We start from the raw sequence: 124,035 nt of genomic DNA, 5'->3' as shown, positions 1-124,035 counted from the left end.
CAGATCAGAATGAACAAAACACTCCAATGGATCCATGTTATAAAACCAATTTGAAGTCAACCATTTTGACTTGGCTGTTTCTAATAGATGTGCTGCACTTCTTCAAAACCTACTTTCCATTTCTACTGTGTCGATTAATGTTCTGTCGTGGCACCTTATAAACAATGTAGCAAGGAACTACGGAAAACTACTTTGCTGAATTCCTTTCTGAGTACGAAGCAAGTCAGAGAAAACACTAGCGTTTGAATTGTTATCTGACTGGTGAGATAGATAAACCACCTACAGCATGAAATAGAATCAAGACCACCAGTAGATGAAAAGTGGAGTAAGAGATGGATCAAGCTGATATTGTGCTGAAGTAAAGAATGATTTAATGCACGACTGCCACTGCGGGTACAAAACGCTCACCGCAACCACAATCTCTCCACCAACTATCCTGTTTGTTGGAATGAATCTAGAAAATACAGTATATACTCCAAACCATGTTAAAAAGTGCTCACAACATAAACTAACACGATTAAATAAAACCCTGCACATGGTTTCCTGGAAATGGGTTAAGTAGGATTTGCTTATGCGTCATTCAAGACAGCTGAGAAAGTTGGAAATGTCAGATGAACGTGCACGAACTCAACGGCATCCGGACATTGGACTTGATGTACAAGGTGGAATTTACTATTTGATCCGATTTCTCTTAATAGTGAGGATAAGCAGTCCAGAGAATGAATTGATTGATGGAAGTTCTGAACGGCTCTTTCCATACTAGTGCTGAGCTCCGAGAGGTAGTCAGTCTAATATTTTTATATATCATGACAATACTGCTAGACATTAGGAATACTCCCTGAGGAATTCAAGTAGAGTTCAATTACACATGGACCAAACAATACTAGTTGAGTTCAGCACCAAACTGAAACTCTCCAGAGACACCAAACTCCCGAAGATGTTTGAATTTTGCACACATCACTCTTCAATAATAACTCCTGAAGAATCCAGCTGGATTTTCCGTGACAAAACTACAGAATGGGATTACAAGTTTTAAAATAGAACAGGACCACATGTTGTCTAGTGAATGAAACTCTGCAGGTGCAGGCACCAGCTAGAAATGTTATTCCAAAAATTAGCCAGAAGATCAAATAAGCTAAAGCAAAGCAGCAGCCACCATGATAGAATGTATTCAAACTCATGTGGTAGACACCATATTAGCGTCAGTGTGCAGGTAGCACAATGGCGAGGGATTGTTTGGTGACCATGTTTAACCTACAGCTGACAATATGCAATTTTTCTTTCTTTGTGGTTAAATCTGCCAAATGATGAAAACGGGGGGGGAAGACACATGCTCTTACTATGAGCTAGTCCCAATTTTGGAGTGGCATTTGAATAGAACACGTGAGCGACTTTTGTGTGTTTTCGTTTCTCTCTCGGGAGACTTTATGTCGTCATAGAATCTTGTCTTTCCACAAGTTCCCACCGACCACTCACTCTGTCTCTTCAAAAAATAAATATTCATGATTCCATCCATTTTCTCTGGCATTTGTCCTCTTTACAGTTGTGGGTGAACTGGAGAGTATCCAATCTGATTTGGGGGCTAGAGGCAGAGTACAATCTGGACTGGTCACCAGCCAACCCCAGGAAAAACAGATAAAAATAAAACATTTGGCCTCTTTGAAATTTTCCATATGGTAAATGTGGATTTGGATGAGTAGGAAAGACAAATATTATGTACTTATCTAAAGTATGTTAACTGAGCCAAACAGGCAAGTTAAATACTGCAGTGCTGATGATAAAAAAATAACATGGAATTATTAAAGCTGATCATAAACACAAATCTCAATTTGAAAAAGTTAAAAGGGTCAAGTGCAGCCATCTCATTTGAATAAACAAAAAAAACAAAAGAAGAAATCTCAATTAAAAAAAAAAGTGCTCGCTTAGACAATGATGTTGTACTCACAAGGGGTAGTGTTGGATTCTGCTCCGGATGTCCTGCGGTATCCTTCGGATACTAGCGCCACTCGGCTCCAGTGCGTGACTCTGAAGGCAATGTGGAGGGTAAAGCTTGGGCTTTTCCCTCTTGTACGCACCTCAGCGGAGGCATTATGAGACGCTGAAAGAAAAGCAACACTTTGAGGAGGAGGAAGAGGGTTGGTTGGGTGGGAGCAACGATAGTAGACATTTCCATAACAGAAATAACAGAGGTTTTTATTAAATAATATTTAATAAGAGATCTGAAGTAACATTTTACTGTCAAGTTACTCTTGTGCAAGAAAACTAAAATAAAAATACTCAGATGCTAATGAAGAGAGATTCCAGTCATGTATTTCTACCGTTGATTACCATTTACGTCAGCATTAATTCGTAAAATCCATTTTTGACAATTCGTACCGCCTAGCAACAGTCTGCAGCATTTCTTTGGAAGTTGATTTCTCCAGTGTCGAATGGTTATTATTGTAGTGCATACCCACTAGGGCTGAAAAGACCCAGCGTAAGCACGACTGAGCAATGTCTGCCTACTAGTGGTGATTGGTGATATTACAACACAAATATTTGCATATTCAAAAATCTTTCTTTTTCCCCCCAATATTTTTTCATATTTGGTTTTTTACACTGTCGCCCCCCCTATTTGTTGTGGAATACAAATGATAGCTGTTTATCATCGTGCTTTGAAGAATTATTTGGGTTTGTGTAATACATGAAAAAATATCCCTTTGATCAAGGGACTGCTAGTCGCTCATCCTTCTAACTAAGCCATACAGAGACCCATCACATAACACACCTGAAATTCCTGCTCCAACCTGCTTAATCCGTTTCCCCACCTCCTCACCATTGCTCTGAACTGTTAATCCTAAAGTCTTCTGCCCTCACTATCTTTTCTCCCCGTAGCCGCCCCCCCACCCCCCCATTCATACACCTATATTCCATTTTACTTTCGCTAATCTCAAATGCTCTCCTTTCCAGCGCATGCCTCCACCTTTTGAAAAGTTCCTTCACCTAATCACAATATCTTCTACCAACATCATAGTCCAAGGGGATTCCAGTCTAACCTCATGTCAGCCTATCCACCATTGCAAAGAAAAAGGGGTTTAGAGTTGATCCCTGGTTCAGGCCCACCTCCATTCTCAACTCCTCTGTCCCACTAACAGCACGCCTCTGAGGAAGGCTACAGGAAGTGGGTAAAATCTTCCCTCTGACTATAAAGAACTGCTTAAAATAGCACACCTGAATATCTATTTTTGTGCCAAAATACTTACTTCCCTTTTAGGATGGCACATACAAGTGCACTCGTGCTGCAAATGACAGCGTGGACTCCGTGGAGGTCTTCCCACGCCCTCCCGCCCTTCTGGTTGGACTGAGACGTCTCCCACAGGGCGAGCTCTAAATAGACTGCACCCCCAAAACCCTTTGCATACACTTGTACACACACAAAAATCATCAAAGCCCACCCAAAAAAAAAGGAAAAATCATCAAAGCCCACCCTTGCGTAACTAAATGTAAATTCTATTAACTTAAAACCCCAAAAGCCAGTTTAAAAAAAACACAACAACAGAGAAGCTTGCGCAGCTTATTTGCACAACTGAAGATAGTCAGGTGTTTAGGGGAAGACGAGTTTGTTCAATATTCAACACTTCTCATGTTAGTTAGTCAAAATGAAACTAATCTGCGTTAAAAAAAAAAAAAAAGTAAGTTTATGCAAATGGACTAATAATTGTGCACCACACACGCACGCAAGGAACTTGAGTGACCCTTCAGAAAGTGCCTGCTGTGCCTCATACGTGCCAGGAATTTTAAGCCTTAGACTCCCAACAATGAATAATTATTTACAGTAACACTAGAAAGCCTCTACCTTGAATGAAGGAAGACTGAACTTGCAAACATGATTACATTTAACATGAAAGATACTTTGAGTGACTAATGACGCTAAAATAGATGAGCTGGTACTCCCTTGATATGTTTATGCAAAATGGTTTAGCTTTGAGAGTTTAAGCGAGTCAGCACCAAAGAAGGTGCTGACTTGCAGCTCTCGACGACTACCAGGACTAAGGACGATGATTGCGCTTAATTTACATGCAAATTTACGTCAAGTTGTGGTAAAGCAAGGGGCGTACACAACATCCAACTGAGAAGCAACCAATCAAAGTTGTTCTCATCAATAACACACACACGTTAGCTTTTGAGCCCTCAAGGTTGTACGTTTTTTGTGCTTCGTCACACATCCAGAGTGAGAGTCAAATGTGACCTTTTCCACTTTTTAACAGGGGCAATAGCATTTCTGTTTTGGACTGTACCACCAATTTTTGCGTCTCTAAAATCAATTGTGACCTTTATGATGTAACAGCAATGGAGATTTTATTTAATAAGGAGCAACTTTTCATGTTCGACAATTATGGTGGCACAGAAAAACGGAGCCAAATGGACTTTGGGATTTTCATGCACAACTGCAGCGTAATTGCTGTTTTTTTTTTTTTTTATTTATACTTTAAAAAAAAAAATTACAACTCCAATAATCTAAACATGGTATTGATTAATATTATGGAAAATGAATGAAGCAGCAAAATTCAGAGTGTGTGACCATTTTGCCACTTGACCGAAAAACATCTGCGAAAACAGCATCAGTATTTGATGCTGACATCACAATACGAATATTGATATTTTCTCCCACTAATCCTTGCTTAAGGTATTAACGTCACACGTTACCTCTCTGTTTTAATCACTGCGCTTAATGTTGCATTGCATATAAGTTGTTATCGGTGCCGTGGGTGGGAAGTTTTATTTTTTTTATTGTCCTACCTCATTACTGCCACTGAAAGCATCTTTAATCCCCTTTGTTGCCTTTAATGGCCGACCTTGCAATTAAAGAAGGTAAGGCAAACAAATGGGACGAAGTGTGTGAGTCGAGCAGACAAACTAAAGAGCAAATGAGGTTGACGCTGTGGGACTAGACGTACTTCCCTTGACAAGCCTGAAAGCGCAGACTAAAAGGGAAGAAAAAAAAAAAGCTCATTTTCCATCACCATTGATTTATTCCATTTGACAGCATTTTTCCATATGTCAACCTGAAAGCTCAGCCGGCCGAAAATTTCATTTCAACTTTCTAAATGAAGACTCACAAAGCAATGCAAGTTTTATCTGTTCACTACTAAATGGCTTTTGGCCACAATAATGCAAATTGGTTTGCCCAATTAATTGGCACACTCGTAATGACTAGTCTGGACCCTTACACCTTAAATGAGTTTTGAAAAAGGACACCTTGCAAGTTTTTAGTAGTGAATGGGAAAGAAAATTACAAGTGCATAATTAACTGTTTTCCATAAGAGGTCTGTGCTATTTTTATTTTGTTGTGCTTCTGGGTCTTAAAAAGTTGGATGACCCCAAGTTGAGTAACACACATGATCGTGTAAGGAGTTTAAAAAAAAAAAAAAAAAAAAAAAAAAGGATTGTTGGAAGCTGTACTGTAACAATGATGACCAGTCTTAAAAGTTGCCTTTTTTCCTTAGGGTTCTACGAATCCGCCGTGGTGGGAAGAACTCGCACAAACAGAGTTTTGGTGTCCAGAGATTTTACTGCAGAATCAACCAGCAGCTCTAAAAGAGACAAAACGATATTTAGTGACTTACTTAATAGACTTCATTGTATCTGTGGTCTCTTTTCCACTGCACGGTATCAGCTTGGCTTAGCTCATCATTTTTTTGGTTTGAAAAGAGTACCCCCCAAAAAAAACAGCATTGATCGTGTAGGTTAAATAAAAAGAAAACAAAATCAGCTTTTAAAAAAAAAAACAAAAAAAAAAAACTGACGAATGTGATTACCCTGGCTGAGATCCTGGTCCAGGTAGAGTTTGAGCCGCCTGCCCCGGAGGCCGAACACTTTGGCGGCTTCCGACATCAGGCCGGAGTAGTCAAGCCTGTTCTGGCCCACTGGGTTGACCAGCAGCAGGGTGCCCACTTGTCCCGTTTTGCACTCTGCAGGAGTGAGAGTATGGAGGAAGACAGGTACACACACATTTGACTAATTACGCTACAAATGAGTGTGGCCTCAGTGTGGCCCACTGATCGACCTCCATTTCATACAACGGTATCTCAATTTATGAGCGACTCAACTTATGAGTGTTTCTAGATATAAAATGTTGCTCGTTTCACAATTTTTGTCTTGTGGGCCAAGCAAATAGTTACGTTATGAGCACGAAATAGAGGCAGCGAGTATGAATGCAAAAAGGCAGATGGGCTAATGAAACTAACATCAAGGTTACCACTATGCAACGAAAATTTGAACACAAATAATATTAATGTAGGCAGACAATAGAAAAAACCCAAAGGCATGAATTCTTTATCCTCTGTGTAAAACAACTAATTTAATTACTGCAGTTTACTGAGAAGTTGTGACTGTCTTTTTTTTAACACACATTCATATGTTATACAGCCCCCTAGTGGGCAAGGAATGCACAATAGAAGGAGCCACATTATGGGTGCATGGAACTATGAAGCACAAACTGAAAATTTAGAGTATATGCTATTTTCAATGTTACAAAAACATCTGTTGGATGTGTGTGTTCTCACCGGCGGGCCGTGCATCACAGAGCATCAAATTCACGTAAGGACACACAAGGCCGCTGCCAGGGGTGGCGGTCCCGGGGGAAGTCACGTCTGTTGTCACCAACAAGGTTTTACCACTCAGAGCCCGCAGGTCCGCTTTACTCTGCAATTCTGCGGTGGAGACGAGCACGCCTTTAGACAGAAGGAGTCCACAGAGGAAGAGTTTTGGCCCCGTGCTCACCTTTGCTGTCGCTAAAGAATTTAAGCTTGGCGTTGTTGGTCCCGAAGATGCTGCCGCACACCGTTTTCAACTTATCCACATCCAACTCGCTATCGCCTTTTGGATTCTCCAGCAGCACCACCCCGTCTGGAAAAGAAAAAGTTAAACAATTTGTACAAGTTGTAGTTTCTCTAATTTTTTTTTAATCTTTGGTTCTACCTTGTTCTTTGCCGTTGACTTTCACTTTGAGGTTGACGTAAGCACACGCCGGGCCATTTATAGCGGCCTGTGGCGCTGACGATCCCTTTACAATCGTTAGCTCCAAGTCGGAGCCCTTCAGCTGTACCAAACATAAGGGACAGAAAGTATAAGTGAAGGGGGAATCAAATACATTCGTTAGCACTTTAATGTAGCTGCTAAAACAGTTGACTTCCAAATGGATTTCCCACAGGGAATATCAAGTGGATGATTCATTCATCACGCACAAGCTGTCGCTATCATAAACCCTGGATCAAGTGTACAGACTTTGAAGTTTTACGTTCAAGAAATGTTTACCATGCAAGTGTACGGACCTTTTAAGTTTTACGTTCAAGAAATGTTTACCATACAAATATCTACTGTGATTGCGACTTTCCTTCTGTTAGTAATAAACTACAAGGTGTCTGAATTTTGCATACAAATTTAGGTTAAGTTGCGACCATACAAACCGTATAATAAAATTCAAGGACCCAGTCTAACTCATTCGGCACTCAAAAAATCTTTACCATTTGTACAGGAAAAAATTAGGAACATTTCAGTGATATTTTCATAATCTTGACTGGTACCAAAATAAATAGAACTGCATTACTGAAATGAGACTTTTGGTGACTAATCATTAGTCATTTGTAGGGGATTTCTAATAACGAATTAAAAATTATGTTCAACTTTGAAGATTCTACTGATGCTTTACAAACTCGTACCTGTGTCTTCTCCTGGATAATGATGCCAACACCCTTGGGGACCGGGTAAGGCAGTAGCGGCGCCTTCGTCGTCGCCAGGATGAAATCCGTGTGAGCTTGAATCACTGAACCCAAGTACTCCCCGTCTGGCTGACAGCGGTAATACACCGTGATCTCATCCGACGGTACCAAATGACCCTGAGAAAAACCACCGACATGACCATGAACACAAACTCAAAGACATTCACTTGCTTGATGTTTTTGATTCGGCAAAGATGATGGAGGGTGAAATAATTTCCCAATAATACATCAAATCTGTAGGGAACGGTTACCTAAAGGTAAAGAGAATGGGATTAACATCACAGCGACATGAAAGCAAGTGAGATTAGAAAGCAGTAGAAGAAGAAAAAAAAGTGTGAGAACAAATACAGTCACACCCAAAAAAAGACTGGTTGAAATCATTTCGTGCAGCATTTCAGCGCTTGGAGCCTCCGCTAACCTCGCCACCTTCGAAAACATTGATTTCGTCCTAATCGTGACTGTGCGGACCGATGCAATTTTGTGACTACCACACACACACACGCGTGCACAATGCAATCGCAACATACAGCTCAAGGGCAGAAAAATAAAGCTAGCGAAATACAGAGAAGTGCTCAATCAATGGAAGAAGGTTTATAGGCTCTCGCTGCCAAGTCAAGGCGGCGACCCTCTGCTGATGGGAATGCCGCTCTGATTGTGGGCGCGGGTGTGTGTGTGTGCGTGTGGATAGATAAAAACTCCTGATAAAGAATAAGTTGACCTACTGCTACCACAAGCACGCAAACAAAAACACCCACATGACCACAAACAGAGTCATAGTACGAGTGAACATTGGGTAAATTAATTCTCATCCCCAGGGTGGAAAATTCCTGACTGATCTTGGATGGGGAGGAGGGTGAAATAAGAGTTGGAATGCGGCCTAGCCGGGACCCAGCCAGCAGTACCGCCGCTACGACAGTACGCAACTGGAAAAAACTTGTTTGTTTCTCGCGAAAACAAGAGGCTGCCGGCTAATCCGTCTTTACTCCCCGGTCGCACTTCAAAGCTCCAACGCTCGAATCTGAAAGGGGCCAGAGCGTAATTAAGCCGCCATTAATCCCGCTTTATGATGAAGAAATGTCTGACTGGGACGCTGCTATGGAAAGATTTCGCAAATTAGCATGAGAGTGTTAAAAAATATGAAGAAAGAAGGCAAAGGAGGAGGGCCATCACAAGGCTAGAAACAAACAAAAAAAATGGCTAATGCTGAATGGAAATTGGCGGTCTGAAACTGAAAGTGACTTCATTATTCAACCAATTGGGTGTTTAATTACAAATAATAAGAATCAAAATTTCACCCCCGCACTCATATTCTTAAGTCGTTTATTAGGAACATTTATAATGAGGTTTGAACATTTGCCGCCGTGACCCAGAAAATTGACTAATTTGCAGCATTCAGACTTTGGGGGGAAATGCAGCCACAGAAGCGAGATTATTATACAGTAGCCTGTTGAAATGTAAAAAAATATATATAAGACCCCCGCCCCTACCAACCTTCTTGCGTAATTTCTGAACGCGGTTGATGACTTCCCTGGCCACACCCTCGTCCACCATGGACTGGTCCGGGGAGACATCCAACAGTACCAGCACCTACGGCACAGACAAGATGACACGTTCTTAAAGATGAGCCATAAGTAAGCAGACTGCATGCATGTTTTCTCTGGCTGCAGTCTAAAATGTAAGCATGTAGACTCCCAAATGAGCTGATTCGATAGCAATTCAAAGGCACATATTTGAAAACAAAATATTTTCGGATAATAAGCACAGAATATCGTCAAACCTATACAGTACGGGGAAAAACATACACGAGATGGACCGTGCGCCTGAAAGCAGGTCAAGCTCGTTATCTTCCGAGTCACTGCGACTGTAATGTACTGTACTGAGGAACAGTCTTGGCGCATGTAAACAATACACGGCCGAGAGCGCGGCAGACAGATGGGAGACCGAGAGGCGATGCGAGGGAGCGAGAATGGCGCCGAATTAAAAAGCCGACTCGGTAGAGTGGCGCAGCCGTGCATGGTGCGTCCGCTCGACGGAGCGATGAGGAGTGATGGCCTGTGGGAAAAAGCCAGACGAGCTGGTCTCCACTTAGCTCGGTGATGATTCTTCTGCATCTCCTGCCCACTCAGGGAGAAGACTGTCGCCGCAGCGACACTATGGTTTGTTCTCAAGCGTGTACAGTAGACGCGCGACATGACGAGTGTGTCAGTAACATGTCAAAATGTTCGCCATCTGTCGTCTCGTTTGGGCTTGTTAAGGCGGAGTGGAATACAGCGGAAGATCCAAATTAGATTTGACGACGTACACTCGGGTTGTGCGCGCTAACGGCGAATTGATCGGAAGAATTCGTGGCATCATTTCCAGCTCACGTGGCAAATCTTCATTGACTTTGCTCAATTGAACACTAGCATGGAAAAGAGGAGTTCAGAACATTCACAGAAAGAATCTAACATGACGATTTTCTCCATTGCAAAGGCAATTAGTAAAATGCTAAATTGCGTCATTACTTTTCTGAGCGTCAAATAAGAAGCGTTAGCATCCACATGCCAAGCGCTCGCTCACCTGTGCGTCAGAGTGGGCTTCATACTGTGCGGCTGAGTCAGAGCTTTGATTGAACGTGTACATCAGCCTCAAATCCTCTTCCTGAAGCTCGTGGCCGTCCACCACTATGGAACCTGAAATGCGGCATATGTCAAGCTGACTCACAGAATGCGTAAGCAGACAGGATTCGTATTGCCTGTGAAGTGAATCAAAGCCTAATTGATTGACAGTCATTAGAGCAGTCACCAGAAGATACTTTTTTTCCCATTATGGGCTTGGGATATTCGCATTCAATAAGATGTTGATGTGCTCCCTTTCACCAAACAAATGAGATTCATTTTGGGACTTTTGTAACAAACTTGCCAGCATTTTCGGAATTAGTAAAATGAAATGAATTAGCCAAATGATCCTCCAAATATTTTGAACAAACCTTTTGGTTGTTTTAATTTGACCTAAGTAGCTCTATTAGTGCAAAAACTATTCCAGCAAGAGTTTCAGATCACCCAGAATGCTGATCTCATCTACCCTTAGTATAGATTCGCATTCACTTGTACGAAGAAATTCCTGAGAAGAACAAGCATCCTGGCTGCATCCGCACAAGCTGTCAAACAATGTGGCCAATCAACTTTCCTCGTGTTTGAAGTTTGCCAGAGGCACCAATTAACCGTCTCTATGTTCTCTCGAAAAACCGTGACCACGTCCCCTTCTTCACTCCTAGACACCACGAGGCGAGAGGCGGGGAGGAAGTCACTCCGCTTCTTGTCTTATCTTATCCTTCATCTCTACGCTTTGGTTTCCAGCTTTTGCTCGCGATTCACCTCCTAGGTACCCCATCAAAATGACGGGATCAAAGTCAGAGCCGAGGTACAAAGTGATGCCTTTTCAGACTTTGGATAAAACCACGCGGCCATCATCAAAGTGTAACCGTATTTTCTACAAATTGTATGCTTACAAAATTGTGTGTCTTCAAATACATTTAAATATCAAAATACATTTAAAAAGTTTACATAGCATGTGGGAGGGGGGAGAACGCAACAGTCTCAGCACAGATTTTCACCTATTATGGATCTGGAAATGATAAGTCTTCTTCTGAGATGTTTTGTTAGGCAATGCGAGCTTTTTCTCACTCAAATGCATTGTGATCAATAAACTGTCACCGGAGCCACACTTTGCTTCGTTCTGCGAGCGGACTGGACTTCAAACGTCCAAGTGATTGGCAACGCTAAGTTCCCACAGTCCGGATGACCTCTGCAGCATCTTTCCCGTGAGACTTAAGGGTTCTCTGCGCCTTCCTCCTCGTCTAATTGGAGAGACAAAATACCTTGTGCTGCTTTGTGGTGAGTTTACTTGGCGATACATGAGATCAGTAACGCGCTTTGTTGATTTGGACACGGCTTTCACATTTTAATATAGACACTTGTTTGTTATAAAGAGGATAGTCTTCCTCTATGATGTCAATTCTGCAAATTGATGCGGCATTTCAGTTGAAGCACGATATCTATTTTACCTTTAAGTAAACTTAATGGCCATACCTTTCTTCTGGAAGGCCTCAACCTGTTCGCTGCTGAGGTCTTTGATGGCAGCGGTGATGGCTTTGAACGCCCCTTTCAGCCTCTTGCCTAGCACCATGTGGTCCGGTTCAGCCCGCAGACGGATGCCGTACTTGTCTTTGTCTGTCGAGATGGTCAGCTGGCGCACATTGAGCTCCTGGGAGAGAAGAGAGACATTATGAGGAACTCATACTTACCCTGGGACCGATTATGCTGCTGTTTTGGTTAGCAACAGAGTTCTGAGATGCCACAGGACATATGTCACCCAAGTATTCAATGGAATAATCGAATGGATAATCGTTTCTAAAAGGATTTGCTAATGACAGAAACTATTATAAAGTCGGTGTGCGGCAGGCCTAAGAATCTGAATTCTATAGACTGTCTAAATAAGGATTACGCAACACAGCAATTTTAAACTTAAGCGCTCTGCCAGCCAGTCTAAGAAACAAATCAAGAAGTTCACGCTGGAGAGTCATTCTGTCACAGAGGGAGTGCACCGTGAAATCAAGCAGTCGCTGAGCTCGCCCATCTTTACGTCCCCAGTGAGTCAGGCAGCCTTTCTCGGTCATTTCTATACGTTCAATTCTCCTTCGTCTAAAGAGGGAAATACGTGACGTTCTTATGTGATAAGGCAAATATTGGTCATGCTCCTCTCAATTGTGCTGCAAAGTGGCTGAGACAGATATTTCACGCAGATGACTTGCTGATATGCTATTTTTAACTCGGTGATGGCTTGAGCAGGCTCTTTATATGTGGATTTGGTTTAATACAGTTGCCAGTGGAGAGAGAAAAAGATAGGAGGTCATGCACCGCTGCGCAGTGTGCTGCTTATTCTCATCCATTCTAAAGTACACTGCATTTATTGAAGATGTCTTCTCGGCTGCTTAAGCGCTCAAAGGTGAGAAAGCCAACGCTCCTGCCTGCACGTGTTTCCCCTGCAGCAAAGAATCCGAAAGAAGCATGCAACAGCTGTACCCAATATTTTGGGTGCAGAGTTATCATTTACATATATGGATTGACTTACTTCCAGGATGTATTTCTGGAGCGACTGAATGTCTTTCAGAGCGTCTGGATCTTGGTGAATGACGACCACTTCCTTCAGTGGATACTGAAGCACAGGACAGTCAATCAAATGTTCACAGCCCAGCAGCAGTCATACACCGGTACACGGAGTTTTGGTCGTGCACGAGACAAAATGGATGATTTACCTTCACCGGCAATGTCTTTCTGTCACGGATGACCCGCCCGAGCTCGATCACCGACTGCATCTGAGAGACGGCGTTCTCGATGCGCTTGTCAATCAAATTTTCCCTGCAAAAAGGCAACACGGAGAAGTTGAGCACATTCGCAATTTGAAAGATGCCGCTTCGCTGCTTGAGTCGATAAATGGCCACTTGACTCAGATTATCACTTCATCTGTTCGCTTTTCGAACTACGTTTCTCATATGTGCATTTCATCGGATGAATTTGTCAAAAAAACTGCAAAGCAAATAGTAAGCATTAAAAATAGCTAAAAAACTATGACCAACCAGATTGTGTACAGTAGATGTTTGCAGTGCTATGAACACCAATCTGAAAAGGCATCTGTTAGCTGACTAATAGTCTAATCTGTTTGTATGTAGTGAGTGAATTTATAGTCTAAATTTTGTCTAAAATTCATCTAAATTGCTTATTTGAACTGAAAAAAAATGTGAAAAACAGAGTGGAAAAGGTTTATTCGATTAATCACTTAACTATTTTTTTTTTTTTTTTTTTTTTAAATGGTTTTATTTTCAGGAATAAGCAATAATGCTCCTTGGTCAATTCAACCTGTATTTATTGTTGTCAGAAAGTGTCAGAAAATAAAACAAATCCTAATAAACATTAGTGACATCTCATTAATAACTACATCATTAACTGTTTAATTAATATGTTGTGGCTCAAGGTTTAATGAGTACTGTATTAAATTAATTAAATTAACAAGTGGTGACATCAGGCACCGAGCACTCATTTGCAGTCTGGAGGCGGAGCTGAAGATATCATTTGTCTCCAGACACCTGGCATTTATTTTAAATTGTGAAAAGAATTGAGAGCAAATCCTCTAATCGACGATTTAAGACAACAGTGCTAATAGAAGTCGGTCTGGGGTGCATCTGACTGGTATTTTATGTTGATGAGAGCTCTATGGGAAACGTCGTACTACCTATTAAAGTTTGATTAAGAATCACGCACTCAACTAATTTTTATGTGAAGGGATCGCCCCCCCCCCCTCCCACCTGACTTGGGGCAGCATAAGATAATGGATACTGCCGGTGTCCTTCTCCTCCAGAGAGGCGAGGTCGACGAGGTTACGCAGGTTTTGGTACATCATCTCGGTGATGAAGGGTGTGAAGGGAGCCTGAGGGCAAAGGAGGGGAAAAGCAGAGCAACTGTAGTCAAAAATAAGAGGAAGATGATTTGATGCTGTGCAACTGTGGTTCATTTACATTTCCCACTGCAGAAGTCCAAAAGTCAAAAGGAGCTTTAAACATTTCTTTTTCGGGCGAAGGGAGGAAAATAAGCACATCCAACACATTTTATTCCCGAGATTTCATGAGCAAAAGTTCAAACCGAGTTGTGCCAGCATTGCACTTTGAGCATACTAATGAATTCATAAAGCTGCACAAATGATCTAGTATATTGATCTAGGTTAGGCTAGCTGGCTCACGTGTTTTTTTATTCATAGCCTTCAAAAAAAAAAAAAAAACATGAGCTCCACTTTCACACTCGTGCAATCAGTCTGTCATGCACGCACACACACAAACCCACAACAAAAGGCATTTTTCTCTTACTCTTAACGCTTTCACACAAGCTGCGATGACTCACCATCAGCCTGCACATGGAGAAGAGCACACTGAAGAGGGTTTCCAGCGCCCACAGACAGTCCTCTGTACCACTTTCACCCTACAAAGTTCAAACACATGTCAAATTGTCAATACAATGCCTCTACCCATGGAGCAGTGAATAGGGCACAAGTGCCCAAACACACAATAGTCCAATGCCACTAATGCACACGCAAAAAAGAGGTCCACTGATAATGGCGGAAAATTACACATGGTGGTCTGTTGTATAATTTCTATGTGGCATACAACATAGATGATTAAGAATATTCTTTTTTTTATCTTTGCCACCAAGCACGATTAATTGCATTTCCATTCATTGCAATGGGGAAAGACAATTTGCGATGTTTTGAGTGATCACATAAATTAAACTTCTCAAGGCACCACTTTATGTCCCCAGTGAAGTGAGTGGAACAGATAAGGGTAGGGAATGTGTTGCAGAAATGGACAATGCACAATGGAACCAGTTGCCTCTGATATAGCCACAGCACTCTCCCTTTCTATTTCCTTGTAGGATTATCATATAGATACGGTAGGTGCTCAGCCCCGCAATAAGAACACCACGGCTCGCAGTTATTTTTTTTTATTGCAGCAAGCTTGTATGTATGCAGCTACTGATTGATGTGCAGCAGGGGGCCGCCCACTGTATTCTTCTAGTGTGATGATGCGATTGCAACGAGTTATATGAATGACAATATCCCCAAGCGTTCATCGTCGAATAGTTGCCATTGTCTTTGGTCACTTAGTTCTCTCTGTCCATCCCATCTTAAAGTACATATGGGTGGAATTCCAAACACAATTGAGCAACTAAAATATTCATAACAACGTAAAAAAGTCAGTCAGCTCAACTCACCTTTAGACGGCGTCTGTTAGTCCGAACATACCAATTGGTGAGCATGTCAACAAACTTGACCAGACGAGGCACCACGGTGTACAGGCGGTACGCTGCGTGACAGACAACAGCTTGTAAGCACTTTCACACTCATAAGTTGTCAGATGCAAAAGCTACTTGACACACAAGTGTCTACTCACCGTCCATTTCAGTCTTAAAAAACTGGATGAGGGACTGCGTAAAAGACTGAATCCATTTGTCCATGATGTTGTCACTCTGCTTTGCGGTGTTCTCGTTATACAGAAACTCAAGGCCGTCCTCCTGGGCGCAATAATTCAAACAAGCATCGGTACGCACTTCATCACAACAACGGAAACTATCACTCACGGGGTCACAAAGATCATAGTGTGATTTCATTATTATGCGTGTAAAAAGAATTGCTTATGGGCCAATATCTAATTGGATCTTCACGATAAAGTGTTATGCTGAATACTAATGCGGTTTTTTTCCCTCAGCGGGCGGCGTTTTTAAAACTACAAAATTAAATACACACCCACATGTAGATAAACAACACTCCAGGGACTAATTACTGCACCTTTTTACAACATTATTTCATTCTATTAATCAAAGGTAATTACCATTTGGTACCAATGAGCAATGAATCAATTAGTCTGAGATTGTTACGCCATCAAGTGTGTCTGTTTTCTTTTTTTTCTTTTTTTTTTTTTTTTTTTTAAACGTGGGAGCAGAAAGGACGACTTGTGGGAGCGTTTGGACAGAAGTGACATTTTGTGATGTTCATTAAGCGCCCGTACCTTTTGTAACCTTTGCACATTTTGCACCAGGAAGCGATACGCATTGTACCACGGCAAGAAGACATCCTTCAGCACATCGCGAACGCCCTCCTCTTTGAAACGCAGGTTTTCTGCTCTCACCACAGGGGAGTTGATGAGGTACAGTCTGCAGTGAGAGACAGATAGTAAAAAAAATCTCAGCGACCAAGAGTTGAGACACTTTGTATTGCGCTTGACTGAAAATGAGCAATTTTATTCAATCAGCTTCTTCAAATCAACACGTTGATTAAGAGCTGTGCCACCACTCTTGGATATGCTCATAAAAATGGCATTCAGTCCAAAATTGTGAAAACATTACAATATCGACGTACTTTTTTTTGCAGTTCACATCTACAATATCCTAGCATCAATTAATCATGTACTGATGCTACATCGCCTCCTTCCCTGATGTTGTAAATGATATCTTCCTGAGTGCTGCAATTGTCCGCATAGCTTCTATAAAACTGGAATGATCCCAATGCGGGACTAATACAGGTCTTCTCTATTTTATTGCATTTGAGAGAGAAACGAACAGTCATATTTCTCGATGCAACTCACTCTTCTTCCTGTGTATGTGAACATATGGTGCAACTGTGTGGTGCTTTATTCATTAGGCCATATGCCACGGTGCTTCGACAGCTCAGGGCAAAAGAGAAACGTGCGTGTGAGTGTACCGTTTGCGTGAGTGTGTGCGTGTACAGCATGTAGGACTGTGGCGGTTCGGACTAGCTCATGATTCTTACCAAACCATGCCAGCTAATGACATAAGGTAGGTTAGCGCACACTCATATATAGACTCTCTCTCCCACCGCCATGCTTCAGAAACACATAATCACACTTGCTCATATTCAAGCGCAAGATCTGACCTGAGGGCATCGGCGCCATAGCCCTGCACTATGAGGCCCGGATCCGGGTAGTTCTTCTTGCGCTTGCTCATCTTCTGTCCATCGCTGCGGGGGGGGGGGGGCGACACAGGCAAAGGAATTAATGTGCACACACATACACAAAGCACGCATGCATAAAAAAATAAAAAAAAACATCCAAGTAACAGAGCACTTGGTATTCAAATTAGCAGCGGCCTTCCAGGTCAGCAGGCCTGTGAGCACGTTGGTCTGTTTAGAGCCCAAGGCTGAGGAGGAGGAAGAGGAAGAAGAAGCCGAGGATGGGCCCAACTGACGAGCACCTCTGAGCAACTAAATGTCACAGCACACACACCACTACGATCTTAAGCAGCAGGTGAACAGACAGGTGAAGGATGGGAGATGTATGACAATGTTGCCAAGAAAATGGTGGAGATAGGAGGACATCACTTACAAGACAGAAGACTCACCTAGCAAGTACCAAGCCATTCACGATGACGTTCTTGAAGGGCGGTTTGCCAAACAGCGCTGTGGAGAGCACCAGCAAAGTGTAGAACCTAAAGAGGGGCACAAAAAAAGAAGCTTTCAATGGAAAAACATTCTCGAAAAAACAATCGGTGATGTAATTTCACACTTGATGGGTGGGCAGAGAGCTCCTGATAAAGTATCAAATGTTTTTTCTCGGTCACATTTTAATTGCGACGTTGTGTCACTTCCCTTCCTTCTTCCACTTACCACCCCCTGGTCTGGTCAATGCCCTCGGCAATGAAGTCCGCCGGGAACGTGTCTTCAAATTCCTTCCTGTTTTCAAAGGGGTAGTGGACCTGGGCGTAGGGCATGCTGCCACTCTCAAACCAGCAGTCGAACACTTCAGTGATCCTCCGCAGGACACCTTTGCCGCAGCGCGATGGGATGGTTAGATGGTCGATGCTGAGGAGGGAGAGAGTGCAAAGGGCGTGAAATTACAACCAAGCTCACTTTTTTTTTTTAGGCGATTCGAAGACAGAATAGTTTGGATTGGGCTTTCTGCTTGACCACTCACCTCTCCCGATGCAGGTCAGTTACTTTGGCGCCAGTGAGTTCCTCCAGTTCGGCAATGGAGCCGACACACACCACCTGATCAACACACACGCTCCCATTTGAGTAAAGCGCCGCCCAAGCTTACATTTGAATGACACAGTGAAGAACATTATTAATATTGGAAGAGCAGTGGTATGGTGACATAGGTTAGTGAGCACAGATATGTGCAGTGGATTTAGAATTTGATCAGCCTCGAGTTAAAACACGCTACGCAGAGGTAAACTCAATGTAAAAGTTGCTCTGTGTTAAGTTAAAACACCTTCAGCGCAACTTTGTAAAGTGCTCTCCGCCGAGAGTCGGCCTATGGGCTCTGCTCTAGTTTTGACAGCACAAGGTAGCTAACATGCCCCACATAAACTACCTTTGCTAACCCCCATCTGGCACAAAGAAGGCAACAGAAGACTGACAATATTCACACTGGACCTGGAAGCGACAAAACTAAAAGAAGAGCTATTCGGGGATGGAAATCAGACTGGCAACCACAAAGAAACCGTTTTTGTGTGTGCGAGTATGCTGGTGCTAGTATGGGAAGAGTTAAGACAGGCACCAGGGAGTGACCGCGCTATTTCCAGCAAGCGGGTCATCAGCCCTCTCTCTTTTCAGACAGGGACCAGCACTTCATTTAAGCTACAAAAAAAAAACAATCGTGACAGCTTTATTAAGTTCACTTGACTTCGCCGCGTCAGTTGGATTTGACTGTGATCAGTGACAGACAGTTCCTAGTTTGAATGGAATCTTATGAAAGAGAAACTGAAACATTCTGAATATAGAATGGAAAGTGGAAAACCCCAAAGGTGGTACCATTTGGAGTTGAATATAAAATGTTCTTAAAAGTCAAATAAAATGTGCAAGTTCAAACATTAATGCGTAAAGTCCAACGTGATTATTCCTCAGAAAGAAATCAGTGGTACATTACTTATTTTTTCATCGCATTATTGGGGGGAAAAAAGCGACGCTAAAAATCTTCAGGCCTCTCTTTTATTTTATTCATGGGAAATTTCTGTTTATCCTTTATGTGGTTTTATGAAGCAGCCTGCTGAAACCTGGGACACATGAATTTCCTTTATATGATTTCGTATGAGATAATAATGAAATTACAACAAGCAGTTTAACTAGGAGGTTGCGTTTCACTTGTATCCATTTTCTGTATAGTGTCATTTATTCTTTCCTCCACCTTCCATTATCTTCTCTGCTTTCTATTCCATCGCTATTTCCATTGTATTCCTTGGATGCTCCCCTTACCGGTATGATGAGAAACCAGAACCCATTAGGTTTCTTGTTTATATAAATAAATTATGTATGAGTTTAGTTTATGGAGGGGCTCTAATGGCTCCGGGGAGGGGGGGCTGTAATATGTAGTCACACTGCACATAATGGAAACGATGGTCACCCAATACGGTAACTACCCTAATGCATATCCATCCATTTTCTGAACGGAATTAATTGATGAAACGTAATTAATTGATGAAAATGAGTTATAGAATTTCCATAGTGCCTTGTCACGCTCATGGCGAGTCATTTCATTGCATATGTTGTGTTCTCCTGACCTCCTCGTAGTCATCGCTGACCCACATGGGGATCGGCGTGCCCCAGTAACGGTTTCTTGAAATGGCCCAGTCGCGCGCATCCCTCAGCCAGTTGCCAAAGCGCTTCTCACGCACAAAATCAGGAATCCTAAAAGAGATGGAAGATTTGATGAGTGCTGTCATTGATTCACTTTTTTTATACAAATGCCACGACCCCAAAAGCAACAGAGTGCCGTGGATTGAAGATAAGCACAAAAGGCTATTTTAAGCTATTTAAGGGTAGAAATGACTTTTTATTTCAGTTCATATTTTTGTTGAGTGAAAAGGATATTTTTAGTCATACAATAATCTCACGCGGTCTCACTTTTTTGTAGCCTATGCACCATAAATGTACGAATATAGTGCCAAGCCAAAAAAAACTAGCTGGATCTTATTTGCATACTTCCCCCTGATAGGTTACTTCTTGTCTTTTTCTTACTGAGTGTTTTCTCTCTTGCTCAGCAGTGCAAACTGAGATGGTTCTGGCTGTTATGGCAGGAGGGGGAGGAGGTCGGATATATCATCTTCCGCATCCACCCACCAAGCAATGAGTTCATCAATTCCCATTTGTAGCAGGCATTTCTATTTAGGCCCCTAATACATCAATTTAATGATTTTTTTTTTTCTTGCCACTGCTGCTCACCAAGCCCCTGTACTCCTCTCCTCCTTTTTCTCTTGCTACATGTAGGATGTTAAGTGTGCAGTCTTGGAGGACTCAGAAGCTCTGAGCAGACAGGGGACTCAAGGGTTATAATAGCAGAGATGAGTATGAGCAATTCAAATGCAGATTTCTCCAATAATTAGTAAAACCACAAGACAACGTCCAGCAGGGAATTTGGAGGTTTGACTATCAGTTATAATTCATATATTAAAAAAATCTAATTAGAATTGTTATGTATTAGTTAGGCAGGATGGCAGTAGAGTGGAGACCCACAGTGATTTTTTTTTTTTTAAACTGATGAAGGACTAGAGGAAGGTGGATGAAATAGGACATACTGCCTCATCTATTAGTCATTATGTCCAGTCATGGTCGGTGAAGTGTCGTCAAGGTTCCACTGAAGAGGTGAGCGCTCCTCGAGTACTCGTTAGGTTGGTCGCTGATTTAGTCAAAAAAAAAAAAATGGCCTAATAGATACTTAGCCCTCGCTTGCCCGCTGCGCCAATGCGAGAAAGCGAGACAAGCCGAACAAATGACTGTGGGGATATGATAACAAGCACTTTGCTTTCTGAAGGGCTTCTTTTTTTTTTTTTTAAACCTCTGATCAACGAACACGAACGTGATGTGAAAGCACACCGAACCAGAGGAGGATTTTCCTTTTTACGGGGATGCTGATGAGCCGGCAAGGCTCCCTGACAGACAATCTGGGTGGAATTAAAAATCTTCACGGGAGCAGAAGTGGTGCGTCTAATCAAAACGCATCCCTTCAATTATTTAACGCTCGCTGGAGGAAAGTTTTAATTAGAAAGTTGCATAAGAGCGCATGTTTGAAGGCCTAAAGCGTGTCAGCTAAATCGAGCATTATGGAAATTGTATTATCAACATACTGTACATGGTTGAAGGAAATACATATTTGACACCTTTCCAAACACACCACTGAGCTACAGTTGTTTCATACCTCATAAAATGTAATCCATATATCAACGACACATACTGACTACAATACTATATACAAACTTAGCTATTATTTTCCTTTATCTCTCTGCGTAAACAAAAAATCTCCCATCCGGTCTACAATATACTTCTTTGCATAGTGTTGCAGATATTTAAAGAAATAATTAATAAATATATATATTTTTTTAAAACTAGATCATTTGGTATTCATAAGTTTCTGACACAAAACCTTCCCAAAATATCTATTACTAAAGATTTGCTAGTTTTCAAAGCATATTAAAAGTGCACCACTGCTGTCAATTCATCTAAAATGCACGTAGAGATAGTCGGTTGCTGTGAAATTAAGTGTACCACAATTACGCCACAGGAAATGAATTCATCCTTTACAGTCGTGCACGTCAGTCTCTCCCTTTCTTTTAAGTGTGTGTGTGTATATGTATGTGTGTTCACCTTCCTGGTGGCTAGTCATTCATCTCAGTTTGACAGTCCCATTACCAGCCGCTCAGGAAAGAGCACAGGGAGCACCTGGGGTAATACCGCTTGGTTGGAGAGCCTTTCATGCAGACGTTTACTTCACATTCCGCTATTGTGATTAGCAACATGCACAATTTGTATGTCATTTATATCATATTTTATTATTCCTAAGTATTCGATGGGATCTTTATTTTGCCAGCTCTTCATTATAAACCGCCTTCCCACAACTTTACTGAGGAACATTCTTCAGTAAAGCCATCGCAATAATTGCATGACACAGATTGTGCAAATATGGGATCTTGCAGTGGATTTTGTGTATTACTTACAGTAGTAGGAGTTATTGGATGAAAAGTTAGTGGCTTTGAGATATCGTCCACATTCAGTGTGCCAGAGCGTGGCAAACTGGCCTGGCCTGGCTGAGTGCTTACCAGTAACACTGTCCATTGTTGTCCAGCAGCTTCTGCACCATGTGCTCCACACGGACAAACCAACTGGGCACAGCTTTGTAGATCAGGGGTGTATCCGACCTGCAGGTATATGAAATTGTTATACACACGCGAGCAACGGCAGAAAACCTAGTAAGTGTCGGTAGAATATATTTTCATGCATTCATTTCTACCATTTAAGCCGAACAGTTGATTACATTCCACAACTCAGATAGATGATGAAGGGGGGGTAGCGAATAAACTTTCATCTCCGCGAGCCTGCATCTACTAGTGGCTTGACATCGCTGAATATAACGAGCTTAATTAACCCGACCGCTGCTCGGAGAGAAGTTAATGAATTGAAGTTCTGCTAATGTGGGACCTTGAAAGGTTATGACTGTGCTTGCACACTGACTTTGAATTGATTCCACTCGGAAACCACAAACCATTATTGACCCTATGGCACATTTGGACCTCGCTGACTGAGGAACTGTACTGCAACTTCACAGGGGCTCTCACGGTTTGCCGCTGCTGAATAAGACAAGTATTTAACGTGATCTGTAATTCCTAATATCAATAGTCATAAGAAGCTACTGTTACACGATGCGAGCTGTGCATGTCTCACCTCCAGCAGAACGGGTAGCTATGCTTGAAAGAGCTGGAGTTGACGAGGCGACCCTTCTCCTTCAGCCACTTGATGATATTCTTGTCAGCATCCTACAGTAATCAAATTAGTATACGTATATTTAGAAATAAATGCAATGTTGAAAATGTGATGAACATGGGTTTTAAACACACACAAGCATGTACAGCAACAGTGACTAAAAGAGCCTAAACCAAGATTTATTCCAATTAATATTTTTTAATCTAGATTTTATTCATATCAATCAGTTAAACAAAAATAAAGGTCAAAGGAAATCAAGTTTTTACAAAATTGACCATAAAGAAAGAAATGTGCTTGACCCTGCATCACTTTTTCTAGCAAGGTACACTTTGCAAAACTCCTTTGTCATAAAAAAGAAATCTCATATTTTCATCGTCATAAAAAAAAAAAAAAACTCTTGGCCTATATTAACCTTTTTTTACTACCAAGTTGACCGCTAACTCATTAAAATGTGAACACACCAGCTTGCGATATGATAAGTGAGAGGAATTCTGCCAGCTACTACTGAGTAGACTAATGGAGTTCATTGGTCAAAGTACTTTTAAAATCCAGGTCCAAATATTAAATCCAAACAAAGTTTTGGAGTAGCTGAAGTTATTAAATACAAACAACAACTTCATACGGCCCAAGTGGTTTTATCGAGAACCCAAACTTGAATTGAGAGAAACATTGACTGCCAAAATGAGATAGCTAAAGGAAGTGGCAACATCATGAAGCTAAACATGCAGGAAAAAGGACATGCGCTCTCAGGTAGGACGAAGAAGACATTACAGCTGCCAAAGATGACAAATGGGGTGGTGGCAGGAGTCGAGGAGTGGCGATGGAATGGAAGGAGGCTATTTTAAGAAGCGGTGTCAAATATGACGGCAGTAAGGATCGAGAACGAGCCTGGAAACAAGGGAATTTGCTGAGAAAATGGGGCCATGGAGTAGGCAGGGTAAATGACGCAACTTACTCGGGCTGCCTAGGACACCATTTCCATAATTGTCTACCTGATAGGCATGTCAAATGTGTATTTAGTGCTTTTTCCCATAAAAGTGGTGAAATAGCTGACACTATAACTTTAGTATTTTAGTTGTTCAGTGTCTTCACATTATCCGGTAACTCAAAAAAAAATAACCTATCAATGAATGATATAAGACCACCAAGCTAATCTCGATATAAATGGGGCTAACGTGTCACTCACTTTGACGTACTGTCCCGCAAAATCGGTGACCTCTGATGTGAAGCAGCCGGAGGCGTCCACGGGGCAGATCGGAGCCTGGTCCCTTTGGATGATCTTGTATTCAGTGCATACCCTGTAATCATCCTACATGGCAAATTAGACACACGTGATTACGCTGATTAATCTCTTTTACATTATTAGTCAGTATAACAAAGCAGTGTAGCACAAGACTGTTTTGTAATAAATAAAAGATTGTCTTATATTACCTTAATGATATCATTTCCTATCACAAAACATTGCCGTTAAATAGATTAAATTCAAATAATTAGCCAACCACTTTGACAAGCTGTTTCACAAGCATAATGGCACCTTATGATTCCATACTAAATGGTTGTGTTTGCAAAGCTACTAAACAAAGCACAACTGCTGCTGCTACAGCTCAACACCAAGTAGCTGATTGCACTCCAACTGTAAATGTATTCTGTATTCAAACAGCCTGTCAAGTGGCCCAAGACGGATGGCTAAGGGGGCTGTTTGGCATCTCGGCGCCAGGACATTAGAGTAGAAAAAAAAAATGGAAATCCGTCTTCTAGGTGGAAATAAATGCATTGATCTGCCATCTCTAAAATATGTGCATTGAAGAACCTTTAGAGCATTTTACGTTCAAGGCCTGAAAGATGAACGAGTGTGGCGGTGGACTCAAGACAACCCGAAGGTTACCTACAAGCCTTAGGGCATTCTAAGTCCTCTTAACAAGGTTATCTAACTCCATTAGCAATGACCCAGGTCATCCTCAAATTTGGATTCTGAAAGGTTAAATTAAATTGTATATTAAGTTATATACAGTATATATACTATATACACACAATCACTATGGTACACAACTAACTTAGCAAGATGAAAATAATGCAAAAGATTCCCATCTGCACTTACAGCTCCAAAATAAGGTGCTTGATGGACCACTCCGGTGCCCTCTTCCTCCTTGACATAGTTATCCGTCACCACCTGGAAAGCTCCTTTCTCGCCGCACTGAGATCAAATGGTGCAGAAATTTAAAGTACATAAATATAAATGGCAATATGTGGTCGGGCTAGTAAAGAAAAAAAGATTCAAAGATTTTCATTTTGTAGCCAATATATAAAAGTAGGAGAGTGCCACAGAGTTTACTAACCTTGGCAAAGTAATTGAAAAGAGGTTTGTACTTTTTTCCACTTAACATTTTGCCAGGGAATCTGGAAAGGAAAGGATTTCAAAGACACGTCAGGTAGAGCCGAAACTCAAGTTTTCAGAAAACAATTTTGGAGAAGTTGGAGAAACACATCCAAGACAGCCATCCATTATCCATCTTTTAACGTTTGTCCTCATTATGCCAAGTACTTTACCAATAACTCACCTGAGACTTCGACACGTTGTTGAATTTACTTTATTTAACAACAGCCACAACTGTTGTACATTGTACTAAATATACAATGCAGTATATTTAGCCAAGGTTATTTTTATATGTTTTGTTCCACTGCAACTGTAAAAACCATTTGAGTATTTTTCAGACCGTAAGTTGTTTTTTTCCCCCCATAGTTTGGCTAGTTCTGAAACTTGTATTCACGTGTGACATGTATATGGAAATAGAGTTTGTACCGACACCCAAAATTCTCATTTCCCAATGTGTTTCATTACCTACATCTAAAAAGGACGCATGATTCACTCTCTCTCTCTCTCTCGCATTTTTGAAAAGTGAGCAGCACTCACTTGTCCAGGATCGTGTATTCGTTCTCCAACTTAAACAGCGCACCCAACCGGGACTCCATCATGATGTACGTTTTGGTGGTGGTGATATCTGAAAAAAAGAAACAACTATAGGCAACCTCAGGACAAGCGGCAAATGTGGACGATCGTATTACTTATTTCACTTTACATGTGGGAATTTGTTTTGAGCTTGGAAGTCAAGCAATGACGGGAGATCTGAGGCGAAGAGTACTTGGTCATCCGGGAAATAGTGTGACATAGAGCGCTTAGTGTCCATTCCTCCTCATTAATGTCTTCTAAGCTGTCTACGTTTGCGACACGTGACTGATGATTCTCCTCATGCTCTGCTTAATTTTTGAACGCTGGAACAAATGGCCCTGACGGGAGTGATTTATGTTCATTGATCCGTGTTTCATGTTTGATAAACAGCAACCATGTTATGCTCTTCTCCGCATTACTGCTAACTCGGAGGTGGAGGGGCTCTAACTAGGATCTCGAATCCTGCTTGATAACAATGAGGCCAACGCCATAAAAACTCAAGGTCAGGTAAGGACTCCATGGCCGTGCTGTGAGACTGCTCATCCGGCAGCGGAACGCTCCCAAAAGAGCAAAATTTGAAATTAAAAAGATTTTTGGAGGAGAGATTGGAGCGGCATAGGGGGAAAAGAAGACGTCCCGACGCGTCATTGGTGTGACAGATGACTGCGAGGCGCGGACCCGCAGAGGATGACAGAAGCCCGAGAGACAAGGCAAAGAGCGACGTCAGGTCAAAAACAGGTGGAGGGTGAAGCTAAACAGGAAGAAAATGTTGGATGAAGATGGAATGAGGAGGATGAGAATTGATGCAAAGGAGAAAAAAAATCATTGGTATTCCAAGGCGGTCTCCCATGCAGCACAGGCAGTGCAGTTACTGAATTGTTTGCTTTGCACTGCAACAGCGCCCCCTGCTGTATCTCACTGACTATGACAGGCAGCATTTTGTGGAGAGACGCTTACCTTGGACCTTGACGTAAGAAATTTCAGGGTTAACACACAGGGCCAGGTTGCTAGGCAGCGTCCACGGGGTGGTGGTCCACGCGATAAGAGACACATTTTCGTCGTCTAGCAGCGGAAAATTGACGATGACCGATGGATCTTGAACATCCTGAAATAAAACAAAAAGTTGACTTTTTTTTTTTTCTGTCTGTTGTAACCTCATGGACTGTCTCAGATATGAAGGTTGTGCGGACCTTGTAGTTCTGGTGCGATTCAAAATTGGAGAGCGGTGTGTTGCACGCAGTGGAAAAAGGCATGACCTTGACACCACGATACACCAGACCCTTGTCATAAAGCTGCTTGAACACCCACCTGAAAGAACAAAGTCGTGCAATAAAAGTGAACATAGAACCAACCATATACTTGGAATTGAAGCGGAGCTAAATAGGACAATGTGTTCTATTGTATTTTAATGTTATACTCTATATTTGGGTTAGGATCACAATAGTGTACATTTGTGACAAAACATACCAGACAGTCTCCATGAACCACGGGTAGAGAGTTTTGTAGTCGTTTTTGAAATCAATCCATCTGCCCATTCGATTGACCGAGACCTGGCAACGACCAACATTCCCAAGTTACACATTTGGCAGTTCCCCGAATACCCCAAAACACTCTTACTCCTCACCTCCCACTCGTTAGAATATCTCATGACGATATTTCGACACTGTTTGTTGTACTCGGCAATGCCCATCTTGGCTACGTCTTCAGGGCCCGTGATGCCCAAGGTCTTGTCGATCTCATATTCCTACAAAACACACCGCTGGTAAGACAGATCTAGCAGGAAAGGAGTGAAAAACAATACGCAGTATCATTTACCACAGGCAGGCCGTGGCAATCCCAGCCGAAGCGCCGGTCCACATGGAAGCCGCTCTGGTGGGCAAAGCGGGTGACAATGTCTTTGATGGTGCCCGCTAGGATGTGACCGTAGTGGGGCAGACCTGTGGCAAAGGGTGGGCCGTCATAGAAGGTGTACCTGGTGGGGGAAATTGTGTGATTACAATTAAGCTGACCAAAGTGATTGATAAAATGTTCAACTTTTGATCAGCGCTTTAAGAACAGATGCTTAAGTGCTATGATATTCAGGTCATGCTAGGGAACCGCCGTTTTTCTGACAATGATGCTGCCTTTGATTTTGATATTTTGGCACCAGACTAATGGTTCAACTCTTAACTCATTTACTGCCATGGATGGCAATAGAGGTCAAAGAGCCAATTTAATTGGGATGGCAGTGAATGGGTTAAGACAGTCATCAACAACTAGTTTGACAAGAAGTGCTACAGCTTTAACAGTGGCTGAGATGCATCCATTCGCTCACCTGGGCCTGTTCTTGGATTGTTTGAGGCACTCGTAAAAACAGTCCTTGTCTTTCCACAGCTGCAGGATCTTCTCTTCTTGTGAAGGGAAGTTGATGGACTCGGGCACCGGTTCCACCATGATGGCGTCTGTCTATCAATACAAGACATTGCATCACACAATTAAAATGTATTCATGTAGTACTCTTAACAAATGTGTCAGTCTAAATGCAATCACGTATCTAATATAGAATTACATTTGATTGATCATCGAATACAAGAACTTACAAATTAAATCAAACCAAAATAAAAGCAAATTAAAAAAAATGTAAAGTCTTATTGGAACATTTCCCCCACTAGTTGACATGACAATTTTAATAAATAAATGAGCGACAGCATTAATGTTTATTGAGGTCACATGTTATTAGTCATCATATGCATTTCATTTAAATTTATTTATGTATTTTTGGAGTGCTTCCAATTGAGCTGTCCACAATTTTTCAACAAAACCATATTATCCAATGTTAGTAAATAAAAACTCACATATAAAATTGATCAGTCATTTTAAATAAATGACCAGAAAAATGCGCACAGAAAAGCTATTTTCAAGTTCACTTCTCCCAAATAATGACGCCTCTTTCAAGTTAGCAAGCGTGCTAAGTTAGCCGGTCAATGGGTAAGTATATTAGCACGAGACAAAAAGCGTTGCGGCGTTGCTGAGAGGAAGGCGTTCAAGATCTACACAACGGGGTAGAATATGGCGCAAACGCGGAGTGCACGATCATTTATTTGACGCTGTATCACTCTGAATGGTTTACTCACATGCTGTCCAACCCGAGTTGACAAGACAAGAAATGATGCAAGTTGGTGTCAGCATGAGCGGAAGTGACGACACGGAACGATTTAATGTTTCATTCAAGAATTCAAGGAAAGTCGGAATTTTTAGACTCCAAATAGGAGGACGTCGTCTGGTAACTGTAATGCCTCATCATATAAATCTCTACATCGAATTTAGGGTGTCAACAACTCGGCCACATTATTCAGTGTACTTCCTCCTTGTGTGGGGTTTTAGTTGTGTTTGTAACCATAAAAGACGAGTAATGTGACCAACTGCATATATAGAATTTTCCTAGTAGCATTGAACCCACCGTTGTAGACGCGTATATAAATGAACTTGACCGATTACTGATCTGCAGTGTTGATAAACGTGTCATTCCAGAGTATGTCTTGTGTTACATGTTACGTGAGGTGCAATGCAATATGGCGCTCTGCTGTGTCAGTCATTTTCTTAATAATGCAATTCAAGAAATTTTTCCAAATGTAGTAATGGCCATTGTTATTGCTGCACCACTCCAACACCACTAATTTTGCTTTACATGCCTTATTTTAAATGTTCAATTGACAGCCTGAGCTGTTGACATACTGTACAAGAGAAATCACACTAAGAAATGAGAAACATTGCTTTATTATGATGGAAATACCGTACAAGAGAAATCACACAAAGAAACGGTGTTTGTTAAAGCGTTGCTTTATTGTGACGGAAACACAAGCAGACGGATCATTTCTGAGCGACGGCTGGGGCAGGAGCCACAACCCCTGCGGCCTTGGCTGCCGCGGCCTTCCTCGCCGCCTTCAGGCCCTTCTTGTTGTGTTTCTTGGCAAAGCGCATGTTTCTCAGGAACTTGGGGTCGACCTACAAAGCAACAAAACTCTTCAGAAACAATACTTACATATAAAAGTGTCAATGAACCCACGAAACACGTATGCAGCTAACAGTTCAGCCCATTTGCCATTTTCTCAATTCAAATCTGTGCATTGACACATACCCCCTTGAGCGACTCATAGCGGTGGGATCTGGGCTTCTTGATGCCGTTCCTATGGGCTTTGCGAGCTGTGGAGGGAAGAGGGCATGTGATGTAGACAGTAGTGCATGGGCATCTAATGCAGTTGTGTGTGGGGAATTACATTAAAAAAAAAAACAGGGACTGATTCCATCAAAAAACATAACAGAGAAGGAAGGCTGTGACTTACATTGGTTATGTGTCGTGTGGTTCTTCGACTTTGCCATTGTGATTCTAGTTTACCTACCAAAACAAAAAGGAGAGAGTTAGTCAATGCTAACAATGCTACATTTGCTGGCCACATTGATGCTTTGCTACAAGGCTTGAACAGAAGAAAACCAGAAGAATAACTTGTTATTTTAGAACAAGTAACATATTACACCGACAGCTAGTTAGCAGTGAAACGTCGGCTTTAATTTACAAACTTAATGGATTGCGTATGGCACGTAATTGTTTTAAACGCGAGATAATGCTAACAGCACTAACTTCGTACTAACTTATCCTTTTTGAATGGGATCGCATGAATAAAATAGTGCACCGGACGTGTGCTTTGTAACGTGGTCAATTAAACACAGTGAGTGTTTATATGCAGACACCGTAAACACATACAGATTGATTTAGATTAGACAGTTCATCGTCAGGAAAGAGGTTTAATACCTGCTACGCGACCAGACGACAGCCGGAAGAGAAAGCAAAATGACTCCGGAAGTAAATAAAGTAGCGACGACTCGGCTCTAAATTACGATACTGCCCCCTGCTGTTGCGTCAGATAAGTAGATGTTCACGATGGACCACTAGATGTCCTCCTGTGCTCATGATAAATGCTATTAGATAGTATTATGATTAACAAATATGCACGAAACTATTAATTGTTTAATTGGTGAGTTAAACTGACAAAATTTTATTTTTGTTATTGTTCAATTTTATTTAATCAATCAATTTAATCATCAATTTTAATTTCTGGGTTTCACTTTAATTTTAAAGATCAGGAGTTTTTTGGTACTGTGCCATGTCTGGTACTGTTTTGTGAAAAACTGCATGACAACAACACATATAAGATTAGAAAGTCTCACTTTTTTATGCCACTGCAAACCAGAATAATCAAAACTAAACTTCATTACTGTCCTTGTCAAGATAAATTCCACAAGCAAAGAAAATAAACAATTTCTTCCTATTTAATATGAAACAACCCCCCCCCCCCCCCCATTTTTTTAAATGAATGCAAATACATTTAAATTGAAATTTAACTTAAATGAAAAATGTTAAAATAAATAAGATAACATAACATTGCACCTGAAATAACTGATCATGAGTCAATCTTTATCTTAATGTACTTTGGACGTTTATTTCTTTCTTTTTGATTGATATCTATCATTTTCTACCACACCTGGTTATTGAGGTTGTTTCACTTTTCTTTTTTAAGTTTGTTGAGTCAATTTTAATCTTAATGTACTTTGTACTTTGTATTTCTTTCTTTTTGAATGATGTCTATCATTTTGTAGCACACCTGGTTATTGAGATTGTTTCACTTTTTGTTTTAAAGTTCTTTTGTGCAATACAGATTTTACCATGCCGTGTATTTTTAGCTATGAGGTCTCAGGAAAAAGAAATCCACTAGCTGCCAAACCAACACCTCCAGTTTGGAAGTGCAGAGTGATAACAGCTAAGCTCAAATTTGGGCCGCCAGTTTGCCAAATTGCCTGATAATCGCAATCGGAGAAAGTACAACTGAAGCTGCATAGCATCTGTTATACAATTTCATATTTGGCATCTATCCCAGCAAGATGCCCTTTCAACATGCACATTAATCTATTATTGAGCAGTCAATCTACATGCACCTGATACATTTATTGATTGGGAGAAAGGGAAGGGGGGGCTTAGTTGCGTAGGCATTGTCGATAAGTTCACAACTCTGTTATCGTTATTTCAGCATAAGTTTCACTTATAAAACCAAAATATTTATGGTATGTATGATGAATGTGTAATTGTAATACATATTTATTCATTGCTTATGTTTGTTAAAAATACATTGGAAAAGGACAGAGAAACAATATATTTGGGGGGTGGTCACAATTAGCTCATTTTTAATATTATTCAGTCCTACTCTCGTCTCTGGAACGGATTAAAAGCATCTCCACTCATTTCAATGGAGAAAGATGATTTTAGATAAGTATTTTGAGTTTTGTCACAAAATGAATGAACCTCACATCTTAAGGCACCAAATCTGCTGATTATTGAGTATTAAAGTATGATACAAATGAGAATCCTTTCCTGTCCTTGCCCACATTCTCAACTGAGGTTGGGTGAATCCCAGCTCAAGCAGAAGAAATTGTGCAGCAGCAGCCTATATTTAGAGCCCCCGCCGTTTTGATCATCTGAGCTTCGCTGCTTGCTTTCCATTCTGCAGCATCGCTCCGCACTGCACTATACAGGCTTATATACACGCTCCATCCATCCATCCATCCATCCATCCATCCATCCATCCATCCATCCATCCATCCATCCATCCATCCATCCATCCATCACTCCATCCATCCGATCCACCAAACATGCATCACTCCTGACTATGCTCTCATCCTGAATTGGTTTCCATCATCCTGTGAGTGAAGAAAAGACAACACAAACCTGCTCACTCAACAAAAAGTACCTTTTCCCTGTGATTTCCACTGTGCAGAGATTGCATATCTCCGCTAAATTCAAATTTCTTCCCTGCAATTGAACACGCTGTTCTCAATTAAATCATCTCAGCACACATACGCAGCGTAATCCCAAGACGACGACTAATTCAATTACCGAATATGAAGGCCGTCTAGTCTCCGCTTGCTCTATTATTCAACATTTAGAATCAAACGAGTCGTTGCCGTGCATATCTGCACTTTGTGTTTATTATTATTATTATTATTATTATTGCATCCATGGTCCCTGTTTCCCAGGGAAAAAGAGTTTGAATATATGCGTGTTCCATGGAGTGACTGCAGGGAGCGTGTGTTTGGGTTTGCTGGTACAGAAGAAAATGTGTTTGCTAGAAATACTGCAATGTTTTTCTTCCAAAATTATTGCAATTAAAGGTACACCTGTATTTTGTCAGTTTTTATGATTTTAATCTCGTAAAAAGGTACAAATTAAAATATGTGGCTTTTTGACTTTTTTTTTTAATTATGACTTCATTCAGTGACTTCTTAAATGATGATTTGAATAAATATAAATATGTTTGCTTCCGAAATTGACTTTATTTTCTTACTATTGCAACATTATTACTTTTTCTATTACAACAAACCACAAGTTTTAAGTTTAGTCCTGCAATTGTTGACTTATTTTCTTATCTGCTGGCTCCACGCAATTGTATCGTGTTTAGCACAAAAAAGTGAATATTTTTGCAGTGTTCAACCATTACAAGCATTGTAATATTAATTTTATATTTAAGTGCTACACAGCATGTGACTGTGCTGCACACTGGCATGACAATCATCCTCCTCCTGTCCTCATTATTTTCTCAACACACTCTCTATTTGTTGTGAAGCTTCTTTTAAAACTCTACTAACCAAAAATCAAAACAGACTAAATTGCTCAAGTATTGGATAGAATTTAACTGAAGAAAGTGGAGTTTGAGGAGAAGCAACCAGGAGGAGGTATTATTAGTGAGGAGCTCAGGTAAGGTAACCCAAAGGCAACGGGGAATAAATTGCTTGATGTTTCTCTTCAGTAATGAGAGCATGCTCTCTGCACACGCTGACAAGGTGACAAACCCGGCCGGCTTTCAAAAATAGCTGCATCCCACAGCTGTGAACCAATTTATGCTTTAAAACTGAAATAAAGCACACTCATACGAGAGTGCTATTGTCTGAATTGTAGCATTTGTCATATTTTGTGGTCAATTACTGTTTTGTGAGAACATTTTGTTTTTTGTCAGTAATAAAATGTTTTTGTAACAAATAGTATTTGTGGCGGGTGGTTGACAATAGTGTTTTGTGACAGGACAAAAAAAAAAAAATTCTGTGATGGCATGTTAAGTTTTATGCTTTATACAGCATTTTTCATCTTGAAAAAAACTTTTTCTTAATGATTTAGCAGAGAAAATTATTTGTGACAAAATGTTTTTTTTTCTAGTGTTTTGGGACAAAATACAGCATTCTGTGATGAAATATAGCATATTTTAAGGTTTTTGCCCAAAATAGTGTTATCAAGTGTGAAAAAAATGTAATGTCAAACAAAATACTGTTTTAGTGAAAAAACAATGATTTGGCAAAACATTTTTTTAAACAAAAATATACAAATTGTAACCGGCAGAGAAGTACTTCTAACATTGACATTGAATTATTAGACCTGAATTTTTTATGACAGACATGAAATATGACTGGCGCTCCATGAAATAATGAAAACTCTCATAATGAATCACGACTCAACAAAGTCCCCAATTAACGAGGTCGTGGGCGGGCTCAACGAGATGATTGGTTGACCTGCAATGTAGTTCAACCAGTGAATAGTGGCAGCATTGTGTGCAAATGGTCAAGAAGTAGCAGTGGGTCCACTGGAGCTGTCAGGAATGGTTATGTTCCGTAACGCTGACGGGTTCAAGGGTTAGCTTGAGTGTCGCTGATGGGAAGAGAAATGAATCATCTCTCCCCCTACCTACCTATATCCCTCCCTCCCTTGCGTTCTTCCAATGTTGCCTGCATAGCTTCATATACTGTGGCATGCGGCCTTCATTCAAATCCTCTCATTCATTACTTTGCGCCAACCAATCAGAGAGCTGTGTTCCACTGTTGTCTGCGGTCGTCTCTTTCACTGGTTCATTTTTTTGTTTGCTGCAGGATGAATGGAATCTAAGTGGAAAAGCACACAAGCAGAAAGATGCAATGATGAAAAGAAAATATATCAATGACGTTATAAAAATGAATGTGGACAGCGATGTCTGCAGTGATTTGTGCGACGTGTTGTATCACGACTTCACATAATTATTTTTCTCTTTTTTATTTATATATTTGCGGGGGGGGGGCAAAATACTGCATGTGGGGTTGTTTTGTGACAAAATATGCCTTTGCCCGCCAAAAATATATTTTTGTTTTGAAGCAGAATAGCAGAATGCTTTTTTAAACACATTCATCTTTTCTGTGCCAAAATTGTATTGCTACTGACAAAACAAAAGCAACTCAACATAACAAAGAGATTTCTAATTAGTTGAATCCTATTACAGTGATTCCCTACCGTGCCATGTCGAAGCATTTATGACACAGTACACACAGTAATACGTTTTCACAGGACACCCACGCGTAAGCACACTCTGTCTTCAACTTGCCACTTTGCAGGGTATTTTTAAACTCCTGTTATACAATCTGTCTGATATTTCTTACAGAAACAAATCTGTTAGTATTACAAAAACAAAGCACTGCTTTTAGAAGAGAATATTTGGAAGCCATCCATCCGTCCATCCTAACATGCATCACTCCTGACAATGCTGAACTCTCAACGTGTGGCCTTTTGCTCCTCTGTACTGCATCCTGCTTGTGTTAGGACGCATGTAATTATCTTGTATGGAGAATGCTACTCACTGCCAGAAACCCCCATTGCTAAGTGCTAGTTGGTGGTACAATTAAAAAAAAGAAAAGAAAGACTCTCTTTTTCTTTGTCCTTTTCTCGCTCGCTCTACATGCATGTTGTTAATGACACATACAACACTGGATGCAGTGGGCTGCCTGAACGAGAAGGTGTTGATGAAACACTCGGCGGATTTTGTAGAATTGCGCAATGGCCGCCCTCCCGTTGACGATTAACTGCATGTTAGTATTATCAAAAAGTCAAAATACATTTTACATATACATATGTGCACGTCATTATGAATGCTTGTTTGTTGCTTGTGACCAGTCCAGGGTGTACCTTTCCATTTGCCACCTGTGATAAGCTCTGGATGACCTGTGACCCCAATGAGGACAAGCACTTTTGAAAACGGATGGATACAGAAACACACAAAAAATCCTACAGCATAATCTGTAAACATGAAATTTACAAGCGCACAGTTCATTGAGAAAACAAAACCGTTTGAACCGATTCTCATTTCCGTGTGGATACACGTGAACTCATCGCCAACTCCTGAAGATGTTGATCTTTTTTTTATTTTATTTAGTTTCCCTGCATGGCTGCTGCTGCTGCCTCGTGTTCTCCTCTGCAGAGGCCATGTGATCAACGCGAGAGGAGGGGCGGGACTCAGAGGCAATGGCGGGCCGAGGAGAGAAAGTGATGCACGGAACACAATTACACACGCATTCATGTGCTGGCTAATGCATCTCTTTTTTGTGTGAGCGTGAGTGCCAACATGCTTGATGGTGACAGACACACACACGGACACACACTCGCATATGCACACTACTGTACGTTGTGGACTAAGTCACGTGAAATAAAGCGGGAATACACTCTGCACGCAAGCGGGAGTGAAGGCCACTGATGTGTAATGTGCAGCATGTGGCTCCATTAATGAATGAATAGCATACAGCTTATCGCACGTGTGTGTGTGTGTGTGTGTGTGTGTGTGTGTGTATGTGTGTGTGTGTGTGTGTGTGTGTGTGTGTGTGTGTGTGTGTGTGTGTGTGTGTGTGCTTAGAAGGGAAGCAGTCAGTGTTGGCTAATCTCCTCTCATTCAGCCTCGACTGCTTCATATACCATTCAAGTAAAAGCCACACAGGGATGGGAGGGGCTAGGAAGCGAGTGAGAAAATAGTGAATAGAGGGAGCCAAAGCCAAGGACCATTACTGTCTACAGTTCTCTTATGAATGAAGATGCATACAAAGTGTTCAAAGTTTATTTCTAAGCAAAAAAGATGAAGCTATATTATATTTGGAAAGGCGTGATCAAGGATTTAACATTCTGGTGATTTTTTTCCAACAGCGGTAGTTAACTGGTGAGATGAGTGATGAGCTATTCATATGACACATACGGTTAGTTGCGCATGAGTGACTGACCTTTTTGACGATGAATATTTTGTTGTTGTTATAACTCTAATGTGCAAAGTGGTTAACATAAATATCAATACATTTCTGGCCAAAATAGCCATGGCATTTATTGTATGTATATAGTGGATATAAAAAGTCGACACACCCTTGTTGAAGTGCCAGGTTTTTCAAGAGGGGGATGTAAAAATAACTGGAATAATGTGGTTGCACAAGTGTGCACACCCTCCTCTCACTGGTGATTCGGCAGTGTTCCTAATTAACCAGTCACATTCAAACTCACATTAAATTGGAGACAGCAACACACTTTCCACAATTTAACTTGGCTCTGATTAACCCCAAATAAATTACAGCGCTTCCACTTGACTATTCGAGACATTTTTTCTTTCTTGGAGAAGCCTGGCAGTTTCTGTGAACACTGACTTCTATTTCGACTATTATTCAAAAATTCCTCCACCTTGTCGAATGTTGCAACTCCAAGAGAAGAAAAACAGCCTCAGGATTTTTTTTTACTTTGTAAATTATTTCGAGGCATTGTGTTTATCGCATTCATTGTGCAACAGCAGTAATAATAGCATTTAAAAGGTGCTACTTTTACGCATAATCAAAAAAAGCTTGAAAAGGATAAATCTGTCTGTGTAAACGCGGATTTCTCCCTGTAATATAAAACATGGCCATTTTTTTCATGTTAAAAACTGATGAGGTGTGCAATGTTTTTAAACGTGAAATTCAATCTGTTGTTTTTGTGCCGAAGCAAGACCTGGCCTGCACATCCCGCGAGACCAGAGAACCCGAAGGCTGCCAAAAGCTTCTACAAACGATCGATTCTCTCGTGCACTTTAAATGTAATCCAACTCCGAGGCCTCGTCTTCCCACTGTGCCATCTAGCAACGCTACCTCCATTGCCCCTAACTGGAAATTATTGATCCGTGCGATTACGATGTGTTCTCATGACTCTCCGGATGGGAGTTTTATTGTTTTAGCGGCGGCATCTGGTTTCTGGCAAGGTACGGGGGAGAAGAAAAAAGGAGAGATGGACAAAAGATGGGAAACCAGAGAGAGAGCGAGAGAGAGTAATGAGTTCAATCGATACACTAAAGCATGACATCATCATTGAGGGCTTCTGCCAGGAACCGCAAGCAGACCCCGACCATGAATCATTAAGCATATCCGCTAGTTGATTCCAGGTTGATGGTCTGGGGCTTAACCAATGAAGAGTGACTGGACCATCACCCCGAGCCATGTAGCGCTCTTTGTTGACGCTGGCAAAGCCAAAAAGGTCATCGTACTAATTACATCTCACAATACACATCTCTGTCCTGGCTGCTTAGTATTACATTAATAGGTTGATAATAATAAGTAAAATAGATCAATCAACATGCACACGCAAACATACGTACAAACGGACACTGAAAATGGCATCAGTGCTCAGGTAACAACCAATCACAGCTCACCTCTTTTCTGAGTTTGGTCATATGACATTCACAAGCTGAATCATGATTGGCCCCGAGCAACTATGATGTCATTTTCAGTCGACAGCAAATGGCAAAATGGCCGCCCCCGAGATGGTTTGAAACAGGTGAATTTTGCTGCTTAAATCATATTCCAATGTTAATCAGAATGCCAGACTAGTGTGGCCGCATAGAACATAGAAGAGATTTTTTGACTTGAGTTTCCTTTGAAACAGTTGCCTGAACATTTTTTTAGTTTTTTGATCATGACAGTGTACATTGTTTTCTATGTGGAAAATTGCTCAGAATAAATGGAACAACATCACATTCCTCTGCTCTAGTTTATTCTTTGTCATATCACTTGTCCTAATTTGGGTCATGAATTAGAGCCTATCCCAGACTTCAGTTTATTCCACATCGAGGTAAAGCCTTTGGTGGAACAAACACTTGGTGGAGCCTTGTTCACCTCAGGGGGTCAGCTTGGAATAGCAAGGCTGGCATATGCCTCTACTCTTCATCTTTTACGCAGGGGATCAAAAGAATCCCATGGTGAAAGCCCCTCCACTATCTCTGCCTCTGGCTCCCAGAGTGGAGAAGCCACCGCTTATCCAATGAGGTTAATCCCAACATTGCTGCCACCACACACAAACACTCCCATTCAAACCCAAGTGGTTATCACCGTGCCCCAGTTGCCATAGTGACAGCCGGGGTCGCATCTTATTGTGATGAAGTGTGAAAATGTGTGATGGGGGTTGTGAGTGTGGGGGGGGGGCAGGAAATACTCAAGCTCGTCTGTCAGCACTCCATGCAGAAATAGGCCTGATGAACACCTACTCACACGGTGGAGAGCCTCATTTCCACCGAAGATAAGAGTTTGAGTCACCCGAACAAGTCAGTCACCACCATTATTCACCTTCTCCTCCCAAATCAATCACGCAGAAAACTCGCTGACGCTGGCTAAATTTGTCCGAAATCGTGACGCAAGATTAACACTGGAGTAAACATGGAATATTGACCTTTTAATTGCTTGTATACAAATAATTGCGTTTCTAGAGTGCTTGGCCACCCATCAAGAGTGACATTACACAACCAAGTTAATCGGCCAGACTAGACAGAAGCACTGCCAAGTCGAGACCAAATGGTAAGCAGAGCTAGTTGCGCCAAGAGATCGCAAAGCTTTTTTTTTTTTTTCTTTTGCGGTTGAGTTGATAGTTTTTCCATCATGACCTCAAAACAGAGTGGGTCACCTCTTTTGTTTGACGAGTCACCGACACGCCTTATATCACATACTCCCAAATTTCATCCCTCATAGGTCAAAAAAATTTGCAATTTCGTAATCTCTACAATTTTATTTATTTATTTATTTATTTTTTAAACAATACATGGCTTAATGGACAGGGAAAATATCCACATAGCCTCTTTTTTTTTTCCACATTCCATTGATTAGCAGCCCAATAAGAGGGTGAAAACTAAACAATGCTATCAATGAGCCTCACATTGGAGGACGGCAAACTCATCCTCGTCTGGTCACTGTGTAACATGAGACAGCTGCCATTAGCTGGACAGGAAGCTCGGCAGTTAGTAGGTTGGATGCTAATGGCTGCGCCGTCTATTTTCAGGTTAGGTGCCGCAACCCGATATGGCGGGCAGCTGCCAGGGGACGAAAGGGGAGAGTTCGCTCTGGATATCAAGTGGCCGCCATTTACAGGGATGTCCCCAAATTTGTCGACATTCGCTACAGTGACAGATTGCAAAAGCATTGTTTTGATTGATTGAGGTTCTCTGGGTGACCAGAGTCCAACACGGTGTATTTTCTACCTTTTAGTAATTTAAATATCAGTGTTTATTTTCTCAATGTGTTTAAGAGGTTGAGGAAGCAGACATGGACATCCGAATCATCTGATACGAGGGGAATGTGTCGGCCCCAGATCAAATGACGGGATCCGTCACTCGGAGGCCGAGGACGGGCCGAAACTTTCCCACAAAGCCAGACCGCTCTGGTTCAGATTATGTGTCAAAGTTCATGTTGAAAACCGATTGTCTTTTTCCTCTTTGTTTGTATGTGTGTATATTTTCTGTCCAATCTGAACACAGATGTTGGTAGTGTCGAAATTGAGCTGAACCTCCCTCGACATCCGGACGGCAGGGGAGTGATGAGGAAGTGGTAAATGTCGTAATAGTAGACAAGAAGCATGTCGCAATATTCTGAGAAAAAAAATATCAGTAGGGAGTCACAGGTTTGCGTAAGAGCGAGAGAATGAACGTGGCTGGAATGTGATGACCGATTGTCAAATTAAGGATGGAAGCAGAAGCAGCTGACAGCTAATAAAGAACTTTGGTTTTTGGTTGAGGTCCAGCTGATGGAGCTTTTGATATTTGTATCAATAAAAAGTGTTTCTTGTACTTAAACTCTCAGGATTACTTTTTTTCTGAATGAAACTGACAGCAGGTCAACTGAGGTGAAAACAAATATTTGTTCCAATTCAACCTTTGGATCACATGATTGGTGGAAAATAAGACCCATGTTTGCTAAAACGTTAGTATACTTTATATATCGTGGTTGCACAACTGCAGTTTAGCCATCAAGCCAAGCTGGGAGTCATTTTTGCCAATAAGCAGCACAGCCCAGACACAGACTGGCCTTGGGATTTGTAGACGTGTTGTTCATTAAGTGCACAAACACACACACACGCACACACTCGCTATCATATATCTCCCACAACAACTGCTTGTTGACATTCCAGATTCTGCATCTGTGCTCTCCCCGCTGATAATGGACTGTAATGAGGTGAGACGAAGAGTGGCAAAGCATCCGGTGGTGAGGTTGCAGAGGTTGGCGTGGGAGGGTATTTGGGTTTAAGTGAGGAGCGTGAAACAAACTGAGGCATGGTATGAGTGCATGAATGCAATAAGAACACCCTGTGACACGCTAATGAGATGTCAATGTGCTTAGAACATTGGTGATTATGGCAAGCCATGATCCCCCGCTGATTCATCAGGGCGTAATTAAGCCCTTGACATGCAGTCGACGCTACGTTTGACTCCACAAGAGTGGAAGTGATGACTACGTGAGTTTTTTTTCTGGTTGATAAAACCGAATGATAAAAAGCTGTTATCGCTGGGTTTTTTTTTTTGTGTGTTTGGCAATTTGCAGCTTTGACTAGTGAAAATAAAACTTATGCTTTTGGTTTCTTAACGAGGCATATTTTCTAAAATCAAATGTTGGGAGCTTAAGATCAGGGGATGCTTTGAGAATAATTGTCAATTTTTGTCTATGTGAAGCCCTTTGAGACTGCTTGTGATTTAGGGCTGTACAAATAAACTTGACTTGACTTGACTTGACATTACAGCGGACACAAACGAATAGTCTCAGGAAGTTAAGTCGAAAGCTGAAACCTCCCAAAAGACACCAAATCCTGTCGAGGCCTGAGGCTTCAAGCGGCCCTGATTTTAAAAGACCTCAGATACTTTTTGGTTCCTCTTAAATTGAAACAAGATGTTCCTCGAGCCATCTCCAAAGAATTGTCACGTGATGCACATTCCTGGTCGTCGCAGTAATAATAGTCGATAGACCACCAAAGGCTTGCGCTTGTTCAACATTTTTCCAGCTTTAGTGAAAGAAGAAAAGGTTATTTAGGTTTATTGGAGCTTGAACACGAGGGTCAAAGGGAAGCCCACCGTGGATGTGTATTAGACACAAAACAGCAAGTAAAGCCGCGGACACCTTTGAACTCTTCAAAAGCTCCAATGATCCTGAACGTCTCATGGATCCTGCTCCCTTGGCTTGGATGTTGATGCCTGCTTGTATCTCCAACAGCCATCTACATTTTGCATGACTTTTGGGAAGGGGGGCAATTTGAGCTTAGTGTGGGTGGCAGTTACGCAATGATACGCTTCTTTCTTTTCAGCCAAGCAGCTATTTTAAAAAAGAAAAAAAAAGCTCTATGAATAAACAGCCTTGTGCAAAGGACTCAGGGTCGACCTTAGTGTACTTTAATAACCGACTACAACGAAAAGGTGACTCACTTGAAACAGGTTATAACACACAGCTCAAAAGGCTGGAAGAAAAGATGTACAATCGAGAAACCTGATGATCCTTCTGTGTGAGAATTCAGTGGAGACATTAGAAGGACACATCTGAAATGTAGATTGAAATCAGCCAGCCGGAGCAGCTGCATTAATATGCATTCTTATATTCGTACGTGTCGAGTTAGCTCCGAGGAGAATCTTGGCGCATTACGTAACGCCATGGCATCCCAGCGCATGCCTTCGCACAAAGAGTTGGCATGCTGGCTCACATTTAGGCCAGAAGAGGAAAAAGGCTTTCCACGGCTTTGGGCAAGGAAGAAGAGGATTAAAGAGGTGTTGCTCAACTCATCCGCAAAGTCCACTCGACCCGGACAACTGCAACCGGCCTTGACATACTTTTATCGTTATACTTTGGATGCTAAGGCTACAAATTAATTCAGAAAGTTCACCCCCCCCAATAAAGCACATTTTCACGAGTCTCTTATGGAGTGAAAACCTGACTGGCAAACACACGAGTGGCCCCTCGCTTCTGTATAAAATGGAGATAAAAATACTTTTTGCAGCCCAATCCGTCCCATGATATTCGCCGGCCGTTGCCACGGCAACAGAAAGGAAGCAGAAGAGTCGCCGAGCTCAGCGGGAACTGTGACAGAAATAAAGCGCGTGAGCAATTGAAGCCTCCGGAACAGACAGACGGTCTGGATGGACACAGATATATGAATGGGAATGTATGTTTACCACATTCTTATGTAAGATATAAAATATGCATTTTTTTGGGAGGATTTTATGGATACCCTACTTTGACCCCGGCGCCTTTGCGGTCATTACGAGAGCACACGGGAAAACACAAGAATAGCAAGCCCAACACCAACTACTTGCATGAAGGCAGCCCAGAGCGCAAAGACACAAGTGATAGTCGCAGCACTTCACCACCAAATTGGCAAATTACACACAAAAAAACAAAAAATGCTCACTCACAGACACTTAGGTTGTTTTTTTTAACATTGGCAAAAAATTCTCTTCAGTGCATGGTCCTTTCAGGCGAGTTCAGCCAGTTTCATCTAACCCCTCAAATGACCCATCAACTTGCATAATCGGCCGCAGCCAACTCTACGCTGACCCGAGATGCACTGAGCCCACATCGACCGGACCATTTGCTGGTTTCACTCCATGGTCAGCAGGGAGTTTCGCTCGAGCGAGGAAACAATGCAGCGCGGGTCGCTTTCATCTCAGACATTACGCATGTAATCACTTTGCACTACATATGGTTCAACTTTCTTGGTTTGCATGAGGAAATACTCAAGTAGCCAGGAAGCAATTAGATTAACTTGCATTCCAGAAAAACAATGTGTGAAGGCTAAGTTCATCTTGGACAAGAATTCTATCTGTATGTATTGAATTGTACTGTATACATTATTTATATAAGGTCATACATGTGTTGTCCGTCCATCCATCCAACCACCCACCCACCATTAAGCAGATGGTCGTTGCACTTTATGAGCCCACTTGCGCACCGCACCCTCTCTCCGCTATCATGTTACTGCAATTGTAGACATTTTGTCCACTGCCGACAAAATTCTTACAGTGAAGCATGGCAGTTATGTGCTGTCCCGTTTTACATGAATGTGAATGAGATTAATCCTGAGCACAGCCCATCCCTACTTATATGAGGGTGTACACACTTGCGCAAGCACATTATCTCGGTTGTTTATTTTCACCTTCTCACTCGAAAAGGTTTCATTTCCTCTCAATTGAGCTGTCCGGGTCATAGATCACGTTAGTGATTGAAAAAATATTTATCTTAGTCACATTTCATTTTTGTCACCTAAAAAATGTCTTTTAAACAGCAGTCTGTTGACTTGATGTAATTTTTATTTTTTATTTCAAGTAAAAGTGAAGTTCAAGATAAATTAAAATGACTGTTATGGAGAGACACATGTAAGAATTCTAAAAGGTGAAACTGGAGAAGCAATATTATTTTTCATTCATTCTTTCTTCTTTTAGTGTCCCATTTGTTAAAGTGTTTTATTTGTCAAGCACAAGGAAGTATAGCAGCTTCTATTATACGCTCATTCAAAGTGTTGGTTCATATGGCCAATCAAACAAGTACGACTTTGGCTGCCAAGATAACCGAGACCCACCAAAGGGTCAGCGAGATAAGAGGCCGCTGTGAGTGTGTGTTTGTTCACCGGAGCTCAAAGTCAAACAGTCACATGACGCCTTTTACGCCCACACGCTTCCTGTGTAACGCTGTAAAAAAAAAAGTCATGCCAGTGACACTTGCAGGCGTGTACATACTGACCAGCCAGAGTGTCATTAAGTTCACACCTTTTATGAGTGCAATCATTTTGTCAGATGAGATGTCAGTCAGTCAAAGTTCACCCTGCTCTGCGTTCGGATAATGTACAGTACACAATGTGACCACTTATCTCCGGAAATACTGTAACTCGTTGTACTTTGTTCATTTTATTTTCGCTTGTCAATTATTTTACTGTTTTTTTTTATCACAAACAAGATAGTTAGGTTGCATTACCTGACATGTTTCGGCTTGCAAGCAAAAGCTCGCAAAATACAAGAATGTATTTTTATTTTACTTTATATGATTTTATTTATTTAGTTATGTCTTCAGTTATTATTTCCCTGCACTAAATAGTTTGAGCCAATACATACAATACATTAATCTTTTCACATTGCATTTCATCATGTATATTTTTTGTACTTTTAACAGTGAATTACTTTTATTTTTACACTTGCATGCCAGTTAATAACAATATTATTTTAATGCATCACCTGTTTGGTTATGACAAGTGTGGTGATGGCCGCAGTTTGAAATGTAACACATACACACACACATACTATAGAGTAGATGCATGTACACACACGTTCCTGTTTGCATTTCCTTTTTTCCCCATGACTAACTAACCACACATTTTCTTTCAGAATCTTCTCAATAGATTTTGCAATGCCTCTTTCGACACACATACCCAAAGAAATACACTCAATGACTCAATTTTGTTTCCCTTTAGAAATATGAAGAGAAATAGAACTAAACTTGTTTCAACTATAAAGGCCATGTCTTAAGTAACATTTAAAATTATCTGTCAAACTAGTCTAACAGGAAGTAAACAACAGTATTTTGACTCAATTGTAAAGTTAAGATGTCAGACATTTAATGTCACATTAAGTTCAATTTCCTGTTCTGGGGTAGTCATCACACATTTCTTCATCGACATCACTGGCCCTTTACTTCTGCGGCGACATTAGCTCCGAGAGATATCACGACTCGCTCGTCTTCGTTCCGCTCGGGCGTAATTCATTCCCGGTTTTCATTATCTCGCATTAAGCACCAGAGACGTTACCTGTGTCACATGAGGCGTGATGGTGACAGGGGGGGGGGAATCCTGTCATCAAGTTGCCAGGTTACCAGCAAGGGACCAGTCAGCCATCATTATCATCCTCATCCTCCTCTTTGCTCTGCAAACAGAATGGTGAGGCTTGTAGTCATTTCCTGTTAGACTCTCCGTGATCTGATCATCTAAAAAAGCGTTTGAAGCCGCAATTAATGTAACACCACCACTAATTACAACCCATAAATATCCACATTATTGAATAACAAAGCATCATTATATATTTGAGAAGGCCAGAATGTTTTGAGTGAGTTGTGAAACATGCTCGTATGAGCTCAAAAAGAGGAATTTAAGATGACAATGACTAAATAAAGAGTCTAGGGTTGGACTGCTGACTCAACAACTTGACAGCTTCTTCCTCATTTCCTGTTGTGACTAAGTCACCACATTGAAAAAGAAAATAACGAGCATATTTTCGATTTCTGTTTACTTTAGCTGGGCCTTAATCCGCAGAATCTAATCTTAGCCTCAGCACTGTAATTTGTTTTGAAAGTCTTAAACAAATGTGTCAAAACTTAATTGGTTTGGTACACTATCTGACAGTTTGGGTGCTCCGTGTCCTGACTTGGAGCAGCTAGAGTGTGTTCAGACACTCTTTTTTGTGTGTGTGTGTGTGTGTGTGGCACTCTGAATAACCAAACAGTAGATTTGAGTTTGAATTTCTGATGTTCTGAAGTGGGAGAATGTTTTATTGACAAAAGACTTAGATTTGTGGCTTGAATTCCTATTGAGAAGCATTAAACCTGGGTTTGCAACAAACTATTTTCTTTGGATACTTTTGGAGAACCAAAAACGTTTTACCTTGCATTTCAGGCTGAGTTAGATAACAAAAGCCATTGGAAGTCGAACCACATGCAATCTTGTCTCCTAGGAAAGGTGTCATCAGGTGGCTCTTTTTTATAGGCTGCTATTTGATGACATCATTTTGTGCGACGCACATTAAGAGGACTACAACTCCCAGGCAACTGTTTGACCTCTTTTTGTGTCTTAGGCCCATGGTGGAAAGAATGGAGGCAAACAACACGCTAAAGAAAAAATATGTCATTATTTATTACAGTATAAACAAGTGTGGTGTGGTTTGAGTATACTGTACAGTACAATACATTGGGCCAATGGTGTTTCCTTCAACGTGCCCTTCCTGTCCTTCCCTCGCCCAAACAGCTTGCACGTTGTGTTAAAAACAGCACAATACTCATCGACCATTCAATACAAAAGGGCCATTCAATGCGACACGATGCAAAGACACATTATCCCAAAAAATCCCTGAAAATTCCCTCATTGAGGTAACCTTTTTTTTTTTTTTTTTTTTAAGTCAATTGCTTTTCCTTATTAATGTATATCATTGAATAGTCCCTCCCGTCCTGAGCACATTGACACCCATCTGTGGCTACAAGTTGTTTAGGACACAGAAACGTTCGTTCCCGTGATGTGGCAACATGTACATCAACCCCCCCCCCCCTCAAACAAAGTTATTTTTTCATTGTTATAAAAAAAAGGAAGAAAATAACACACAGGAAAAGAAGCTCGGAATACAACAATTTTACAAAATGAAAGCTGCGTACTGAAAGAGTTCAACACTTAAGTGTTTTTTTTTGTGTGGGGTGAGATAGAGGAGACGGTTCATTTTCCACTCTAGTGCTTTAGTAGAACAACATTTGCATATAAAGTCATAACATATTCAATATATGTGTATATATATATATAGTGTATATATGAACATCAAAAGGCCACAGGAATAGCATAGAGCACATTAAAACCGAACAAGACGAAAATTGAGCTTGATGGCCAGTGGATTGTATTTTCTTGTTTGGGCAAAAGTTTAACAATCAACGTTTTTAGCAATATGGTTTGATAGTGCTGAATTCCTTTTTCCACAGCAAATTCTTGCCTAGATTAAATTGTCCCATTGGATTTAATTATAACAAAGTGCCATTTTGAAAATTTTTGGTTTTGATTACATAAAAAAAAAAGTCATGTTGGGGCAAGCGGCAGCCATTAAGCAAATGCATCGATAAGACATCCTATAATTCCATTAATACAGTACAAAAGGACACATTTGAGGTCTTTTTAAAAAATAATCCTGGTGTATATTTCAGGGTAAAAAGACATGTGTGACCCTTGGCAGTAAAAAAAACAAAACAAAAAAAAATACTGCATTTTAGTTTCAAAGTGTTCCTGTAAAAATTGAGATACAAAGAGTTTTGAACAGTCAGAGATACAGATAGATAGAGTTCGTAAGGCCATCTGCCAACCTTGCTCACAACCGACTGCTAAACACAACTTGTTTGGTTTCTGATTCAAGACACCGAACCTCACGCAAGTCTTATTATTGTGGTTAATTGAATATCAGATCAGAATTTGAGGGGGCAACATTTGTTCTAGTCAAGAGATTTGCCTTTTTTTGGGGGGATTAGCATCACATTTCTGTTAGCATCACATGAAGTCAAAATTGAACTATTTGAATGAACAGAAAGATTTTCTTTTCCCGGATTTACATTTAAAAATAACAGAATTGCTAAATATGCTAAGATGAAGCCATTCATGTACCACATGTGAGGTAAATATAAAATATAAAACAACAACAACCTTGCGTGAGGTTCGGCGTACCTTCTTTTGCAAACGCTACTAAAAAAAACTGTTGTGTCAATCTTGAAGGGGCAGCGGGAGTTTACGTCAATCTCGGAAAAATCCTCAATTTAGTAAACTAACAATAAAGTTCTTGCCGTTCCTTTCGTTTTTAAAGCAACATCCAACTAGTGGCTGAGTCATACAGCACTGCAGCATGCTCAGGTATACAAAACAATATAGATCTGTTGACTATTCACACTTTTATATACACATTTATATCCAATTAGGTTGAATATTTCTCCCATAGATTATATACTCAAGGCTTATGGGTGATTCAGACAAACACTTTTTGAAAACAAGTGGGCCTGTTCCATGCCCAAATTCAGATTGAATAGGTGCAGTTTCCATCTATACACCATTGGTGCCTCTTTTGCTCGGATTCCACAAAATGGCCGCGCCCAAGCCGTAACATGAGCTTTCTGTTACAAGTATTGCCTGATGTATAAATTGCTTCTAATCCAATAGAGCAGGGGAAGTCGTCAGGTGTTAAAACGTCATTCTCCTGCCATGGCAATTCTGGCAATCTTTTTTTAATTCTAAAGGGACTCATGTTACGGCTTTAATACAACGCCTCCATTCCGGATCGAACTCGATGTAAGACCTGGCTTTAACATGAAGCGTGAAAAGAGGGTTGTACGTATTCAAGAAAGGAGGCACTTTGCCAAAAGCTTGTCAAGATAAGCTAACTGCTGCCTTCCGCTCTCCGACTCCAAAGTACAAAAAGTCAGTGCCGTCGGAGAAACCGGTTTGGCAAAGCCTCGCTTGTGACACGACGACATAGAGCAGGAAGTTGCAAAACAAACGACCAGTGTTTCTGGTTATACGGCGTTGGGAAGGTTATAGCTAACTGCGAACTAGAGTTGGCCAAAAGTCAAAGAAAAGACTAAGCTTTGGTGCTTTCAGTGGACCATCTCAAGACTGGCCTCTTCCACCCACCCTTGTTTTTCTTGTGGCTGCATGTCAGTGCTAGCAAGCCATTGGCTACACAATTGTGCAAATTGCATCGGATCATCAAAGACGACGTTCCCATTTTTCCGTTTATTTATACAATCTCACTGTTTTTGGACAAAGATACCATTATTATTATGATGCGTGTAATATATATATTTATATCGATACATAGTCTCAATTTGTGCGTAAAAGCACAGAAAAATATACAAAAAAATGCATATAGACATTTCTTCCTGCTATAACATACAAACAGCACATACAGTACAACTACTTGTGTATGTTAATTCCTTGGTTTTCAAAAAAACTCTACATCCGTAGAGAGATTTTCCGAAGACTCTACATTCTCCGGTTGTGAGGAGGCGGTCGCCTCACAAGTGCGGCACATTTTCCGTGTTCCCCCATCCCTAAAAATCTTAGTACGAAAAAGTCTCCTTGGCTTGATGAAAGGTGTTCTCCGCTTTCTTAAAAACTTCTCGCTTTTGAGGCGTCGTCCGCGACCTCGACTTTCCCGCGCTTCGAGCTTCCGGAGCTAAATCATTCATTTAAGCGGCTGCTAGCGCCCTCCAGCGCAGCCGTGTGGTTACCACGGTAACGGGATGACCTCGACCCAAAAGATGGCAATCCTGCGCGGACCTCACGTGGATTCCAGCGTGTCCAGCTGGAACACGTTGTGGTTGGTGGGCGTGGTGAAGAAGAGTTGCTCGTTGGTGGGTGACGCGGCGTGGTTGTCGCACGGGCTGTTGAGGCCCAGCGTCCGCTCGAAGTCCAGCAGCTGGCCCATAAAGTTGAAGTTGGGGGAAATGTTGGACTTCTTCCGCTTGACAAAGTCGTAGGCGTCGTTGAGCGACAGGTTGAGCTTCTGCATCAGGTAGGCCACCGTTACCGTCACCGAGCGGCTGATGCCGGCCAGGCAGTGCACCAAGATGCCGCACTTTTTGGAGCGGGCCTCGTCTGAAGGGAAAAGAAAATAAGATGAAGGACGGAAGAAAACATTTTTTTAAAAAGTTGACGCTGCTTTTTATAATTGACAAAAAAAAATAAGAGCATTTGAGGTGGTTAGTGAATAGCTGGCAAGGTTCCACAGGGAAAAAATATCATATGTCCTGGGTTACGATGACTAAAATAAATAAATAAGAATAATAAATATATATCTATAAAATCCGATGCAGTAGGGAAAAAAATAAACAATGTTTTAAAATCAGCAAATATGTTTAGAGACACATAAAGCTCCTCTGATTAAAATTTCAGTTGACTTGTAGTATTTTTTTTTTCTTTTACAAAAAATGCCCTAGTTTTTGTACACCCTTTTTTTTTTCTTGCAGGAAAAAAAGGTGTGATTGCCCTAACCTTTGACAGGATGTGTTCTGCCGACATTGTTCCAACCTGCCCGAATGTTGCGGTGCAGATCGGAAATGTTGGTTCAGTATTGCGTTAATAAAAGCTCGAATTGCGGAATAAACCCTCCTGGCAGGTGAACCCGGCGGGAAAAACACAATAGAACGCAAGAAAGAATTTTTAGCAGAGTACGACGTATTGTATTCCAAATGCCATCCACAGTCTTCAATACCGGTAAATTGCTTAGGAGATGAGTTAAAAAAAAAATACACACACACCACTATCTTCAAGGATATGATGCTTCAAGTAAAAACATGAACTATAGGTTGTTGTTCCATTATTAATAAGCTGCACGTGTCTGTCCCGCTGAGGCACTGCGTCGCTCAGGCCATTAGTTGAACATCTCTTATTGCTGCCTCCAGACACCTCTCATGGACACCGAATTCAATTTGTGTGAGATGTCTGCTCACTTTAGGAGGGTTAAGAAAAAAAAAAGAGAACTGGAAATGGTCATGTGGCAGGCTAAAATCATCAACAGCAGACTCTTAAGTCCAATAAGACGATGTCATCATTTGACTTCTACATCACTTCTTGGCCTCCTTTTGCAGCTGAAAGCTTTTGACAAGAATGCGAGGTGAGTGCCAACATTGGTTATTAACGCCGGGCTTTGGCAGAAGTCGCGCTTGCTCACGCAGCAGCATTTCCCTTCTCACAATGCATAAATACATTGACAAACAAAATGGAATCCAATCGAAGACAAACAAAAACATAATAAAAGGGATTTGGTCATTCTCACTGACTCATAAAAGAGGGAATTGTCTCATCCTTTTGGAATTAAAGTTGAAATGAAAAACTGTGGGCGAGTTATAAAATAATCTCAATGAATCGATTAACTCATTCACTGCCAATGACGGCTATGGACGTCTAAAGTGTTGAAATCGGCTTGCTCTTTTTTGTGATGCAAGGCAAATAGTTGACCAAATCTGTCATTTTGGGGGTCTCCTGAAAAGTGATCATTCCACCTGATGTCAGCAATATGTGAAAACTGGGGAAATCATCTCTTTCTGGCCCCATAATATGCCTCTAATTTAATTGCGATCATTTTGACAATCTGAAAAATACCAGATGAAACTGGTAACGTTTCATTTTTTGTCAACATCCTATCATCGATAAATCATGGTAGCAATAGCTTACACCTTAGGGAGTCCGCAAATCTTAAAAAAAACAAAAAACAATAAAACACAGAAACTGAAAACACTGATATGATAACAGCAATGGGAGTGTGTATGAGTACTGCGCACTGCTGGGTCAGGTCTGTGAAAGTTTGACACCAAGCAATCATCACTGTCTGGAGCATTTCATACTGGCACTGACATGGTGTAATTATTTGATTGTGGGTGTGAAGGTGCAGACAATTACTGTGACATGCTGCTTTTCTGGGCTCAGTGTAAAAAAAAATAAAAAATGGAATGCCATTTGTCTTTGAAGTTATTTTCATCTTCCATTGACTGAGAAGATTGATTATAAGTGAAGAAGTAGGTGGTTGTATAATAAGAGCCAGACTCACCAATGAACGAAATGGCCTCCGGGAAAAACTGTGAGAGATTCTGGCTCCAGTGATCAGAAATGGGGATCTGTTTGTACTTGAAGTCCCCTTCGTGTTCAAACATGTTGGGCAGGTTGGGCGTCACGTTGAGGATGTACTTGATGTTGTACTTGCTGAGCACGTCCAGGTTGGCTGAGTCTTTGGCGCAGCCCAGGTACAAATACGGCAGGATCTGGACGGGGAACGCCGGCTGGTTGCTGGGCAGCGGGCTGCCCTCGGACTCGGTGGCGCTGACCGGCTCGCGGTCCGATTCGCCGTCCGAGCAGTCGGAGCTGATGCGGAGGCCTCCCAGCCCGAGGACTGACGACGGCGGGGAGCTGCTGGGACACGAACAGTCCAAGTTGGTCTCGCAGTGTTCGGGGAACTCGGACTGGAACTTATTGAAACCTCCTGGGGGGGACAAAATGAGTGTAAAGATGAAGTTCTGGTGCTGTTAAGAAGAATTTCTACCACATGAAAACGCATCAGTCATGTCAAGGATTGATTTCAAAACAAAGTATTTATTGAGCCACCAAAACTCAACTCTGAATACAACTTCATAGAGAAAAACTGAAAATAATAAGATATTAAAACGGTAATTATTTAACGGAATAGCACTTTTGGAACTCAATGCTAATTTCTTATTAGCCACTCAATACAATTCCCCATTCATTGCTAGCATTGGCACTGTAATCTAACTTAGTTACTTTTGACCAGTAAGCAATAAAGTAACTAAGTTACTTTCGCAACGCACTGACGAACAGGTTTCTAACTGTTTTGTTACCCTCAAGCCTGTGCATGTAAGAAGATGGATTAGTCCATTGCATGAGAAGGGGGGGGCAGGCACTTGAAACCCTCATGATGGATTGAGCATTTTGATTTATTTTCACGAGTACGATTTAGTATACTAGTAGTACTTTACGGAGACAGCTTCAAAGTCAGAATTTTATGTTTTGCCTTTTCTTTCTTTTATTTTTTTTTAATGATACCAGGAAATAAGCCTATTAGCGGTTATGGAGCTACCAAAGCAGTGAGACAAGAAAACAGCTGGACACATGTATTCCATTGAGAGAAGCAGTGTGGAAGCTCGCTCGGTTCAGCGGACTTTTTGTGAATGACACATGCAGCTTGTGGCTCCAGTGGCGGCGGATACACAACACACGCGCACACAAGCATTCATACATCTGCTCGTCGGCTCGTGTGATGTTATTAATTACACAATGCATTTATCTTCCAAAAGGCTGCCTTTCTTTGTTAATATTTCATCAGACCATTGAGCAAACTTGTTTATACTATTCATTCATGAAAGAGGAAAACAAGAAGTCGGTCTTTACTAAAGAAGCACAACAAGGCTGTGCTGCATTTAATTGAAAACATTAAGGCCCACATTGACGTTTTGTTAGCCTGTTAGAATACCCATTATGTAATACGTCTTATAGGCAGAAAGCCATTCTTTATGAACAAATGTCAATATATAATGCAGGAAGTATATATGCTGATGTTTATTAGGGTAGCAGGTGAGCTGGAGCTAAAGGGCGAGAGGCGTGGCACACCAATTTCCGGGCATATACTCAAACAAAACTTGCAACACAAATTCACACCTATGGAGAATTGAAAAATCCCCAATTAACATTAGAAGAATGTTTTTGGAATGTGGGAAGCTGATGCATGCGAACTCCACATAGGCTTAGATTCGAACCCCCCAACCTCAGAACTGAGGTGGATGTCCTTAGCACTTGTGTACTGTGCCACCCATGTTGAAACGTGTTAGTCAAAAATAAATGGCATATTAACAGGAGAAGCACATGTATTCTATATTTTAAAAAATTGGGATAAAAATGTGAAGTTTCAAACATCCCTTTGTTATCATTAGAAATAAAATGGATGAAGATCTGTTATGTTGTTTAGTGTTAAATAAATGGGGAAACAGAAATGTGTTATGGTCATACTTAAAAAATAAAACAAATCTACAAAATATATTTCAACTGTATTGACGGGAAACAAGCAGTGGTTCTACTCCCAAGCAGTGGTTCCACTCCCAGACTCACCTTCCAGGTAGAAAGCCTTGCATCCGTCGTCCCGCAGCTTCTGCAGGAGCAGCCCGAGCACAGAGCTTCCCAGCCCGGACTCCAGTCTCTCGGGGCCGGCCTCGTCGTAAAGCAGCACCACGTCGCTTTTACAGCGCTTGACGAACTTCTCCTTATCCTCATTGTTGGGGATGATGGAGCGGATGGGCAGGTTGCCCTTCTTCAGCCTGCGCAGCATGAGGCCAGGGATGGCCACGTTGATGGCCGCCTCGACGTGCGACGACTCGTAGAGTTCGTGCGGCCGGCAGTCGAGCAGCAGAAGCGCGGCGGCCCCGGACTCCAGCTCTTCCTGCAGCCACTCGGCGCTCTTACTCATCGTCACGGTCACCATCGCGCAGCCTCCCAGCGGGTGAGGGCTTCTCATCGGGGAATCGGTGTGTGGGAATCCACCGATGGGACTTTAGGCTGGTGGTGGGGGAGAGAATGAGGAGAAATCGCAGAGCTGAAGTTCACTTTTATCCCCTGGCCACCACCTCCACTTCCACTCAGCCGACACGCTCGGATCCAACATTCCCCTCCGCTCCGGGCAGACCGCTCAAACACGCTGAGGCTTCTTCCTCCCCCCCTTTCAGCTCAGCGACGTCCATTCGAGCTCCAGAATCGGATAAAGGAACCGAGAAATACGGAAACCAAGGGCCGTTTTAGGGGTTGCCGTCCTGGTCCATAGAGGCAGTTCAACTACATCTCACGAATGACCCGACGTACGGCTCTGGTTCCCCGCCTGAGATCTGAGCAGTTAAGGAGGCTGGCGGAGCTCCGTGAGAGAGGGCGGGGCGTGCGCATTTAAAGGGACCGAGGCTCAGCTTCTTCCTCGGCCATTCACAACAAGCATGGCCTTCGCGACGAACAGCAACCTGCTGGCTGCCCTACAGGCAGAAATGATCACTTTGCTGAGGGAGGGACACATACACAAAAATGGAAGGAAGGATTCAATTCAAAATTCAATTTGTGTGTCTGAAATGTATCTTTAGCAACAGTATTTATTTTTTAAACATTGATGGGAAATGACAATGTTCCATCACTAATGTTCATCATCAATGTTCCATTTAGAACAGGCCCATGGGCTACACATGAAGTTATTAAAGGGAACCTGTGGTGACCACTAACCTAAGCAATTCAATGTATTTAATGAAAAAAAAAATCGAAATCTTCATATCGGTGATGATGCCGTTATTAGTATTTGCGTGACATCACTTTATTTAAGCTTGCAACATTCAACTTAAATGATCTTTATTGATATCTGTAGCCTTTATTGTCTTAATTTCTCAGAATTCTTCTATTAAACAAAAAAATGATATAATAGCAGTGAATGACATCTTTTCTTACCCTTCCGTTCATCTTTCCAATTCCCGCTGCACCATCGGCCAGAGCTTGAAACTGGAACAAAGAACATGTTCTTAAAATGTGCTCAGGTTAGAAGACCTATTAATAGTTATTTTGGTTCCAAAAGATATTAAGGGATCAAAGGTGAGATCATAGAGGAAAAAAACAATGCAGCAATGATGCGTGGTGAGCCCCAAAGGCCCCAAATGTCCAATTGGTTTGTTGCTTCTACTTTTTTTTTAATTCAAAGGACATTGTGCCACTCCTTCTGGTGTGTGCACTTGGGCCACTTGGGACCAATCGACATATTTTAGAGGGTATGTCACGGTTGACCAAATTTACAAGCCGTAGATGATCTGTCATTATTATTAAACACTTTGCAAGTCACTTAAAGGGTCACACAGTGCAAGCTCGCCTCATGCATCACTGGAGGCGGCGGCATCTGCTCTGCATGTTTGTGGCTCGGGACTGCGGTCAAAACTATGGACGTGGTTACTGCCGGTCTACGGGCGGCAGTTAGCGCAACCGCGTCGCTGCACAACAACTGCTGCGGCCGCACCGCCGCCGCTCGGCAACTTTAACTTTAGCTCGGCGCGCGTCATCAAAGGCGGGAGGTTGGAATACATCGTTTGTATGTACGATGGATGATGTGTCAACTCAGCAGCTGGTTAAAAACAAACGATGGCGGCTTGTCTGGTCATAACAGGGAACTGCCGGCCGCGTTAGAAGTTTTTATAGTCAAGTTAAAAACGAAATAAAGCAAGTGAGGCAGCTGGACTGCCAGAGTATGTTGACATTTGACGTACTGCGCAGTTTCTAATTGAATAACCCCAGCTATCGTGGATTGTTGTTTTCATAAAGCGGCTGCCATTTTCTATATTTATCTAAATTTCCATCTTTTCACTTTGTGGTTTTGTGGTACACCAGTCCACCGCCACTGACATGCCATGTCTTGGACTGATGTGATGGACATGGCGTTATTTTTGTTGATGCAATTACGCAGCAACAAAGGCCATCATTTTGAGGGCGGCGGTTCTGCCCCTATTTATTTATCTTTAGCTAACCAGTGTTACCCTCGTCGCAGCCAAGAGGTGATTTTTAGGAGATGTGTTTCTAAATGGGGTCAGTGTCAGTGGGTTGTCTCTAGGCTCCACCATGAGTGACCTCATACGACATCAGCAGGTTGTGACATAGGAGGAGGGAGGTGGAAAGAGGAGCGTTTGATTTCCTCACAGCTGCACAGAGCAGGGGTGGGATCGGGGGAAAGGACCAGCTGCAGACAATGCATCCCTTGACTCATCAGTGAACACACACACATACATAGACATGCATGCACGCGCAAGTACACGAACAAGAAAGGGAAAACTTCAGGGCTGTCATGTCCACACACACAACAAGCTCTGTTAGCGTTTGCGTACAAACCAACGGGAACATTTTGAACTTTACGCACGACCACGCTTCCCCGCCTCAGCATGTGTGTACTCTGTATGTATTGTTCCAGCAGCGCCTATAAGCGGTGGGATGGTGATCATATTGTTTGCGAGAGCCTTGAGGAATTTGTGCAAAAACTGAATTAATTTTTGAACCTGTTCAGTTTTGCACCTTGGTCATGCATAATGGTGAAGAGTTTTGCTGAGTTTGCAAGAATGCGCGTAGTCCCTGTGGACCTCAATGGAGAGTTATGCAGTGGTTCTCAATCTTTTTGGACAAGTACCACAAAAAACAACGCATCATTTATGTCAAAACAGTAGAATATTACTTAAATGATCTTTTCAAAATCATCCCTCTCAGGAACTTATTTTATGGCTGTAATCAAAGGGAAAATGATTCTTGTCATTATTATTAATGTTATTTAACGCCAGTTAGCAACAAAAGTTGAATATAAGGAAGTCTTTAATTTATGTCGAGGGATATTTTGAGATGTTGGAGGCACAAACAACTGGACAGTATATGAATAGCTGCATACAACAGCAATTACATTCTCCCAATACCTGTGACGTTTGCTATGTCACATTGTTGGGATTGTCGCAGGGCCAGTAATTGCCTTCTATTATGTTACCAATGTGCAAGACACTTGTGTCTGTTCTGTCGTTTGAGTGACTGAGTAGGTGGAGGCTGCTCGCCCACGCTAATGCTGCCACTTCTTTCGTCGCCACACACGTTTAAATTGTTTCTAGGAAATGTGTCACGTTATATTTGTCGAGACCGATGCTCACGTTTCTATATTTTAAAAACAACCTTTGTTTTGGATCAGGTATATATTAGAGGCATTTATTAGATTCTGTAATCGTCATTGGGCGACTTCAGTGTAGTCTTCAGGAATTGCAAAGGAGAATATTCAAAGCTATGGATTTTTCAGCAAAGATCCTTCTCGAATATGCACGTGTGTTTGTTGAAGATGGTATGAACACGTGCTTGCAACGTGAACCCTCTCTCAACGGGAGTAAAGTCTCTCGACTGAATTCATTAAGCAAGATCAAACTAGAAAGACAAAAGAGACCAACTCCTGAAAGTGGAGAAATAAATGAGCACCGCACACGAGCGACTGAATGAAAATCACGGGAATATATTTCAAGGACTTTTCCTGCTTTTAAAGGGGACAAATGTGGGAAACTGACTTTAGAACTATAACAGTATATAAAATGAATATGTTCCTTCATATAATTGTGAGTTAGAACTTCAAAATTGCTTGTGACAAGTGAATTTCAAATGTGCTGTAATTACCATTTCAATAATTAGAATGTCAGAGATGTTCTTTCTTTCAAATCATCTGGAAATTACTTTGTAAAAGCTTCCTTGCTTCAACACACATTTGTCAGACTGGTCTGGTAAGGAAAATATGACATCTTTATGGTCTCGGCGTACGTGTAAATGTTAGCATGAGATTTTGTCAGACTTTATGATTCATGCAGGCCCCGTTCACATGTCGTCTCTTGAATTATCTATCAGGAAGCGGGTAGAAACCCTTCAATCTTCCTTTATTAAATAACCCCAGACATTTTGGAGAATTATATGCTACCATATTGCGGAAGAAGCCGTTTGGAGAAGTTGCAAAAGCACAAAAAGCATGTTTAGATGAGTCTGGTGCGGAACAACTCAAGACCCCTCACCTCAACCTGGTCATATCAATGGACAGTGTTTAAAACGATCAAAGCACCTTTTCTGATTATATATACTTTGTTTATTTTTCTGATAGTTTTATATAACTGTAAAAAATATTTCACAGGTGTTTTCGCTCGAGTGAGTAAAGAAACCCCGCAATGGTCTTAAACACAGAAGGTGTCTGTCAAGGCGTCAGTGTTAATAAAGCCAGTGACTCATCTAACCTGCAGACACTAAAATCAACATTGAATGTGTTCCCATTCCAAACTAACTGAGGCCTTTATTTGAACATTTATCTTTTTTTTTTTTTTTTTTTTTTTTTTTTTAACTTAGTCGAATCAAGTTGGAGAAGAAAACACACGTGTCCAAACAGCACTTCGTCTTGTTATGTTACCATGACAACGGGAGGAAGTACAGCCCGGTCAAAGACGTATGGCCTTCAAGGTCACTCATAATGATCATTTCAGTGTAAACAACAAAGCAGGACTTTTAATTAAGGCCTCACTAGTGTGCTATGTTACACAACAATGTCAGTAGCTCATTTCAGTGCTTACAGAACATTCAAACGTTGAAGATTAATGATTCGATAAACTAAGTAGGTTCATTTATTAAAATTGACAAATTAAATAAACCAAGTAGGTTCATTTATTAAAATTGACAAATTATGGTTGGGTGATTTATAAAAATATTCCATTCATTAATACAAAGTGTCTTTTTTTGTTGCATGACTACCTTGTCCTATATTATATGAGCGAGTGGCTGACCTTTAGGAGATGAGGTGAGGCGGAGGTGCAGGGAGGGTAGCAGGTGTTAGCCGACTTATCCGAGAATTTGTTTTATGGGTTGGGTGTGTTGTCAAGAGTGGTCATCAATTTTCAGTCTGCCAGCACATTTGCACAGCTTGCCGTATGAAGTGCTTTCAAGCGGCACGGCAGGACAAATGAGCTGACCCAAGTGTGTTAAATCAGGAATATGCTTGACGCAACTGCACTTGGCTTTAGATGGCCACTTTTTCAGAATGAAAGGTTTCTTCAACTGTTTCATGGTGTATGTGAAGTCAAAAAATGAAAAGCATGTACTGTACAAGTCAGTCCAGTCGCATTCTTTGGGGGGAATTTATTTTACAGAAACTGAGACCAACAACGGTAAAGCTCAGAACTCCAAAATCTTTGTTCCGCAATCGGGTTCTGGTTGCATTTGAAACTTCCACTAACTGCAGAAAAGTTTGGACTTTTTAGTGTAAAATAGGATTTTTATTTTTTATATTGTTTGATTTAGTCAGCCTAACGCTCATGCCAACCCAAACCGATCTGCAATCGAAGCGTAAGAATTGTCTCTAAAGTATTTAACTTGTAATTGACTCATCTGTAAGTTAAAGAAACTTTGTTTTGGTATTTTAGTTTTTATGGACGCCCTAATTTACTTTCTACTTTGTAGTTGATGAATTGAATTTTATTTTTGTTGTTCTTTGAGGCTGAGTAAACGAGGTCCATGTGAATGGCTTTGGATTCGTACCGCCTCCGGCCATTCACTCTGAGAGAGCGAATGGAAAAGATGGTTTCGGAGCACAAGCCCAGGCGTGGGTTGAGATCAACGCAGCGCCAAAAAACCTCAGCAACTGTCGACAAGCATGGCTCAGTCTCCAGAGTAGAGGAGGGTTGCGGTGAGTGGACTGAAGTGGTGGCGAGGAGAGTTGGGGGAGTGTGGTGGGAGGAGGGTGTGTGTGTGAGAGTGTGTGTGTGGGGCGGGGGGGGGTTCAGGAAATGAGGCACTAGGGAATCTGGCCAAATCCAACTCAGTTCCAAAAGGAGATGACGAGAAAAAGGCTTCTCCTGCTTTGAAAACAGCCAGTGATGTCACAACGTGGTGTGCGTCACATGGAGTTAAAACTTCTAAATAACACTCATACATGACTTTGAGTGTACATAAGACTTTCTTTAACTACTTCTTTGTAAAGAAGCATGTGAAATGCAACGCTCTTCTCATTTCAAAACAATCTCGCATCATAATGTAAAATAAATAAAAAAAAGTAGAATATGCCAAACGATAACCTTTCATATGTAGTGTTTTAGTATATTAGGGCTAAAACGAAATATTATTTTGACGATTGATCAACCTTTCAATTATTTTTCAATTGATCAATGAATTTGATAGACCAAATCCAACCCTTCATTTAAAAACAAGACACAATTTTAAAATGACATAAATTGATTATAATTCAGTTAAAGGTTTGGTTCGCCTCATAACAAAAAATAGTTGATAAAAAAAAAAGCAAAACACTTTCTTTTTTAGATGCTCAAAGAGTCTCGTGCGATTTTTCCATTAATTTGTTCCATGCAGTAATTCACAATATTTCATTCTTATTATTATAATCACTTTAGTCATGCTTCTATGATTCACTCCTTACTGAAGAGAAACCCAAATAAAAATGTTTGCAGCATGCGATGTGAGGATGTCAGCATTATTCCAATTAAAGATTTAACACGTGTTGCTTTTTTTCCCCCCACCTTCAAACCCAGCAGGTGGTCTCATCGAATTGGGAAAGGCCACACAGTCGCTCAGTGGTGCTCCATCAGTGGGATTAAAGGCTCGGTGCTAGCTGTTAAACTGAAAAAAAAAAAAGAAAAAAGACATGATTGCCATGATTGCAATGCTGCATCACCCAGGAGAGACCTGCATTGGGTCTGTCGCTTCATGTGCGTCTGCGCCTTTCTGCATATTTCCGAGCACATGCAAGCACTTTGAAAGATATTTTGATGTGGCCACCAGCGCACACTTCTTTCATCCCAGGTGGGATTTTCTCTTCCTTGCTGAGAGCGAGAACAAAGATACACAGCAATGTGTCAAGACAAGCATTTTTAGTTATGGCAGACATTTTTGGAAAGCCCCTGATGCTATTCAATTAAAATAAAGCTGAATTGGAACAATATTTAGGAACATGTTTTGCTGTTTGTGATACTTTGTTAGACTTTTTTTTTTTATCACTGAAAAATTCAACTGTAGTATAAACAATTTTGAACTTATTTTGACACTTTTGATGGCCTAACTTTGAAAGGGATTCGCATATTTCCTGTGGAAAATTGGGAATTGCTTGACCTCAGGCTCCAAACTGTATCTGGCATTTAGACAACAATTGCAATCAACTTGCAGCGGTCCTGTTACTGCCTACTTGCTTCACTTTTAAAAAACGGAAAAAAAGGAAAGAAAACACAGCTGTAAATTCTGTGTTTTGATCTGAGCGACAAATTATAAGTGGTTGCTAGAACTCGTATGTCTAAGAATACACTTCAGCGATTGATGTATTTAGGGAAAAAAAAATTGCTCTTTTTTTCTTCCGCAATGAAACGCCAAATGATACCTGCAGCAGAGACCAAGAGGGAACCAAGAATTGTCACTAATGATGCCAGTTTAGAGAACAACAAAACAGGGAGAGTACAAGCCCTGACATATTGAACCAGGATAACAATAAAACATGCTCATGCACACACACACACGCACACACAGGCAAGCAGTGGCGGCAACCACAGCTTACAAGGAAAAACATATCCAGATGTTCTCCTCATAGACTCACCAACCCCCCTCCCACACACACAGATACACACTTGTAGGCAACATATGGCCCGCATATTCCAGAGGCCAACTCTCAAGACTCTTTTTACATATTTCTGCAGACATTTGTACACCTACACTTGTCAGGAAAGCACCGACATCAATGTCATCATTACAGTAACCAGTAGCAGACAGAAGACAGCCCTGTTTTTGTTTTTTTTAAATACAGTACTGCATTAGCGGAAGTGGAAGAAGACAATGAAATAACGGAAGGGCGTGATAAGGTAGTCAAGCACAGTAACACAATAAAGCAACTGAATGTATCACATTAAATTTTCTGAGGATTGTTGCTCTCAGAGTCCGAAGCGCCTCCTCTACAAGAGCTCCTGGCAGGCCATCTGCTTGAGGCCCATAGTTACGGAAGGGAGACGTATTTTGTGTGTGTGCGTGTCTGAGAATGCCCCAGACAGGAAGGAAGAGTGGGCCCTGCAGCCGAGAACTCCGCTTGTGTTTTACTTCTTTTTCCACGGGTGCAAGAGAGGCCGAGTTGGCTTCTTTTAAAAGAAGTCAGTCATTAATACGTTCCCCCCACCCCTCTTCCTCTCGTGACGCCACACGCCGCTCTCGGGACTGACCTGGGACCTGGACCACCGTGTTCTGCGTCAACTCATTTGTTCCATGGGTTAAAAAAAAAAAAAATCGCTGTTTGTGTCTGTGAGTGTAACCTCAAGCTCATTTCCATTGAGGCTACTAAAAATAAAAGTGCTGATTTAGCAAAAAAAAAAGCAGCCAGGTTGTGCATATAATACTGGAATGAGACATAAAGACTTTGGGGTTTCTTAGTTTCTACTTATGTTTCTATTAATGTTTTAAAATAACTTTTTCTTATCTTTGCCTTCCAATCACAGTATGTTAATGATGCCCATAAACAGGCCACATCTGAAAATGTTTTCCTTTTCCTTCCTGTTGAAGTCTTAACATACACATGACAATGGTGTTTGAATCTGTGACATTTTTGAGACCTTGGGGTGAAGAGTGATTTGCAAGGATAATTAAGTTCTTCATTTTGGCAAATCTAATAATTTCTTCCAGATCTCCAAACAATCTACCTTAACAACTGATGTGTATGGTGTCGATGGATGTTCTATCCTGCCTACGCACGGCACTCCGAGGGAAACCAAAGTTGGCGGGCTGAAGAGTATTACTTGGCGGAAGCCCGGCCTAATACACTTCAAAAATTTGGCAAAGGAGGTGGTGAAAGTGACTCACCATGCGCTTGAGATGACAAAGCTCACGACTCACGCTGTCCACATCTCTTGCTGAAGACAACAAAACAAAGGAAAGTCACGATGTGTCGGACAACCGCTTTGGCTCCGAGGACCAGTCAGCGGAGGAAATGGTCCTCTTAAAGCGTGACTGTTGATGACATCATCGCCCTGGCAAAAGTAATGACAACAAATGGACTTGCAGGGAGTTATGAAACAGCATCTGGAGTCTCTTTAATTTCAAGTAGGAAAGGGAATAAAAAAAAAGGATAAAAACACAAGATGAAGGTTGGGCTACAACAGTAAAAGTCACGTTGTAGTTCGAGTACAGAAAGCAAATCCAAATATACAAAAAGCACCCCGAGATTAGCTTTCACTTAACGAGAACATATGGAGCCATTTTATGGGCCTATAGTACTTTATATTGATGGCTCATATACTACAAGCTGTTATGTACACATAGTGTAGTTTAGGAAATGCTACCTCCACAAATAAATATTTTGATGTCCTTATGTGTGTCTGTGAGTTGTCATGGTAACAGAAGCGGCAATTGCCATTGACCAAGGAATCTACAGGACGGTCTATAGACCTATAGATGGTTTTAAGGGAATCAGTCTTCTTATGATACGTTACTTTTGAAAGAGGATGAACTCACATCAAATGTTTAAATTGTGAATGAAGCTTTGGTTGCTATTTGATGCCAAGTTTGTCCAAAACAGCTTAAAAAAAAAAAAAAAAAAAGGTCTCGCTTAGGCAAGCAGGAAAACGTCGCCTACTGTAAACACACTTCATCAGCAGAAAAGAGTTTTGTCGCAAACAACCACCTCTGCAACATTTGTCCCTGCCGCATCTCGAGCGACGAGGCTCAGTGCGGGGCGGCCGGTGTCCAGCTCCCCTCGTCTGGAAACGTTTGCGCTTGAGACGCCACCTGGTTCTGTAAACATTCCTTCAGCTTGTCCTCTGTCAGTGACAGCCGCTGTTCCAAGATGGACACCGTCTGGACGGAGAAAGAGGTGGATGATGATGAGGAGGAAGGGAAGCGAGATGAAGAGAGGAAGGAGATGGATAGGGAGAGGACAGAGGAGGCATGTTAGACAAGGACGTGCCGCGCCGGCGTGACAGTGATGGACAAATAATGGCCGCAATTGTGTGAGTGTGAATGAGGCAGTTTGTGTACTTTGAAAGCGCCGTGAGTGCGGAACATTATTGCTTAGAAAAGATCTGCTTCTGCCTGGCACAAGATACTCAAGAATATGTGGAATATAGATCGGTGTATTCAGCAGTTCAGCAAAATCCATAGAAACTCCAAAGATGAACACTCTTTAAGTTGTTTTCATTTCAAAACAATTTAGATTTTGCTGGTATTTCAGCAAGATAATTCGATGAACATAATTTGTTTTGGCAGGCCACATAAAAGGATGTGGCGGACCAAATTTGACCTCAGGCCTTGAGTTTGACATCTGTGAGCTAAACCATTTCTACTTGTGCTTCCACTCTATTTAGAACACAACTGTCCTGACACCTTCAAGATTGAGATGAGTTTAAGCCTTGCGCACTTCACTTGTCAAATACTCTCAATTCACTGCAACTAAGGTAAATAACAGACTAGAAATCATCCAGCCGTTCTCTAATGAACCAAGCACATGTTGCTGGTGCCAGTGGTCTGGCAAGTTCAAGGCTGAGCCGTTCCTTGATTGAATTATTTGTGACTGCAATAACATGAGTAGATGTTGCTTGGCTTTCATTTGATTTTCTTTGTTTTTGCCCATGACGGATTGATTTGTTATTTGAATTTTGAGTAGTGCCTGAAGACATTCAAGACAAGAGAACATTGGTGTCCCATTGCAAAGCCGGGGCAGTGTAATAACGATCACAAATCATCCAGCCAGCACTTTTACGACAACGGTTCTGCAAAAAAAAAATTGATCATCTCAAGGAAGCGGAAAACAGTAACATGATTGTGAATGTCTCCCTTGTGTTGCCTGGTGACAAACACAGTGCGGCAAAGAAGCGACTTTGAGTAATATCTGTGAGATCTGTCAAAAAGCTCAAAAATGCGTCGACGCTGCTCTGTAATGAATAGCAGTGAAAACATTTGTCAGTGCTATTTTGTCAATTATGTTCTTGATCAAGTATTAAAATGCTACCATTAAATCTCCTGCTGAATTGGTTCTGACATAAACGGTTACGTGATAACTCATTTAAGGTATAATGTTGCATGAAAAATGAATGATGCCCTCATTACTGAACAAATTAAGTGAAGGGGACCCTGAAGGTTTTTTTTATTACTCCACACGAGGCAAAGGGAACATGTTAGCCAAAGTAATTAGTATGTGTTATGAAACCGTCCTACACCGAATGAATATTGCGGGCCCTGATAGTAATCAGATTCTTGCTCAGAGATATATTTTTTGGTTTGATATTCAACAGAGTTTTTCCATGAGGTTATTGTCAGACTTGTGGGGGTCTCGGGTGTCTTTCACTGCTGTGAGAAGCTGGCCAAATTGAGTAGTATGGAGAGAAAAAAAAATGCAGCCTGTATTTTGCAACTGGATCCGAGTGATGCTTGTAAAGATCCCAAAAAGTAAAGCTGAAGCGAAGTTTGGAGAGTCTCAGCTTGAACTAAAAACATGGACTTGGAGACTTCACGGATTAAACCACTTTGTTATTCCTTCCAACTGCACAAATCAAAAATTTTGAGACAGTTGGCAGAACATCAGGGCATGCAGAATTCCAGAGGAGATCAAACAGTACTGGACTACTGTGATATCTCGTACAGGACGCTGATCAAAGTATTATATAATTGTATTTTAAAAGACAAAATGGCTGAAAAGCCCTGGTATGTTTCTTCATTAAGGTTTAGAATATTGAAAAGGGGTTTTTAGTGTTATTGTATGCGCCATGGAACCGATTATTCCCAATATAATTACTCCTAACATGAAATACTGTTTTGAAAGATGACCAAATCAAATTCTGCCAGAATGGATTGTGGTCAAATTTTAAGGTATGAACCGGCAAACAAATTCGGAGTAAATTGCCGTCTGAAGGCTTGGTCTTGGGAGGATGAGGGGCGTTTTCTTTTGGGGTCATCAGTGGAGGCATCTCCTGTTATTCAATCCATCCAAGGCGTGTCTATCTTTCTCCCAGTCTGTGTTCTCTCGATCAATAATACCCTGTTTATCTTACCAACCTGATATGGCCCCCTCAGTCCTCACCCTTACGAATGTCATTTGTGTGATTGTGCACGCGTCCCCGGGCTGTGGCAACATGACACCACTGGTCTATAGTTTTCATTTAGGATAGGAACCAAATCTTTATGCCCCCTAAAATAGAGCGAGCCGTTTTTCTTTTCACTCTTGAATGCATTATACTCCCCATCGCCTTCAGCGTTATCGGCCTGTGTTACACGCAAAGTCTCATCGCTTTGCTACGGCCCACGCGATGTCTGACCCAAAAGATGTTGATATCTCACCGCTTCAGTCGGAAAGTGAGGAATAAAAAATACAAAACGAGTTGAAAACACAACCCTCATGTTAAGTCGAAGTCACATGACCCAAATATACAGTGAGGGGGGTATTTGTGTTGTGTTTGTGTGTGTGTGTGTGTGTGTACAGAAATTCTTTCTACAATATGTTCTTAGCATAAAAATTTTCAATACCAGAAGGAAAGTCCATTTTTTTTACTCGCTTTGTCTCATTTCGACATACCCTAAATTGTTAACATGCTAAGATTATACGCTAGCATAGCTCAAGGACATTAAGCTCAAAAACCTTATGCAAAGGAGGAAGGTCAGCTTTTCAAGTGTATTCACGAAGCAATGGGAATGAGATTTTCTATGCATGGGCTTATTAAAACTGTCGCTCCTTTAATAAAAATGACTTTTGATAGTGTGAGAACTAGTATTAGTTAAAAAGTATAATAAAGGCTTAGGCCAATGCCATTAGCGTGACATATTCTAGAAAAGGAAAACCGACTCGTTAATCAGAGATTATTCTCTGGTTACATCTCTGGAATGTATTGGAACATGTTTCTAGAAATGGCGGCTTAACTTCCCTGCGATGCTTTCATAGGACGACTTGATGGAAGACATTCAATAAGTACTCTGGCTTGAGTGGAAAAAAAAAAGAAAAAGTCAGTATAGAGTGATGTATAGCACTTACACAGTACATATAGAAGGGGAAAGACAACCAACAGCTGGGTGGACAAGTGAAAAACAGCTAAGACAGCAAAGTGTGTCTTTGCAAGCTTCTGTCGTATGCTGAATAATTCATTCGCTTCCCTCAGATTCCTCGACTGTGAGAATCACAAAGAGCTGAATGGCGAAGGAAGAAAATATCGGCAGTTATCCGTGCTTTCCTAAAAGCATGGCTGTTAGAATATGCTCACGTTTGCCTTATTTGATAGCTGGCCGGTGGGATTGGAAAGTGGTAGAGAGAAATTAGAGTGAAACGGGCCAAACAACTTGACATGTGAAGACAGCAAAGGTCAGAGTTCATTCCGTGACTTGTCATTGTGTCAGATATTCCGGTCGTCATGTTGAGTTTTCAGATTTGAAGGAAATGTGTATTGGTGGTGAAATGTGGAAGTGGTGTCAAAGCGTGCTGCAGCCTGCTTCGCGGAGCTATTTGCTACTTTTTTTTTTTTTTTTTTTGCAGAATCCCATGCAGGTTTCTACACATTCATATGTTTTGACTGCAAAGATTCCTATGTGGCATGTCTTCAGCTTGGAATTTGTAGACTCTCCAACCCAAGTTCCACAATATAGGGTAGCCAAAGCTACCTAAAGTAGTCAGATATAAAATATTGCTGCTATGAATGGGGAACGACAAATACCTGCTCTTGTTATCTGAGCATCCATAATTCATGAATGAAATATAGATAAAACGACACAAAGGGTCTGCTGCTGACAATGAAAACTGAGAATTACAACCAAGTCCATTCTGAACAGTTTTTGAGTGGTAATGTACTGAACAAAATGTGATTAATCAAGCAGTTAGAAGCAGTGCCAAGCACCATATGTAATCATAACCGTGTTTTTGTCGCTGAAACCATTTCTGTCCTCCAAGTTGAGAAGTAAAAGGAAGCTTTTGTTCTCTACTGCATGAGTGGGTGGTGCGGTGCTTGCGTTCCTCCAAAGCTGAGCCCGACGTCCGCTTACCTGCGTGAGAATATCCAGTTGGCCAATAATGTGTTCAAGTGTGCTTGTAAGATTAGGGCTGATGGTTTCCTCATTGGCATGGGTTTCTTGGAGCGAGGGTTGAGCCGGGCCGTGGACCTTTGCGTGGGTGGGACTCGAAGTCATGTGGCTGGAAGTGGTGCTGGAACTTCTGTAGGCGTGAGGATGCATGGTTCCACTGTGACGAGGGCCCATTTTGGCAGCAGTTCGGGTTTCATCTGAGGCCTAAAATCACAGGAAACGGGAACACAGTCAGCATCTTAAAACAGTGGTGTCAAACTCATTTTTTTCGCGAGCCGCATTGTAGTCATAGCTTCTTTCGGAGGGCCATTATGACTGTCAACCCAAATAAATGTATGAGCACCTCATATTATATACAGTAAAAGCTACAAAACAAACTGACAAATAACTCGTTTTCAAATCAAACGAGTAAAAACTGGTCAAATATTTTAAAAAAAGATATTATTAACAGTGAAGACAATTTGCAATTCTAGTAATGACACACGAATTTGATGCACAATTTGTCTTCGCGGGCCACATAAAATGATGTGACGGGCCGCATCTGGCCCCCGGGCCTTGAGTTTGACACCTGTGTCTCAAAACCTTAAACTTGAGACTGATAGTGTTGGAACGAAAAGAAAATGAGATGAACCCTAATTTGAAACCCTAAACTGAAATCCGAACTAAAAAAAAACTACCTGAGCTTCAACCTCGAACCTTAAATCCCAAAAACTGAAACCCCGACCTTAACTAAAACATACAAGTCTAAGCCTGACGCCAAATTCTAAACCTGATGTTTAAGCCCTAACCAGTAACAGGAAACTGAGGTACACCCTATAACTAAATAAATGTGCAAGGATAACTCATGGAGGTAAGCTATTTCAACACACCTAAGTGATTGAAAACTAAGAACGAGAGTATGCAGCTCAGTGTGGGTGGCAAAAGACTACCTTCCGCACCAAACAAAATAATTATGCTCAACACGAAGCGCACGCTCCAACATGTACTTCCGAACTATACATCGGTAGTGACAGACTTATTTCCCCCAGAATTGGGAGTAACCCAAAAGGAGGAGAACGACAGTCTGACAGATTTCATGTTAAAATGTCAGTAGTGAAAATGTGTTACTTTAAAACTGTTGGATTTAGAACTGTTGAAAAAAAAATCATATTTTGTGTTTTTGAACAATCACTTTTCATCTGAAATTTAAAGTGGTCTCGGTGTATTCCGAGTTTATGCTGTGAGGGGTCACCGCAGGCCAACCAAAACAGTTTATGTAAAACAAATCAGTATAACATCTACATATTCTTATAACGCCGGAAGGCATGACAATGTCCTCAAGTTCCCTCAGCGGTGTTTATACGGTGATTGTGAAAAATACAGCCCGTCATTACGGTACATTATGCCTCACTAATATTATCTGGCGCACACTTTGGCATCTGATTCACATTATCATATGCATTAAGCAACAGTAGAGCATGTGGCATTCTGATTTATTACCGTTCCGTTGTTTTCCATTCCCCCTCCTCAAGATTTCACATCTGTATTCGGTTTACATCGCCTCCGTTGAAATTGGAATGGGACATTTTCTTCTGCCCTGATTTTCGTATGCATTGCTCTTTCATTTGGAAGTCACGAATAGACAAAGGAAATGTTTTTGAATTGTGTGTATTCGTTATATTTTCAGGTGACATTTTTACACAGCAAGTTTTGTACGACAGACGCCAGTCAGGCAAAACCTCGATGTGGCCAAATGCAAACACAAAGTGTATACGCACACCGACCCAGCACCACCCTGACTAATGAATCACCTGAAGTGGAAAACCAACAGTGGAAAATTTCCTGAGGCCCAAATGAAACTTTGATTTGAAAGCAGCAATCCATCAATGGACCTTGCATGGCGCACTACACAAAGAGTGACACTCAAGAAGAGAACGTTTTTATGAGAGGAGACGGACACAAGCTGGGACACAAGCTCATGGCCGGGTTTTATAACTTGATACAAAAGGAGGCTGAAACTTGAAAAACTCTCAAAGGCTATGAGGCTCTTTTCCAACCCAGGTGTTACTCATAACATTCGCGGGGGCATTTTATTGAGGTGCCAAAGCTCTGAAGTCATGCAGTCTGCCTCATTGGCATGCTTTCACCCAGCTAGCATTACCATTATAAGTTACACATGTTCCAGGACATGTATAAAATGAGAAATGATAGAAGAATGTGTGCCGTTAGCAAAAGCGTACATTCTTATTCAAACAATGGGACTGCAAGACCAAAAGGGGTATTGAGGTTCTGCTTTGGAACCCTGGTTTAGATATGTGGAGGATTTCCATGTTCTGTCAATAATTAAAGCAGGTCTCCATGGGTAGGGCAGCTTGACGTTTTAAGGACCTGAGTCAATCCTGAGCCAATTCAAAGATCCACAAATCACGTCAAAAGACTACAGTTTGCACTTCGCCAAAGAAATGAGGAAAGTTTGGAAATGGACCCAAAAGATAGTCACCACCATAGCATCGACTTACGTCATTCCAAAGAGGCTGCATGTGAGCAAACGCAACCATTTCTTTCATTTTCCCTTTTTCTATCTTTTGCATCACACAACTGCACCTTTTCTTCACGCTCCTACCTTTCACTCCCCATTTTCTCCCGTTTGTTCTCCTGCTCTACTGGCCCATTATCTGCCCTCTTTAACTCCTGTTGCGATCTAGTCTTCAAGTATGCCCAGGTCCATCTCCTCCGCTCTTTCTCTCATGTTCCCCTTTCCGGCTCCCGCTGGCAAATGCAATCAATTTCCCATTGTTGACGTAATCCTAATCATAGAAAGCTTAAAGAAACGATGAAAGACCCACATACAGAACAGTAAAAGCTGTTTCATAAATCTTGTGGATTATTTCACTGGTCTACGAAACGTGCCCATATATTTATCATTTTTTATTATGTTTTAGTCAACTCTACATCACATCATCTTTTAAAGTTGGAAGATTTTGGATCTCACATCATGCCAAGCAAAACAGGGCCTTCAAAGACTCGCTTTCAGTAACTTCTCAATATTGCAGTTATATGCATGTACTGTGCAGTAGCGCAATGAAAACAATGGAAGGGGGAACAGAAGTTCATGCTTCTACTAAAGTCTGTCCCTCCGCATCCTAAAGCCGTGCAGTGCAGTGCGGTGGAGTGTGCATGTGTGTTGAGCTGTGAAGGGGAGCCTGTTGCGAGCGTGCGGATCGTCTGCCTGTACACGTGAGCGGGGAGAAAGACCCAGATGTGAAGCTAGAGACGAGGGGGGGGGAGGCGGGGAAGATTAGGACGGATGCGATAAGAGAGAGCTGATCTGCCTGTCAGCTATGGATGGCGCTCGTACACACACACACATGCACTCATTTCTTTTCCCACAGCAGTGAGGAAATCAGAATCTGTACAGCCTCACACACATTCTCGGTCTTCGACCGGGCAAGAGCTTTGTTTAAAAGCGGACTTATCGTCTTGAACAAACAGGCCTCAGTGTTTCTGGTGGCGTGCTCATGACTGGCAAATTATCACGCATGCAGCCTCGCATCCAAGCACATAACCAGATCAGCATATCAAATGCGCTAGTTTGGAATTCCCTGTGGAGTTGATTCCCAAGGGGGGTAAGCTGCAACTGTGAGCAGCCTTTCCCTCCATGCATTTCTCTCATTAGTCAATCCAGCTCAGTGGCCTAGTGGTAGAGTGTCCGCCCTGAGACTGGAAGGTTGTGGGTTCAAACCCCGGCCGGGTCATACCAAAGACTATAAAAATGGGACCCATTGCCTCCCTGCTTGGCACTCAGCATTAAGGGTTGGAATTGGGGGGTTAGATCACCAACTGATTCCCGAGCGCGGCACCGCTGCTGCTCACTGCTCCCCTCTCCCCCAGGGGATGGATTAAAATCACACGGGGATGGGTTAAATGCAGAGAACAAATTTCACCACACCCAGGTGTGTGTGTGACGATCATTGGGACTTTAATCTTTAATCTTTAATCTTTGATGAAATTAATTGTAACCGTAAGCTGTATTGGGCTGGGAGTGGATTCTGAGCATAGCCGGGAAGGATCTTCCAAAAACATAGATAGGAGGTTTTAATTGTCTTGGAAAGAATATGTGTCACTGCCACTTGAAGTTATTCTGAATAAAAGTGCATTTGAGGACTAAGAAATCAAATACGTATGATGAGAAAATCTTGGTATGAAAATCCTGAGAAAGAATAATATAATTTCCGGGTCACTACATGTGAATATGCCTGAATATATGTAATAGTTTCCGTTAAATTATTCGATGTATCCACAATGCTTGGAAAAATAAAATTGTATTTAACGAGCTATCTGTGTTCATTCTGGCGGCAGAACACTTTCACGCGTTCTATTCCCCGCATCATCCCGCTTGACTTCCTAGGGACGCGAGGTGAGAAAGATTTACCTCCCGTTATTAGAACTCCGCTTGTTGGTTGTTTACGCCTAAATCCATAAAGCGTTTGAAATCCATTTCTAAGCGACTACTGTTTAAGCGAGAGGGTGACATTTTTTCACTCCGTCCCTTCCCTCTCAGGCGACACACACACGTGGCAGATGAAAGAGGCGCTATGAATAATGAAGTCTGAATGGATAAATAATACATGAAAAGAAAAACCTAGGAAGGTGGCACTTTCCTGGTGCGTCACCAGGCATGGATGCCAACGTTACAATTTGCAGGTGACAATTCAGGAAAAAAAAAAGAGATGAATGAAAGCACAGGAAAAACAACCTTAATTAGAATGGCACATTGTTTAAATAATGTTCACATGTGTTTGTATTCTTATAAGAGGAACACATGGTTTTAAAGTCCTAAGTAGAAGCTTTATGTAATGCTTCAATTAATTTTGCTATGGTTTTAATTACAGCCTGATCTGATGGTATTATTGAAGTTAAAAAAACATTTCATGCAATCGGTGGGTATCTGCTGAGTTGCTTGGCAGTTATGAATACAATTTCAGGCAAATGACCTTTCGCTCTGACCCCCGCCGCTCTTTCGCTACTCTTGCAAAGTCCAGAGTTATTTTGGTTATCTAACACAAAGAAATAAATCTCCTTTGAAACTGGCTAGTTCTCTATTAATTATTCTAGTGATTAAAATCATTAGGCCCAAACCATTGGAGCCAGGAGCATTAGCATTTGGGTTGGAAAGCTAACAGCACCTGACCGTTATTTTATAGAGAATACAAGTACATGTGTACTTTTCCAGGATAGTTGAGGGTTTAAAAAATTGAGAAAAAACATTATCCTCCCAAAACTCTTTTTAAAAGGGCAATGACAGTGTATGTCCAAAGCTTTAAAAAAAAATGATTACAATTTTGTCATGTACTGTATATAATATAACATTTTGTCATGTACTGTATATAAAGTGTCAGTCAATTGACAGATGCCCTTTTTTTTTTTTTTTTTTTTTTAATCAAAAGGAGCCCAGTTGAGGGTAATAAAACATCTTAGTCCGGTTTTCAGATTCTCCTTCTGGTTCTGATCTTGCATTTCCCCAACGTGACTCGATGCAATCCCGACAATTAAAGCTAGCTACTCTAAAATTTCAGCGAACAGATACACACTTGATTGCACTTGTTGAGGCAAGTGACCAATCGGGTATGAGAAAGTTCAAAGATTGATCCTAGTGTGTGGCTCTGGTCCGTAGGCAGGAGAGCGATCAATATAGGCAAGAAGGATGCTGAGTGTTGCGCCTGTGAGGACCTTGACGTTGCCCTTGTTGATGTAAGTAACACTGCGGCAGGTGGAAATGATTGAAATCTGAACCCTTCCCTGACGCTTCCTCCCCTCCTGGCAACCACCTTCGCCTTTTAAGTGTGAAAGCGATATTTGACGATGCATTTTAATATTTAAAGAGAGCTAATAGCCGCAATACCCTACGACCTTGTTTATCTTTTGAGAAAATAGTCAGTGCATTATCTAGGATCAACTTTAAACGTCAATTTAGGGATGAATTGTTGAGGAGACCTTCATGTATTGTGATTAGATATAATAATAAACATCTTGATCTCCATAACAGATTTTTTTCACTGGAACGGGTTCATCTAGATATTTGAATTGTTATTACAAGAGACTTACACAACCTACTACCTATATGAAGATCGCATTAAAGAATGTTGCCATCACATAAACAGAGATTATAGATTAATATGCAAATAAAAGTCAGGGAATAGGGATGAAAGTGTTTCACATCAAAGTGAAGGTGCAGGACCAGATAGATATTGATGGTCCTGCACCGGAGACGTGGAATACGCCAGACTTCAAAGGTTGCAATACGCTTGGAGGGGAAAAGGCGGCACGAAAACACTAAACACCAGGGCATCTGTACCATGTGGGTGCCATGTGTTTATTTTTGCACTAGCTGTAAATATTTGCATAAACCTGTCCGTGAACCTGTGAGATTATGTTAATATTTAAGCATAATATTTACGTTGAATGTGAACATTCTGCTATTGCGGGATAAAAAATTGCTTTGCAAATAAATTGGGGTAATACCATTTGAAATTGATTTCGTTTCAATGAGTTTGCAGTCTGAAGACCATAACCAGTGAGCAAATAAGAAGTTGAGAACATTCAGACAGGCATTCTCCCAAACTCGCTCATTTTGCTTATCTATGAACTTGCTGGCACCTGGTTGTTGGACTGTTGGTTGTTGGCTGTTCCACTGGGCTCATCGAAGTTGCTCTTCCACATCAACACCTGCAGGACGGTATAACATTGTCACGTATTTTTGCCAAAAACAACATGTACATGAATGCTTATAGGGATGTTGTTTTGCGATAAAATGCAACTTAAAAGGCTAGAAGTGACTTGAACTTATTACCTGTTCATCAGCACCTCCAGAGGCAAAGTACTCCCCCGTTCTGGAAAAGGCCACACATTTTACTGGACCCTGCGGAGAAACAGAGGCGAGATCACTTTGAATCTTTGTCTCACCTGACGACTCCTCTGCTAACTGCTAAACCTGCACGGGGAACCAATAAAGAAAGCAGTAGACGCAGGTGGGCAGGGGTCAAACTCTGGTCAGAACCGGCAAATGATCACCTTGGGGGTGTCGGGACAAAGGAATGGAAATGAAAATCACACATGAGGCGAGTGGAAATAATAAAACGGGAGCTGCGTCCTATGCGCGGCTGGAACCCAGACAGGCCGGCTTGTGTGAGGAATGCTTTCCCAGAAGCACCTGAGCGAAGCAGACAGTGTCACTATGGCAACGCGACGATATGACAGACAGTATGTTCTGTTTCTGCTCTGACTAATGCCTGCTGCCAGGCTGGCACTTGCCGGGACGAGACGAACACACATTACTGTACTTTGCTCTGGGTAGACGTTCAATAATACTGTATGTGCATTTGTCCGCTCTTTACTCCAACCTGCCTCCATCTGGTGCCCCGAACCGAGTTTGAACACAATTCAGCTGAAAAGTGCATGATATATAGTTTGACAAGCCGCTGTGCATTCTGTCCTTCCATTATTATTATTATTCTAATTGTTGTTGACTTTTATCATGCTGTACTGAGCAGCCTAACCGCATGGCTAATTTGCATGAGAGCAGGCCAAACTGGTATGCAGTGTGGGTGGCGAGAGTCTGTTCTCAGCTGCCATTTAGGAGTAAACAAAAGTTAAAACACAGTAGAAATGATAAAACAGGAAAGCCTTGGACAGTCTCCTGTTTTTTTTGTATGATTTTAGAAGCCAATTATTCTTAATGATCAACATCATTTGAATTTAGAGGCTCTACTATAGTCTGTGAGAGCTCCCTGCTCGAACAGATTGGGGTCGGTGCTGAGCCAAAAAGAACAATGTGACAAATGGAGAGTGTGTGCGTGAGATGACAACTTCAGAGGTGTGAGAAGAGGGATATGATTTATCTTTAAAAAAAAAATAAAAAATAGTACAAGGAAGTGACAAGTGTCCTACAAAGACATCACACACGGGACACAGAATTGTGTTGGATTGATAGGTTGCCACTGGTTGTTGTGCCTGCCAGTCCAGACGAGTCTAAAGTGAGAATATCAAGGCTGTGACAACAGACAGACAGAGTGGAATTGACGTTGGACAAATGGAAGGAGATGAAACAAAGAGGAAAAAGAAAAGGAGGAGGAGGAGGAGGAGGAGGAGGAGAGGAGCCACACGGACAGAGGAAGAAACAGTCCTGTTCTGGAGATGAGTCAGTATGAGTGGGCTGCTTGCCTGGCAAGTATTAAAATACACTGTGTACTCATACACAAAAGAGGGGGAAATAAGTAAATGACCAAACATATGGTACATATTGTTAATAATAACAAAATTCAATGGAATGTGATCCAATTTTGTCAAATCAGCACTGGAGGTACCTTTCTGTTTATAAAAAAAAAAAAAAAAAGGCTGGTGATCTCTGACCAAAAAAAAACCTAAATTAAACTCAGCATGCCGTGAGTTATCGGCAAAATAACTCCTTTGAATTTGAAGACATATGTCCAAGATGTAAAGAACTTAGGCGCGTGTTTGTACCTGGTGTCCGTGCAGTGTGAACAACAGTTTTCCCTCCACGAGGTCCAGTATCTTGGTTGTGGAATCGTTGGATGCGCTGAGGAGGAAATTACCAGATGGGTGGAAAGACAAACTGTTCACCACGCCACTGTGAACTGGAGAGAAAACGCACACAGAAATACAAAAGACGCATATCAAATATTTAAATACTATTAAATTGTTCTTAGCCTTAAACACAGCACCACGTGACCCGTAGGCACCGCGTGACCTGTAGAGGCCTGTTGTTCATAATTAACCTACCTGCATAATTCAAAGCAATTCCGCATAGAATCGATTATTTCCGCCATTTTCGATGTACCACCAACTCTATTTTATGCTCCTCCCCACACTGTGGCTTGATGGTGGCTCAACAACATGTTTACAGTCACACAAACGGGGATGTCAATTGCAATAGCCTGTGGCAAGCTCTTATAATCACATTTGATTCATGTCCACATGCACCGTAGTAATTGGATTCTTGACAGACAAAATGAGCACAGCGAGGGTTTTTCTTTTTGTGAACCACGAGCGCCCTCTCTTGGCTGAAAGATGATAGCTGATGGCTGTCCTCGATTGAACTCTCTAATGCTCTGGAGGCTCACTAAGTTGAAGTCACACAGATCATAATTTCATCTTTTCAAGAGATTTGGCTTGTTTGAAGTCCAAATTGTACCACTTGGTGGTGGGGCGGTTGTGACTTTTGAAGTTCCCATGTTAACATCCAAATCACAGATAATGAGGATGCATCAAAACAAAAAAAATGATTTCAATTTGGCCACTTAAAACAAGTGAATCATATTTTATCACATCAGTCTGGGAACTCAATCAAAATAATGAAGAGGAGGAGGGGGAGTTGTTAACGTCTAGTGTCATTTGCCGTTATTATTTCTCGCAACTGAAATCCACTAAGGGGAGCTAATCAACACAACCAAGCAGTAGACAAACAAAATGAAAAAAAAAAAATAGGAATGCAAATTAATCCAGAAAAACAGTTGATTGTCATCTTAAATTTAACCGGCTGTGATTATGTAAAATAATAGCGAGCGTCTTGAGTCTTTACCTTGGTAATGTTGCAACATCTTAAGGGTTCGAATGTCCCACACCTTGACTGAGTTGTCAGTGCTGGCTGCAGCGATGCACGTTCCACTGGGATGAAACTCCACGTGGTTTGCAAAACTTCATAAAAGACAAAATGAAAATCAATTTAATACATCATGAAAAGACATTGGTCAAATTCTTGTAAAAAAAAATTTTCACCCTGCATGTTCGTAGAAAGAATGAACACATTCCTTGCTGTTCCTGTCCCACAGCTTGATGCTTTTGTCATCACTGGAGGAAATGATCAAGCGGCTGTCTGGAGAAAACCTGGAAGAAATGCGTATATTTAAAAATGAGGGTGCAATTTGGGATCGGAAAAAGTCTTATACCTTGCACAGCGGACCCAGTTGATATGCTGGTTGAAAGAGTATAGAAACTTTTGTCGATGGACAGACCACACTTTGACCGTCTTGTCATCAGATGCTGTGACAAGAGCTTGACCGTCCCAGGAAAAATTCACACTTCGCACGGTGGCTGTGTGAGCCTTAAATACAGTTGACTGAGCCTTCCTGTAAAACCCACAAAGCAATAGGTTTTATTGCTGACAGTCAAAATTAAAATAACGCGACTAGGTGATGAATATTGCGTGTAAACTTTTTCCTCTGCTTTTATAAGCTGTCTTCAAAATGTGAAGATTTACTTGACAATAATTTGTTTTTTTTTAACCCAAACTCTTTAAATCAAACAGTAAATAACATACCAAGAAAAAATAACTAAATTCCTATCCTGGCAAAAAAGAAAAAAAAACCTACATGTTGGGCACCCAAAGGCGCACAGTCTTGTCTTTGGAACAAGAGGCTACCAGATGTCCTGAAGGAGAAAACTGGATGGAGGTGATGGCGTCTTCATGCCCATCAAAACGATACGCACGCCTCTGAGGTGTCATGTTCCAGATCATCACGCTGCAGTCTGTGGAGCTTGTGGCTGGAGAATGACAATCCAGGGCAGTTGTCAGGAAACTCAACTCAAATTAAAACACTAATTTATGAATGAATGAGATATTAGAACAGTTACCGATCTGTTTCATGTTGCTACTGAAGTCCACACCCGTCACGGCGCCCTTGTGGCCCTTGAAATTACGCTCAAGTGTCGGGTCATGCTATATGGATAAGGAGACAATTTTAAATATTACCCAGCATACTGATGTAGCATGAATTATTAAGCAACAATGGAAGATTTTGCATGAACTTAATAGACTGCCAATGGAGTCAAAACATGACACATGCCTGTAGACTGCTTTGTCTGCAATGGCCACAAAAATTCCGACTTATTATCTAGATTGCTTATAATGTACCTCTACACATTCACAGTGACAAATTCCTTCATTAAATCTTATCATTTATGAAACTGTGCCGGCTCATCTTTATCAGCCTTATACCCGCATGGTGGCGCTGTTCCAATTGGATACGCTTCCAAGCGGCGAAGAAGAAGTAGATCCTCCTTCAGATTTGTTCGTCTCCGCCTAGCTTTTAGATTTATGCATCCATCGCGGCCTTGCACAAAATTGTTCGTCTTTTCGATAGTAAATTGACGGACTCCGCTCATCCATTTCAGTTCGCCTGACATGCAAAACGCGGGGCACTGAGCGTCCCTGCACGAACGGTGTTGTGCATGGACGTGCCCCTGTGACGCCCGCAAGCTATATAGCTCGCGTGCGATGTGGATATAAAGAGTGGTTTTGTCACGCCAGTGTGGATTTTTCGTGCCATGGCCGAGCTGCACATCATAGGTCAGTTGGTCGGGGCAACGGGCTTCCCTCAGAACAGCCTCTTTTGCAAATGGGGGGTTCACACTGGTGGGGCGTGGCGACATCTCTCCGGCTTGAAGCAGGGTCAAACTCAAGTGGACTGCCCGCAGACAGGAGACATGGCGTACTGGTGCCATCCCATCGACCTGCATTACGCCACCAAGGGTCTCCAAGGTTGGCCTAAGATCCACCTCCAGGTGTGGCACCAGGATTCGTTTGGTCGGTGCGAGCTGTTCGGTTACGGCTACTGCCACGTCCCCTCCAGCCCGGGACATCATCGAATTAGCTGCTGTACGTGGAGGCCCCTGGGCTCCTGGCAGGAGGAGCTATCGCGAAGGTTCGTCGGCGGCGGACCACAGCTCAAGAACCCCGATCTGATCTACAGTGGGGCGGACAGATACAGGCTGCACACCGCCGCCATGGGCACTGTGGAGCTGGAGCTCGGCATCATCATGAGAAACTTTGACAAATATGGCGTCGAGAGTTGACGCTAAAGGAGTTGCATCTATATATGTACATTTTTTCCCCCCAAGACAAATTTTGAACTATGAACTACCAAATGAAGAGTTGCACCATTAAATGGCTTTAGATGCTCAACAATCATGTGTTCTCCAGGGAAAGAACTGATCAATAAAACACTTATTTCCATAATCCTTCATTTCCAACCAAAAAGTACTGATGAATTAATGTCATTCATTCTTCATTCAGCTTCTGCACAACATTACAGTATGCTCCTGCACTCCGGCAAATCGTAACGTACTGCCTTTTGTGTGCTCGTGACATGTCACGAACATTTAAAAAACAAAAAAAAAAGTTTGAAATATGACTCCCTCAAACTAACGTGGACAACAGAAATACAAGAACAGTTTCACATAGTCTTGCAAATGTCAACGTTATTTTGTGACGTCCGTTTTACGTCAGTTGCTACTTAAAAGAGACGCAACTTCAACTTCGGCTAACAGATAACTTTATAAACTCTCTTACCAGTACAGAAGTCATCTTTTGTGGTTCAAGGACGACGCGATATGTAGCGACGACTTGATAATTGTTTATCAAGAGTGATACGGGGTGAGGGGAAAAGCTAGTTGTTAGCCGTTAGCTCAGCTGCTAGCCTATCACAACAAGTTTCAGTTTACGCGCCGCGATTGGGCGCCCGGCTACCGCAGATGCCTTAAAGGGGACGCCGCATAATTTTCTTTACAATGGTGGTGGGTGGGGGGGAGAATAAATACCAACATATTGCAGAGAACGTAAAATGTGCAATTATCCTAATTTATTAATAGTTAACAAGCAATTCTATTGCAGTTTTAATATCCTTTTTCCAAAATGCAGTGCTGGCTTATTGCCGCCAGATGTGAGCAGCGTGCTTCTATTAGTGGTGAGCAAACTATACACATGGATATGGCTACAAAATGTCTTTAATGGGAAAACAATTGCCAAACTACTTTAAAAGACGTCATAAATAGTACACCATCCTTTTAATGGATGATTGGAAAACCCTTGAGCAATTATTAGTTGTTAATGGAAATTGTTAGATTTAATGGAAAACACGAAATTGTCTGGGTGACCCCAAACGTTTGAGCGTTAGTGTACATAATTTCTCTTCTAGAAGTTGCCAAGTTTTCAGATATTCTACTGAAGTTAAATATTAGAACTTTTCAGCACTGCCAGTTTTCAGATAGAACAGAACAAGGAAGTAGAACCTGAAATAATTATTTACACAAATCAATGGTGCACTTGAGTTACAGAGTGTTCACTCTATAACTCAAATTGAACCCTTCTCTCGTGAGAAAAAAATGTGCTTAGATGTGTGTGAACATGTTCATAGTTTTTGCCTTGGGCGAGTTGTCAAAGGGAGGAGAAAATATTTGATTTAAATGTTGCCTAAAGCATTTTTTATGATAATCTATTGTTTATGTACTTCATATATGGCTCATATCTTGAGTGTGATATCATTTCACACGGTTTAAAGTCTCACAAACTTGCTTTTCTGCTCAATAAAGCATGAACGAGTTTCAGTTCTTTCAAAAAATCTATTGTGGTTTTTAATTTTTGGACACACCTTCCGTCTGAGTAGCTGTCAGAGCCAAGAGGTAGTTTGTTCTTCCACAGCTTTAAAACTAATTTAATAGTTCACTTTGCGACACAATGTTTTTATTTTTAGCAACACAACAAACTGTGTTCCATGAGGAAATTATGGGCCTAATGGAATTGGAAACGTTTGTCTTTTGAATTTTGAAGATGGTAAAGAAATATTTCACCTGAAAGAAAGTCAAACCTGTTTTTTTTCACCACACAATGCTTCTATTATAAAAATAAACATCAATCAGGTTAATTGTCAAAACATGACAATTGTATAAAAAAATATATGTAAAGTCTTGGGTTAGTAATGAAAAACCATTTTATGCAATGACAAAATCTTTGTACAAAAACTAAAACTGCTTTTTTTCTCTTCGCAAGAAGAAATTTATCTCACTTCCTCGTCACTGAAAGTCAACAAGAAGAATTGATGAAAATCAATCCCGTAAGATGACTTTTTGCTTGACCCATTTATACCGAAGGTATGTTTCCTCCTCTACATCCTTGTTCCTGATAAGAATTAAAGCAAGTGTGACCAAAGTCTGACAGCCTTGATACTGGAGTGAAGGTTGCGTGCTACAACACCAAAATAAATAACAAAGGTCAGATAACAACACCAGAGTGGAATACAGTTGTCAAATTATTTACTGTTCAGTCAATACAGTCTCAAAGTAACAAATGTGATGGACCAAAAAACATCTTGTGGGGGTGGATCAAAACAAAGACATGAAAGGCTAGATAGAGATGGGGAGGAATGTCCAGCTGGGGAGCCTGGAAATTCGCCAGTTTATGTCAATGAGGGACCCGCAAGGACGCTGTGATACAAGTGCCAGGGAGGCCTTGCTGTGGGGGTGGGCTGAAGGTTGATGCTGAGTGCTGTGGCCCAATTCCAGGGGGCCCTGCACGTTCACAAGCCCATTCAGTATGCAATGTTAGAATGTAATGGGAAATGCTTGACCAACATTTGAGACGTCGTCATGACTAAATTGCTATTTGAACAGACTTAACATTGGGTAGGCCTGCTCAATCTTGTGTGATCCCCAACACAAGAGTTTGGTTTAAAACTCTAAAACTGTTCCAGTGAGCCCCCAAAATGGCCAGTGGAAAATATTCACTTCCCTGTCATCACCATATCATTCCAGTTTGAGTCAATGTGTGTGTGTTTTTTTTTTTAAATGAAAACAAAAGCAATGTTATTGAATTTGGAAAAGAGGTCAGATTAATTAAAAAAGGAGGTGCACGCACATCATAGCATACTTTCCATAGTTGAAAAGATTAAAATAGAAATAGCATGAGAAGAATTCTCGTCCGACCGGTTAGACGATGGATTTGTTATGAACTTTACAGGAAGTGTTAATTACACTTCGTTGTAGGGACTTTTTTTCATGATGCCACAACAAAACCAGGCGTGTCATGAGTGCTTTTCTTTTCCTCGTTTCCTTTTGCAACACTTGCCCTCCAAGCTTCTTTACAAACAGTCACTGTGTAATTTCCTCATTTGTAAACCGTAAGCACATGCAAAGGTAAACGTTTTTACACCAGAGCGTAGATTGTAAATGCCATCGTAAACAATGATTAATTTTATGGACACAAATGTTATCAAGCTGAGGGGAAAAGCAGAAGATGACGGCGTGCACAAAGTGGACACATTCCAGGAGGCCTTAGACTTGTAATCAGGAAGGACAGTTGCACGCGATGATACTAAAACGTTCAGACTGTTTGGTTGAAAAGAAGGATGTTGTATTTTTCTCTATTTGAAATAGTTCCCAGGTGTCTTAATACACACTTATTCCAAAATACCTCAAGCATCATCGATTATAGCACAATAGTCAACCGTGCTGAAAATTGCTTTTTCTGAAGGGCCACTCCTTTGTCACATACAGACTCACTTTGCCCCATTTTCCACTGCGTTGTACTTTTGTTACCATGACAACTAGGAGAGGCACTGAGAGGTGGTCCAAAAATAAAGGGATTACCAACTGTGAAATGCACCCGTGAAGATGGTAAGCATAGATTGTAGTTTCACTCCAGGATGCAGCACGTTATCAACAAGGTGCTGAATTGCACTTATTATTTAATGCGTGTTTGATAAATAAATGCCCGCCTTTTTCTAGAAGGAAAATATAAACATGGGCAGTAAGTGTATTAATCATTTTCACTTGACATGTGTTATATTAAATTCCAGTATGATCCCCCACTGGGAGTTGAGTAAAAATGATGTTTGTGTATATTCGATAATAGCTTTATTACAATTTCGCTCTAAACTAAACTTATTATTTTTTGATGAATTTAAAAAAAAAAAAAAAACCTGAAAGACTGGTACAGTGTTCACGTCACCTTACATCCTAAATGGTCTGACTTGTTTTTCATTATTTCCTTAATTGTGTAACTTTGATTATTTTAACTTAACCAGAAATGTCGTTTTTCCCCAAAATTGCTGATTGAGATAATGTTATGCTATTTGTAATGCACACATCCATGTTCACACACCCACTAAATAAATAGGCTACCTTTGAAAAGGGAGTGTGAAAGTGAACCCGATGATTAGATCTAGCCGTTTTAGTGTGTGTGGCGCATCTATCTTCCTTATGTTGTTGTTTCGCCTCTTCATGTTTTTCTGTTTGGATCTGGGTTGAGGGGGGGGGGGGTCGTCATGTAACATCGCAAAAATTATGTCACTTCACACCAAACAGTGGGTTAGTAGGTTCAGTCAAATGTACTTATCTATCAGAAACTCAGAAACCTTTGTAATTATCTATCATTACATTAGATGCCTTGTTTTAAAATGAGGTCGTTTGCTCACAATATGGTCAAATGATGTCAGTTTATAAGTATTGATGCTAAAATGTGCCAAGATTTTGCACCATTTTGAGCATTGTGTTCCATTTCGATAAAGAACATCTTTAATCCCACAGCAACCTGAATATGCTTCAGTGGATAACGCTGGCTCATTAGTCACACACAAAGATTCATGTGGCGCCCACTGAAAGCGTGAAGAACACCTAATGGGATTGTGACATGACACAATTCATTTGCTTGCGACTCATACACTGTTCATGACCGTATCAAAATGACATTTTATCAATCACAGGCGATAGTTTGCTCTGGCACCCGTTTCCTATTTGACTTTGTAGATTTGCATTTTACCTCTCCAGGCAAAAGTTCAACCTTTGTTCTCTAAACCAGTGCCAAACAAGTGGGTGGCTTGATAATAGCCTATAATGGAAGAATGGATGGATGACGTCATTTCATAATTGAGTTGTCATGTCAATTGGCATTCTCATCTCCTTGTGTCTTAGAAGAATTCCAAGTTCATCGCAGGACATGCTTTTTGCGACAGTGTTCTGTTACTCTCATGTACCGTAATTTTCGGACTATAAATCGCGGTTTTATTCATAGTTTGGGTGGGGGGGCGACTTATAATAAGGAGCGACTTGTGTTTTTTTTCAAATATTTTCAAAAAAAAAAGTGAAACCGCGATAAACGAACCGCGATGTAGCAAGGGATTACTGAAATTTGAATTTCAAGTGACGTCAGCAGCGCGACGCGGCGTGGCGGTTGTTTACAAAAAGGACAAAGATTGATCACGGGATGACGAAGCTGACGAAGGGCCCCACGTACTACCGGCATCATGAGCGGCTTTGTTTCTAAGTGACATGGAGGACGAAGAGTTTGAAGGATTTAATGATTTGGAGTGACACAGAATGTTTGAAAAACTATTATGGCTTTTACGCACGCCTGGTCCTACTCTACGGAGCTCTCTTTCACCTCCGTGGATGGAAGTCGCGGGCCGGCGCTCGGCCGGGTGGCTGTCCGGGGACGGTGGATGGGGCTCGGTCATGGCTTTTACGCACGCCCGGTCCTATTCTATGGATCTCTCTTCCACCTCGGTGGCTGGAAGTCCACGCCGCCACACGCCTGGAAGTTTGTTTTGTTAAATAAAGAGCCGTTTACCAAACCCACGTCTTTCCTTGTACTTTGTTAACGCTACAATATAGTTATATACTAGATCTGTGGAATAACGACGAGGCTGACGTCAGGGCGCACGCGCGGCGTTGTTGACAAAGGACGAGGAATTTGATCGATGGATTTAATGATTTAGAGTGCACAGATGGTTTGATAATATTATTGTTTATATAATAGTTATCCAACCATCCATCCATTTTCTGAACCGCTTAATCCCCACGGGGGTCGCGGGTGAGCTGGAGCCTATCCCAGCTGTCATCGGGCAGTAGGCGGGGGACACCCTGAACCGGTTGCCAGCCAATCGCAGGGCACACAGAGACAAACAACCATTTGCACTCGCACTCACACCTAGGGACAATTTGGAGTCTTCAATCGGCCTACCAAGAATGTTTTTGGGATGTGGGAGGAAACCGGAGTGCCCGGAGAAAACCCACGCGGGCCCGGGGAGAACATGCAAACTCCACACAGGGAGGGCCGGAGGTGGAATCGAACCCGCACCCTCCTAACTGTGAGGCGGACGTGCTACCCAGTGAGTCACCGAGCCGCCATATAATAGTTATTTGATATCTAATTTATATATCATTATATGGGCCTGTGGAATATTTTGAAGTGCAAGCGCCGTCAGCGGCGCGCACCCATTGTTGACAAAGGATGATCGATGGTTCTCAGCTCCTCGTTTGTTTATGTCACGTTAGCATACCTATCGTCATGTCTGTTCTTGGTGTTGGATTTTGTCGAATAAATTTCCCCCCAAAATGCGACTTATGTTTTTTTTCACGTTATTGTGCATTTTATGGCTAATGCGACCTATATTCCGGAGCGACTTTTAGTCCGAAAATTACGGTATATAAATGTGGTTTAAAACTGACTTTCAACCAGATACAAAATATATATGTTATTTTTTCTTAACGACACTTAAGGAATTCACAGACCACAGACATGTTCCATCTTATATTTTATTACGTATATATAATATTTGATCATAGAGTATTTGGAATAATGTGTTTAAGAGGACATATAAAAGATAATGCGACAGAGAAAGGACATAAGAGTTGTCTGGAGCCAGCTTTGAGGGTGACTGGTTACCCGCGAGCCGAGATCGGGTGACTGAGGCCGTTGAAGTAAGACTTCTCTCTCTCGCTCATCACCTCAAAGTGAAGCGGCTGCTGGCAGAAGGTGCACTCGGCCGACGAGTGGGGCTTCAGCTCAAGGCCGGCCTCCTTCCATGTGTGCACCAACCTCTCTGCAAAGAGGGGAAAAAAAAAAAAAAAGAAAAAAAAAAGAGGCAGGTAGAGGTTACCAAACGTTGTATTACAACATCCCTTGGGTTGAAATTGCATAACCAACTTACCAACAAAGAATTTCATCATCTCAGGGGTGTGGTGAGGTGTTGGAGCAATGCGCAGAAGCTCATCCCCTTTAGCCACAGTGGGATAGTTGATGGCCTGCACGTAGATATTGTGGCGACTCATCATGAGGTCACACACCTCTGTGTTCTTCTCAGCGTTAGACACCTAAGAAGTAGGGCAAAAGGCTTAAGTTCCAGTTTGGATTTTGAAATCTGGCAATCGTAAGGCATGTCTCGTGAATTTACCCGAACTGGGATGATGTGGCTTGGGCAGTGTACCACAGGCAGCCCAGCGTCCATCAGCATCTGCCGGAGAAGCTTGACGTTGCGCTGGTGCTTACGTCTCAGCGCGCGACCCTCCTCGCCCTTGAGCACCTGGATGGACTGCCGGGCGCCGGAGAGCAACATCGGCGGCAGAGAGGTGGTGAAGATGAAGCCGGCGGCGTACGAGCGGACTGTGTCCACCAGGGCGGCGGTGCTGGCGATGTAGCCGCCGACACAGCCGAAGGCTTTGCCTGGAAGACGACGAGCATTACAGATTGCAAGAAGACACTATCCACTGGAAATGAATTATTACAAGCAGTCTCATTTAAAAGTAATAAAGACTCTGCTGGTGTCCAAGTATTTCCATCTAGCTGAGTAAAGCATATTACAGATTTTACTTCACGTTTTTGCTCCTGGTCTCTGTCCAGAAAAGGTGTTTATGTTAAAGTGCACAGATGGAAACGACAATGACAAGAGCAATTCAAGCCTCTGGTCTCCTAGCAACAGCAGGGCAACGAGGAGCTGCTTTAAGCCCGTAAACATATTGGGTGACACGGCCGAGGTCACAGAACGAAAGGATATTTGTTCAGTCTTGCATTTAGAAGAAAATCAGCGCTAAGTAGACATGTCATGCTGACCTAATGTCCCAGAGATGATATCCATCTTGTCCATGACCCCATCACGATCTCCAATTCCACCTCCCCTGGCTCCGTACAGACCCACGGCGTGAACCTCGTCAACAAATGTGATTGCGCCAAATTCGTGGGCCACATCGCACATCTCTTCTAGCGGACACACAGCCCCTGCCAGGGAAAAAGAAAGGGCCAAAGGTTACACTACTTTTTTTTTTTTTTTTTAAATTACGAAAAAAAAGGGATGATCTGCAACTGACCATCCATAGAGTGGACAGTCTCAAATGCAACAATCTTTGGCTTGCTCGGATCTCCCTTAAGCAGCAACTCTCGGAGGTGAGAGACGTCATTGTGGCGGAAAATGAACTTCTTGGCACCACTGTTCCGAATTCCCTGAATCATCGATGCGTGGTTGCCTGCATCAGAGTAGATCTCGCAACCTGCGATAAATCAAATTACCGCGATTGAGTCATTACACAAAAGTATTTACAGTGAGAATTAAGTTGATGAAAAATAACCTGGCAGCATCTTTGCCAAGGTAAACAGGGTGGAGTCGTTGGCCACAAAGCAGGAAGTGAAGAGTAGCGCCGCATCCTTTTTGTGGAGGTCAGCCAGCTCTTCTTCCAGTTCCACATGGAACTTGCTGGTGCCGGAGATGTTCCGAGTGCCTCCTGCCCCCGAGCCGTGCTTTTGTAGTGTTTCCCTGGAGGGAGGCAACAAATCAAATTCTCATTGATCATATTACTTTGAAAATTCCCTGCGCAGTGAAACGTTTTGGTTTGTTAACCAGCATCATGAAATGGATTGTGTTTGACTTGATGTAAACTGAGAAGGCCAACTATCACTATGGCCACATAAACAATGGATTCATTGTAACCGGGTGTCGCTTTCAAATAAGGTCTTAGTAGGGAAGACGAGACAACACGAGTTCAAACTCACATGATTGATTGAACTACCCGAGGATGTCGACTCATGCCCAAGTAGTCGTTGCTGCACCACACCGACACCTCCCTTTTCTCCTCCAGGGAGCCCGTGAAGTCGTCGGCCATGGGGAACTCGTTGGCCAGACGGTTCACAGTCTTGAACACGCGGTACGTGTGGTCGCTTTTCTTCTCTTCGATCTTCTTTTCGAAAAAGCCATCGTAATGGAAGCGGGACACTGTTGGGAAGAAGAGGACATGCTCGAATGCGGCAATGCGACCCCGAGCGGTAACACGTTTACTAATGCTAAGCTCATACTTACAGCTGCTTGGCAAATTGTCCTGTAGCAGGTGGGAGACCATCTTAGGACGCTGTTTAAGGAGGGTCTTCATGAGACTTTCACTGGTGCTGGCCAAGGATGGCTGCTTCAGCTGATCAGGAGACACTTCTAGAAAAAGAAAATGCACAAATGGAGGATGATTATCACCATGTTTCTTCTACAACCTTCTTCCAAGGTCATTCTCAAAGTGACTCTAACCTTTCTGGACAGTGCGGACTTCCTGAACATCTTCTTGGAACTCCATGCCAACCTGGCGAACCACGCTGCTGTTCTTCTGGCCCATCTCTGCAGCCAGGAACGGGCATTTGGAGGCCACGGCCTGACCAGATGGCACAGTCGAATGGCCTGCAGGCAACTTGGCCTCCACCTTCGGTTGGGTACCTGAAAATGCGAGCAGACTTTAGTGAACCAGTTCCACCCAATAATAATCATGTCACCTAATTGATCATCATCATACCTTCAGTGGTGTTATTCTCAGCCCTCTGGTGATAGGAAGTGGACGAGCAGAGAGCCCGCGCCAGCGACGGCGCCATGGGTTTGGAGGCAAGCTCCATCATGATGGGGCAACGCTGGGCGTAAACAACCAGTGAATTTCTGGGCTGCTGCATGAAGGCCTGGGGTACGCGAGCCAGGAATGGACAGCGGCGCACTATGACATCCATGGTGATAGTTCTGAAGGAGAAGAAACAAATTGGAAATTAACATGTGGACTAACATAGATGATAGTGAATTTCTATTTAGTAGTCAAACCCGTCTCAATTAATAAAATGTGTCATCTGTATTGTTGATTAAAATCTTGACAGTCAAGAGAAATGGAGAGAAGGCAACAAAAACAGCAGTCTCGCTTTCGGTCGGCTTCAAATACTTCCTGGTATTAGATGTATTATAACAGATTTTTTTTCTCGGCTTGTTGATTCTTTTACACATCGACAAATACTGTTGATACGTAACGTAAACTTGAACAAATGAAAATGGGTGAAAGAGCGCCCACGATCCTTGTACTAGTTTGACCTGACTTCGTCTTAAGCAACTATTAGCCATGAAGCTACAAGCAGGACTAGGAGTGATGGCGGCGGTATTAGAGTTGATGGGAAAAAAATCTCACCAAGTAAAACCTTGCTGGGCAAAATGACAATGTTGGTCCTTTAAGTCGAATCGAAGAGTTGCCGGCGTGAAGTTCACGATGGATAAGAGAGCCCGAAAAGTGACAGCTTCGTTATCCTACACTGAGGACGAACGAGAAGGACGCGGATGTGCAGCTGCTTATAAGAGCGCTTTGAGGGCAAGCCTGACTTGACAAATCTCGCGAGATCCCGTCACGTGTGACTGTGCGTCATCGTCGTCATATAATTTTTTCTTCATCCAAGAGTTTCCAGGAGCAATATTCCTGGCACAGTACATAGAAGACCCGTGTTTCTTGTAAAGTCAATTTATTATCCCCAAGATGCACTACAAACTCTTTGCACGTGTGTGTGTGTGTGTGTGTGTGTGTGTGTGTGTGTGTGTGTGTGTGTGTGTGTGTGTGTGTGTGTGTGTGTGTGTGTGTGTGCGTGTGTGTGTGTGTGTGTGCGTGTGTGTATTTTGTTGGAACGTTTTTCTGTTAAAGGCTGGATCTTTAATACATATTTGCCATCTTTAAATTGCCATTTTGTCCAATCGTGTGTAGCGCCTCCAATAGCACTGATGAAAATGATTGTGGCCCCCTCTATCATTTAAGTTGCTCAACCCTGTGCCAAAGCGAGTCATCTTTATTTGCCTGCAGTTTTGTTCTGGATAATTCCTCCCAGTGTTGTCAAAAGTTTTTGCGTTGTTTTAGTAATGTTTTGCTGCTCTCTGCAGATGACTTTTAGAATGACACTTGCTGACTGCTGTTTACATCTTGTGTAAATGGAAATTTGGATGATGGTCTCCCTATTCTTGCAAAATTTACTCTCCACCCTCATACATAGGTACGCTGCCTTTTTACATCATTAAAAAACATGCACGTTAACAGAGTCAATGAGCACTTTATTATATTTAACACTTTTTATTTTTTATTTTAGACGCCGACTGAGCGGAAGTCTCAAGATCGAATGACGTCACACATGATTAAACTCCAAATTGTATATTCTCCCCGCCCAACATTTGCTTGGAAGATGTTAAGAATAGTAAGAACATTTAAAAAAAGGAATAAAAAGAATAAATAGAAGTCCCCGCCCCTGACATTTTTGTTTGGTGGTTATCAAGCTACCGGAAATGATGGCGGAAGTACAGCGGAGTGAGACTAGTGCTGGTGTATGTATGCAAATAGACGATCTTGAGGCCGTCGCTTCCTGTTGTGCCCCATCCTGGCTGTGCCATATCTGCAAGGAGCAACCATGGCGTCAGGCCTCCCGGGTGTCGTCCTCTTGGCCTTACTATGTGCCGTTCTGGCCGCCTGCGTATCGGGTAAGTTTGTAAATAAAGTCAAGTAATTGACAATTGATGGGTACCGATGTTGTTTTAGACGCCACGCTATTTTTGCGTAAAAACGGCTTGAGAAGCCCCCTTCGAAAAGTCTTCGTTCATTATGTTAGCTACCTAAATGAAACACCGCGCATGGAATTTAAATATTGTTTCCAATAAATGTCCCTGATATGTTGTTTTTATGGATGGCCTGATTTGCTTGGCAGCGATTTACTCAGTTTTGTTTCCCCGAAACAGAAACTCCTCAGACACAGCGCACACCCTGACCATTACATTAGGTACCCCTATCAGGATCTGTACTCAAAATCCTGCCTCACATTGATAACGAATATTCAGTAGTTTCTCATTAATGTACTTTATCCCCCCCAGACACTTTATTAAAACCGAAATGGTCAAATCTAATTAGGATAACAACCCATGCACGAGGAAAATTGTAACCCTTTTTTTTTTCAACCTTTCTCCTACCATACCACGTGATTTAACAATTTGTACAGACTGAATTTGTTTCAAAATAATCTTTCCCAGACTGTTCAGTACTTGCCAAGTACGTACTGACATGGTGAGCTATCAGCAATGTGCTTTTTATTGATGATGCATTTATATTCTTTGGAGTAGTTTTCCTCTTTGCATCAGTGCTTGAACATTATTTTCCAGCCCAATAAGTGACGTACAGACTCCTCATTATTCTTGTGTTTTTTTTTCTTCTTCTTGCGATGTGTTACAGCGGACGATAAACACTGCCTGGGCTACACAGACATGGGTGGCCAGTATCATTCATACGAGCGATGTTACCTCGGATTCTGCTGTGGTAACTGCCACTCCAAACGGTGCTGTAGGGATACCTTTCTTCGATTTACAGAGGATAGCCAAGAACAATGGTAATACACCCCCCCACCATGAACTTAACCAAATGACACTGTGTATGGCATTTAGATTCACTCGTATCACCTTAAAACCTTTCAAACCAACAAAGAATTTTTAGGTAATATTTCAAAATGGTTTACAAGTGTAATTATCAAAGTCAAAATCAAAGTCAGCTTTATTGTCAATCCCTTCATATGTCAAGACACACAAAGAAACCGAAATTCCGTTTCCTCTATCCCACGGTGACGAGACATACAAGTAGACGACACAAACAATAAATAATACACAAAAAATAACAATATAAATAAAATGAGCGATGAATAAATAATAAACCAATAACCCAATAAATAAGAGGAGCGAAACTGAGCCAGCATGCATACAGCAGACAGTAAGCACAGCGCAAAGAACAGGACGCTACGCTGAAAGGGGGAGCGAGTTCAGGATCCTAACAGCCTGGAGTATGAAGCTGTTGGAGAGTCTGGTGGTGCGGGAGCGCAGGCTCCTGTACCGCCTCCCAGAGGGCAGAAGATCAAACAAAGAGTGAGCGGGGTGACTCACATCACTCACAATCTTGGTCGCCTTGCGGGTGAGATGGGAGGTGTAAATGTCCTTCAAGGAGGGGAGAGAAGCACACTCAGTACGACGAGACGAACACACAAAACTGCCGGACAAACACTCCTTAGACGAACAAAACACCGTTTGGGCGGGACAGAGAGAGGTCGCTGCGTATGCACGCGCCGCCATCTTGAAAGAAAACCTGTGTTATGAGATGCAATGAGATTACCTTTTCTCATTAATGTCTCCTTTTTTTTTTTTTTTAAACAATCATGATTATGCTCAAAATAATGATAACAAAAAAGATTTACAGTGTTATTTATTAAAATAGTTTCTCTTCAGTTAAAAAAAGCTAAACAACTAAAGCACTAAACAGTAAGAATGGCTCTAAAAAAAAAAGGAAACCACTAAAGGAAATGTTGCCATAGGTGAGCAGGAAGATCTCTGCTGGTGCAATCAAAAAATTATTCAAAAATCAAAAGAAATGTAACAATCGTATAAGTGAGAATGTGACACCACACTTTGATTTTTTCTTTTAGCAGAAAAAGACAAGCTTCTGCAGATTGGTTTGCCAAAATCAACCAAAGAATTAAAAACATGAATCTTTATAAGGGTTTGATTTCACCATTTTCTGCATTGCATTTTAACAACATGCTGATTAAAAAAATATGGTGTTGATAAATATCATCTAATGTGGGACTGGGACAGAGTAATCACATTTGTAATCATTTCAATGGGCAACATTACCTCGATATATGGACGTTTTGAGTAAAAAAAATGGTGTTAGGAACTTTGTAAATAAATATTCCACTGCATAGGTTTTGTTAAATTTTTCTGTTTTACAATCAATCATGTTGTTCTGTGGTGGCATTGCTACATATTGTACAATTTTTTGTCATTTTTATTATCAATAATAATACATTATTTATTAATTGTCACCATAATACAGTCTTTGCTTTTTTGTTTTTCTTTTATTAGTGAATATACTTCACTCATGGACGCCACCCCGATGTGGGGTTCTGTGGTTGGTGGTGTCATCTTTATGGTGGTGGTGCTCATAAGCTGCTGTGTGTGCCCCTGCTGTTGCCTGTACAAGATATGCCGCAAGCCGCGACGTAAGTCCGCTCGCACCCCGTCATCGCGAAACATTCACTTGCTGTTGAAATGGTCAAATTCCTTTCTCTGGACCATTTTGATCTCTTTAGATTTCAGAAAGACTGTACTCTGAGCCAGTGTCCCTTTTTTTCCTCATTTCTGATATCTACCAGTGCACTTGGGCAAATCATTTCCGTCAGCTGGATTTGAGACTCATTTTGAACGAGTGAAAACCTGCAATTGATCTTCTAATGCGTAACCATTTAAAGTGACGTCATATTCCCCCCCCCAATGACTCAGAGTCATACTTGGTCATACTGTGCAGTCTGTTGGCCCACCGTCCACATGATTGCAGTTTGTGTTTCTAAAATGGAAATTCCCACTTTTCCAGCCTCTGTTAGAATTTGTGTCTCATCACTTTGGGTATAAATGGAACTAGTAACGACATCAAGAAAATTCACTCCCGCTCTTACTTCCTCTCAGCTGCACAAGTAGTTTGCCCCCAGAGCAAGCGAGGGGTTGGTTAAAGTACAGCAAGAATGTTAGAGCTCCACCTACTGTGTCTTTTGTCTGTTCACGTGTGGATGACTCATAGTCTCCCCGGCAACCACATGAGAAGCATTCAGGACCATTCCAGCACATCTACAGGAAGTGGTCATGAAGGCCTTGGAGTGGGTGGGTGGGTGGGGTAGTTGAGCAATGATGTAGTGGTAGGATCAACTTACACACCCATTTTCCTTTTCAAATTTTATACAGAGAGGGATTTTTCATCTCATATTTGGAGTTTTTTAAAGTCAATGTAAAAAATGGGATTGTTGTGTTCTTAACAATTCTGTCTTTTCATTGTTTTGGAAATGAGTCTTTTCTTTCTGTCCTTCCCTCACAGCGGTAATCGCAACTTCCACTCACACCACCGTCGTGACTAACACCCCCCAGCATTACCCCCAGCAACCCATAATGTCGCCCGGGCAACCACAAGCCTACCCGGCGGCCCCTTATCCAGCGTACCACCCTGTTCCGGTGCAGACGGGATATGGCCAGCCCATGCCACCTCAGGGATACCCGCAACATCCCATGCCCGCTATCCCTCCCCCAGGACAGCATTACACACCGGGACCGCCGCCAACATATATAGAAGCCAGTGAGTGTGACATTTGAATAAGCCCCCAAAAGTGTCATACTTGATGTTGTCTGTCACTAACTTGCTGTATGTTTCTGTACGTTCCTGTGTCCAGCCGGCCCGGCCTACCCTCCCAACCCGATGCCTTACAGCCAGGCTGCCTTCACCCCCGGCCAGCCGTCTTACCCTCTGCAGCCCCCTGGGCAGCCTCCTATGCAGCCCCCCGTGCAGCCCCAGCCCAATGCCCCAGCAGCCCGAGGAGACTACCTGAATCAGCCGGCGTACAACCCAGATTTTGTCTCTCCACCACCCAAGATGGGTTAACGGCCTCGTCGAGCTTGCTGCAACATCCTCAAAAGAATTTTTACTGTTTTTCGAGTTCATCATCCACCCGATACAATTATGCACAAGAGGTTCGTGCATGCCTTTTTGGGAATTGATGTTTGCCTTGCGGTTCTCAGGAAGCAAGTCCGGATTTCTTTTCTTTTTTTTTCTTGAACCTGACCGAATTCCTTAGTTACTGCAGCTTGAACTATCTCGGCCATCTTTAGCCACGTTTGAATGTTTCAGTGTTACAATTGGACCCATTATCGTCGCGTTCTCTCGTGCTAACGTTGTTACTGCCGCTCAGTCTCATTTGGCCTTGTCATCGTTAGCTGCTCCTATCGTTCGCCGGTATTGTTATGATGTGTAACCAGAGAGAAAACAAATTTTTGGGCTGTAATTGATATTTTGTAATATGTTTTTGTGCCAGTCGTCATATGGCCTTTGCCCTCAGGGGGTTTTCAAAGTGTGGGACGGTGAGAATCACTTTAGAGGACTTTGTGTTACTATTGATAAAACAGTAGCTAACATTGCATAAATTCCAAACAGTTGCCGTAACAGTATCGTATTGAATTCATTTTTATATCCCTGTAAATTAATCCCTCGAAGCAAACAAAAAATCTTTTCTATTTTCCTTCAACATAGCCAAATTGATCTTAACAGATGTTTCTTACAAACCCTGAAGTAAAGTCGCGTCCCTCACTTGAAAACCGCCGCCGTCTTCGACCAAAACAAGTGTCTCTTGGAATAGTAGTGGTCAGTCGATTGTGGGATGAAAAAGAAAAAAAAAAAAGTTGTGTTTTAATTTTCAACAATGGTGGGAAGTATTTGTTACGGAGTTAAGAGCTCTCGGGTTAAAAGGGAATATTCATTTTGTGATGCGCAAGCTGGCCGTTGTGTGTGCACTTGTATTTCTGCTCATGTCCTCCATAAGTTTGTTTTTTGTGCAACCTTAGGATATTTCAATTGTTCCAACTGGACGCAAATGTATCAATGCAAAATAACCAAAGTTCTGTTTTTTTTTTTTCTTGATTCACTGATGCTAGCAACTGCTGTGCCTTCTAATCCACATAATATCCAAAACAACATTAAGAAGACAGAATTTGGAAGGTTTCATTTCCTCTACCTAGTCAAGCTGCACGTCCGCCCATGAGGTGTGACCAAAATGCAACAAGACTTTGGCCGTTTGCTCGTGACTCATCGTAGTCTTGTTTACCGTAGCACCTCGGCTCACTTTTAAAATATATCTTCTGAGCTATGCTATGCCATTAACTGTAAGGATTTAGTAGACCTCATTGATTTCCTACTTTTACTTGAAACTACTTGTGCTCAAGTGACCTTTTTCACAAACCCGAAAGCCTTTGTCAGAATCCGACGTAACCCGAGCAATGCGGAGCTTTACAATTTCCTCCTTTTTATTTAGATTTTAGTAGATGTTTCCTGTTATATCACGCTGTGTGATTTGTGTGCCATGCGTACAGATTCTTCTTCCTGTCAAATGTGACCACATGCCAGCTCAATAAATTAGAAATTTGCTTTGTATGCATGCATCAGGTGTATAGCTCCTACCTTTCGTGACTGTGTGCAATCAACATCACTCGGGTTTTATTTGAAGACTTTCATAACATGTATGTATAATTTACAGGGTGCCCAAACCACTGATTTATGTTTAAGTTCATACATTTGGATTAAAATTAAATCATCAGATGGTTGCCCACACCAAATTGACCAATTCTTAGGGGTTGTTTTGCAACAAAAAAAAAAAGACACAATTTGTTTGGGTTGTTTTGGCAAGCAGGACCCTTGAAGCCCCCAAAGAAACAAACTATCATTGATATGGATCAATATCCGCTCTCCACAATTCCCTGAGTTACCTGTTCTGGTGCATGACCTAATGTAAAATTCATAAAACTGCTTATGAATTTATTTCGATACCATTTCACTGTAGCGATCATTAATTGAACCGAACCGGTTTCTCAGCGGGAATGTTGTTAGGCGACTATAGTTACTGGGTGGGACAGGCACACACACAAAGTGTGTGTCTTTGCAGTAATGGTGTCGGCCGTTTTGTCCTTTCTAGTCTTCGTGTCCTGTGTCCTCTTTCTACCAACTATATGGGGTGAGTAAACTTTATGGTGTATCTTTCTTTTAGCCCCAAAATGGCTCTCATTATGAAAATGAAAGCAAATATATTCTGTCATGTGCTCCCAATATGTCTTGGCTTGTCTGCTAGCTGATGACTGTTCCAGCTACTGGGACGACAGCGGCGTTCGTCACGATGGTCTCCAGTGTGGTGGGATGGACTGCTGTGGAACCTGCAGCATGAAATATTGCTGCACTAAAGAGCAAAGTCGGCTAACCCAAGAGCAACAGGAAATCTGTGATGACATGTAGGAAAAACGTGCACCCAAAAGTATTAAAATGCTTCTGTTCATAGCCGCTAATGGTTCATCTGCGCAGGCCTCGCTTTGCGAAGTTCTCCAGGACTGCCATAGTTTTAGGCAGCATCCTCGGTACAGTCCTTCCCATTATCTTCTGCGTGGGTCTCATTACCTGCTTTGTGGTTCCATGCTGCTGTCTGTACAAAAAGTGCAGGAAACAACACAATTCAAGGCGACGTCAAAGTGAGACACTTTCTTTATTTACGAAATGCATTTTTTACATTGGAAACACACCACACCAGCAAACAAAATGCAGAAAGTATGTAGTGTGGTTATAAAAAGTCTACACACCCCTAATCAAAAAGCAGATTTTTATGATGTAATCTGACAATCGTTTTATTCTGACTGTCACTACTCGCTTGCTTGATGTCTCCCACTGACTAAAAATAACCTTTTATGCAGATGTGACATCCACCTTTGTCGCCGCACCCCATCAGCCGGCCTCCCCACCTCATCCGTCCCATCCTAGCTACCAGCCTGTGCCTGTCCACGGAGGCCCCGCCATGCCCACTGCACCGGTGGGCCCACCACCATACATTGGACCCGGTGAGTTCTTACTTTGACTTGGAATGGTGAGTTTGCAATCTGTCTTAGTTGCCGAGTCTGGTTCATTGCACAAAAATATCTCTGTAATTTAAAAAAAATATATGTTTATGTAAAATTATATCATATGCATATTGTCCCTCAGTTTATTATAGGAATATAAAAAAAAAGAACTCCACCTTTTTGTTGAACTGCATTTTTATCATCACATCATGGGATGTGATCTATTTGTTTTAGTTCCTCCAGCATACACTCCACTTCCTCTACCACCACGTCCAAATGAACATCCCCAACCTCCCTACAATCCTGCCTACGGCTTCAAACCCTAAATCGGAAAGGAGTGTGCTTGTCATCGGAGTCTGAAATCATTTGGTATTGCAATGCATTTTCAGGGACCTTTAAACCCACGCACAGCAAACAGCTTAAAGTAATTGTGAATAAGTAACATCCAAACCTGGATGATTCTGTAATAACAGATTAATAACATATTAAGATTGACAAAATTCAATGAAATTTATAAAACACAAGTGTAAATATCTATTTCGCAACTATCCACTGTTGAAGCCTCAAATAAAATAAGACAAAAAAACGTCATGCTCATGTTCCATTCTGTCTGGTGTCTCGACATGCCCGCAATTATCCCAATACACCACCAGAGGTCACTGTTGTCAGATTGTCAGAAGACAGAGGCCACAAGTTGCCTGCTGATACATTTAATAATGATGTCACATTTCCTGTTGTTTCCCGTGGTATAAATCATCAAGCCATCAAGAGCAGAGCTCTCGGATGTTTGTTTCGACAGCCAACATTTTGACAAGGTGACATCTCTGTATTATGATTGATATGCTACTTACATCCTTCCTCTTCGATATCCCAACGTGTCCATCCAGTGTGGGAAAACAGCTGCACTCAGCTCAGCCTCCTTGAGGGAAGTGTAGTTAAATAGTCTGCAAGGATTTCATTCCGTAATAAGAAGCACCACACCCTCTCACCCCCCCCCCCCCCGACCCAGAGTCGATGAATCAATACAGTAATACTGCTGACTATGGATGGAGGGCTAAAACAGGAAAAATGACCCTGCCCGTATGTGCTGCCTACTTGAGGTTTAAAATAAGCTCTCTCCTTGAGGTGGTGCTTAGACTGCTAATGAGTCTTTGCATTAGGGTGCTGCTGTCATGCACCACATCATCTTCTCATCCGCATGTCCATTATTGCTGTTTTCTTCTATGGCTTTTCTCATAAAAAATGTAACCTCCTTCAAGTCACATGAGTTGCAGTCCAACCTGTATTTTAAGGAGTAATACACAACCAAAAGCATTTTGTTGAAAGCTAAATGTGCTATAAAACCAAAAGTGACTTGCATGTGCAAACAAATTCCCAATCCGTTAGGGGAAATGTCATTTTAGAATTATATATATTTATATATATATATATACACCCCTCCCGATTTTCTACACGTAAGGCATAAATAGAATTTTTAAAATAGAACAGTGCGGCATAGCTCTGTTTGTTTTAAAACATCCTGCTGGCTATCGCTCTGTTTTCATGGCATTAAACAGTCTGAAGTGTGAAGGTAACGCGCTACAAGCATGCTCACACAATATGTCACAAACTTTATTGCATGCAACAGTTGGTGACAGCTGCACACAAGCAGTCATCAGGTGGTCCTACTGCAGCTGACAACACACAACTGGGATGTGAAGTAGTTGCAAAAGTCAACAATGTGTGGACAGACATTTCCCACCGTTCTGTACTCTCACAGGACTCACTAAAGTCCAACTTTTTGTAGCTTAACGTCACAGGCACTGACGACTTTCGAATTTAGTCCAGATTGTGTGCGTGGGTGTGTGCGTGCTATTTCCTGTCCATCATTTCTTCTATACCGTACAATTTAATGTTGTGGTTTTATAAACTGTTAAGCAATAGATATTAGAACACAAATGGAGAAGCAACACCTGTAGACAGACAATGTTACAATGCTCACTGGCATGTATCTCCAAATAATTACTAAAATTATTCCATTTTATACAGTATACAGTAAATCCATGTCTGAGGGTGCAACACCAAATTACAGTTTAATTTCTTAGGGGTTTATTTAATCAGGTAGTTTTTCACTCATTTCATTGATCATGGTCATGGGACAAATTAAGTCATTCTAAGCCATTAACTAGCAGGGAAGTATGATTAAAAATATGATTATTGGAAATTGGAAGAAAACCTTCACACATAAAAAAAATAAACACTGGGAATGTTTCCCAAAAAAATACAAACCCAAAACATTAAAACATTACATCCAAAAAGAAACAACAAAAAAGTTTTCAAACGTCTGGTAGTACACCAACAATTCTCTTCAACTTTTTTTTCAAGCATTTCGATAAGGACCGTGTGAACCCAGCAGATAAATAAAACCGTCTGGTGTATTTTTATATATTTATTTTTTCTTCACCCACTCTGTCTCTATTCAATAGCCTCCAAGTACCTTGACAACCTTGCCTGGTATTTTGGCAGCAGTCCTTTGAGTGTTGCTGTCAGCTGAGAGCGTGTGTGTGCAAGTGTGTGTGTGTGTGTGTGTGTGAATGTGTATGTGTGCGTAAGGATGGAGGGGGGAGAAGTGAGCGGGGCTATTCAAGGCACTTGTCCTCCCTCGTCTCCCTCGGGTGCACAGAGGAGCAGGAGAGGGGAGGAGGCACATACTGCACACTTGCACTCTGGTAGCCGACGGGAGCACATTGAGCCCAGCCTGCTCCCCCACTTTCACACCGACTGCACCAAAAAGCTGCAACAAGAGGATTTCCCGCCGCAGGAGCAGGAATTCCTCCTCGGACATTCTTCTAGTTCTGCTCGAAGCTTCAGCATGGCAGCAGGAGCTCTGGGAAGACACCTTGGGACCAGGATGGGTCTCCTGTGGGCTCTGTTGACGCTCCTCAACCACGTGGGGGCTTTCAACCTGGATACTACTCACACGCTGCACAAACTGGGAGACCGCGGGACCTTTTTTGGTTTCTCTCTTGCTCTACATCAGCAGCTCACCCCAGAACCTCAGAGCTGGTGAGTTTACAACTTCTGTGTGGTGTGCACCTGTTCCAGCACTAGCTTTTACCGGAGGCGGTAAAAAAAGGGAGGCCTTTTACCACTTATCACATACATAAATCAAAAAAGTGCTTTACATACAGTCAAGGCAAAGTAGTATTATTAATACAGCACATCAGCCTACAGTGGTTCCTTGAGATTTGAGTGACATGAGTTATGATTATTTATTTATTTTTTTATATATATGAACCATCTTCTACTCAACTGTGTACTCAGCTCATTATACCATAGTAAACAAATCTTCAAAAACTATATTTAATACCATTCCCAGTTGAGATGAGCCAATGTCTTACCACTTTTTTTGTTGGTGTTGGAATGTTATTATCTTTGTCTATTGTCAGGACAGCCATAATTCATTTGGGCACAGCAGATGAATGTGCTCTGTGCATTCAACTAATAGACTGAACGGGAAGTCAAGGGCGAATAGGAGCATATGTGATGAATCAGCAGACGTTGGAGATTGTTTCATTAAACACGTCTTCAAGGTTTATTGATTGTCATCAGTGTTCCCGCACCCGAGAGTTGACGTATACTTTCTGTAAAATCAGGTCTTGACTCAGCTACTGCTACGTGTTCAGTTTAATCCTGCACTCTTCTTTTTTTTTTTTCATTTGAGCATCACTTTAGAAGCGTTGCCAAAACAGCAAGTGAGTGGGACATCCGGCCTTTGTGCAGAGATACAATTATAAAAAATGATTAGTCTTAAGCTCTGTATTGATTTGAAACATATATATATATATATATATAGACACCCCCCTGCTAATCCAAGTATTCCTCCATTTTTAAGCATCAACTGCCCGCTTTAGCTGCACTGCAGTCATGCTGTCGCCTGCTCAGACCAACTCTGTGACATCAGACATAAAGCCACCGTGAAGAATCTAATAGTGTATATTTATTGCGCAGCAGCATGGCTCCATCTTATTTTAAAAAGTGACTCGAGCCAAAAGTGTCACATTGCTGCGCTGTGGAAGAACCTGAAGAGAGTCAAAGAAGTGATGGCTTGGATGGTGTGTAACATGGCCGCTCGTAACATCACTCATCGCTATGTATGGACGACTCGATATATTTAGCAAAATACACCTGACTGCATGTGCTTACTTTTAATGGCCACAATATTAGGTCTACAATTGTATGGATGTGATTCCGTTAACTTGGATACTATAAATATTAATAAAAAATTAACAAGTTTAGCATTTTTAAATAGGCTGAAGATTTTTTTACAGTCACAATAAACATATCAAAGGTATGTGTTGCATTACGGGTCCAATTCCCTGAAATGAAGATATCAGTATCACAACCTCAGCAGCAACTTAATAGAGAGCATACTTTATTATTCACCAAACAAATATATGGAAACCGATTCTCTTGTATGAATAATACATTTCCATTAGGCAGTTCAGATGACACGTTCTCAAAAGCGCCGTGATGAGACATCTTGCCCCAAAGTGTTGTAATCAGACGCTCCACTGACTCATCTGGTCTTTGAATGTGGCCGAGCTTTGTGTGTGACTCTTGCCTGAGGTCACATTGCACTGCACTGATTGTGATATGAAGATAACGGCTTTGAAGTTCCAGACACTTCACATGATCCAATATGACCCAAAACATTCCCGTCTTGACACTTGACAAATCTTGCCGTGTGCTGTTGCACTCCTGTCCTGTAGGCGCCAGTAATGAGTATTGAAAAGTCCGATTTTTTTCTTTCACCGAAGTTCCCAGAACCAACTTGGCCCCGACACAAGCAGACTGTAACACTCACTACCATCTTCAACAGAACACCAATCAATCATTTATTTGACGCACCATATTTCATCAAAAACCACGGTATATACAAAAACCGTTATGTCTAAGCATTTTATTCTGATTGGCTCATGAATGATGCCTAAAACTTAACAGCGAAAAAGAAGCTTATAGTGACTTTCGAGACACCCTGTACCTACTGCCCTGAAATACAGTAATCGCTAACCAAAACAGCAGCACTGACTGAGGCACTTCCACTACTTCTGTGTTGAGTGTAAATAAGGTAATTTGAGTTTCAGTCATTTGTTGAAAGCACAAAGATGGTTTGTAAAAATCAAAGCAGCTTTGTGAAAGATTGCCATCGGTAGAAGCCCACTCTGATGCCCGGCTTCTGGCGGCTGGTGCAACGAATTACTGTAATGTCTTTGTTCCGCGTCACAGTACTGGCTTCTATGACTTGGCCTTGGTGGAGGTCTGCTGGCATCTCCAAGCAGCTTGACAATCTGCTGTTGCCACTGCTGTCAGACAGACGACGGAGGCATTTGAGTGGGAGTTATGTGTGGATCTGCTATTTATACTGAGATGACAAGTGCTTCCACTAATAGTTGAGCACATGGCCAAGACAGGAAACTCCCTGTATTCAAACTCCCAGCTGTCTATCTGAATAGCAAATTCGTCGTTGTACTTTGTCCGACTTCCCGCACAACCTCGTGGGAGTCTCAAATTGGATTGGTGTTGCTTGTTTGTTGATGGCTGCTTAAAAGATTTTTTACCCGAAAACTGTGTTGTAAATAACCAAACCACGTTTTAGCCAAAAAGTAAAAACATTGATTGTGACATAATGGCTTGTGTGTGTGTGTTCAACTCATAAATGCAATATAAATAATAAAAGAAATACTAATAAAACGTAATATAAATAAAAAAAATCATAATGAAATAATAGTTACTAAAAAGTTGAAATAAAGATGAAGCAAAAAAGGCACAAAAAAAATTATAGCAATTTCAACATCGAAATAAAGATAGAAATTTTGCATTTCAAGATAAATGTAACATAAATATAATCTCTATAATAAATAAACGAAATGAAAATAAATAAAAATCATTTTACACAAAGATAAAGGTTTAAAATTAATACATATTTTAAAATATAAATAAATATATCAACAAATTAAAGCATTTAAAAATATTCCAAGACAGAAAACAATGGCGACAATAAAAAGCTCATTCAAAATAAAAGGAATATTGACAACATTTCACATATTAAAACAAAAGATCACAAACTAATTGATCACCATCCAGTAGGCGGGCACATTTCGTATGTGCTACTTTAATTTGATACAATCAAGCACTTACGTACAGTCTATATGAAGCACTCATGTACTCATGTTTTACTGCCATTTGTCCGTCTGTGTAGAGCCATTGCAGCATGATATACAACATGTAGCTTTCTCCATAGATGTGTTTGGCTCACTGCCACTGCATCAGTTATATAATGGACCCAATCCAATGAAAGTGTTAGATCCTTTTTCCGGCCTCTGCGTTTTGTTGAAAGTGAAGCGCACACGATGCAGTGTTTTTCCACAGCTCACAAATCATCGATGCTGTTTTGTCTATGTGGCCTTCAAAGACATCTATTGTGCTTCATCTTCATCCTCTGAGCCCTTGAGAGTGAGCTTTTGTATTCAAGAAAGCCATTTCCGCCTCTCGACAATCTCACTGCAACATATTAGTACGCTGTGATCCATCGTGCGGGTTGTAAATTGTTGGCGTATTGAAGAAAAGTGACACATTGAAAAATCCGGGAAGGGAGCTGAGTGCTGCATGGCCATGGAGGGACTTAAACTTTAAACTAACTGGTTCGGCAATTATATATGCATATCCTTTCCCAGTCATAACAGTCATAACAGATGGAACCCATAAGCACAATACAGCATGTGACAAGAATGAGTTTGACACCTCTTTAAATGTATGTCACTATGTCCCTGCACCATTCCATCACACACAGAATGGACTTGTCAATTTGCATCACAAAAGCACAATAAAACACTCCCCTCCTTCTCCCGCCACCCCTTCGCCCTCCATCTTGGGTTAAGAACAGCCTCCCCCGCTTTTGCCCCCTCCCATCCCCAAACTCAATTCATAATCTGTCTACAGTAACTCTTGTCCTGCAGCCCATTCATGTGAAAGCCTTGGCAGTGCATCGAAGTCCTTTCTTTTTCCCACTGCTTACCTACAAGGAGAAATAATTTATAGAACTCTCATTGAATACTCTTCACTGTCTGTCCATTTAGCACTCCGTCGGCCTGCCATGACCCATACAAAAGCTCGGCGGGAAGCGTTGGTGCCAGGCCCGAAAGCTTTCAAGAATATTAGCGGAGTGAGAGCGCGGGACAAAGCGCCGAGTCAGCAAGAAAAACACAACTTCAGTTGGACTGAGAGCAGGAAAACATGGCATGCTTTTTAGATAATCGGTGGCTCCATCGTTTGTTTTTGGTGTTTGATTATTCACGTGTCATCAAGGTTGTTTGAGGAGAAAGGACGAGGTTGACCCTAGTGGTCACATTCTCCTAATGTGGGGGAGGGTCTAACACAAACAGGAGCCGCGGGGATGAATAAGCTATGACCGGCCTCACCTTTTGATTAAATGTGCGCGTGCGTGTGTGTGTGTGTGTGTGTGTGTGTGTGTGTGTGTGTGTGTGTGTGTGTGCAAGCCTGCGGTTGAATCAATCAGGTGATAGCATCTCTTTACAGTAGCTGTCAAGTATAAGGCAGGAAATTAAACCATTTTATTTGACAGCTTTTTCTTGCATTCCAAGTAATAAATTTTGCGTACTGTCAATAATTATCATCACTAAAAAATACCAACTAGTTAAATGCAATAATTGTGTTAACATAAAAGCATTCAACATTAAATGAAATGTTTGTGTTAGCTTGGTGATGCTAGTGGTTAGCACATCTTCAACACTTCAACTGTTAATGCTAGTTTCTTTAAAGACTGAATTGGGTATGAGTGTGAATGTTTTTTTTTTTTTTGCGACATATGTCCAAGAAGTGCCTACAAGTGTACTTTAAAGTCTCAGTAGGTAAATACCGAAATGGATGGATAAATTGATTGATAAGGAGAAGAATGACATTGAAGATTATAGAACAGATGTGAACGTATTCCTAAGGGCCAATCATTACCTCATCTATTTCCTGAAAATGATCATTGACATGTTGATCAATAGAAGGCCAACTGGTGAGATGAGTGGCTTGTTAAAGATGTATGTGACACGAGGATTGGCTCATTTGTGTCATATAATACCTAAACGCAACCGAGTTCAGCACGGCACATCTTTAGTAAATTGAGTCAAGTGAACAAAAATCGGATGGATTTGAGCGCTGTCGAAAAATAAATTGCACATGGTGCTGCCATTGTAAATGGTCCCAAAACAGACCTGGTTTTTAGCATCTGTTCGCAATATAGACACAGTGAATCTAATTTCACCACCCCAGGTGGAATTAGGGATCGCTATGATGCGATATATCGACCATTGCTAATTGGATTTTATGATGCTGAAAAATAGATTTGTGCATCTTATACTTTGCGGCTGTTTCATGGTGGTCTGTCATTTTTGTTTTCACTGGCATCCGCCATAGCAACTGATGGTGTAGTAGTTCCTGACCTTGGTGTGTGTTCAGTTGCCACTCTGCGAGTCTGTCTTTATATAGTATGTGCCGTGTAATTGACCGGAGGGCATTTGAGACACACTTTCTGAGGGGATTTGTTTTTTTGGTCTTTTTTTAACTGAAGCAAATCATTGCATTGAATCACCTTTCCCGGTTGTGAACCATCGTGTCCCAAAGGGGTTTTTGCATGGACTACCAGCTGTCTCTGTCCTTCTCTTTTCCCCTTTTATTGTGCATTATCCATGCCCTCTGTTTTTGTGGCACACATTATGATTCACAGCATCTCATTCTCAGCTGTTGCTTCCCGTAGAGTTCCCCAAAAATAAATGTTTTAAAGACAGACGGCGGGTCGGGTATTGAGTCCTGGTTTACATAGTTGGTGTATGTAGACTTTGACTGTGTAAATACAAATTTGGGTACATAGTATGCTCATGTTTGACTTTGCAAGTATATGTTTGTATATCCAGATCAGAGGTCACAGTCTTGCCTCGGGACAATAAGGGGAGGCCATCACCCCCCTGCCGATCCTGAAGAGCTGCCTTCCACTGCCTCCTGTCCACCGAACACATGTTAAGCGTGAGAGTAGACTTGGGGGTTCATCAGTCTAAAATCCTAATGGAAATGTTGAAGGTGCAACTAATGTTCCACAATTATGAGCGGCTGTCAAATCATCAATCCTGGGACATTAAAAGTAAGCGTATCACCATGATGACAAAACGTTTTACCCTCCAGCCGTCCATCCATCAGAAAGAAGTGACTGACACATAACAGAAAGAATGAGAGACGTCAATCCAGCCATCAGAAGCGACTGACTGGTGTAACATGATGTCTGTCTGTCCATCCAAAACAACTCTAACGCCATCCATTCGTCCATATGTCCGTCTGTGCATCCAAAAATTCACCGTCAGACGCCCACTGAGAAATAATCAGACGATCGTCTGTCTGTCTGTTCGAAGCAATTCATTGGTATATTGCTAAATGCGGGCCTATTCGTCTGTACGTCCATATGGCCTTCTGTCCATCCATCTGCCCATTCGTCACAAGCATTCACTGATATAACGCAAGAAGTCAGTCTATCCATCAGAATCTACTTGCTGGTACAACTCACTCACTGGAAAGATCCAAAATATTAGTAGTCTAGTTTGTACAATAGAACTCAGAAGAATATCAACAGTTAGCATGTGATCGTCCTAAACAAAATCAGGAGAAGTAGCACATTTATGGATGTGAATAAATTGAACGAGCTTACGCAAGTGGATGGGTCACATGGTGCTTAGGGTGGATGAGGGTTAGGGTCAATGAACAATGTTTGAAGCGTAAGGTTCTGCTGTGTTTGTTATTTTCAGCCAGAAGTGTATTTGTTACTGTTTAGATTTTATGAAGTAAACCTTTTGCCTTGACAGCTTGTTTGAGCCAAATGCTTGGCGATCGTCTGGTCTTTGTCGGTTTAACACCAATTTAATTTGGGTGGCAGGTCTTGTTATCAGTGCTCCGTTGTTTATCTTACATTCTGGTAAATGATAGTAAACCATAACAGCTGTTCACTTGGTACCTATGATACTACTATTCATTGACCTGTCGTTAGTTTGTGTATGAAAAATAACCTTCAGGCAAAATCAGTGAGCATTCAACTCGTCTATACAGTTTCATGAGACAGTTCATGCGGGGTTTTTCCAAACAAAACCCAAGCTCACACTCAACTGCTCGATATGATCTCAGTGGATTGATGGTAGTGTACAGTACAGTAAGGATATGCCAACAATGTGTGTGTGTTTTTGTGTGCGGGTAATTATATTCACATTACACCACCAATACACACACATGCATGTGTGTGCACGGGCACACACAGAAGCATACAGACACACAGATTTAAACCCCACAAAGCTTAGTTGTGCATGTCATGTGGGTTGGCTGAAAGATGATCCGGCAGTTGAAAATGACGGAGAGACTTTCTGACTCATCGCTGAACAATGGAGAATAAAGGTGTTCAAAAGGCTGCAGTACATGAAATTAGGAGTCCAGAATGGTGATTCATATGCTGCAATCATTTGAACTAATTGATTTTACATGACTGATAACACATGGACATTGAAGACTTAACACATTGGAAGCCTATTGCTAACCAAAACAGGAGCACTTACCGAAAAACATATGCAAGCATATTAACAAAGTGCGGAGATAGCTTGGGAATTATCAGATTAAAATGGATTGTGAATTAACAGTTGTATTATTTTCGATGGAATGAAACTCTGACCAAAGAGAGTGATTTAGTCACACTAGCGTGGCTAAGATGGAAACAAAAGCTGATCCTTAAGGCTAACTATTTTTACTTTTCCTATTTGAACTTCCCCCCCCTTCCCCTTCTGTGTCTTGACGACTTGCTTCCATGCATCCGCCATGCCTGACAGTGTTGGCTGGAATGCGGCCCAACATTCAGTTTTTAAAATAGCCTAAGAATCTGCGCTCCTAATAAGGCAGAGGGCAGCGACTCTGCCCCCCAACAAATATCATCAACCATCTTAGTGAGAATAAAGGCGTTCCATGATGGGTGAAGGTTGAGATTCAAAGCAAGTTTGTGCAAACGACATAGAGCCCACGTAGAGCTGTCCCACAGTCGAGATAATGAAAAGCAAAGTTTTTTGTCTAATACACGTACCACTACTTGGTCGGGCTACACTATCTGATGTCATGATTCTTGTTTGTGATTGTACTATTTAAATACAGGAAATCAACCGCAGACCAAAATATCACAGTTAGTACTACCTTGAATCATTATGCAAAGTTCCTGATATCACATACATTAACTCGTTGTGATGGTTCTAATGATCGATGTGCAGGCTGACCATCATTTGTCGATGGATTCATTTTCCAACATGAGGATCGATTCATCCATCATGCTAATCCTTACAATTGTGTTGTCTCAGGATCTTAGTTGGGGCGCCACAGGCTGCAGGCCACGGTTTGTTGCGCGGCAGTCGACCTGGAGCCCTGTTCAAGTGTCCTATCACACCCGAGGAATATGACTGTGAGAGGGTTGATATTGATGGTACAGGTACGTTTTTATTCTCTTTTCAGTAGCATTGAAGTCACCAAAGAGCCAAGAACCGAAGTTGCATGCTTTTGAAATACGGAACAAAAATTCGAGCCTGATCTGGTTTGAGTCACATGTAGCACCTTGCCGCTCGGACCAAATCCTAGACTTATTTCTCATCCTGTTTTGCGTTCTTCTCCTTCAGTGAGTCTAAACAAGGAGAACAAGGACAACCAATGGCTGGGAGTTACTGTCAAGAGCCAAGGCATTGGAGGCAAGGTGGTGGTAAGTCAGGAATTCTTGATTAAAAAACATCTTCTACTTCTACAGCTGCACAATGTTTGGCTACCCTGTTACCTCTCCCCAGACCTGCGCTCACCTGTACGAGCTCAGGCAGCGCGTGCACCAACCCACCGAGACGCGATCTCCTATCGGACGCTGCTACGTTCTGAGTGAAGACCTGACAAAGCGAGACGACCTGGATGGAGGAGAGTGGAAGTTCTGTGAGGGCCGACCGCAGGGTCACGAGCAGTTTGGCTTCTGCCAACAAGGTCTTTCCGTCAGTTTCACCCCAGACAACAACTTCATATTGTTTGGGGCCCCCGGGACATACCACTGGAAAGGTACGGTGGCCTGTATGGATTAAAAAGCCGCAATGTAAGAGTTGAACTACTCGGTGTAAATCTCAGCTAACCCACAAGGAAACATTTAAACACATTGACTTTACGCAGGGAAGGAAATTTTCTGAACTTGGGATAAGCGTCTGAAGTCTTTTCCATATGTGCCTGGATTCTTTTGCTATCTAATACCAACTGTAAATGAATTGCTTCACAGTTAATTGACAATCTCATCTTGTTTGAATCTCGCTCCAGAATCCGATCAACCCAAACGTCTTTCTCCAGTGTAGCCGTCCAGATGGTTTCCGCCAGTGTTTTGGGAGCGTATACCTGTTTTCATGTTTTGGCCTCACACGTTTGCATTTCAGGTGAAGTGCGCATGCAGCTGTTAAACCAGACGCTGCTCGACCTTGGTGTCTATGATGACGGACCCTACGAGGTGGCGGATCAGAAAGAGCTTAATGCCCGGCTCATCCCTGTGCCCTACCACAGTTACCTGGGTAGGGTTCGCCCTCCCTGAGGAAGCGAGGGTCTGGTGGAAGATGGCGACCAGGGCTCAGACTGTACCTCACCGCTCTCCGATATAGCCCCAGGCCACAACTGAGCAGTGACTCCATCTATTCCTGGAAGGTTATTTATGGCCAAAACCCTCAAGGTTTTCAACTCATTCCCGGCTGGGATTTGGTGTCCAGAGTTTTTTCTGGACTGGAAATTATATTTGGCTTCAAATGATCTGATGTCAGCCATGAGACTCAGGGTACACTCTGAACCCGGAGGGCCGTCGCTCCACCAGAGAGCCGGGAGTTTTCTGCAGGGAAAACGGCTGCCGCCCACCCACCCACCGAAACACAGCACCAATCAGTCACAGCTTATCTCACCTGCACCCTCCTCTCCCCCTTTCTTTTTCATTCTACCCGCCTCACCTCCCTCACATTTCACCACCCTGTCACCCTCCCTGCGCTGGTCCCTCTACCTCCTTTCCTCTCCTGTCTGGGGCCATAGGGCTCTTGTTCTTGGCTAACCCAGTTAAGGACGAACCGCTGTACAAAACTCTGGAGCCCTCCACGAAGCCCACAGCCTTTGAGGATGTAGCCCATAATAGCTACTTAGGTTTGTAGGCGTGATGTGTTGTTCTTTGGACCGGGTTGGCTTTTCCTGATCTAGAAGTAGCCCTAAACCCCATTTTCTTCTTCCTGTTGTTAATCCTTTCTTGCTAATGGTGTCTGGATTTCGATCTGTGTTGGACTTTACTGTTAAGAGACAACCACCCTAAACATGACAGTCATGATTTCGATTCCATTTATCCTGTCATAGTTAGTCCATGGCAGATGTTTGGTAAAAGATCACCTTGGATGGTTTATCAGTTACACGGCAAGGTTACACGTAGAGACGGACAACCATTACACCATCACTATGGGGTATCTGAACCCCACCGAAGCCAGTGGACTCCTACACTATCAGTGGGTGGTTGTCTCTTGGAGCAACATTGAGTTCATCTCCTGTGTCTGTAAGTCTTTGTCATCTCAAGTCTGCATGTAATGTACAAAAAGAGGCTTTTCCGGGGTATCTTGGTGTTAGTTAGCTTGCCCCCATTCTACTAATTTTTCCAAAAATGTCTAACTAGCATACGGTTTGGGTGTTTTTTTGGGAGTGTGCTTACTAACAAGGGTTGGTATTACCTTCTTTTGAGGTATTTTTAAGCAAGTGTCCCGTTGAAGCTTAGTGACCCGTCGTCGACTTCACAGGACGTTTTCATGGTTAACGTTGGATTGCGGTGTTCTTACGTCTCACTGACTGCGTGGATCTCCCGTAAATCTCCTAAATCACATACCTTCTAGTCCCGCTGACCCTTTTGCCCCACTCCTTATTTAGCCGTCTCCTTGACAACACTAATTCCCATGTGACATTTTAGCCTTCATTTTTTTAAATAACTCACATGACCCCATTGATTCTAACAAGATGAAATGACACACCCGCACGTCTGACGAAAAAAAGCCTGTGCTCATGAGAATTTGGTAGGAAACTATGTAAATGTATCATTTTTTAATTTATCTATTTATTTATTTAAAAACTTTATTTATGTATTTTTTTTTATTATTACTAGTATGTAGTGTGTTTCTAAGTTGTCCAGTCTTAAAATAATGAGTTAAAATAATTGTAATGTAATAAAAAAACTGCCAGGATATAATTACAGTATATAATTAACATAATGTAATATATACGCAAACATCTATACAAATCTTAGCTGACGGAGCAAAACTGGAATAGGATATTTAAGAATATAGAAGTATGCAGAGTCTTGCTGAGGACACAAAATTACCTCACAAGCATTTGTTTTGCGTTTCCCACTCCAGTTTTATTGTTGACCTTGTAACTGACGTGAGTTAAAAAACACCATGTGTGGCAAAAGTAGCTCCTGCGACACCCCCATTATATTTTACACTTCAGACATTCCTCGCCTGTCGTCCTGGTGCTGCTTGCTGTTTGTCTCAGCTTTGTCGCCTCCATTTTTGAAAATTTAGTGTCAGACGGAGCATCCCCCCTTTTGTCACTCACAACCTCCCCACCCAGCATGTTATAACAAATGCATGTGGTTTGCTTCTGTTTAAATAGTTTGTTATGATTTGTTTTGTATTATTTGGATTTAAACGCACCACACTTGCCACCTGCCACAATCACGCTTCTATCCTTTATACACACACACTCACACAATCACACAACACACACACAGTGAACAAACAATGAAATACTTGGGGCTAACCCTACCACAAAACATTCATCGAAAAAATTGAATCTGAAAGTTGGTTTGGATTTTAAAGATGTGAGTGCATCAAGTGAAACCAAATTAAATCATTCGAAAATATCCAAATCCTATGTTATTGGGGAGACTAAGTGCACAATGAACGTTGATGCACCCCCTTTCAAAACAAAGCCCATTGGCTTGTTTATTTTGGTAAAACCTAGTAATTGTGCTTTTATTGTATTGTCATTGGGGCCCATCCCCCAAAGTCGTTGCACCTACACAAAAGTCAAATAGACCCATTTACAGCTGTGTAATTATTACACAATTAATGTCCCACACACCCTGGAGAGTGCTCACCACAGTTTAGGAATCCCCGCTTTGGGCTATAAATCTGATTCATGTCTAGTCACAATGTTTACATGCTTCGACTAAAATTAAGCGATGCAGACCTCGTGAGACATGAGCTGAAGCTCAATAGATCACCCCACATACCCGCAGACCGACAAGCGCTAGCTGGCCTCATCAGGAGTTGGACACAAAATCAATAGTCACTTTAGGCATACATTTCATTAGTAAGAAGATGAGCACAGAGAAGCCCCCCCAACCACCCACCACGGTCAATACTACTAAATCTTGAGCCTAACTACCCCCTTCCGCCTCCTCCGCCAGGCTTCTCCGTGGACTCGGCCATGGGAATAATGAGCCTCGGGGAGTTGACCTTTGTGGCAGGTGCACCGCGGGCTAATCACACGGGGGCCGTGGTGTTGCTACGCAAGGACAACGTTCACCGCTTGGTGCCCGAGCATATTTTCTGGGGAGAGGAGCTCGCGTCTTCTTTCGGCTACTCAGTGGCAACCACTGATCTCAACAATGATGGGTGAGGAGACACTTTGTCTTCTGTCCTCCTGAAATAGGGAACTAAACCAAAGTGCTTGATGGAGACTAGTTGCTAGATACAAAATCATAATGTCTTTTTATAATTGTTCCTATTCTTAGTTGGACCGACTTGATCGTGGGAGCGCCCAATTTTTTTGACCGTAAAGCTGAGATCGGTGGTGCCGTCTACGTGTACCTAAACCCCTTTGGACACTGGGACGATCAGGCCCGGCCCATCCGTCTCAACGGGACATACGACTCCATGTTTGGCATGACGGTCAGCAACATAGGTGATTTGGACCAGGACGGATACGGAGGTGAGAGTCAAACATACAAAAATCCATCCAAAGTCTAATGTAGAATTTACTCTATTGTATTTTTAGATAACGTGTATTAGACAGATGGAGTAACTTGAGAATTTAAACCACAGGATAAAACTGTCATGTTACTGCAGAAGAATAACATTTCATTGGATGAACCTGATCCAGATAGTTTAATAATAAACTAAACTGTAACAAAAAATGAATCGAATAAAACTAATAAACATACCCCGAAACCTATTCAAAACTAACTGAATTAAAAAAAATGTCAAACTGAAATCAAAACTGGTCAAAATCCACGACAATTGTAACCCCGGTGCAGACATCGCCGTTGGTGCTCCGTTTGACGGGGACGGCAAGGTGTTCATCTACCGAGGCTCGGATGCAGGAATTGAAACCAAACCTGCTCAGGTGATTTTTTTTTTTAAGATGTGGAAAAAAAGTAGATGACAGGAAGAGATCAAGTTTATTCCCTGTGACTATTTAGGTGCTGGATGGCCAAGACTTTGACGTGAGGCGTTTCGGATACTCCATCTCAGGCGGCTTGGACGTGGATGAGAACCACTATCCAGACCTCGCCATTGGCTCACTCAATAATTCAGTGGTGCTCTTCAGGTATACATATAAAAGCAGATCCGGTCGGTGTGTGTTCTTTTGACACTCCATTGTTTTTTTTGGTCCATAAAGGTCTCGCCCAGTCATCCATGTAATTCGGGAAATATCCATTGACCCGGAATACATCGATCTGACACAGCATAACTGTAAAGGCCGAGATGGAGTTTGGTAAGAGCAGATCCACACGATCCTGTAAATTGATCTCCTTTTACGTTCCTGATCTGTTTGCTCTCCCCTCTGCTTTTTCATTGTAGCATCGAGGTCAAGGCTTGCTTTGTCTATGCGGCTCACCCAGTGCACTACTCGCCACATATAAGTGAGTCCGACATAATGTTCAGTTTAGTGTTGAATGGCTAATTGGTGGCTAGGGTGGCTAATTAGCACACGTTATTTATTCTAGTAACAATTAAAAATGCTGCTCAACCTCTGTGCTTGCTAACATTTTGATTTCTTGCCACTTTCAAGCCCTGATGGTGCGTTTTGAAGCCGACGCGGAGCGCAGGAAGCTGGGCCTGCCGCACCGCGTCAACTTCCTGGGCCGCAGTTCCCTGGAGTCCGAGTACACGCAGATCGAGGAGGTGGAGCTTCATCGGCAGAAACACCCAGCGTGTGCCACCGCTACCTTCCAACTCCATGTCAGTAAAACTTACTTGAGGACCGGGATGCTGGTTGGCACAACATCCCATATGTGCAAAATATCAATCAGTCCCCTAATGGCTCATATTTCTATATTTTGTATACTCTCTCCACGCAGGAGAACATCCGGGACAAACTTCGACCCATCTCATTGGCCATCACCCACACCATTAAACCTGTGCCCCCGCACAGACACTCGGGAGCTAAGCGGCTGGAGAGATTGGCTCCTGTGCTCAACGTGTCGCCCTCCAACACGCTGCACTCGGAGGTCACTCGGGGTTACTACTACTACTCTCCGCAAGAAATTTCAAGTCACTCTTGGAAAACGTCCAGTCTTCTAATTAATGTGCGTCTCTAATATCTACTGTACTCATTAGCATATCTTCTTCTTTTATTGAAGGTGAACTTCCTGCGCGAGGGATGCGGCCCGGACAAAATCTGCCAGAGCAACCTACAGCTGAGCTACCGCTTTGGAACGCGGCCTCTCACCTCTGACCTGTTCACCCCCCTGCCAAGGTTAGTGTGTGGATATAAAACATGAACTCAGAGTATCGTGAATGTTGTTGGCTGTTGCCTAGCAACGGTATGAATGGGCCTTGCCAGTCTGGAGCCATCTTGGTTCAGTCTACATAGCTGTTAATCTTAACCTCGATTGTGCGTCTCAGGGACGAGAACGATGTGCAGGTTTTCTCCTTGTCCGACCAGCGCGTAGTGGCGTTGGAGATCACCGTCACCAACATGCCCTCGGACCCGCTTCGCCCCGAGGAGGACGGCGATGACGCCCACGCCGCTCAGCTGCTCGTCTCTCTCCCGAGAATGCTCTCCTACGCCGGCTCCAGGGTGCCCGCTCAGGTGCTTTAGGCGGTCACAAAAAAAAAAACCCCATGTTCCATGTGATGCACTATGTTGATGTTTTTGTGGAATTTTATGACTCACTTCTAGATGAGGTGTCAAGCCAATCAAAATGGCTCCGATGTAGAATGTGACCTGGGGAACCCCGTGAAAAGAAACACAAAGGTGAGCTTAGTCAGTTGGAATGAACATTTTGTTATAGCGACAATAGAATTAAAAACTGTAAAATAGCATTAAATCTTTTTTATATAATTATTTTAATTACATTTATTTTAATAATATGGGCTAATAAGAATATATCTGTTTATTTTATTTTTTTTAATTTTAAGTTAAAATTCACCATCAACTTGAGCACGGCCAACATCACCATTGAAACGACAGAGTTGACCGCTGACCTCCAACTGACTACGCAAGTATCTTTTCTCTGTCCATTTTCAAAATGGCAACATATTATACTATATCTGATAACGATTTTATTATTTACATTCATTCTTGATCAACAGCATCAGTGAGCAGCCTGACCTCGTACAGATCACAGCGATGGCGAAAGTTGTAATAGAGCTCCCTCTGTCTGTCAGTGGGTAAGTAACACTCACAATATTAGGTACACCCTATTTTATGAAGCTAATAAAAATGTCAGACTGGTATTCCTGAATGAATGTAAATAATTGTTTTGCATATGTGCAAGCTTGCTACTGATGCGATTGTGTGTTGCTGCAGGCTGGCTCGTCCTCATCAGCTGTTCTTCAGCGGTGCTGTTAGGGGCGAAAGCGCCATGAGCAGTCTGGAGGATGTCGGCAGCCCCGTGGACTTTGAGTTTGTGGTGAGGAGCCCCAACTTTATAAATGAGTTCATTTTCATGCTTCAATCTGGGGGTTAAATATCCCCCCTCCCCAGGTGGCCAATCCTGGTCAAGCGCTGCAAACATTTGGCTCCGCCTTCCTCAACATCATGTGGCCATATGAACTGGACAATGGCAAGTGGCTCCTGTACCCGGCCAGTCTGAACTTTGATGGATCCCAATGCACTCCTGTGGGGGCGATCAACCCTTTAAGTCTAGATGCCCCCGCATCTGCGCAGCCTGTCAATCAAACGGTGAGCATAATAGGACAGGAGGTCCATAAATTCATCATGCATGTAGAATGAACCACACCTGGAGTACAATATTCAAATTCATTTCAATGGGGAGAATTGAAGGTATGGTCAAAAATGTTAAGATCTCACGTTCGTGACGGTTGTCACAAGGTCGGACGAACCCGTCGCTCCCACCCGGATCTCGAAGGCCAGGAAACGACCGGCGGCAGCGTGAAACGAAGCGCTCCGGCTGTGGCTGCTTCCGAGAGGCGCAAGTCACTCAAGTTGGTAAGAGGAGAAGAAATAATGAACTCATCACATGCTAAAGCCAGTAGTTTTCCTTTACGATGATGAATTGTTGTTTTGCTGAGACAGGATTGTCTCCTGGGGTCAGCGCGTTGCATGCTCTTGCAGTGCCCCCTCCACAGCTTCTCCGGGCAGGCGGTGCTCAGGATTCACGGAAGGCTGTGGAACAGCACTTTCATTGAGGTACAATTTGTGTGGACACTCAATTCGTCACTTTTTCACACCCGCCATGTGTTGTTTAGGAGTTCCCGGCTGTCAGTGCTCTGGAGTTGCTGGTCAGAGCAGAAATCACCGTCAAGTCCACCATCAAACATCTGCTCCTCAGGGATGCTGAAGCACAGGTATGAATGAGTGAAATTAAATATTCTATTTAGGAATGACTGAACTCTTTATAATTATTATTTATTGAAATGCCAACTTTAAACGCAATGCCCAATTTAATCTATGAATCCATCACCCCACAGAATATCAGCTTTCCATAATATCAACTGAATGCTTCTCATGTTTCGCAGGTTTCAGTGATGATCTATCCCGAGCCCGGTCTAGTGGACCAGTACTCAATCCCCTGGTGGATCATCCTCATCGCCATCCTGGCTGGCATCTTTCTTCTGACCCTGCTGGTCTGCTTACTGTGGATGGTAATGACATCATCACCTATCTCCCGTACAACTACTCAACTCTGTCGTTTCATTCCAATTTATGAATTTTGCAACTGAAGGGTGCCGAAGGCGGCGAACATCATCAGATGATTTTAGCAGTCTTACAAAAACATTTTGGCTGCTTGGTGGCTATTTTCTCCTTTTCACTGCTGAAAATCTTCCTTGCTCTCTTTCACCCCCTCCCTTTTCAAATCCCAGTGTGGCTTCTTCAAGCGCAACAAGAGGCGCCAACACTATGACACGGAGTACTACCGCGCCCATTTGGGTGTCCAGCCCTCGGAGGTGGAGAAGCAGGCCTCGGAACTGGAATGAGAACACATTTCAGTCGGGCCTGCTTTCTCCCCTCCTCCTCCCTCCCTCCAAGCGGTAAAGATGGCCGCCACGCGGTTGATGTTACGTCACGCCCGCCGGCGTTTTAAAACGCTTGCTGTGCTGTGTGTTGCTTTGGATTGTCTGCACTTGTCACACACTTGCTTGGCTTGTCATACTTGCACAAGTAAATTAGTACACATGCTGTTGTGTTGGTGACATAATCAACAGGTGCTTAAGGTGTTTCCTAAGAGCACGTTGGCGGTGTGTTAGTGTGTGGAATAACAACACGGATTTACAAAGTACACCACAGTCGTCACTTCTCTGCAATTTTTTTTTCCCGTCCCCAATTTTCACTAGTGTGTCTAGTTCAGAATGGAGCTTTCAAAATGGCACGGAAACCCAACACTAATTGAATATGCTAATTGTGTGTATTACTACTTTCCTTCTCCCATCCAGTGTGGTTTCTTCCAACGGGCCCACCACAAAGAAAAACTGCCTCAGTACCACGCGGTAAAGATCCCTCGCCAGGAGCGGCCGCAGTTCCAGACAGAGAAATCCGGTGTTCATAAAAAGGAATGGGCCACACACTGGAATGACGGGACTTCATAAAAACCACAAAGCACCCACAAGCACCCTCCTCCTTCTGAGCGTGCCACTCATTTGGAACCCCAACAACACGTGCGCGTTGTCTCAGACTGGATCTTGAGCGCGCACGATCCATGGAGTGACTGCTCGGCCACAGTGGAGTATTTGAAGCATACTATATAGTGATTGTAAAAGATATGGGACTATGATGAGATAGCCTTTGACAAGGACTATGTTTTTTTGTTTGTTTGTTTTGCCTGAATTGCTGTAGCACTGATGACTCATATGGGCAATTTTTATATGATGATGTTTGTTGTAGTGTCTGTAAGGCAGACCTGTCAAAATGGCTGAAAATCAGTTCCCCAGAAAAGTGCTGCATTTTTGTTTTTTGCTAATTTGTGGGTTGGGGGCTATGGAAGTTTTAACAGAAGTCCTCGACCCAAAAGTGGGTGTGGCAGAAACTTTGATTTATGGACAGGTACCTACGTTCAGACCTGACCAAAATCTCGGACATAGTCCAGTTTGATCCCTTATACACGAAGACATGCATGCTACGTTGGTTTTATGTCGGGCCACGTCATAGCCATGGCATCCCTCAGCGGACCGGTAATGACCACAAAAATCATATACATCATATTAAAATCTGTACACAATTAGCACGAGCGAAATGGATGAATGGGAGAGTTGATAACTTGACCTATGTGACCTGTTAAAATGACAAAACACGACACAGCACCACCTGCTGGATGTGTTTGCTCACAGCAGCATTTGGTCCCGATGAAAGTTGACTGTAAGGGGTAGTCCTCATCTTATTGAAAGGAATTTAACAAAACAATGCAAATTGCACTTTCACACTTGGCAGGGGTGATAAAATGACCCTTGCAGTTTTGTGTGTGGCAACATTTTCCCAATTTCACTGTTGAACATTTTCTTCCTAAATAATTCACGTTCAGTCATCTTAAATTGTAGAATTAATTATTGGATCAATCTTCTCACCGCTTGAGCATCTTTGAGCATTTGCCAGACTGAGACTGTTTGCTGCTGATGACAATCACTTCATTGTTTGTCACCATGGACACGTTAGAGAAAACGGCTGGTTTGAATCATTGCTTAACCGCAAAAGTCATGAATTTCTTTTTTTTTTTTTTTTTTGCGTTTGAATTAATGTGGCTTGTCTGCAAAAGGTGGTTAAATATGGTTTAATTGCAACATGTAACAAAATAAAATCTTTTTTGTTTGTAAATTCCGAAATAGATCCGACAGTTTTTGCAATTCATGAAATTCATTATACGTTTTATTGTTGCAGATATGATCTAAAGAGGATATATCATGGAAAATGTGCTCTTTTTTGTTTATATGTCAAGTTGAGTTCCATCAAGTGTGAAATTAAACAACCACGTAAACCTTTTATCTGGTTCACGCAAGTGCCATTCATTTGGAGTGTTGACACAGAGGGAGAGAAACACAACATCGATGCAAGAAGGTAAGCAGAGCTGCACTAAGTTTTGTCAAATGCACAGATAGCTCGGTTGAAGTTAGAGAAGGCGTATTAGTGTCTTGTTCTTGTGCCACATATATTGTTGTCTGTGGAGTATTTTGTTGATTGTAGAATCCATGTCAATCTCGGGACGTGTCCAGTAGAGGGCGTACTACACCAAGCAAATTGAATTCCCCTAGAGATGTTGCTCCTGAAGCAAAATGCAAGGAAATGGCTGTGATTCACGCGGCATTTCCTGCGTTACTCAACAATATTCTCCCTTACTTTGTTTATTTGTGAAATATGTCTTGCAAATCCCAAATGTTGAATCCGCCCCTCAATTATGAGTCATGTGATCCTTTATGTCATTAGATAAGCATAGCAAAAACTCCTGAGATTTTGAGGCCATTTCATGTTCATGTCTAAAAAAAAACATTTAAGTGTGAACATGCATTACGTTATTTGAGGTTGAGTGTCTTGTGTGTGCTTGAGGATCAGAGCAGAAACATACATTTTTAAAATTTGCAAGCTATGTTTATGCATACTTGATTTTTGCGTTGTGTAGTTTCATATAGACACCAAACCTCATTGCATTTTTATCTTTAGGCTGATGGATTTTTATTTGAGCATTGAAACAGCTCCACTTGACTGAGCCACAATATTTTGTTTCAAATCTGCAAAACTGCATCAACTTTCTTGGACACTGACAACACCAAATGTTTGCATTCTTCTTTGGTGATGTAATCTAATCTGATGTAGCTGCACTTTTTTTTTTTTTGTAATGACCACTAATTGTATTTTATGTGTCCATTTTTAATAGTGTATTAATTCATGATTGTGTTTAACAAAGAGGAGCACGTGTTTAACTTCTAGCAGTAAAATACAGCAACTAAAACATAGCAACTTATCTTGTCAAAGCCCTGGAATGCATCTTAACCAGTCACTATAACTCACAATAGATAAAATCTCCAAATGTATTGCCACACTTTGTCATTTCAGTTAGCCTTCTTATGTTTACTTTATTGCAGAGCTGAGCTTACATTTAGTTGTATTTTCCCTTGCTCATTTGCAACCCAATGCATGACTCGTATTCCTGCCCGGGCTTGTATGAATGTGGGGAGATTTCCTGTTTGCACAGTGCAGTGTTGTGTACAGTGAGTCTGCACTGCATCACAACACAGTGAGGCAAACGGGTGGAGTGAACATTGGCGGATGACGACCACACTTCATTCTTCTCCCTGTGAGTCCACACATTGTCAGACTTAAAAGATGACACGGTGGGTTGCATAGAGTAAATTAATGTCTCATGAAAGACTGGAAGTCCCCTAAAGGAGCACTAATCTTATTGCATTTATTATTATTTTGCACCATTTTACATTATGACCTCTTAAGAACAAAAGTCAACTCTTTCCATTTTCTTGCAGAATACTGTAGTATGTTTGTGATTATATATTGACTCAGGGAATCTAATATAGAGCCCGCCCATAATGTAATTTATGCATTATATTTTCCTGAAAGTCATTCATCAGAGTTTGTACTAGCATGTCAACTTGGCTTGTAAATTTGTCAATAGTTGCAATTGTTGTAGTTACACTACCGTCCTGTAGGTGGCGACACAAAGCAATATCATATGGTTGACAACTGAGAAGAAGACACTCACAGGAGTCTATTGAGGGACCCATCAGGGGTCATCTAGTTTCACCTCATTTATCTTATTGATTTATATATGGAGTAAATACACAATACATTTACTGTACGTCACCGATGTTTCAAACCCCAAATTTCCAATCTGGCAACCCATTTTCCACTTTTCAGCCGATGCAGTTTGGCAGCGTGTCTCGCGACGCTTGGGCACGTCTGAAACCCGAAGCGCCTGAAAGCCACGGCTGATAAATATCTCTTAGCACCTCTTAGGGGTTGTAATCTGCTCAAGCATGCAGACGGAGTGATGTCACATGTTGCAGTCACACCTGCAGGCGCACGGATCAGTATCAAGCCAGATCGACCCCCGTTAATGTCATTTTCCTGCCTGATTTGTGCACACAAGCCAGATGTAGCAGCAGAACTGCAACATGATGCCGATGTCATAACAGCTACGTCTTCATTGGCAAGCGGAACAAAAAAATAGGGAAACTCGTGGAGTTTGATCCAATT

At 41.9% G+C, this 124,035-nt stretch overlaps 9 protein-coding genes across 14 annotated transcripts; 4 read left to right on the top strand and 5 right to left on the bottom strand.

Annotated features, from left to right (window-relative positions):
• Positions 1-4,989: 4,989 nt before the first annotated feature.
• iars1 (isoleucyl-tRNA synthetase 1) lies at positions 4,990-29,189 on the bottom strand. Of its 2 annotated transcripts, none has more exons than XM_037251791.1 (34): positions 29,112-29,189; positions 28,313-28,443; positions 27,814-27,970; positions 27,623-27,742; positions 27,466-27,548; positions 27,189-27,306; positions 26,956-27,103; positions 25,963-26,050; positions 25,388-25,448; positions 25,150-25,245; positions 24,238-24,360; positions 23,013-23,104; positions 22,391-22,489; positions 19,859-19,985; positions 18,274-18,347; positions 17,967-18,161; positions 17,702-17,788; positions 17,238-17,321; positions 16,354-16,498; positions 15,739-15,859; positions 15,560-15,651; positions 14,693-14,770; positions 14,104-14,225; positions 13,057-13,159; positions 12,873-12,956; positions 11,831-12,005; positions 10,320-10,432; positions 9,252-9,347; positions 7,701-7,877; positions 6,961-7,081; positions 6,763-6,888; positions 6,546-6,692; positions 5,799-5,951; positions 4,990-5,573 (listed from the first exon to the last, which is right to left on the bottom strand). In XM_037251791.1, exons 2-34 carry the CDS (start codon positions 28,429-28,431, stop codon positions 5,491-5,493), a joined length of 3,807 nt encoding a protein of 1,268 aa, XP_037107686.1. In that variant the 5' UTR covers positions 28,432-28,443; positions 29,112-29,189; the 3' UTR covers positions 4,990-5,490. The 2 variants fall into 2 exon arrangements, with proteins under 2 accessions (XP_037107686.1, XP_037107687.1); XM_037251792.1 differs by having other exon boundaries at positions 28,313-28,439; positions 29,112-29,155.
• Positions 29,190-29,798: 609 nt separating this feature from the next.
• Positions 29,799-30,848, bottom strand: rpl29 (ribosomal protein L29). Its single transcript, XM_037252439.1, has 4 exons — positions 30,788-30,848; positions 30,321-30,373; positions 30,116-30,180; positions 29,799-29,982 (listed from the first exon to the last, which is right to left on the bottom strand). Exons 2-4 carry the CDS (start codon positions 30,355-30,357, stop codon positions 29,848-29,850), a joined length of 237 nt encoding a protein of 78 aa, XP_037108334.1. The 5' UTR covers positions 30,358-30,373; positions 30,788-30,848; the 3' UTR covers positions 29,799-29,847.
• Positions 30,849-46,984: 16,136 nt separating this feature from the next.
• Positions 46,985-55,362, bottom strand: dusp7 (dual specificity phosphatase 7). The gene is made up of 3 exons (XM_037251192.1): positions 54,506-55,362; positions 52,440-52,868; positions 46,985-50,488 (listed from the first exon to the last, which is right to left on the bottom strand). The coding sequence occupies exons 1-3, from the start codon at positions 54,906-54,908 to the stop codon at positions 50,172-50,174; spliced, it is 1,149 nt and encodes a 382-aa protein (XP_037107087.1). The 5' UTR covers positions 54,909-55,362; the 3' UTR covers positions 46,985-50,171.
• An 8,620-nt stretch (positions 55,363-63,982) lies between these two features.
• poc1a (POC1 centriolar protein A) lies at positions 63,983-81,473 on the bottom strand. The gene is made up of 11 exons (XM_037251191.1): positions 81,327-81,473; positions 79,610-79,694; positions 79,348-79,519; positions 78,925-79,104; positions 78,755-78,862; positions 78,558-78,673; positions 77,480-77,613; positions 75,810-75,878; positions 75,617-75,685; positions 68,942-69,184; positions 63,983-64,780 (listed from the first exon to the last, which is right to left on the bottom strand). The coding sequence occupies exons 1-11, from the start codon at positions 81,339-81,341 to the stop codon at positions 64,649-64,651; spliced, it is 1,323 nt and encodes a 440-aa protein (XP_037107086.1). The 5' UTR covers positions 81,342-81,473; the 3' UTR covers positions 63,983-64,648.
• Positions 80,006-80,993, top strand: LOC119122707 (B9 domain-containing protein 2). Its single transcript, XM_037251193.1, has one exon. It carries the CDS (start codon positions 80,303-80,305, stop codon positions 80,828-80,830), a length of 528 nt encoding a protein of 175 aa, XP_037107088.1. The 5' UTR covers positions 80,006-80,302; the 3' UTR covers positions 80,831-80,993.
• Positions 81,474-87,325: 5,852 nt separating the features above from the next.
• On the bottom strand, positions 87,326-91,199 carry alas1 (aminolevulinate, delta-, synthase 1). 2 transcript variants are annotated; one of them, XM_037251934.1, is made up of 11 exons: positions 90,998-91,199; positions 90,350-90,564; positions 90,091-90,273; positions 89,869-90,000; positions 89,571-89,790; positions 89,150-89,334; positions 88,892-89,071; positions 88,638-88,802; positions 87,982-88,250; positions 87,739-87,901; positions 87,326-87,630 (listed from the first exon to the last, which is right to left on the bottom strand). In XM_037251934.1, the coding sequence occupies exons 2-11, from the start codon at positions 90,552-90,554 to the stop codon at positions 87,470-87,472; spliced, it is 1,863 nt and encodes a 620-aa protein (XP_037107829.1). In that variant the 5' UTR covers positions 90,555-90,564; positions 90,998-91,199; the 3' UTR covers positions 87,326-87,469. The 2 variants fall into 2 exon arrangements, with proteins under 2 accessions (XP_037107829.1, XP_037107830.1); XM_037251935.1 differs by having other exon boundaries at positions 87,330-87,630; positions 89,875-90,000.
• Positions 91,200-92,162: 963 nt separating this feature from the next.
• Positions 92,163-97,852, top strand: LOC119123061 (protein shisa-5-like). Its single transcript, XM_037251852.1, has 5 exons — positions 92,163-92,319; positions 93,062-93,215; positions 94,735-94,871; positions 95,738-95,992; positions 96,087-97,852. Exons 1-5 carry the CDS (start codon positions 92,250-92,252, stop codon positions 96,293-96,295), a joined length of 825 nt encoding a protein of 274 aa, XP_037107747.1. The 5' UTR covers positions 92,163-92,249; the 3' UTR covers positions 96,296-97,852.
• Positions 97,853-98,271: 419 nt separating this feature from the next.
• LOC119123062 (protein shisa-5-like) lies at positions 98,272-99,886 on the top strand. The gene is made up of 5 exons (XM_037251853.1): positions 98,272-98,414; positions 98,529-98,685; positions 98,756-98,919; positions 99,139-99,282; positions 99,517-99,886. The coding sequence occupies exons 1-5, from the start codon at positions 98,348-98,350 to the stop codon at positions 99,606-99,608; spliced, it is 624 nt and encodes a 207-aa protein (XP_037107748.1). The 5' UTR covers positions 98,272-98,347; the 3' UTR covers positions 99,609-99,886.
• A 1,974-nt stretch (positions 99,887-101,860) lies between these two features.
• Positions 101,861-121,814, top strand: itga7 (integrin, alpha 7). Of its 4 annotated transcripts, none has more exons than XM_037251940.1 (27): positions 101,861-102,327; positions 110,703-110,830; positions 111,015-111,094; positions 111,177-111,432; positions 112,429-112,536; positions 114,839-115,046; positions 115,166-115,362; positions 115,688-115,776; positions 115,853-115,980; positions 116,053-116,148; positions 116,235-116,296; positions 116,446-116,615; positions 116,735-116,884; positions 117,017-117,132; positions 117,282-117,468; positions 117,559-117,633; positions 117,798-117,877; positions 117,972-118,049; positions 118,189-118,291; positions 118,366-118,563; positions 118,714-118,830; positions 118,918-119,031; positions 119,091-119,189; positions 119,361-119,486; positions 119,706-119,780; positions 119,849-119,873; positions 120,276-121,814. In XM_037251940.1, exons 1-27 carry the CDS (start codon positions 101,876-101,878, stop codon positions 120,386-120,388), a joined length of 3,630 nt encoding a protein of 1,209 aa, XP_037107835.1. In that variant the 5' UTR covers positions 101,861-101,875; the 3' UTR covers positions 120,389-121,814. The 4 variants fall into 4 exon arrangements, with proteins under 4 accessions (XP_037107835.1, XP_037107834.1, XP_037107837.1 ...); XM_037251939.1 differs by lacking the exon at positions 112,429-112,536 and adding an exon at positions 111,795-111,926; XM_037251942.1 differs by lacking the exons at positions 119,706-119,780; positions 119,849-119,873.
• The last annotated feature ends 2,221 nt before the right edge of the window (positions 121,815-124,035 follow it).

Source organism: Syngnathus acus, chromosome 5 (assembly GCF_901709675.1).
Source record: "Syngnathus acus chromosome 5, fSynAcu1.2, whole genome shotgun sequence".
Classification (NCBI taxonomy): Eukaryota; Metazoa; Chordata; class Actinopteri; order Syngnathiformes; family Syngnathidae; genus Syngnathus; species Syngnathus acus.
This window is presented reverse-complemented; position numbering and strand designations above follow the sequence as displayed.

Excerpts from the sequence above, each read along its gene's own strand:
- iars1 (XM_037251791.1), bottom strand. The coding sequence starts at position 28,431 with ATGGTGGAACCGGTGCCCGAGTCCATCAACTTCCCTTCACAAGAAGAG. Across the intron at positions 27,549-27,622 it reads GATATTCTAACGAGTGGGAG|GTCTCGGTCAATCGAATGGG; the intron begins GTGAGGAGTAAG and ends GGTCGTTGCCAG. Across the intron at positions 6,889-6,960 it reads AGTCAACGGCAAAGAACAAG|ACGGGGTGGTGCTGCTGGAG; the intron begins GTAGAACCAAAG and ends TTTCTTTTCCAG.
- rpl29 (XM_037252439.1), bottom strand. The coding sequence starts at position 30,357 with ATGGCAAAGTCGAAGAACCACACGACACATAACCAAT. Across the intron at positions 30,181-30,320 it reads CCACACGACACATAACCAAT|CTCGCAAAGCCCATAGGAAC; the intron begins GTAAGTCACAGC and ends TTCCCTCCACAG. Across the intron at positions 29,983-30,115 it reads GCTATGAGTCGCTCAAGGGG|GTCGACCCCAAGTTCCTGAG; the intron begins GTATGTGTCAAT and ends GTTGCTTTGTAG.
- dusp7 (XM_037251192.1), bottom strand. The coding sequence starts at position 54,908 with ATGAGAAGCCCTCACCCGCTGGGAGGCTGCGCGATGGTGACCGTGACG. Across the intron at positions 52,869-54,505 it reads CAAGGCTTTCTACCTGGAAG|GAGGTTTCAATAAGTTCCAG; the intron begins GTGAGTCTGGGA and ends TGTCCCCCCCAG. Across the intron at positions 50,489-52,439 it reads GGAGGCCATTTCGTTCATTG|ACGAGGCCCGCTCCAAAAAG; the intron begins GTGAGTCTGGCT and ends TTTTCCCTTCAG.
- LOC119122707 (XM_037251193.1), top strand. The coding sequence starts at position 80,303 with ATGGCCGAGCTGCACATCATAGGTCAGTTGGTCGGGGCAACGGGCTTC.
- poc1a (XM_037251191.1), bottom strand. Across the intron at positions 77,614-78,557 it reads GATGTTGCAACATTACCAAG|TTCACAGTGGCGTGGTGAAC; the intron begins GTAAAGACTCAA and ends TTTTCTCTCCAG. Across the intron at positions 64,781-68,941 it reads AACTGGATATTCTCACGCAG|ACGGTGTCCATCTTGGAACA; the intron begins GTAAGCGGACGT and ends TTCTCCGTCCAG.
- alas1 (XM_037251934.1), bottom strand. The coding sequence starts at position 90,554 with ATGGATGTCATAGTGCGCCGCTGTCCATTCCTGGCTCGCGTACCCCAG. Across the intron at positions 90,001-90,090 it reads AGTCCGCACTGTCCAGAAAG|AAGTGTCTCCTGATCAGCTG; the intron begins GTTAGAGTCACT and ends TTCTTTTTCTAG. Across the intron at positions 89,072-89,149 it reads CTTGGCAAAGATGCTGCCAG|GTTGCGAGATCTACTCTGAT; the intron begins GTTATTTTTCAT and ends GATTTATCGCAG.
- LOC119123061 (XM_037251852.1), top strand. The coding sequence starts at position 92,250 with ATGGCGTCAGGCCTCCCGGGTGTCGTCCTCTTGGCCTTACTATGTGCC. Across the intron at positions 94,872-95,737 it reads GATATGCCGCAAGCCGCGAC|CGGTAATCGCAACTTCCACT; the intron begins GTAAGTCCGCTC and ends CTTCCCTCACAG. Across the intron at positions 95,993-96,086 it reads GCCAACATATATAGAAGCCA|CCGGCCCGGCCTACCCTCCC; the intron begins GTGAGTGTGACA and ends TCCTGTGTCCAG.
- LOC119123062 (XM_037251853.1), top strand. The coding sequence starts at position 98,348 with ATGGTGTCGGCCGTTTTGTCCTTTCTAGTCTTCGTGTCCTGTGTCCTC. Across the intron at positions 98,686-98,755 it reads CAGGAAATCTGTGATGACAT|GCCTCGCTTTGCGAAGTTCT; the intron begins GTAGGAAAAACG and ends TCATCTGCGCAG. Across the intron at positions 99,283-99,516 it reads ACCACCATACATTGGACCCG|TTCCTCCAGCATACACTCCA; the intron begins GTGAGTTCTTAC and ends TATTTGTTTTAG.
- itga7 (XM_037251939.1), top strand. The coding sequence starts at position 101,876 with ATGGAGGGGGGAGAAGTGAGCGGGGCTATTCAAGGCACTTGTCCTCCC. Across the intron at positions 102,328-110,702 it reads ACCCCAGAACCTCAGAGCTG|GATCTTAGTTGGGGCGCCAC; the intron begins GTGAGTTTACAA and ends GTGTTGTCTCAG. Across the intron at positions 115,363-115,687 it reads GGACCAGGACGGATACGGAG|ACATCGCCGTTGGTGCTCCG; the intron begins GTGAGAGTCAAA and ends ACCCCGGTGCAG.